This window comes from Chelonia mydas, chromosome 14 (assembly GCF_015237465.2).
Source record: "Chelonia mydas isolate rCheMyd1 chromosome 14, rCheMyd1.pri.v2, whole genome shotgun sequence".
NCBI classification, from domain to species: Eukaryota; Metazoa; Chordata; order Testudines; family Cheloniidae; genus Chelonia; species Chelonia mydas.
In genome coordinates, this window is record NC_051254.2 from 27,673,019 (window position 1) to 27,794,158 (window position 121,140).

Sequence of the window (121,140 nt, forward strand, 5' to 3'; positions counted from 1 at the left end):
AACAAAGAGACTCAGGACCCAGTCCCTCCCTGGGCCTGGCCCAAATTGCAAAATAATGGGCAGTTATTGCAAATCTGAGCTGGGGATGTTATGAAGACAGCTCCATGCTATTGAGGCATTTAAAAAAAATAGGAGACAGCGAATCAGTCAACACATGTGGAGGAATAAAAGTGAATGTGTCTTTAAATACCATTTACGTCTAATCTGGGTCCACACACACTAATATGCCTTAATCGAAGTCCTGTGATTGAGTCACAAGAGGGCAGAGTTAAGGTGATGCAAGCTAGGCAGAAATGCTGTCCCACCACAAGGGTTTTCAGCTCTAACATAACAAACAACAATAAACATGATCTGGTTACTTGTCACTACTCAGCACTGCACAATGGCCACTCCCTTCTAGTGCCTTGCAAAATAAATGTATGAAATATAAATAATATGGTTACCTATCATTACCCCACACTGAGGCCAGGAAGAGAACCCCAGTGTCCTGATCTCTAATATGCTAAGCTGTCTAGTAGGCCCTTGTGTAACCCACTGCCAATGTGTCTGTCAAATCCCTCTCCAGTGGTTGGGCCTCACACATAATAGCAATTCTTCCTGGAGTTCCAGTGGTGGAGATGAGTGTGGGGAACCAGAGAGGTAATAATAGAAACCCTGTTGCTGTGGGAGTGGGGATTTGGTATATATTTTAGTTTTCTTTTCAAATAGTTTATTTAATTCACACAATCATTAAAACCATTATGGGCTGTTGGTTGTGGTGTGATGAGCCATAAAACCCAAGTGCCCCACATTGGAAATATCTGTCACATTTTGTTTGCTTGTGTCACACACTGGCAGGTTTGGTGGTTGAGAGATGAAGTGACCAAACCAGCTCTCTCCAGAGCACAGCTCAACAACTCCTGACATATACCTCATATAAAGCTCATGGCACAGAATGCAGGCTGGATAGCAACATATTACAGTAAGGCTCAGGCTATCATCAGATTGGCACACACACAAACACACCCTCATTGCTTTTGGGGTGACACAACCAATTGGGGCTGAGGGGGAATCTCATGACTGCCTTCAAAATTACAACTGGGAAATTAAAAGGAAATAAGGAAAAGATATGCTTAATTTCTCTTATGTAAATGTCAGGCTTAAAAGGAGCTGAGAGGGAATTTTCACAACCAGTCTAACTTTCAGCATCATTTTATAAATCTCATATCCCTCTTGTGTTCTCTTTTCTTCACCCTTTCCTTTCACTTTATCCAGTTTTACACATTGTTTTTTATAGCACATGTTTTCCATCTATTTCTCTGTGTCTCCTTAGCTCTACTCTATTCACATTCACAGATCATTCCACTTCAGGTTCCTGTTCTCTCCCCTGAGTTTTTCCTTTCCCCTCTCTGGGTCCGCTGAGCGTTTTCCCTTCTCAGGATTGTTTTGCTTTCACTCTTCATTTCAGTTGCCGCCACTTTCCTCAGGCTTCTCTCTTTACTCTTGTTTCACTTTATATTTTTCACTTTCATTTCTTCTCTCCTTTCTGGTTAAACCTGCCCTGTACTTCCCTCTCCCCTCCAAAGAGCCAGCTCACATTCATCCAGATGATATCTCACCACCCCCACTCCTTCCCACAGCAGCATCCCTTCCCTGGTGGCCTGGAGATCACACTCCCCAGTCCCTGGGTCTCCCTCTCCGAGGTTCTCCCTGCTGATGCAGAGTCTCCAGCTACTCCCCAAACCCCAATTAATTCATGTTGTGTCCCTGCCACCCCACATCTACCTGTCCCCCAGTCTAGCTATTAATTAAGGCACCAGTTCCCACATCACTTCTCACCCTGAAACTCCATCAGTTTTGACCATGCAGTCCCCATATCTACCCCTGCCCCTCCCGGTATATCTACTCCTTCTGCAGCTCCAAGAGTTTTTCACACACCCCCTTCCCATCTCTTGTGCTCCTGGCAGTGAGGGGGGAGATGAGGTACTAGGGTTTGGGAGGACAGGAGTCCTCCACAGTCAGAGAGATGAGTGAGGGGTTAGTCAGATGACAGTCCTCCAAAGTCATAGACACTAGGATGACTATGACTAGAGAAGCCTATTTTTTCATTTCCATTGGCCTCGTTCTCCCATGTTTCCATGACACTCTGTGACCCAGGATCCCCAGAATCCTCCTGGACCATAGAGAACAGTGAGAAACAGATTGGACAATCCCTGAGGTGATGAGATTGGCTTCTCACTGATCCCTGTGGTTTGACAGTCCAGACCTGAGAGCCCATGGAGCATCCAGGATCCTTAAGACTGCATTGCAGAAAGTCTTGAGGAAGAGAGAAGTCCTCCAGGGTCATGGTGACTAGGGTGTGTGAGGGTAGAGAGAATGATTTCAGGGTCCCCATTGGCTATTCTCCCTGTATTTCTGAAATATTCTGAGCTGGGATCCCCACACCCAGAGCCAGGGATGGATTCTCTCCCCAGTGAGGGAGGCTGGTGGGAAAGTGAAGATCAGGGCCTCCTTATCAACATCAAAAAATGTCACCTGCCCCTGTTCATAGTCCAGAAAAACCTGGATCCTCTTGGGGACCCAGCTCAGGGGCAGTGGGGTCTCCACAGAGGTGAGAGCTTTGAACTGATCCCCCAACTGCCCCACAGCCCAGATCCCCCCCTCAGGGTTACGTCTGATCCCTCCCTTTCTCCTCACAGATTCTCTGGCAACCCCCACAGCCCAGTGTCCCTCATTCCCCACCTCCACCTCCCAGGAATGTCTCCCCGAGGTGAATCCCTCACAGCCCAGCACACAGAGCTCAGTGTCAAATCTCTTAGGATTGTCTGGTAGATCTTGCCGTGTGTCTCCCCATCTCACACTTTTCTGATCATCAGACAGGACTAGGACGGGATGAGCCGTGTCTGGATCCAGAGTCACATTCACTGATGAAAGAGAGAGAATCAGATTGTTAGGGGCAGAGCTCAGCCCTGGTCCATTTCTCACACTTCCTAGGCAGCCCTGTTCTGGCTGGGATCCTGGATCCCAGAGAGCTGCCTCTGTGCTGAGCACATGAGCTTCAGCAGAAATGTTACTGCAGTTCTTCAGCCAGGGTAGTGGGAACCACTTCTGTACTTTCTAATTTGGTTATAGAGGCTGCAGCTCCCCGTTCCATAGCTGGGGCTGCTTCATTCCCAGCAGCAGAGACACAGCAAAGAAGGAACCAGAAGCTTTTTATTAGGAAGGTGAATAGGCGGCAGATACCAACTCTGAACCCCAAAGGGAAGCTTCCTCTCCTCAGTGCATCCTCCACTCCCAGGCCAGGCAGCAGACGTGAAGATGCAGCACTGGGGAAGAGCCAGTGGTTCAAGGCCAGGAAGTAGGAGGTGCCATTGGGTGGGGCAGCCCCTTCCCAGCTCAGACAGGGCTGCGGGTGACAGCACTAGAGAGACACCATCTCCCCAACCCACAAAGCAGCTGAGCCCAGCCCTGCCCAAAGGAAAGGTAGGATGCTGGAGAAGAGCTGGGGGGAGAGTCTCCCCCCAGGTGAAAAGGGAAGGATGTGACAGCCAGGAGAAGAGAGATCTCTCCACTGACTGCCTTGAATTAGAAAGGCTTGTCGATGTCAATACAAATGACCAGGTCACAATTAAGGTGGTTCGGGAGCGGGAGAATGTGTCTGGTTAGTGGTATGGGGGAGAGTTGTGTCCATGGCAATTTTCTGTTAGTTGAAGGAAAATCTCCCCCAGAGCTCCCCCTTGGTGTGTGATCCCAGATATTCCCCTTCCCTGCTCTAGCTCAGGTGGCAAAGAGTCTGGAGAGGAATGGGGTCACAGAGACGAGAGCACATGGTCTCTGATTTACACCACCAGACCGTGGAGCTGCTTCTCTGCCCTGAGTGCCTGAGACCAGGCAGAGATGCCCTGGCAGTTCATCTCCCTGGCTACTGTGAGCTGCTGTGGGGGGCTGCAGGAACTGCCTTTCTCCCCCCTTCCTTGCTGCATCTCCCTGCTGGGGCTGCTCCTCTGAAAGTTAGAGAGGAAGGTCAGAACCTGAAGAGGACGGAGGTAACAGATATAAACCCAGGGGTAGCTGTATACTGAGCCCACCCTTCTCTCCCTGGCCTGGGAGAAGAGAAGGGGATGGGGCACTGGGGAAGAAGCACTCAAGATCGAAGAGTGGTAACTAGAGGGTGGCATTAGGAGAAGTAGTCCCTTCTCCAGCCCCAAAAGAAAGGAGGAAGTGGTAGCATGAGAGGGGGACCCTCTCTCTCTAACAGAGAAAGAAGCAAGCAATTGAAATCAGAGATCTCAGCACAGCACAGCTGAGGAGAACTGCGGGATGCAGGTGAAGAGCAATGGGATAGAGCCCCTTACACAGGGGAAAGGAGAGGAATGTCACAACCCTCTGAATTGAATATTTCAAAGGCATCTGGATGTGTCTGGAAACATCAGGGTAAGTGTATGTTGGTCAGTGAGAATGTTTCTGGTCATCAGTGGGTGCATGGACAGACGCACCATTGAAATTGGTATCAGGATTGTTTGTGTGACTTTAGCTTGGGATCTCCTTAGTATTTCATGTTTGCATGTTATTTTTAGAACCATGTGTCATGGTGAGTGTTGGTTTAGTTGGTAACTGTAGCTACATTTTCATGAAAATATTTTCATGTGTTTTTTCTCTTAATGGAATGATATCTCCCCCTGAAATCTCACCTGGTCTGAAGGATCCTAGCAATTTCCCTCTTTCTGTCTCCAGTTTGCAGCACAGAGTGTCTGGAGAGGGAAAGTATATAGGAGATGAGATTTCAGGCTTTCATATCGATAACGGCAGCCCCACTTTTAACTGACATAACCATGTTTTAATTATATTAGAAAAACAGTTGGAGAGAGACCAGCAGTAAATGGGGCTGCTAAACAGCTCTGGAGCACATGCCCTGCAGTTCTGTACTTGAGAGAGAGAAACTGAGGTACTCCAAATTTTGCTATATTTTTACCTTAATGATTTTACCAAAGCTCATAGAGTGAATCAGGGTAAGACACCCTTGTTGATGGGCCCCTGCTATATCTGCTCAGTTCAGCTATTTTCCCTTTTTATTAAATAGGTTATGAACCAATTGACCAGAGACCATCTCCTCCCACAATTGAAGAGCCACATACTGATTTCCCCTCCTAGATCCCTTCTGGATACCTTTGAACTTTCTCAGAATCTCCGTTACAGCAATAATTTTCTGGGAGAAATCACTGAGTCTCTTTTCCAGCTCAGGAGAAATCTCCACTGGCTGCTGGAACTTCCCCTTCTTACACCTGGAGAAACAGAATTTCACATTATTACATTTTATTCACTAACTCATTTTAATTCATTGCTACTGGGGAAGCTAATGTTTTATGGGGCCTGGAGTTAGAATTGCCCCACTTCTCCAAGCCTCAGAGCAGGTGCAGCATAGGCCATGTCTGTGCAACCTTCCCCCAAAGGCCCCATTTATGTTCTTCACTCTGGCCTGGACAGAGCAGATCTGCAGATAAAAAGGGATTTGAGTCTCCATGACCAATTCACTCCTTTGTCTCCATGTGCTAATCCTGGTATGTTCTCATGTTTCTTGTGTGCATAGCGTTATGGGATCTTTCTTTCAGGAACTAGCCTAAGACCTCAGAGACTCCCTCCGACCCCTCGATACCAGCTCATTTCACACAGGTCTCTAACAGTCCCCAGGGGGAAAAGATGCTTGGTCACTGCTGACAAGGGAATGATTGTAACTAGTGCCCTAGAGGTGAAAGGCCCATTTTGCATTCCCAGAACTGTGAGGCAACCAGTCCCACAGTGATGTCACATCTTCAGGAAATACTTTAGGTCAGTCTTTCCCACTGAATAGATAATTCCAGAGTCCTTTATAAAAGGGCGAGAACCTCAGGGTTATGTTCACCACAGAGATTTGTTTCTAAAATGTGACCCTGTCTCACACATTTTGCTGTAGAGCCCAGGGGAAATGTGGAGGCAACATGCTCCCCAAGCCCTTTCATAGGATAATGAAACATGAGGGAGAGAGAAAGAGCCATGTACCTGCTCAAGGTGCTTCTGAAATCCTAGATGGGAGAGAGACAGAAAAACAACCTTAGTCCCACATGCCATGATTGCCACACACTAGGGATCCCAGGGAAGGGATTTTTCAGCTGAGGAAAAGAGGCACTGCCCTGGCTCCAGAGTCACGGATCTGCTGACTTAATGTCATCGCTAATATAAATGAGTCTAAAGAAAAGGAGTACTTGTGGCACCTTAGAGACTAACCAATCTATTTGAGCATAAGCTTTCGTGAGCTACAGCTCACTTGATGAAGTGAGCTGTAGCTCACGAAAGCTTATGCTCAAATAAATTGGTTAGTCTCTAAGGTGCCACAAGTACTCCTTTTCTTTTTGCGAATACATACTAACACGGCTGCTACTCTGAAACCTGTCATAAATGAGTCTGTAATTCTTCAAAGAGAAACAATAATTCACATTTCAGGAATGTACACACTGAATTACACTGTGATCTCTGACTGCTGGACTCCAGTGCCCATGATTCAGGAGCTGTCCTGATCCTGTGAGGGGATCTGGGATTTTTCTAACTCAGTCTCACCTGCAGGAATTCACTTGCTGGCTCTTGACACTTCCCCTCCAGCTCACTGATCTGGTTACTGAGACAGGAAATCTTCTCAGAGAGTTTAGTGACATTGTCATTCTGTATCTCCACAATCTCCTTCTCCAGGTTTTCTAGCGCGGCCAGCAGGACTTGCTCTTGTTTCTGCAGGAACTGCTGCAGTTGCTGAAATTCAGATACAATCTTCTGCCTCTCGGTTTGTGTCTGTATCTGGTTGCAGTGTTTTTAAGGAAAGGAAAGGTAAGGGTTAGAGAGAGAGTCTATGGTCCTTTCTTGGAGTTCTGAGTGTGCAGGAGAAAGAATTTCTTTGCAAACTCTAAGATGTCTAACACTTACCTATACTCTGTGGATACTAAGGGAAGGATTTTCTAACACCATCCCATTTGGCCCTAATATCTCTTTATGGGATGTTTCCAAGTCTGACATGGTTAGCACACTGTGTTATCAGAGGCCTGTGCCTATCCTGATCCAGAGCAGCAGCAGGCAGGACTCAGCACTACATTGACAGAGATGCCAAGAGAGAAAAAGAAATAAACAACCCAAGAAATGCCTGCAGACATGGGCAGTGAGCACTGTACAGGATACAGTCCGCCCACCTTGGGAGTTTTGTGAAAGCCACAGGGGCTAGAAATTAACTCATTAATTGGAATGAGTTAGATTGTTTTAGATTCTGCAGAATATGATGTGGAAGAGGGTTTCTCAGGGCCTTTGTGTGTGTATGTGTGTGTACAGACACACAACTCTAACACAACCACCCATGGTCATGGAGAAACAGAAAGAAGTCCACATTCCCCAAGGCCACAGAGGAAACTGCCTACAAGCAGACCTCCCACTGCAAGTCCCTGCAGGTTAGTCACAATGGGAACTGTCATAAATATAAAAGGGAAGGGTAAACACCTTTAAATCCCTCCTGGCCAGACAAAAAACCCTTTCACCTGTAAAGGGTTAAGAAGCTAGGATAACCTTGCTGGCACCTGACCAAAATGACCAATGAGGAGAGAAGATACTTTCAAAGCTGGGGGGGAGGGGAGAAAAAAAGGTTCTCTCTGTCTGTGTGGTGTTTTTTGCCAGGACCAGAGCAGGAATGCAGGTCAGAACTCCTGTAAAGGGTTAATAAGTAATCTAGTTACATATGCATTAGATTCTGTTTTGTTTAAATGGCTGATAAAATAAGTTGTGCTGAATGGAATGTATATTCCTGTTTTTGTGTCTTTTTGTAACTTAAGGTTTTGCCTAGAGGGATTCTCTATGTTTTGAATCTGATTACCCTGTAAGGTATTTACCATCCTGATTTTACAGAGGTGATTCTTTTACTTTTTCTTCAATTAAAATTCTTCTTTTAAGAACCTGATTGCTTTTTCCTTGTTTTTTCCTTGTTCTTAAGATCCAAGGGTTTGGGTCTGTGTTCACCTCTGCAAATTGGTGAGGATTTTTATCAAGCCTTCCCCAGGAAAGGGGGTGTAGGGTTTGGGAGGATTTTTTGGGGGGGAAAGACGTTTCCAAGCGGGCTCTTTCCCTGTTATATATTTGTTAGACGCTTGGTGGTGGCAGCAATAAAATCCAGGGACAAAAGGTAAAATAGTTTGTACCTTGGGGAAGTTTTAACCTAAGCTGGTAAGAATAAGCTTAGGGGGGTTTTCATGCAGGTCCCCACATCTGTACCCTAGAGTTCAGAGTGGGGAAGGAACCTTGACAGGAACCTACCAGATACTTCTGACTTTTCCCCTCTCCAGTCACTTTAAATCCCAGCAGCTTTTCTCTCTCTTCCCTCAGAGTCTCCAAATGGGCCTGGATCTTTTCCTGAAGAGACAAAACAATTTGGGTGGTCTGAGCTTGAGAGTGTTTGTCGAGGAGGGTGTTTGTCTACCCGAAACCCAAGACAGTTGTCCCGACTAGGGTTATGACATCAGAGACACAAGGAAATGAAATCTCATTAATGGAGACGGGAGAGTTGTACATTCAGACTTTGAAATTATTTGTCCTGTTTTTTCATTGAGTTAAACCAACAGAAAAATGGATTCACATGGTGGTATATAAATAAGAATAAGATTTTGCTGAAAAAGTGATACAAATCCCAGACAAATATAGGGGTTAGAAACATGTGCTGGAATTCTCAAAGGATCCCAACTCCCATTGAATTTCAACCCTGAACCCCTGGGGATTCTACAGGTTTGACAGAACTGGACTAAATGTAAGGGGACTGTTGGCCCCTTACTAAAACTCAGTGTTGGTTTTTTGGTTGTCTGGCTTCCAGCACCAAAAGAAAGGGGAAGGGTCGATGGGAAATCAGGACCCTGAGACTGACAGTCCCCAGGGGAAATGGGGAGAGGCCAATGCTCCAGGTCAGCCTGACTGACAGGGCGGGCAGGCTAACCAGGGAGTCAGGAGGCCAGGGGGGTTCCCGTCCTCCAAGCGAGCTGGAATTGCCTGGGTCAGACAGAGGGGCTGGGCTAAGTAAAGAGCAGGGGCCCGAGCTGAGCTGGGGGCAGAGTCATGCCAGCCAGAGAAGCAGCCCAGGGAGCAGGTCAGTGCTGAGAGCAGAGGCACAGAAGCAGCCCAGAGTGCAGACCTGTGCTGGGAGAACTGAAGCAACCAGAGCCAGAGGGGCCAGAAAAAGCAGCCCATGGGGCTGGAGCAGTGGTGAGCGGGAGCCGGTTTGCAAGAACCGGTTGTTAAATTTAGAAGCCCTTTTAGAACCGGTTGTTCCGCAAGGGACAACCGGTTCTAAAAGGGCTTCTAAATTTAACTGGCCAAAATATGGTGCCTTAGGCGCCGACTCCATGGGTGCTCCAGGGCTGGAGCACCCAAGGGGAAAATTTGGTGGGTGCAGAGCACCCACCAGCAGCTCCCCGTCCCACCCCCGGCCCCAGCTCACCTCCGCTCCACCTCCGCCTCCTCCCCTGAACGTGCCGCCCTGCTCTCCTTCTCCGCCCCCACACCCCACCCCCGGCTTCCCACGAATCAGCTGTTCGCGAGGGAAGCCGGGGCAGGCTGAGAAGCAGGCAGTGGCTTCCTGCTCAGGCCCAGGGAGGCGGAGGTGAGCTGGGGCTGGGGGGCGCAAGGAAGGCCACCCGCGCTGCAGCAGGTAACCGGGGGGGTGTGCAGGGGAACCGCTTCCCGCCCCAGCTCACCTCTGTCACCCTCAGCCTGAATGTGAAGCTGCCGCCTGCTTCTCAGCCCTCCCAGGCTTCCCGCAGAACAGCTGATTCCCGGGAAGGCGGGGGGAGGGGGCGGAGAAGCAGAGCAGGGCAGTGGAGGAGGCGGAGGCGGAGCGGAGGTGAGCTGGGGCCGGGCGCGGGGCGGGGAGCTGCCGGTGGGTGCTCTGCACCCAGCAAATTTTCCCCGTGGGTGCTCCAGCCCCAGAGCACCCGTGGAGTTGGTGCCTAAGGCGCCACTTTTGATGTGATCAGCGGGAGGCATGGCCACTCCCCCTGCTCACCCCCTAGCTATGCTCCCCCGCCCCTAGGAGCCAGAGGGACCTGCCGGATGCTTCCTGGGAGCTGTCCCAGGTAAGCACCCCTGGGACTCCCCACCTCGTCCCCCGGCAGGTGCCTCTGGCTCTTAGGGGTGGGGTGGGCACCCACTGTGGTGGCCCACGAGATCCTCCAGCCCGGTTCTGGGGGCATTCAGGGAACAGGGGAGGGGGTTGGATGGGGCAGGAGTCCCGGAGGGTGGGGGTGGGCAACGACCCCCTTGTGGGGTGAGGAGGGAACCCATTGTTAAGATTTTGGCAGCTCATCACTGGGCTGGAGGCAGAGTAGCATCAGTGCTGAGACAGAGTGGAGCTGGAGCTGGAGCTGGGGCTGGAGCCGGGTGCGGTGAGCAGACAGATGGATAAAATGAGGGGAACCCTGGGCCACAGGCCCAGCACAGGGAGACCCCACCATCCAAGGGGCCTTGCAGGCCAGACTTTGAGGGGGAGAGGGGCTGATGCTGGGAAGAAGGGTTCTGCCACCTAGAGCCTGAGGGCATGTGGCCACTGCCAGAGCAAGTGTCCGACCCGCAGCATCCCCGCAGCACAGCCAGAGCCTGGGCAGGAGGCCTGGGATGTGTGAGGAACAGACTGTGAACTGCTCTGACATTCCAGAGATTGCTGGTTGTGATGTCCCTGTGCAACAGAAAGGGGTGATGTCTTTTCCTTTAACAAAAAGAAAAGGAGTACTTGTGGCACCTTAGAGACTAACCAATTTATTTGAGCATGAGCTTTCGTGAGCTACAGCTCACTTCATCGGATGCATACTGTGGAAACTGCAGAAGACATTATATACACAGAGACCATGAAACAATACCTCCTCCCACCCCACTCTCCTGCTGGTAATAGCTTATCTAAAGTGATCATCAAGTTGGGCCATTTCCAGCACAAATCCAGGTTTTCTCACCCTCCGCCCCCCCCCACACAAACTCACTCTCCTGCTGGTAATAGCCCATCCAAAGTGACCACTCTCTTTACAATGTGTATGATAATCAAGATGGGCCATTTCCAGCACAAATCCAGGTTTTCTCACACCCCCTACCCCCCTCTAAAAACCACACACACAAACTCACTCTCCTGCTCGTAATAGCTTATCCAAAGTGACCACCCTCCCTACAATGTGCATGATAATCAAGGTGGGCCATTTCCAGCACAAATCCAGGTTTTCTCACCCCCACCCCCCCCCACACACACAAACTCACTCTCCTGCTAGCAATAGCAACACCTACAAGATCTCTATCAAGCATTCTTACAACTACAATACCCACCTGCGGAAGTGAAGAAACAGATTGATAGAGCCAGAAGAGTTCCCAGAAGTCACCTACTACAGGACAGGCCTAACAAAGAAAATAACAGAACGCCACTAGCCGTCACCTTCAGCCCCCAACTAAAACCCCTCCAACGCATTATTAAGGATCTACAACCTATCCTGAAGGATGACCCAACACTCTCACAAATCTTGGGAGACAGGCCAGTCCTTGCCTACAGACAGCCCCCCAACCTGAAGCGAATACTCACCAACAACCACATACCACACAACAGAACCACTAACCCAGGAACCTATCCTTGCAGCAAAGCCCGTTGCCAACTGTGCCCACATATCTATTCAGGGGACACCATCACAGGGCCTAACAACATCAGCCACCCTATCAGAGGCTCGTTCACCTGCACATCCACCAATGTGATATATGCCATCATGTGCCAGCAATGCCCCTCTGCCATGTACATTGGTCAAACTGGACAGTCTCTACGTAAAAGAATAAATGGACACAAATCAGATGTCAAGAATTATAACGTTCATAAACCAGTCGGAGAACACTTCAATCTCTCTGGTCACGCAATCACAGACATGAAGGTCGCTATCTTACAGCAAAAAAACTTCAAATCCAGACTCCAGCGAGAAACTGCTGAATTGGAATTCATTTGCAAATTGGATACTATTAATTTAGGCTTAAATAGAGACTGGGAGTGGCTAAGTCATTATGCAAGGTAGCCTATTTCCCCTTGTTTTTTCCTACCCCCCCCCCCAGACGTTCTGGTTAAACTTGGATTTATGCTGGAAATGGCCCACCTTGATTATCATGCACATTGTAAGGAGAGTGGTCAGTTTGGATGAGCTATTGCCAGCAGGAGAGTGAGTTTGTGTGTGTGTGTGAGGGGGGGGGGGGTGAGAAAACCTGGATTTGTGCTGGAAATGGCCCACCTTGATTATCATGCACATTGTAGGGAGGGTGGTCACTTTGGATAAGCTATTACAAGCAGGAGAGTGAGTTTGTGTGTGTGGTTTTTAGAGGGGTGTAGGGGGTGTGAGAAAACCTGGATTTGTGCTGGAAATGGCCCATCTTGATTATCATACACATTGTAAAGAGAGTGGTCACTTTGGATGAGCTATTACCAGCAGGAGAGTGAGTTTGTGTGTGGGGGGGCGGAGGGTGAGAAAACCTGGATTTGTGCTGGAAATGGCCCATCTTGATTATCATACACATTGTAAAGAGAGTGGTCACTTTGGATGAGCTATTACCAGCAGGAGAGTGAGTTTGTGTGGGGGGGGGCGGAGGGTGAGAAAACCTGGATTTGTGCTGGAAATGGCCCAACTTGATGATCACTTTAGATAAGCTATTACCAGCAGGAGAATGGGGTGGGAGGAGGTATTGTTTCATGGTCTCTGTGTATATAATGTCTTCTGCAGTTTCTACAGTATGCATCCGATGAAGTGAGCTGTAGCTCACGAAAGCTCATGCTCAAATAAATTGGTTAGTCTCTAAGGTGCCACAAGTACTCCTTTTCTTTTTGCGAATACAGACTAACACGGCTGTTACTCTGAAACTTTTCCTTTAACCTTTCCCATTTTTCCTTATTTTTTGTAATTGATGTTTAATAAATTGTATTTGCTTTGAACTGTATGTAATGATCAGTGGGTCAGGGAAGTGTCCAGAGCACAGAGAGCACCCCGGAGTGGGGACACCCTAGCTTCTGCCCTAAGTGACCATGACAAGGTTGTGGGTTGAACCCCCCAGGAATCCTGGGCCCAGCCTTGTTGGGGTTACAAGGACTCTGCCACACAGGACAGTGGAAGGGGAGCCCTTGAGGTCAGTCAGGCCTCTGGGTAAAGGAATGGGGAGTGAGGACTCAGATCCTTTCGCTAGCCCACTTCACTGGGGTAGTATATAAGCCAAGAAAGTTCCCCACAATAGCGGGCCTATTCCCCTGCTTACGTAAGCAAAAGGGCAAACCCTCTTTGACAGGCTGGTTTGTGTTAAGAATTGTTGGGGTTCGACCAAATGCTGCCCTGAACATTTACATTTGCAATTCTCTCTGGCTAGCTACCCAAGAGTCCCTAGAAAGGCTCAAAGAAGCAGTGGATTCTGGGAGATTTCAAAAGGCTACACTATGTGACTCCTGGAACCACTCTGGCTGGTCCTTGCCCACACACACAATAAAACAGTTCAGACTGGCACAGGACAGCATGGCCCAGGAGATAGTTTTGCTACAATCCAGTCTAATCCCAATGGTATTTGGCATGGACCTGCGCTCTCTAGAGCCCTTTTGTGGGTGGACTCAAGGTGCTCAAGGTCCACACAGTGTTTAGCGCAGTGACCTCTTCTAGTGCAGACCATCATCGGAGTTAAACCCTCATGGAGCAGCACGGGAGTTCAGAATCCCAGTGGGAAACCTCATCTCCCTGCTAGGCCTGGGACCTTTATCAAAGAGTTTTTCACTCCCAATGGCCACAGTTCATCAGTGGCAAGTGCTGGTGGGCCATAAAAATGGTCTAGTGCAGTGGCTCTCAACCCTTCCAGCCTACTCTACCCCTTTCAGGTGTATGATTTGTCTTGCGCACCCCCAAGTTTCACCTCACTACTTGCTTACAAAATCAGACATAAAAATACAAAAGTGTCACTGCACACTATTACTGAAAGTTTGTTTACTTTCTAATTTTTATCATATAATTATAAAATAAATCAATTGGAATATAAATGTTGTACTTATATTTCAGTGTATAGTATATAGAGCAGCATAAACAAGTCATTGTCTGTATGAAATTTTAATTTGTACTGACTTTGCTAGTGCTTTTTATGTAGCCTGTTGTAAAACTAGGCAAATATCCAGATGAGTTGATGTGCCCCTTGAATGATCTCTGCATACCGACAGGGCTACACGTACCCCTGGTTGAGAGCTACTGGTCTAGTGATTAGGGCTCTGAGTCTTGGGAGAGGTGGGTTCTATTTCCACATCTGACACTGACCTGCTGAGTGACCTTGGGCAAGTCACTGCCCCTGTCAGTGCCTCTGTTTCCCCTCCCACCCTTTTTCTGTCTTGTCTAGTTAGATTGTAAACTGCTCAGAGCAGGGATTGTCCCTCCCTGGGTTTTGTGCAGGGCCCAGTACAATGGAAGTCAGATCTTGTTTGGAGTCTTTAGGGGCTACTTTTATGTAAATAACAGTAATAAACACTGTGATACAAATCAGAAACAATAACAACAGTTTGTAACCCCCCCTTTTCCATTCTGAAGGCAACAATCTCTCAGAGATTGGCCTGCAGCTCATGTGATTTAAACCTCACTGATCATTCAACAGCTTCAGTTGAGTTGGAACTAGATTTGAAATAGCTTCAGCTCCCCAGAGAAATGTTTCCCACAACTGTAATCTTTAATATCTTCATTTTTGCCTCTTTTGCCATATTGCCCTGTACATTTCTTTCAATGCCATTTTTCATACAATTAAGGTGTGACAGAGTTGAATGATGTGGTTACATCAGTAGCTGTAGTAGGGAAAAATCAAGTATAACCAGCAAGTTGTGGTGAAATAACTTATAATTAAAATTCTATTTTGAATTAAATAGACTGGACAGAGGTGCCCTACCTTGTTCTCTGGGCAGGCCTCTATGGGTACCATGATGTGAGCCCGGGATCTGTCACATATCACACCCATGGGGGTTTAATCCTTTTCACAGAACAGCTGAGAGACTCTAGATGCTCCCCACGTCCCTTCTCCCTTCCTGCTCCCTTTGCTGCCTGTAAACTCAGCCGTTTGGCTATTCGTAGGACATTAGCCAGCTGCCTGTTCACCTGAGGTTTCTCTGCTGACAGTTTCTCTGCACTGAGGACAACACAGACTGCATCTGATGCCTCCCAGCACTGTGTGGGAGCTCACGGGTAACATTACAGCTCCTGAGGCTTTTCAGAAAAGTGCCCCAGTAGGACTTTGTTCCCACAATCAGTCCCTGTGCTGGTGTTGAGGGGTGCAGGGCTTCCCACAGCAGCCCGGTCTCCCTGGGCGGCTCTTACCATGGCCTGGCTCCAGCTTCTGGCCTGGCCAGGTAGTGGGGCCTTGGGGGGAAGAGGAGGCACAGGGGGCTCCGGGAAAAGGACCATCGGGAAGAGGCTGGCACCGCTAGCAGGGGCTGTGCTTCATGACAGGGGAGCTGCTCACCTTATCACCCTGCCACCAAAGGCTACTACGCCCATGTTAAAAAGGGGATGGGCGTGGCCATTCTTGGCGGGGGGGGAACACAATCTAAAGGGGAGGACACGTGACCACCCCTGATTCTCCTCTGCTCAGCCTGGATCCATCACACTCTCCCGCCCACACACATGTTAACTGCAGGGGGAGTGTCCTTCCTTCTCCTGCTGTGCCACCCCCCTGGCACTTTCAGCCACCCTCCCTGGTAGCTGGGCCAGGCGGGGAGCGGGAGGGAGTGGCTTCTCACATGGCTGAGGGTGTCCTCTCCGGGTCTCTGACCCCGTGAAGCGCAGCAGTTGCCTGAGATAGCGAGGCTAGCTGTGGGGGGGGGGGGGGGGGGAATGGAGGGGTGTTAGCCCCTGGGCCTGGGCAGGGCAGGCTGCTGTGAGAAGCCGCTGGTCCCACCCCTTCCGCTCCCTGCCCAGGCCTAGCTGCCAGGTACAGGGGATGAGCATGCCAGGGGCGGGGGCAGTGGGAGGACAGAGCCCCTCTTCCCCCCCCCACACCCCCCCCCCGAGCAGGCCATTCTGGGGCGGGGGACACTTGACCTGGCATGCCCACCAAAAAACATTGCCTCTGGCCCTCTCACTTTTGACAATGAGAGGTCCATGGGCCTCTTGGCCCCCCCGGTTCCAGCACCCCTGCCTGTGATGCTGAGCCTGCAGGGGCAGGGACTGTGTGTCTAAGGAGTGATATTAAATTTAAATGCTAAAAAGGTGGTTAATCTGCAATCAGTGTTTTAAATGCCCGATTCTCATTTACACTAATGCTGCTCTTGGCAGAAATCCCAAATTTCAAAGTCGGGGGGGGGGGGGGTGTATTGCTACTGTCTGCCTCTGCCAAAGGAGTGTTTTTATTTATTTATTTGGGGGAAATGCAATCTGAGCACAGCCAAAAATTCAGAAGGTGCCAAACTGTGTTTGAAAAGTAAATAAATTACTCATTCAAATGCTTGCTATGGAGGTGTGTGGAGGGGAGTTGTTAGGGAGACGAGGAGTGAGGGATGGGGATAAATGGGAATAGGTAGTGGGGCGGGGTAACTCATTGTTGCCTGTTCAATGTAAAATGTCTACAGCCCCGGCACAGAGCGAGCAAAGGAGTCGCGCTTCTCCCAGCTGGCTTCCTACCTCCCCTTGGTGTGTGTTTATCTGGATAGATTGTTAGCTCTTTCCTGGAAGCAGAGTGGGAGTTAGAGCAGCCTCTGAAGCCAGCGATCCAGCCAGGCCCCTGGAGGAGCAGGTTCCACTGAAGGTGGAAAGGTGTCCTACAGCCATCTCTGCCCTCCTTCTCTGATCCTGTGCTGTGCTCAGCTCTGCAGGGATGGAGAGTAAATGACTCTGGTCTATTTAAAGCACCATGTGAACAGAACCCATGTTTCAGACAGGGAGAGCAAATGGGACATGCTGCTCCCTCCCAGTTTGCCTTCCACCTTCTCTTTGTCTCTACTCAGTTTAATAGATTACAAGCTCTTTGGGGTCAGGGACTGCCAAGCTGCCAGCAAAGATTTGTGTATCATGTCTATTTTCTTGCTAAGCCCACTGATCTCTTTCCTTCTTGCCACACACAGGTTGGGGAGAGGTGGACCCCAGAACAGTAGTTCTAGAAGTGAACACGCCATTGAGATCCATGGGACAGTTCCCTCTTCTCAGAGCTTTTGTCTCAGGCTCTCTACAGACTCGGGCGCATGTCACTGTATCAGTTATGCTTGGGCCACATTTTCAAAGTTTTCTTTTCAATCATATGGGCTAGAAAGTTACTATTTGGTTGCTGATTTTTTTGTAATGAAACCTGAGGGTCACTTTTAATCAGGTGACTCCAGAGATGGGTCTCTAGATAAGAGGTCTGAAGTCCACTCCTGCACTTTTGTTCCATACAACAGTGAGGGCTGCTGTGCTCACCATGAATGTGAATGCCCTGCTGGCAGTGCCTGGCCTGTAAGGTGTGTGGTGGGAGCAGCCAGAGTCTTTCAGAATTGCCGGGGGGTGCTTGACCCCCGCTCAGCCCCAGGCCGTGCCCGCAACCCGCCTCTTCCTGCCCCTGCTCTCCCCTTCCCTGCCTCTTCTTGGTCCCTCCCCCGAGCACACCCACCCTTGCTCCTCGCCCTCTCCCCAGCGCTTACTGCATGCCACTGAATAGCTGATCACGGTGGGCAGGAGGTGCTGTGGGGAGGGGGAGGAGCTGATTGACGGGGTCCACCAGCGGGTGGGATGTGCTGGGGAAGCAAGAGCTGATCTGGGGGGGCTGCTGGTGCGTGCTGAGCACCCACTATTATTTTCCTGTGAGCGTTGCAGCCCCGGAGCACCCACAGAGTCAGTGCCTGTGGGAGAAGCCCACTCCCTCCATTCCTGGCCTGGCAACAGCACAGACACATCCAGCTTCAGTCCTGTGTGTGAAGAAAGTGCCTCACACAGAGCTCTAGTGACCACATCTCCCTAATGAGCGGTGCGGGGTTGACAGGTTGGGGCAGCATCGGTGGCACCTGTCAAGAGGGAAGGGGTCACGCAGTGGAGAGATTTAGGTAGAGCAAGAGACAGAGAAAATCTGGGAAAGTGGGAGAGTCTGTGGATGTGAGAGGCTTAGTCAGAAAAGGGAAGGATTGAATTAACCAGGATCCAGACTGTTTCCTACCTTGTATTTCTGGGCAGCCTCCTCCATGAGAATCATTGTGTGAGTGCCATGCTCTGGGGATCTCTCACAAACCACACACAAGGTTTCCCCATCCTCTTCACAGAACAGATCCAGGGTTTTATTTTGTGTCTCACACAATTTCTCTGTTCCTGGTTTTAAATCCATTTGTTTAATTTTGTCGACTATATTTGCTAGCTGCCAGTTGGGCCGGAGAGTCCCTTTCCGGATGAGGGCTCTGCAGTTGGGGCAGCACACAGGGCCATAGTCCCCCTCTGCCCATGTCTCGCAGTACTGAGTGATGCAGACTCGGCAGAAGTTGTGTCCACACTGTATGGACACTGGGTCTGTCAGATACTTCAGGCAGATGGGACATTTGATTTCATCTTGAATTTCCTCTACAGGTGTCACTGAGGCCATGGCTGCTCAGCTCTCTTGGCTTCTGTTCTGTCTGCCTCCTGCTCTGCATCAGAAATGGTTTTGCTGGTAATGGGAGGTCCCTGTTACACCTTGTATCAGCCTCCCACAGGAGCAGAGTGATGTGAAGGAAAAGGAGAGGCTGGGAGGAGGAGTCGGAGGAACATATAAAAAGAAGGAAGAAGGAATTATGTCACACAAGGAATGGGGGTAGTGGGATGGGAAGAAGCAGAAAGGGAATGAACGGAAAAGTGAGGAAGGAAAACAAACAAACAAGAATACAAAATCTTAAACTAAGGCTTTGTCTACACAGTAAGCACCCGGGGTAGGGAGGGACTGTACCTGTCTGATTAGCCCAAGCCACCACCTTTACTGGCACAATGCACTGCTATTGTTAGTGTGCTAGCTTGAGGAGAACCAGCATGTGTATGTCTACCCGAGCTGGGAATCACCGCGCCCCCCCCCCCCCCCCACCTGTGCTGTGTAGACATATCCTCAATCAAACCCGGACATTCTTCATTCATAATAAGGGTGTCAACAGACACTTGCACTGAAATAAGAATAGGTGGGAACTAAACCCAGTTGAGTTATTTTAGTGAATTTTTTTGTCTTGGTGAACCACCCCCCTGGGACCAGCAGGGCTACAGGAGCTCCCGGGGTTAAGGTCACAGGCAGCTTGTGTTCTCGTGATAAGGCAAAAAAACCTCAGCAACTCATTAATCAGGAGCAACCCTTGAACTGAAGGGTGATTTTATGGTGAATTGTCTAAGCTTTATTACTTTACAATCTCAAGTTTACAATCCAGGCCATTCAAAACTCCAGAGAAGACCTAGAAAGAAGATTTGAGTTTTGAACTTTGTAAAATTCCATCTACAGAAGGGAAATTAACAATCCTTCACCTCTCCCCACTTTCAGCTGCCTCTGTGTCTTCCTATCTTTTTTTCTCCGTGGACCAATACTGAGCTCATGATCACTCTGTGGACTGGATTTGCTGGGGGCGAACATGAATCAGGGATCCTGAGTTTGGTTTGCCTGGCCGCAGGGAGAGGAGTGTTAGCTCAGGGAGAAGGGGAGTGTTAAGTACAGAAAGCTGGATATGCTGAAGTCTATAACTTGCAACAGTCTATTCTCCTGCACGGGTTCTTTGCCTGTGGTCCCCTGCAAATGTTTCATTTGCTGCCATAGGTCTAGATTCTGGCTTGAATTATACTGTTGCTACTTTGACCTGAGCTGTTAGCCAGTATTTGGGGCCTTGCTACGTTGTTTCAATTGGGAGGAGAAATTACAAATCAGGTTTTCCTTTGGTGCAATCTTTTTTATTTACAAAGAATGTCCACAAAGTCCTGTTTCCTGAACACAATAGAAACAAACAGCAGCAGACAGTTTCCTTACTCAGAAATCCAAGTCTGCATTTCCAGGGTACCCTGTGCCTGAAGCAAGCTCTGTCTCTCAGTTTCCTCCTAAGATGACCACACTCACTAGTGCTCTCTTGGGTTTCTGCTTCTCACACACACAGAGCTGCCAGCCCACCTCTATGTTTTCAGTTAGTTCCAGGCAAAGCCCTCTTAAGTCTGGTCTACTCTGAAAACTTAGACCAACCCAGTTATATCACTCACTGCTGCAACACGTTCCATGCCCTGAGTGCCATGGCTAGATCGACCTCTCCCCAGTTAGGTGAGTTAACTAAAGTGGTGGAAAAACTCCTCCTAATGATTCCAGAAGCATCTGCACTAGAGCATAAAGGCTGTAGTATAGATATACCCTTATTCTTCCTGAGGACTGGTCTACACCTAAAATGTAGGTTGACCTAGCTAAATTGCTCAGGGCTGTGAAAAATTTCACATCCTGTGTGACATATTTAGGTCACTCTAGCCCTCCAAGAAGACACAGCTAGGTCAATGGCAGAATTCTGCTGCCAGCCTAGCTACCACCTCTTGGAGAGGTGGATTAACTACTTCAATGGAGAAACCACTTCTATTGGCGTAGGAAGCGTCTATGCTACAACGGCACAGTGCTGCTGTAGCTGTTGTAGTGTAGACATGCCCTTAGACTGTGATCCACAAAACACAGTGTGCTAGTTGGGAAGCCACCTAAACTAGCCAATGGGAGATGCCAATGAGAGGGGTATGTGCTAAGCCCCCCTGCTCCCTCGGAGTGAGGCAGCTACTTTGCTGCTCACAAAATAGATGGAGGAAGAGGTGGGGGTGGTGCTTGTGCTGTCTCCTCACTTATTTTATTATAATGGACCTCCAGGACTTCAAGAGCTAAGGTTGAGACCAGCCTTCTGTTTAAAACTTGACTTTTTAAAGTGTGCTAAACTCTGCATGGTTCCGGAGATTTTCTTGACACTTGAAGTGGCTGGTGGAGGAGTAGGGTAGGTTAGTGGTCTGAATTGGACATCATTTGATGAAGGGTTCCCTAGATACAGCCCCCCGAAAAAAACAGCTTTTTCTGAAAGTGGATGACTTTTACCAGCATTTTCATGCTCACTGATAGGAAGAAGGCCAGGACTGAGCATTGTGCACCAGCATCTCACTCGCCTGATGGTTACCTCCAGAGAGTGCATGCGACCCACTTCCCCTGTCTGGGAGCAGACACCACAGCACTATTGTGATCGCAGTTTGCTTCTCCTGACAAGACCAGCTCTCAGAGTTCTATGGCTGCTGCTCCAAAGGAACTACACTGAGCATGTGCAGAGAAAGCCCTAGAGCAGTGGTTCTCAAATTTTTTGTATTGGCGATCCCTTTCATGCAGCAAGCCTCTGAGTGCGACCCCCTTATACATTAAAAAGGGGGTTTAATTTAATTTAACAGGGGCTCAGGCTGTCAGCCCCATGCCTAGCGGGGCTGACAGCTCATGACCCCCAGGTAATAACCTCGTGACCCCCTGAGGGGACATGACCCCCCAGCTTGAGAACCTCTGCCCTAGAAGGTTGAATGCTAGCTGCATTTCAAGGGTATGGGTGCCTCTGAGGGACTGTGATGGCCATTGTATCTCAGCATCAGCTAGATGCTGTGAGATGAAATCCAACCCACGGCAGAAATCAGAAATTAAAAAGCAGAGGGATCCTGCTAGGATCTGCCTCTGGGAGAGATTTGTTTATTTGATTTTATTTTCTGGGAGGAAATATAATCTGAGCACAGCAGAAGATTCAGAACATGCTCAAAGTATTTTTCAAAAGAAAGGAAATTACACAATGAAATGATTGCTTGGAGGGGAAGTGGAATTAGGGAGCAGGGGAGTAAAGTGGAAGGGTTTGGGGCTGCAGAAAGGGGAAACGGATTATGGAAAGGAAGATAAACGAGGATGAAGGGACAAGGAGAGGAGAGCGGTTGGGAGCTTAGGTCAGAGGGAGGAGGTGGGAATTAAGGTAGCGAGAGGGATAGGAAGGGTGACCTGGGAGAGGGACTCAGACACCTTTGGGGTAGGGTTCTCCCAGATCCAATCATGCACAAAGAAGGAGAGACTATGAGTCTGATGAGCCACACCCAACTTCCTCTACCACCCAGTGCCATGTAACCACTCACATTGTCTTCACCCCTGATTCCACCCATCCCTACCACTGACTTCCCACACCCCTGCAGCCTCTGATTTGGTGAAACACCTCCAACACATCCAGGAGGAACTGAGATCACCATTGGATGCCATCAAAGAGAATTATGGGCACTTTGCCAACTGTCATCATCAAGTTGACCTTCCTATTACTGTTGGGGGAAAGGTATGGCTCTCCACACAACACTTGGACACTTCCCATCCCTTCTGCAAACGCAGCTACTGGTACCTTGACTCCTTTCTGGTCATTCAACAAATGAACCCTGTGACTTTCTGTCTCCAGCTGCCCCCACATGATGTTACTGGACCTTATGTTTCATATCTCCCTTCAGAAGAAACACACTCACAACTCCATCACAAGATGAATGCACCTACTCCTCCTCTGATCATGATACAAGGAGAGGATGAGTACTTCCTAAACAAATCCTCAATTCCAAGCTTCTATACCTCATTTACTGAGAGGAGTGCATCCTGGAAGAACACTCATGGGAACTGACTAGTAACACCTGTGCTCCTGAGCTACTCCATGATGCTATCCATCCCATCTTGACAAGCCTGATCTGAAAATTCCTGGGAGTTTCTCTCAAGTGGAGTTCATGTAATGCAAACCCTCAGCCAGAGCCTGAGATGACTCTTCCTTCAAACATGTTGCAGAAGCCAGTCCATGAGTAAGAACCACATCAAATGACCCGCAGAGACTGCTATATAGTCCCACAGGAAGAGCAGTAAACCAGCTGAGGCTGCTGGCTGATCAGGCGGCTCTGGGGGGTTTTCTAACCCCACATGAAGACACTCTAGAAACTCAAGAAGAGTCTATTAGAGAAGGAAAATAGATACAAAATAGGGGAGAAAAGAAAGAGCAGAAGAAGATGATGATGACATCAGCAGAAAAGCAAAGCTGATGAGGGAAGTAAACCAAAAGGTTTGTCAAGGTTTCTTCCCCACCCTGAACTCTAGGGTACAGATGTGGGGACCTGCATGAAAACCCCCTAAGCTTACTTTTACCAGCTTAGGTTAAAACTTCCCCAAGGTACAAACTATTTTACCTTTTGCCCTTGGACTTTCGCTGCCACCACCAAGCGTCTAACAAATATATAACAGAGAAAGAGCCCTCTTGGAAACGTCTTTCCCCCCCAAAAATCCTCCCAAACCCTACACCCCCTTTCGTGGGGAAGGTTTGATAAAAATCCTCACCAATTTGCATAGATGACCACAGACCCAAACCCTTGGATCTTAAGAACAATGAAAAAGTATTCAGTTTCTTAAAAGAAGAATTTTAATAGAAGAAAAAGTAAAAAGAATCACCTCTGTAAAATCAGGATGGTAAATACCTTACAGGGTAATTAGATTCAAAACATAGAGAATCCCTCTAAGCAAAACCTTAAGTTACAAAAAGACACAAATACAGGAATATCCATTCCATTCAGCACAGCTTATTTTCTCAGCCATTTAAAGGAATCATAATCTAACGCATATCTAGCTAGATTACTTACTAAGTTCTAAGACTCCATTCCTATTCTGTCCCCAGGAAAAGCATCACACAGACAGAGAGAGCCTTTGTTTCTCCCCCCCTCCAGCTTTGAAAGTATCTTGTCTCCTCCTTGGTCATTTTGGTCAGGTGCCAGCGAGGTTATCCTAGCTTCTTAACCCTTTACAGGTGAAAGGGTTTTTCCTCTGGCCAGGAGGGATTTTAAAGGTGTTTACCCTTCCCTTTATATTTATGACACCTAGGCATTTAAAAATCACATCAGGCCCCCCAAACTCATGAGATTTAATAGTAATAAATGGTAGATTGTTTTATTTGCCTTTTGTTTTCTGAGACCTTTAGGCTGCACTGAGGCAACATTTTCAAGTTTTTCTCTGCAACCAAGAGAGCTAGAAATTCCTTCGTTTAGAACAGGGATCGGCAACCTTTGGCATGTGGCCCATCAGGGAAATCCGCTGGCGGGCTGGGACAGTTTGTTTACCTGCAGCCAATGGGGGCTGGGGGAAGCAGCTTGGGCTGAGGGATGTGCTGGCCGCCGCTTCCTGCAGCCCCCATTAGCCTGGAACGGCGAACCGCGGTCAGTGGGAGCTGCGATCGTCTGAACCTGCGGATGCTGTAGGTAAACAAACCGTCCCAGCCCGCCAGCGGATTTCCCTGGTGGGCTGCGTGCCAAAGGTTGCCAATCCCTGGTTTAGAAAATGAAAGCCAAGAGTCTCATCTCATCACATGCTTCAACAAACATAACAAATATTGCAAGATTCATGATAAAATCATGAAAACTGGTGACGCTGCAACCCATTTACACTGAGCCAGAGCAGCCTTAGTGTAAATGAGAATCAGACCTTTAAAACACTGATTCCAGTTGGAAGGATTAGATTTTATTTGTAAATGTTGGTACGTGTTGATTTTGCTGTACGCACACAAACCAATGAAAAATACTTCAAATGATAATAAATGAAAATTACAGATACGCAAAGTAAGAACAGAGCTGCATGAGAACTTATTAGACTTTGATTTAAGGATATTTGCTTTGTATATTTTGACTTGTAAGGTTGACAATCTGTGTTTTAATGGTTATAAAACTTGCAATTTTTGAATCTCTATTTCCACTGTCATTAAATAATTATAGTCTGACTTCCTATTATCTGATCCCCCGCATAATATCCTACAAATGTGAAAATTTTAATTGATAAAAATTGGAAAGAAATGCTTAAAACCTATATTTTTGTGCAACTCTGAAAATTTAACTTAATAAATATTGAAAAAATTGGTAAAAATAAACATCAATATTATTAATCAAAATTATATATATATATATGAATTCTGCCCAGTCGCTCCTTAGACACACAGACCCTCCTCCTGCAAGCTCATTATGACAGGTGGAGGCTCATGCCTAAGTGAAGCCCCAGTGACCCTCCACACCAGCACAAGGAGCTGATTGCAGGAGCAGAGCCTTATTGGTACATTTGTCACAAAAACCTCCAGGGCTGTAATGTTATCAGGGGGCTCGTCCCAGGTTAGCAAACAGCCTGAATCAGTTCCAGAAAAGGAAACACCCTGTTGCTTCTGCAGGTGGGGCATATTTCTGAGCTCAGGAAAGTGAAACTAACCCTGTTACGCTGTCCAGAGGGTACCATGGCCACAAAGAACCCTGTGGAAAGTCTCCAGGTTGAAGCTACTTGTCCTATTTGTCTGGAGTATTTCACAAAACCTGTCACTCTGGAGTATGGGCACAATTTCTGCAGAGCCTGCACCACCCAGTGCTGGGAGGGATCCGATACAGACATCTCCTGCCCTCAGTACAGAGAAACTGTGCAACAGAGAAACCTCAGGCCAAACAGGCAGCTGGCAAATGTCATAGAAATAGCCAAAAGGCTGAGTTTCCAGGCAGCCACGGGAGCAGGAGGGAAGAGGGTGTGTGGGGAACACTGGAGGCTCTGAAACTGTTCTGTGAAGAGGATCAAACTTCCATCTGTGTGGTTTGCCATCTGTCCCGGGCTCACAGAGCTCACACGGTGGTTCCCATAGAGGAGGCTGCCCAGGAGTACAAGGTAGGAAATTGCTGCAAAGTTTAATGGGTAATAATATGGATTTTAATTACAGGTTAATTTCACTGAAAGTTACCTCTCACAGGTATAAATGTACCATTCCGCTCTGTAAAACCTTCATTGTATGGGAGATGTATAACAAAATAAATGATCTGGCAGAGTGACAACACAGGCAAAAAAATGAAGTCTTTAAAGATAGCTGATATGGGAAACTTTTATCTGAGATGTTGAATCCTTTTCAAAACCAGTTTCAACTGCTAAAATAAGGGAACTTTTTACAGAATGGAAGATGCTAAATGATCAGTGACATTTATTTAAATCACTTGAACTGCAGAACAATGTATGTGAGAATGTTGCCTTCAGACTGGAGAAGGGGAAGTTACAAGCTGTTGTTTTTATTACTGATTTGTTTAATAGACTTTATTATTATTACATTAATTTGCATCACAGTAGCCCTTACAGACACCTAATGAGATCTGGGCCCTGCACAAAACAGAAGGAGGGACAATCCCAGCTTTGAGCAGTTTACAGTCTAACAGACAAGACAAACACAGGCCGGAAAGGGAAACTGAGGCACAGCGAGTTGCCCAGGGTCACCTGGCAGCTCAGTGGCAGAGATGGGACTAGAACACAAGTCTACCTTGATCCAACCCAGTGCCCTAATCACTAGGCTACGCTGCCATCTCAGCATTGGCCCCCAGTGAAGAGGTGAGAGGGAAAGATGCCTTGATAAAGATCCCAGGCCCAGGAGGGAGATGAAGTTTCTCATTGGTATTCTGAACTCCTGTTTTGCTCTGTGAGGGGTGAAACTCAGATGCCCGCCTTCAGTAGAGATCATTGTATTAAACACTGTGTGAATTCCTGCAGGTGAGATAGTGTTAAAAACATCCCAGATACCAACACAGGGACAGGACAGCTCCTAAATCCTGGACACTGGGTTTTATCAGTCAGAGATCTCTGTGTAACTCAGTGTGTGCATTGCTGAAATGTGACTGACTATTTTTCTTTGCATAGTTACAGAGTCATTGATCTTAGAGATAGAAAAGCCCCATTAGCTTAATGAAACCATGGCCCTGTGGCCAGGGCAGGGCCACTTTTCCCAATATTTGCAAAATTCCTTCCCTAGGATCCCAACTGTGTGTCAGGTGGGACTGAGATTTTTTTTTCTGTCTCTTTTCTCTAGGACATCAGAAGCACCCTGAGCAGGTATGTGGCTCTCTCTCAGTCCCCCACACACTTTGCATTGCTGGGAAAAAGCTTGGAGATTATGTGAGAGTCACATCTCCCCAAGGTTCTAAGACTGACCTCAATCATATTCTGGAAATGTCACATCCCTGGGGGACTGGCTGCCTCAGGATTGTGGGGATGAAATATGGGCCTTTCACTGCTGTGGCACTGGTTACCATTCAGTCCAGATCAGCAATGATCAAGAGTCTTTCCCACCTGAGGACTGTTCGGAGCCCTGTGTGGAATGAGCTGGGGAGGGGGGAATTGGTATATCAGTCTAGTTCCTAGTGGACAGATTTCTATAACACTTAACATGGGAATCTCCTGTCCTTCAGAGCATGGAGGCTAGAAAGTGAATTTGCCATAAGAGACTCAATTCCCCTTTTATCCCCAGAGCTGATCTCTCCAGGACAGAGTTGAAGAATATCGATGGGACCTTCAGAGTGAAGGTTTAACTGACATGGCCTGTACTGCACCTGCTCTGAGGCTGGGAGAAGCAGAGGAATTCTAATTCCAGGCCCATTAGAGCAGCGACTTTCACTAACAACAAATTGTACTGTGTCACTAAATGAAATATAAGAATGTGAAGTTTTCTCTCCAGGTGTGGGAAGGGGAAGTTCCATCAGCCAGTGGAGATTTCTTCTGAACTAGGAAAGAGACTCAGCAATTTCCCCCAGAAAACTATTGCTCTAATGGAAACGCTGAGGAAGTTCAAAGGTGTTGAGAAGGGATCTAGGATGGGAAATTGGGATGAGCCTCTGAGACTGTGGGCGGGAATGGGGCTCTGGCCAATTGGTTCATAATTAGATGACATCTCTACTGAATGAAAGGTGGAAAGCAGAAAAATTGAGCAGGTGTAACAGGGGCCCAGGTGTCAGGACGTCTCACATTAATTCATGACTTACCAAAAGTCACAACATTGAGGCCCAAATTTAGCAAAACGGCCTAATTTTGGGTCCCTGATTTTCTCTCCCAGCTATAGAACTTGCAAAGCCCCTGGGGGTCACAGAAACAGGGGTGTTACTATGGCTGGATCTCAGGACTTCCCTAGCCTGTGCCAAGGTCTGCACAGGCCTCTGCAGCCCCTGACTAGGGGCATCACAAACTGCCCCCCTCTATCCCTGTGACTGTTCAGGGATAATCTGGCCCATTGAGCCGACCCTTTCCAGCTTGAATTTCCACACTTACAAAATGATTTTAGTATTATTTGTATTTCAGTGTGAGGAGGACAAGGGCCTCTTCATGCTGAGATCTGTAAAGACGCTGAGTAAATAGACCCAAGGGGATTACAATTAAAAGTCCTGACCCTGCAAATTCTTAACATCCCATTAATGTCAAAGGGGCCAAAGTGTGTAAAGTTACATTCACACTAAAGTCTTTGCAGGATCTGGGTATATGGTCTGACAAAATGCAATAGGTGAATGGGACAAACCAGCTGGCTCTGCAGAGTGGGAGCAGATGATGAGGGGAAAGTAAATATTTCTTACAGATTGTATCTCCTAGAGGTTGTGAGACCTAATGGCTGTTGATTCCATTGCTGGGAGATGCCTGAATGAAAGAGGAAAAGGTTTCAGATTAGTTTATGTTTATTTTAAAGACTTGAGTGTGTCTCTGTCCCTCTCTGTCAGTTTCTCTGTCAATTAAAACCAAGTTAGGTCAGTTAAGAGTGGGGATGCTGTTACAAATATGAAAGCAGGAAATCTCATTTCTATCCTTTCCCTCTCCAGACACTCTGCCGTCTGCACTGGAAACAAAACGAGGGGAATCCCTAGGAGCACACAGATAGGGTGAGATTGCAGGGGAGGTGATCTTTATATTAGGAGAAAACTCCCATGAAAACATTTTCACAAAATTGTAGATAAAGTTAAAAACAAAATGGACACCAGGAAATCCTGAGGCAATCCCAAGCTGAAGTCACACAAACAATTCCGACACCAGCCTTGGTGCTGTGTTCATGCCAACACTGATGCACAGAAACATTCTCACTGAACAGCAACCGAATACCATGAACTCTGATCCTGGGATTTTCATAGACATTCACAGGACTTTTAATATTAAATTGAGAGGAAGGGGTAGAGCTCTTTCACCGAGGGCTGACACATCCCTCTCCTTTACCCTGGCAGAGGGGTCTCCCCCATTGCTCTTCTCCAACATCCTACCTTCCAGATGGGCAGGGCTGGGCTCTCCCTTTGGAGCCTCTCTTGCATTGACTGGGGATGTGCTCTCTTTCTGATGCTGGCCCTACTCCCTTTTCTCTGGGCTGGGGATGGGGCTACCCAACCCAATGCTACCTCCTTCTCTCTGCTCTTATTTGGCTCTTCCCCAGTGCTGCATCTTCCTCTATTTCCCCTGGCCTGGGAGTGGAGGATGAATTTAGGGGAGGGAGCTTCCTTTTGGGGTTCAAATCTGATACCTGCCTCCTCTGGACCCTCCTAATTAAAAGCTTCTGATACCTTCCTTGCTGTGACTCTTCCACTGTTAATGGAGTAGCCCCAGCAGGGGGGTCAAAGAGCTGAAGCCTGTGCAAACAAATGAGAAACGTATGACGTGACTCCCATTACATGAATGAGAAACTGCAGTAACATCTCTCCTCAGTCTCAGGTGCCCAGGATGGAGGCAGCTCCCTGGGATCCAGGACTGTCCCAGCCAGAACAGGGTGCTGGGGAGTGTGAGAAATGGTCCCAGCCTCCCGCAGGGCTGAGCTCTGCCTCTAACATTATGATTCTGTCTCTAGCAAATGTGACTCTGGACAGCTCCAGACACAGCTCATCCCCAACTTGTCCTGTCTGAGGACTGGAAAACAGTGAGACGGGGAGACAAACTGTGGCGAGTGCCCAACAACCCTAAGAGATTTGATACTGAGCTCTGTGTGCTGGGCTGTGAGAGATTCATCTCAGGGAGACATTGCTGGGAGGTAGAGGTGAGGGATAGGCTACTCTGGGCTGTGGGGGTGGCCAGAGAGTCTGTGAGGAGGAAGGGATGGATCAGCCATAACCCTGAGAGGGGGATCTGGGCTGTGCAGTGGTTGGAGGGTCAGTTCCAGGCTCTCCCTTCCCTGTGACCCCCCTGCCCCTGAGTTGGGTCCCCAGCAGGATCCGGGTTTGTCTGGACTGTGAACAGGGGCAGGTGACATTTTTCAATGCTAGTAATGAGGCCTCAATCTTCACTTTCCCGATAGCCTCTGTCACTGGGGAGAGAATTCACCCCTGGCTCTGGGTGATGGGGCCAGGATCTTGGCTCAGCCTGTGTCCCTGAGACACATGGGGTGGGGGGAATATCCCACTCCAAACCCTGAAATCATCGTCTCTAGCCTCAGGTGTCCTAATCTCCATGACTTTGGAGGACTCCTGTCTTTCTACAACTTTCGACCCTGCAGGCTCTATGACCCTGCAGGCTCTGTGGAGTCAGTGGACGGTCAAACCATAGAGATTAGGGATTGATGGAGGCAAAGCAGCCAATCTCTTTGCCCCAAGGATTTTGCTGCCTGTTTTTATCTCTGTTGTCTACGGTCCTGGTGACTCTCACTATCCAGGCTCAGAGAGTGTCACTGATAAATGCAAGTGATAAGAATGAAAAAATTGGCTTCTGTGGCTACTGCCATCCCAGTATCTGTGACCCTGGAGGACTCCCATCTACCCAGCCCCTGGCTCCTCATCTCAAACAGGGAACAGCGTCCTTGCTCGCCACACCCAAAACACAGTCCTCAGCCAGCACCCCAAAAGCTCTCTCTTTAGGCTTTTTCCAGCTTGGAATGAAAGGTGACTATTAAACTGAACCGTTTAAAGGATGTTAACCAAATCTATAACACTGCCATGCAGGACACCACCTGGGGTTAGTTCTGTTACTGCTGTTGAAAGGATCCAGGTGAATTATGGGTAAAAAAAAACCTTGGGCCCATCCATCATCTTCAGCCAATGGGTGTTATGCAGATGGTATGGTGCCCCTTTCTCCCATCACAGGCTAAACTGTATTCCCAGTGTTGTCAACTCTCATGATTTGGTCATGAGTCTCATGATAATGATTGTTTTCCTTAAAGGCCCAGCTTCTGGAGTCAAGTGGATATGTGATGATTTCAGCCTTCATTCTTAAAGAAAAAGTCAGTTTCTAGTACTGGTGGCTGTGGAGAAAGCTTCAAAATATGACCCCAGTGCACCCTAAGGACTCGAAAAGCAGAAGGCAAATAAAAAGAACCCCAAAGCTATTCTTTTTACATAAACTCATAATTTTAAAGCCAATCTCATGATTTTTGGTGAGCCTGACTCATGATTTTTGAACATTTGGGGCTGGCAATACTGTATTTCAGAACCAGGACTTTCTTCTTCTTCCTCCTCCTCCTTGTGCGGCAAATCCTCCCCCTCTCATCCCCCAAAGAAAAATCCACAAAAGCTTTTCCTCATTCCCCATCAGCAAATCCAGCTACCTCAGTGAGATAGGGAAGTCCTATCCCCCTTTTGGCAGCCATGCCCAAGGCCCACATAGGGTGACTGGGGCCGTGCAGAGAATATAACCCCGGTCTCCAGTCGGCCCCTAGCCACAGGACAAACCTTCCTCTGACGTTACAGCTCTTGTGCAGTTCTAGCTCTTGTGCCTCAGTTTATGTAGCTCTGTTGGGGGAGAGGTTGTATTAAATGCACTGTAAACTTTATGGGACAGCCCCCAGCAGCACTATGGGACTCTGGCATTTCCACCTGCAGAGGCTCTGCCCAGAACTACTTTACCAGAGATTATTATTTTGTTAAATGCTATAGAACAATTTATGGGGGGGAACCATACTGTAACCCTTCTGCCAGGTGGAGACAGCAGCAACCAGGGCTGGGGTCAATATCGAGGGGTTCCTTTCCATTGACAAAACACAGAACCAGCTTGAGCCCCCACCCAGTAACCTAGGAAAATTACACAGCACCCCTAGGTGCCTCTGAGAGGCAATACTTCCCCACTCCCAAGCACAGACTCTGAGTGTAGAAAAGAAACTTTTAATAAAAGGAGGGAAGTAATTCAGCATTAATTTGGGAACACCCCACAAACAGGGTTCATAAACATAAACCATGAGAAAAAGACCCACCCCCAAGTAAGTTGGGCAATGTCCTTTTCCCTCAGGTTCTTAAGTCCAGCAACCCAAAAGTCCCTTTAACATGCCCGTCTCTTCACCCAATTCACAGTTACTGTACTTGGTCAGTACAGACCCACAGTTCAGAGGTGCATCTGTAGAGTTCGCCTCCCATGCTGGGTGGAGGTAAGGAGGCACCTTACTCACTCTGCTGCTTGGGCACTCACTGTGCCTCTCTGCCCCCCGCCACCCTGTTGGCTGCCCATTCTGCTCACTGCCTCACCAACCACTCATTTTCCAGCTGACTGTGAGTCACCTTCTCTTACCACCTGCCTCTCTGCTGTAATCTCTGCACATCAGTCATTCAGTGATTTTCAGCTCTTTGCAGTCTGGGCAGAAGCACTGCTCCATCTTAAGTGATTTCAGCTCTTAGTAACTGAGCATTTAAAAAAAAACAAAAGAGACTCCTAATAAAGCTTATTTAGCTCTTTCTTTGAACAGTGGAGAGGAACAGCTTAAACCAATCTAGGGAGGATTCACAACCTCCTGGCTAGGAGACCTGTCTCCACCCCTCTTACTTTCACAGGGCTCTGGCATTTGAGCCCCTGGCTTAATGAGGACCTTTCAGCTGAGGATCCCCTTATTTGGGACAGGTTAAGCACAGTCCTGCTCCCCTTTAGTCACAATAATGCCAACATTGGTATTAGCATTTCACTACCCCTGCATTCAGTACTAAGGTGATTTGTAACCCAACACCAGCCAAAGTTGATCACTGTAAGCAGCACATCACACTATCTTTTGAATTACATTGAACCGTTGCCAACAAGTCTCACTAAGCAAAAGAAATTCAATTTAATAAACATTTGTATGTCAGGTAAAAGGTGATTACAGTGTACACTCTGTTGTTTTCTTAATACATAATATTCTATTAGCTTTCACTACTCCTGGTCACCGCCCTCTTTTGTTTGGTTTGATGGTTTGTTTTTGTTTTAATTTTACTTTGCCTTTGTGCTGTTATGTTTCTTGTCCCCAGTAAAAATGAGTTTATACAATTTTGGTATTATCTGATTAATTCAGATGTATCCCCCAACTCCCCCAGATAGCCCCTCCCCCCACAGTGTACTCTTTTGGGGAACCTGAAATATGGTAACCCTACCACTGGAATATTCTCCCCCCACCGCCATATCAGGGACACAGTGTGAGCTGGGATACTGCCTCCACCCACAGCCAGGGGCGGATTCTCTCCCCAGAGAAAGAGGCCGGTGGGAAAGTGAAGATCAAGGCCTCATTACCAGCATTGAAAAATGTCACCTGCCCCCATTCACAGTCCAGAATAATCCGGATCTTCCTGGGGACCTGGGTCAGGGGAAGGGTGGTTGCAGGGTAGGTGAGAGCCTGGTACTGATCTCCCCACTGCTGCACAGCCCAGATCCCCTGCTCAGGGCTAATCCTGATCCACCCCTTCCTGCTCACAGATTCTCTGGCCACCCCAACAGCCCAAAATCCCCCATCCCCCACCTCCACCTCCCAGTAATGTCTCCCCGAGGTGAATCCCTCACAGCCCAGCACCCAGCGCTCAGTGTCAAATCTCTCAGGGTTGTCGGACACTCGCCACACGTCTCTCCGTCTCACGCATTTCCCATCCTCAGATAGGACAAGTTGGGGATGAGCCGTGTCTGGATCCAGAGTCACATTCACTAGGGAGAGAGAGAGAATCAGAGCATTAGGGGCAGAGCTCAGCTTGGTGGAGGGTTTGATTGTGTCAGTGACGGACTCTGCCCCAGCTGGAGAGTGACTCAGAGAATCTCCTTCCTCCAGGAGTTACCCAGCTCTGAATGGGGAGCAGCTCTGAGATCTCAGCACAGTGCTGGGGAAAATCACTCCCTGGCACAGACAGGTCAGTGACAGAGTGAAAGGAGCAGCTGGGCCCAGCCTGAGACTCAAGATCTTTCCTCTCCTGCCCCCACCTCTCCCCAGCGAGGGTACTAGAGACTCTGGGAGCCCCGCAGATTGTACAACTCAGTGAACATTGACAGAGCTCCCCTCCCACTTCCCACTTAAATCGTGTCCCAGCTGCCCCTGTGCTAGACTTTGGTATGGGGCCTCCTCCCTGCATCCTGCCTGCTCTGAAATGTCACAGCTTGGACAGCAACAGGCCAAATGGTACCAGGATTGAACCTTCCCATTATTTCACTGCTCAGCATCAGTCACAGCACAAAAGTACATTAGCGTGGGGGATGGAGGGGTAAGGACAACTGAAGAGGGGTTATGGTGAAATGAGGCAGAAGCTACAAGTGTGGGGGGAGGTGTAGACTAGGTGGCTGGTGAACAGAGAAAGAGGGTCATGCTAGTGATAGGAATGCTAAAGTGAAGTCCTTTTTAACGGAGACAGAAGAATGCTGGGATCATGGTGGTTGGAGAGAGGAGAAAAGAGACAAGATCCCAGCTCTAATCACAGGAGCTCCCCGGATCTGTATAATGGAGCTAGGGGAGCCCCTGTCTGTGATCAAGACTCTGTTTCTCTGCTTGAGACTGGAGCAAGGATCGCCCACAGGCATAGTCCCTGCTCACCCAGTCATTATGAGGTCACTTCAGAGCAACTGGCTTTCTGGGGAGAAGATGACGGAAGTAATGGAGAGTAATGCATTGGAGATAGACCATCAGCACAGAGTGATAAAACAAACTCCCCCTGGACTGGTGGCTGTGGAGGGTGCATGTCCCACGGGCTCTGTACAAGGAGCGAAAGCTACTATCACAAATCTCTGTAGGGTTCAGTGCACATGCAGGCAGTGGAGGAGCAGGAAAGCTAGATGCAATATGTTATGAATAATTATGGTGTGGTAGGACATAGGCACAAGCCTTGCTTCACCTCATGATGTGCTGTGAAATGCAGGATGCTGGGGAGTGAACTATCATGTACATTCCCACATTCGAAGAAAAAGGGGCACATTATCTCATGGGAACTGATATTTAGACATTGATAAAATATTATCTTTAATTACCTTCTTCTATAGGTACCACAGACCTTCTCCACCCTAAAACCAACAGATAATTAGAGATGAGAGTGGATCTGTAGAAATATTGCATGATTCCGTATTGTACAAACTAATACATTGAGAGAGAAATAATGTAAAGCATCAGAACCTCCACTGGACTGTGTGAGTGTTTCTCTGCAAGGGTGTATCTTCACTGCAGAGTTAGTCCAGGATCTTACCTGGGTGTTGCCCCAACTTGTTTACTGCACAAGCACAAAAACTCTAACTTAAGTTTGGTGGTGCTTTAAACCCAGGCTAGCTAGCAAGACTTTGGGCATAGGCTATAGAAATTCAATTTATAGACACCAATACCAGTTTATAGACACCAATACAGTGTTTAAACCCCACATTGAATGTGGTCTGTTATAATTCTACTCCACTTCCAGAGTACCTGAACAGAGATGCTATCTGGGAGATCATCCTCCCAGCATGCTGCGAGCTGGTCAGGTACTGAAACAAGGATCCTGGTGGACCTCTGGTGTGAGGTCAGTAACACCCACGATTTGGGGAGCGGTGGAGTCAAAATCTGCTGTTCGAGGAGGATATCTCCAAGAAGCTGGCAGAGGAGGGAATTCACCAGAGGGAATTACAATGCAGGGAGAAAATCAAATCCCTCAAGACCATATAAAAAAAAGGATCATATAATATTAAGGTTGGAAGGGACCTCAGGAGGTCATCTAGTCCAACCCCCTGCTCAAAGCAGGACCAATCCCCAATTTTTGCCCCAGATCCCTAAATGGCCCCCTCAAGGATTGAATTCACAACCCTGGGTTTAGCATGCCAATGCTCAAACCACTGAGCTATTCCTCCCCCCCAAAGAGGGATCATATTCCCTAGTCTTGATAACTCCCTGGGGAAACGCACCCTTTCTATGAGGAGCTGGACCAGGCGCTTGGCACTGCCCCCAAGCAGGGAGCCCCCTTTCTTGCTTGATGGGCTTTTGGCTATGGATGGTGATGGTGCTTGACCAGACAAAGAGGAGCCAGAGGAGCCAGAGCAAATGCTACATGCTTTGTGGCACAGCCAGGATAACCTGAAGCCTGAGTCACAGGACCTCTTCAGGGAGCAGATGGGAGAATGGACAAGGAAGGACAAAGAAGAGGAACTGGTATTGCAGCGGCTGGGTAAGATGCAAGCTGCCATATTTATATTTGTTATGGGGGATATTACAACTGATGATGACCAATTTCATTACTGCCAAAGGGCTGTTATGTGCTAGTGGTCTGCTTTGTTAACAAAGTTTCAACTGAGGGCAGAAGAAACCTCCCTGCTCTTGCCCCTTCCTCCCTGGCCACATGGATTCCAAGTGTGTGTGTGTGTGTGTGTGTGTGTGCACGTGTGGGGAAAATAAATGCAAACTAGTGCTGTATTGTGGCACATTCTGCTGCATGCATGCAAAGCAGTACAAGCAAGCAATGCCAGTAAACGTAGTAAATGTATATACATTAAATGTATATAATGCTACATTTAATCCTGACTCAGTGCAAGGAGGTAGAGTAGATTACCTCTTGAAGTGTCTTTCAGCACTACACTTCTTGATCTAACACTGACACTAGCATTACAAAAAAATTTCTGGAGGCAGCTTAAATATTTAGTCCTATGCAAAGCCCTTGGCAGTATTAAGTCCAGAGAACCTGCAATGTCTCTCACTATTACAGGTCTGGAGTCCAGCTGCCACAGGTATAAGGCAAATGGGGTTGCACAGCTCATCTGTGGTGGTTCTATTCTGCTGCATCCAAGTTCATCAGCCTGTTTGATTATTCTAAGGGGTCAGATTTCTAGGTAGAGCAAACTTCCCACATGCCCCCCAACTCTTGTGGCTCACTGTTCCCACCCAGTGATTAATCTGCCCATCAGTCACGAGGCGATGAAACACCTCCTTGGCATAGATGGATGGTTTTCTACCAGAGGTCTGGAATAGGTTCTCTCTCTTCCAATCCAAAATTTCCAGCAAGTTGAAATCATCCAGTGTTAGCACAGCCTGAAATAATGTTAAGACCATCACTGCTAAAAGATCCTGGAGCTGAAGGTCGGGATAAGCTCTTCACACAGCTCCAGAAATGCAGCCTTCCTCATGCAGAAGTTCTGGACCCACTGCTGGTCATCCCAGGTCTGCATGATAATGTAGGTCCCATTGTTCTGTGCTTGTTCTCCTGCTCTTGAACTGCTGGTCAGCAAAGGAGGAATCCACAGCTATTAAAACCTGCATTAGCTATCTCCACAGCTCCAGGTCTGCATGCAGCCTGCGTGATCTCCTCAGGAAGTCATGCCACCACATTTCCAGAGTGACAAACTGCTGCTGAAATGTCCTCCATCTTGTCTCATGCCCTACATCAGCCGTCTGGTTGTGAAATGAGAGTTGCATTATTAATGCCAACAGCTGGGGGAGCTGCTGATGCCTTGGCACCGGCTTGAACAGAGCTTCAGGCAGGTGTGTAGAGGGTGCCAGGCCAGAAGTGGTTACTACAGTGAGTTGATGAGCTAAGATCACTTCTGTACAGGAACCCAGGAAGGACAGACAAGTTCTACCACAATACACTGAGAAAGCACCATGCTGCTGTATGAATTCTAAGAACCATTGGATATCCTTCTGGAGGTCCTAGTGCCTCACACAGGTGAGTACAGCACCATTGTGGTCACAGCAACATGGGAATGACTTGGGTTGGGTATTGCAGTGGGGACACTCACACTTGGGCCACAGTAACCCAATTGCTCAGACCTAGGTGCTGATCACCAGGGCTAACTCTGCAGTGAAGACATGCATCTAGTGACTACACATTTAAAATACTTTTATATTATAAAAAGTTCCATTACCTATGCATCTATTAACACATCACAATGTTTTCCCACTGACACACTGCAGTTATGTTGCAAAATATCTGGTAATAAAGGCCTAATCCTTCAACCACTGAGGTCAATAGAAGATCTCCCATTTAGATCAGGGGGAGCAAAGCTAAATGCAAAGGTCCTGATCTTACAAAGATAGATGCATGTACTTAACATTGTGAACCTAGTGGGGTCCCTCGGGGGTCTGTCCTGGGTCTGGTACTAGTCAGTATTTTCATTAATGAGTTGGATAATGGAGTGGAGAGCATAATATTAGGAGTAGATATTAGAAAAACTTTCTAACTGTAAGGGTAATAAAGGTCTGGAATAGGCTTCCAACAGAGGTTGTAGAATCTCCCTCACTGGACGTTTTTAAAAACAGGCTGGACAAACACCTGTGAGGGATGGACTAGGTTTACTTGGTCCTGACTCAGTGAATGAGGCTGAACTTGATGGCTTCTCAGAGTCCCTTCTAATTCTACATTTTTATGCTTCTATGTATATGAGTAGTTCCACTGAGTTCAATAGGTTCTACTCAGACGCAAAAAATAAAAAATGAAAGCTAGAAAAATAATAAATAATAATAATAATAATAAATTTACTTTGAAAAAAATGGCTTCTATCAGAAAAAATGGTTTGTGGTTCTTTTGTTTGTTTTGGGGCAAAAAAAATGTTAGTAGTATACACATTTTTCTTTTTCTTTTCTTTTTTGTATGAAATATTTTGAGGTTTTATTTTTAAAAATAATCAAATACATTACTTAAAACATCTTTTTCATGTCTTTCATTTTAATAAACAAACTGTTGATCAGAATTAAAAAAAATCACATTATCCCCAGTCAAATAAATATGTCCTTTTCAAGTATTTTAAATGATCAGCTTTGTGACATTTTAAAATACTTTGCAAAGTGTGACAGGGCAAGGCCAGACGGTTATAGAAAAGTAATGGGAGATAGATATATTAGCTCCAGGCTAAACAAATCCCTGGTACCAGGTTAAGTGAAATGGAAGCTGCTCCAGGTCAATTAAGGAAAGCAGCAGAATACGGACCCTGGACTTCAGAAAAGCAGACTTTGACTCCTTCAGGGAACTGATGGGCAGGATCCCCTGGGAGAATAACATGAGGGGGAAAGGAGTCCAGGAGAGCTGGCTGTATTTTAAAGAATCCTTATTGAGGTTACAGGGACAAACCATCCCGATGTGTAGAAAGAATAGTAAATATGGCAGGCGACCAGCTTGGCTTAACAGTGAAATCCTTGCTGATCTTAAACACAAAAAAGAAGCTTACAAGAAGTGGAAGATTGGACAGATGACCAGGGAGGAGTATAAAAATATTGCTCGGGCATGCAGGAGTGAAAACAGGAAGGCCAAATCACACTTGGAGTTGCAGCTAGCAAGAGAAGTTAAGAGTAACAAGAAGGGTTTCTTCAGGTATGTTAGCAACAAGAAGAAAGTCAAGGAATGTGTGGGCCCCTTACTGAATGAAGGAGGCAACCTAGTGACCGAGGATGTGGAAAAAGCTAATGTACTCAATGCTTTTTTTGCCTCTTTCTTCATGAACAAGGTCAGCTCCCAGACTGCTGCACTGGGCAGCACAGCATGGGGAGGAGGTGACCAGCCCTCTGTGGAGAAAGAAGTGCTCCAGAAATTTCTTAGGTTAGCAGAAACAAATCTACTGAGAGAGACTCATGTCTTACGGCAAAGGTGAAAAGGTTTCATTTCCACCTTCTTTTATATAATACATGTCTTTATTACATTAGGCTGTCAACATTAAGGTAAAGTCTGGGTGATTATTTCTATTCAAATCATTGTTTTATTTATATGACATTTATATCTAATGTGTCATTTCTCAGTATTGTCTGCTCTAAAGTTAAGACTGAGAACCCATTTATATTTAAATCTCTTTCTTTTAACTGTTTTTATTGCATTTTCCAAATTGTGTTTTGGCGTGAAAATGATCAGTCTTAGCCTTACCCCACATGAAAAAAAAATAAAGAAAGAAACAATGTGCACACACAAACAAACAAACAAACCAAACCCCCTCACTCTAATCCAGATATAGTTGTGCACAAAGTTGTAGTTGTGGAAGAAGAGGAAAGGAGACTTACCAAATGCTTCGAAAAGTTTCCCTTTAAAAAATACAGAAATAAATATTAGTGATTATTCAGAGCTTCCTTCTGCATTGGTACACAGTTAAAGGACTGGTTTCAGAGTAACAGCCATGTTAGTCTGTATTCGCAAAAAGAAAAGGAGTTCTTGTGGCACCTTAGAGACTAACCAATTTATTTGAGCATAAGCTTTCGTGAGCTACAGCTCACTTCATCGCATCCGATGAAGTGAGCTGTAGCTCACGAAAGCCTATGCTCAAATAAATTGGTTAGTCTCTAAGGTGCCACAAGTACTCCTTTTCTTTTTGCGAATACAGACTAACACGGCTGTTACTCTGAAACCGATGTTTTTATACACACAGACCATGAAAAAATGGGTGTTTATCACTACAAAAGGTTTTCTCTCCCCCCACCCCACTCTCCTGCTGGTAATAGCTTATCTAAAGTGATCACTCTCCTTACAATGTGTATGATAATCAAGGTGGGCCATTTGCAGCACAAATCCAGGGTTTAACAAGAACGTCTGAGGAATAGTGGGAGTGGGGGGGGGGGGGGGGGGGGGTTGAGGAATAAACAAGGGGAAATGGGTTACTTTTTATAATGAATCAACCACTCCCAGTCTCTATTCAAGTCTCTATTTCTGAAACAGACTCCAACGAGAGACTGCTGAATTGGAATTAATTTGCAAATTGGATACAATTAACTTAGGCTTGAATAGAGACTGGGAGTGGTTGAGTCATTATAAAAAGTAACCTATTTCCCCTTGTTTATTCCTCCCCCCCCCCACTGTTCCTCAGACGTTCTTGTTAAACCCTGGATTTGTGCTGGAAATGGCCCACCTTGATTATCATACACATTGTAAGGAGAGTGATCACTTTAGATAAGCTATTACCAGCGGGAGAGTGGGGTGGGGGGAGAGAAAACCTTTTGTAGTGATAAACATCCATTTTTTCATGGTCTGTGTGTATAAAAAATCCTCACTGTATTTTCCACTTTATGCATCCGATGAAGTGAGCTGTAGCTCATGAAAGCTTATGCTCAAATAAATTGGTTAGTCTCTAAGGTGCCACAAGTACTCCTTTTCTTTTTAGTTAAAGGACTGAAATTCATTGAATTGTGGAGGGCTGTGCCTGAGTTATATGTAAGTTGGGCAGACACATTTGATAATCAATATTTTTTTTGGCTCCGATGACCAAAAACAAGCTTGTTTTAAAGATTGAAAATAGCTCTGAATTTCTTTCCTGTCTGAAAAAAACAAGCATTTATTTACTGACTTTCTACTCATCCACATAGTGTCAAAGCGCACTGTACCTTAGGTACAGCTTTCTTCTTCTTTTACAAGTTACAGGTCTTTTTAATTAAGATGTGAGTATTAAAATAAAGGCTGAGAGAGTATTTCTGGTCAACACTGACACTCAGAGAGGCCACTGCAATACAAAGTTTGTTTTTTGTTCATTAAAACCCTTCATGTTACATTTTGATTTGAAAGTCCTCAGGTTTAGTCTTTCTTTAATTTCTTTTAAAAAGTTAAACTAAAAATAAAAGAACTCCACAAAAATTAAAGAAACAAAACACCCTGACTAGGATCCACAACACTTTATAAAAGTTTTCTCATCAGAGGGAAGAGAATGTGACTTACCAATTTCTGCATTGTTTCCAAAGAAAGAAAGAAAGAAAGAAAGAAAGAATTGTTAGGAGCTTCCTTTTATTTCTCTTTATCTTCAGTATGACATTAAGGCTGAAAGATTATTTGTATTCAACCTTGTCTTCAGGAGGTCAGACTAAAGGATCCAGTGGTTCCTTTGGCTCCTAAATTCTGTGACTCAAAATTATCAATTTTTTAACTTAGCTTTTGGTGTAAAATTCATCCAATTTTGTCTTTTCCTACATTAAAAAAGTTACAATTAAAAACAACCCTCTCCCTTGAAAAAAAAGAGGAATGATAATAAGCAAACAAACAAGTTTAATATTGTAATAAAATTTTAGAAGTTAAATTTAAAAGCAAACAACTCCACAACAATTAAAAAAAAATCCCACATGAGGATCCAATTTGGTACAAAAATGTCTTGTCACGGGAAGGATAAGGGCACTTACCAATCTCTATATCTCGTTTGCCTAAAAAATAAACAGATATATATTTTCTTAGAAATTTCCCTTTGTTATGTTTTGTTTCTCTTTATCATCAATATGACAGTGAAGGCTGAGAGATTATTTCTGGTGAACGTCTGCTTCAGGACATCAGACTAGAGATTCTGGTAGTTCCTTATGGTCTTAAACCTTGTGATTCCATTACTCTACTGGTTATCAGTTTTTCAAATTAGCCGTTGGTGTGAAATTCATCCAGGTTAGTCTTTCCCCACATTTTATAAACTCACATTACAAAACAAACCCCCATACATCCCAAAAATAATGATAATAATAACAAAAAAGCAAGAGAACAAGAAAATATTTCCTATTGCAACTATTTTATCTTGTTTGTCTAAAAATTAAACAGAAATAAATTTATATTTTTGAGGTGTTTCCCCTGTCTTATATTTTATTTCTCCTTATCATCAATACAACAGTGAAGGCTAAGAGACATAAAGCTCATCTTCAGAATGTCAGACTAGAGGACCCAGTGGTCCCTACTGGTGTCAAACTCTGTGACTCTATTATTCTATTGCTTATATATTTTTCAAATTACCTTTTCGTGTAAAATCTAACCAATTTAGTCTTTCCCCACATTTTATAAAGTTACATTAACCCATCCCCCAATTAATAATAATTAATAATTAATAATAAAAAGCAAGCGCACAAACAAAAACAAAATTCATATTTAAATATTTTTTTAAAATTTAAATTTAAAAGCGAACAACTCCACAAAAATTAAACAAGCGCCCACAAGAAGATCCAATTTGGTACAATTCATTTCGTGTCAGAGGAAGGAATATGACACTTACCAATTTCTATATCTCGTTTGCCTAAAAATTAAACAGAATTACACATATTGTTTGTTAGCTGTTTCCCATTACTTATGTTTTATTTCTCCTTATCATCAATATGACCGTTAAGGCTGAGAGATTATCTCTATTCAGTCCCTTTTTAGACCATCAGAATAAAGGATCCAGTGGTCCCTTCTGGTCTTAAACTCTGTGACTCTATTACTCTATTTCTTATCATTTTTTCAAATTAGCTTTTGGTGTGAAAGTTATCCAGTTCAGTCTTTCTCCACATTTTATAAAGTTACATTAAAAACATTCCCACCCCCAAAAATAAATAAAAAGGAAGCAAGCAAGCAAAAACATAGTTAATATTGCCAAAAAAAAGTTAAGTTTAGAAGCAAACAACTTCTCAACAATTAAACAAACTCCAACATGAGGAACCAATTTTGTACAAAAAAAATTCTTGTCAGAGGAAGGATAATGACACTTACTAATTTCTGTATCTTGTTTGCCTAAAAATTAAACAGAAATACACATATTGATTGTTAGGAATTTCCCTTTTCTTAAGTTTTATTTCTCTTAATCATCAATATAAAAGTTAAGGCTGAGAGATTATTTCTATCTGACCTCCTTTTCAGGAGGTCAAGCGAGAAGATCCAGTGGTACCTTCTGGTCTTAAACGCTGTGACTCTATTACCCTATCGCTGATCAATTTTTCAAATTAGTTTTTGTATGAAATTTATCCAGTTTAGTCTTTCCCCACATTTTGTAAAGTCACATTAAAAACACCTCCCTAAATAATAATAAATAATTATAATAATAATAAAGCAAATCAAAAAAACCCAAGTTTAATATTGCAACAACATTTTAAAAGTTCAATTTAAAAACAAACAACTTCACAACAATTAAACAAACTCCACAGAAGGATTCAATTTTTTACAAAAATTTTCTTGTCAGAGGAAGGATAATGACACTTACTTATTTCTTTATTTTGTTTGTCTAAAAATTAAACAAAAATAAATATTTTTGTTAGGAATTTCCCTTTTCATATATTTTATTTCTCTTTTTCATCAATACAACAGCGAAGACTGATAGAATTCAACCTCCACTTCAGGACGTCAGACTCAAGGATCCAGTGGTCCCTTCTGGTATTAAGTTCTATGAACTATGACTCTATTGCTTACCAATTTTTCAAATTAGATTTTGGTGTGAAATCTATCCAATTTAGTTTTCCCCACATTTTATAAAGTTCAACAACCCCCCCGCCCCCCCAAAAAAGAATAATAATACAAATCAAGCAAACAAACAAAAACAGGTTTAATATTGTAACAAAATTTTAAAAGTTAAATTTAAAGGTGAACAACGCCACAATAATAAAACAAACTCCCATATGAGGGTACAATTTAGTACAAAAAAATTCTTGTCAGAGGAAGGATAATGACACCTACCAATTTCTATGTCTCGTTTGCCTAAAAATTAAACAGAAATGCACATATTGTTTGTTAGCTGTTTCCCGTTTCTTATGTTTAATTCCCTTTATCATGAATATGACAGTTAAGGCTGAGAGATAATTATTTCTATTCCATCTCCTCTTAAGGAGGTCAAACTAGAGGATCTGGTCATCCTCTCTTGTCTTAAACTCTGTGACTCTATGACTGTATTGCTTATCAATTTTTCAAATTAGCTTCTGGTCTGAAATTCCCTTTTCTTAAGTTTTATTTCTCTTTATCATCCACATGAAAGTTAAGGCTGAGAGATTATTTCTATTCAACCTCCTTCTCAGGAGGTCTGGCTAGAGGGTCCAGTGATCCTTTCTGGTCTTAAACTCCATGACTCTATTTCTGTATTTCTTACTGATTTTTTTTTAAATTAGCTTTTTGGTGCAAAGTTTATCCAATTTAGTCTTTCCCCACATTTTATAAAGTTACATTAAAAAACAACCCCCCACATAATAATAATTAATAATTAATTAATACTAAAGCATGCAAACAAACAAAAACAGTTTTCAGATTGCAGCTATTTTAAAAGTTAAATTTTAAAGCGAGCACCTCCACCACAATTAAACATACTCCCACGAGGATCCAATTTTGTACAAAAACTTTCTTGTCAGAGTAAGATAATGACACTTACCAATTTCTTTATCTCGTTTGTCTAAAAATTAAAGAGAAATAAATATATATTTTTGTTAGGAGTTTCCCTTTTCTTATGTTTCATTTCTCTTTATTATCAATACGAAAGTTAACGCTGAGAGAATTCAATCTCCTCTTCAAGACATCAGACTAGAGGATATGGTGCTCCCTTCTAGTTTTAAACTCTGTGACTCTATTACTCTATTTCTTATCTATTTTTCAAATTAGCTTTTGGTGTGAAATGTACCCAGTTTAGTCTTTCACCACATTGTTTAAAGTTTTATTTAAAAACATGCCCCCCTCACAAAAGAAGGATAATAATAATAATTTTAAAAAACCTAGCAATCAAACATACAAAAACAGTTTTAATACTGCAACAAAATTGTAAAAGTTAAATTTAAAAACAAACAACTCCATAACAATTAAACCACCTCCCACATGAGGAACCAATCTCGGTATAAAAAATGTCTTGTCAGAGGAAGGATAATGACACTTACCAATTTCTATATCTCGTTTGCCTAAAAATTAAAGAGAAATAAATATATATATTGTTAGGAGTTCCCCTTTTCTTATATTTTATTTCTCTTTATCATCAATACAACAGTGAAAGCTGAGAGATTATTTCTATTCAATGTCCTCTTAATGAGATCACACTAGAGGATCTGGTGGACAATTCTGGTCTTAAACTCTGTAACTCTATGACTCTATCGCTTATGATTTTTTCAATTTAGCTTTTGTTGTGAAATTCATCCAGTTTAGTCTTTCACCACATTTTATAAAATTACATTAACACCCTCACCCCGAAAGAATAATAATAATAAAAGGCAATCAAACAAAAACAGTTTTAATAATGACCAAAAAAAATTGAATTTAAAAGCAACCCACATAGCAAATGAACAAACTCCCTGTGATGAGTTATATCAGTTTAAATCCGTGTCCTTTGGACTTCATGGGGCTTCTGCCACTTTCCAGCCACTGATGGACAGAGTGATGTGGCTGCATAGGTCCTACTCAGCCACCTACATTGACAATATCCTCATCTATGGTGAGAGCTGGGTGGAGCATATGAAGCAGGCTGCTGTGGTATTACGGGCTCTCAAAGTGTCAGTTAGCCACCCAAGAAGTCATTTACCTAGGGTATCCATGGGGGGGTGAGGACAGCTATGACCATTGGTGGAAAAAGTCCAAGATCTAGTGGACTGCCCTGTCCCTTTCACAAAGAAGCAAATCTAGTGATTTTGGGGATTAGCAGGATACTATCAATGGTTCATCCCAAACTTTGCTACCATGGCTGCAACTTTGACAGACCTGGTAAAGGACACTGCACCCAAAAGTGTCTGTTGGACCAAAAGGTGTGACAAAGCATTTAGGGCACTACAAGACACGTTGACCCAGGTGCCAGTACTATACCACTCAGACTTTTCAAAGCTCTTTATTCTCCAAACAGATGTGTCAGATGTGAGACATGGAGCAGTGCTGTCTGAAGATATTTGGAGGAGAACACCCTCTCCTCTAGCTCAATAGGAAGTTGTTCCTACATGAAGTAGCCTAATCGGTCATCGAGAAGGAGGCCCTGGGGGTGAAATGAGCTATTGATGCCCTACGCTATTATTTGTGGGGGCAGCCCTTCCACCTAGTAACTGACCATAGAATCCTAGGATTGGAAGGGATCTTGAGAGGTCATCTAGACCAGCCTCCTGCACTCATGGCAGGACTAAGTATTATCTGGACCATCCTTGACAGGTGTTTGTCTAACCTGCTCTTAAAAATCTCCAAAACTCCCTTGGAGATTCCACAACCTCCCTCAGCAATTTATTGCAGTGCTTAACCACCCTGACAGTTAGGAAGCTTTTCCTAATGTCCAACCTAAACCGACCTTGCTGCAATTTAAGCCCATTGCTTCTTGTCCTATATTCAGAAGTTAATGAAAACAATTTTTCTCCCTCCTCCTTGTAACAACCTTTTATGGACTTGAAAATTGTTATGTCCCCTCTCAGTCTTCTCTTCTCCAGACAAAACAAACTCAGTTTTTTCAATCTTCCCTCATAGGTCATGTTTTCTAGACCTTTAATAATTTTTGTTGCTCTTCTCTGGACTTTCTCCGATTTGTCCACATCTTTCCTGAAATGTGGCACCCAGGACTAGGCAGAGTACTCCAGTTGAGGCCATATCAGCACAGAGTAGAGCGGAAGAATTACTTCTCATGTCTTGCTTATGTAAGGTGTAACACTCCTGCTAATACATCCCAGAGTGATGCTTGCTTTTTTTTGCAATAGTGTTACACTGTTGACTCATATTTAGCTTGTGGTACACTATGACCCCCAGATCCCTTTCCGCAGTACTCCTTCCTAGGCAATCATTTCCTATGCACCACTCCACTGGCTGAACTCAATGACAGACCATAATCCAGGCATTATGCACTGGTGTCTCTCAATGAAGCCATATAGCCTTCAGGTCGTACATCATTCAGGCACAGAAAATAAAGATATGGACTTGTTTTCATGGGATCATGGGGACATAAACCAGTCCCAGGACACCACAGCCCAGGGTCTGAGAGAGAGAGTGTCTGATGGGATAGACAAACCCCACATTGGGCCTAAAGGGTTGAAAGGACAGTACTGGGCCCAGGTAGCACCACCCCTCCAACCCTGCAGAGCGTGCTCCAATTGGAGAAAGGGCTGAAAAGGGAGCAACCCAGCTCAGAAGGGAGAGGCTGGGGAGGAGGACCGACATACTCTGAAGGCTCCTGACAAGGGTGCCGGAGCAGCCTCCCCGAGGGACTGACTGTATGCTTAGCCTGGTTGGGGCTGATGGTTTGATTGCCTTTTCTTTTCCTTTTCATCCTATCTTGGACTGGAAGCTGGGCGAGAACAGCAGAGAGTAGGAAATGATCCAGGAGGGTTACTTGGAGGACACCTCTGGGGGCCAGACACTGTTGACTGTCCTAGGGCGATTGGTTAGAGCCTGGGGAAGTGGGCGGGCCCAGGCTCCCCTATCACTGCCCACCTGGTCCTCTGATTAAAAGAGGGTCTGGGCTGCAAGACCTTCCCACTGGGAAGCGGCACTAAATGTGCTAACCAGTAGGCCACCTAACCCACCAACGACTGGATTACACTCCCACATGAAGATCCAATTCTGCAGAAAAATTTATTTTCAGAGGAAGGATAATAACACTTACTAATTTCTAGAACTTGTTTCCCTAAAAAAAAAAAAAAAATAGAAATACATGTAAAAGTTTATAAGCTTTCCTTCTCTTTATCATCGATACAAAGTTAAGGCTGCATGATTATTTCTATTCAACTTCCTTTTTTCTATTGCTTCCCCCCACCCTCCAAATAACATTTTGGTGTGAAGTTTAACTAATTTAGATTTACCGCAAATTTTATAAAACTAGATTAACACACCCTGTCATAGGGAACACCTCTATCCCAACCAGGAAAAGACAAAAACTCCTCTGGGCTCCAGTGGTATTAAATAGGCATCCCTGCAGGGCCTGCTCCATTTGGAGGAAATGAGCTTAAAAGGGAGAGTTTGTCACAGTAAGGAAGTGGCGACCAGGAATAAGTCTGCTGGAACTCAGAGATTGCTGATTCTTGCAACAGAGCCACTGTGGGAAGATAACTTGTGAACCTCTGCCACTCACAAGGGCCCTTCAGACCAGAAAGACTGCAGCAGGGAGTAGTTGAAGATAAACTCTGTTCTGGGGTCTAGTTGTTCTTAAACTTCTGTCATGGATTCACTTGATTGGTGTTACACCCCCAGTTTTGCAACAGTCTCTAGACTCTTCAGTCTGCCAGACTCCCTAGGCATCTCTCCCTTCCTCCTGGGTAAGCCACACGGCTTCACCGCCTCCTTAGACTGGACCTTTGGGCCTTCAGCATTCCTGCATCACACTGTGAGCGCTGTTCAGCAAGTCCAACTGAGAGACTCCTGGTAGAGACTTGCACACTCTTCAGGGATAAATGCACCTCACCAAGCATTTGCAGTGGCACTCAAAGAGTGTTATCAAAACAGTCGGGCGTATTAGTCAACTGGATACAGCATGGGAAGTCCTTAGGTTATCATAGAGAATTGAAGGTTTAAAGCATAGACCATTCTGGTCAGCCCAGAGCCCAGATTCTGTAGTGAACCCCATTGTTCAAGCTCTGTCAGTCTCTCAATCTGACCTCCTTGGTCAGACTACAGGTGAGAGCTCCAATTCCTTCCAGCAGCCAACTCTTATCCCCCACCTCACATCTCTCCAGTCCTTTGTTCTTGAGCTGGGGAAAGTTGCTCAGCTTCCCCGCTGAGAGGTGGGGAAATTCATCTCCCTCTGGGTTGTTGGTTGCTAGGCGTCAATGTCCTAGTGACTGGATTTGCCATTGTTTTCTCAGATGCTCCTGTGATGCGGTGTACCAACCCTGCACTGGGCCAACAAAGATGGACCAATCACTGTGGGCCCAGGAGGCACATGCTCCAGGTGGAAAAGCCAAATAAAAGGAAGCAGCCCAGCTCAGACAGGGCTGGTGAGAAGGAGGAGGAAGGACATGTACTGCAGGCTCCTCCAGAGGTGCCAGTGATGCTCCAGGCAGCAGAGTCCAGAGACCTGGACTACACTGCAGACAACTCACCGACTGCAGAGACTGATGGGGATGCCAGGTCACCACCAGCCAAGGAGATGCCTGGGATGCAATTTGTGGTAGGAAGTGACCCAGGGGATGTAGTAGAAGCTGATGCCTAAACCCTTAATGGGGAAGTACCCAGCTTCATAGAGTGGAGTGGGACGGGCTGGGTTCCCCTACCACACATCCTGGGATACTAGGCATGGCTGCTGTTTGCTCTCGGGATCAGCCCGGAGACTCAGGGACCATCGACTGTTTGTTTGTCCTTCCCCGCCCAGGGGCTACAGACTAACTGTTGTTCTGCCCAGGGGTCTGATTCCCCAATTGCTACTGCTTGCCCCAGCCAGGAGGCTTAGGGGCTACAGACTGATTGTTGTTCTACCCCACCCAGAGGGCCAGGACCCCATTTGCGGCTGTCGGTCCCAACTCGGAGGCTCCGGGGCTTGATTTGTTTAAGCGGCCCCGCTAGGGGACAGGAGCCCACCTTGCTACAATTATCTGCTTAACAGGGAATCCCAACTCCTGGGTGACAGGGTATACCAACCCTGCACTGGGCCAATGGGGGCGTCCCGGCACAACACATAAGGCCCCCGTCACAGCTCCATCGATATGAGCACTAAGGTGCAGACAGCTAGGCAGCACCCATACTTACATCTCTTAGCTTGCCCTGAGAGCAAATAGTCCTTTCCCCACTACTGGGTAACAATGCCACATATAGGGGAAACTGAGGCACACATAGGTGTCATAAAAATACTGAAGAAAATTCCCACTTCATCATACCTTCATTAACAAGCCAGACCTCTATGTATTCTTCTGAAAGATTCTGCGACTGAGGGCTGGTCTGCACTGAAAACTTACACCCCTGAGACGTATAGCTATGCTGACCTAACCCCATAACTGGAAGGATTTTTGAGGGAAAGGGTCTCTTGAAACATCCAAATGGGCCCTAAAATGGTCCAGCCTATTACACATACAGCAACCCCCACATGCCTGACAAACACACAGAAATAAAAATAAATCAGAGAAACCTACAAGCCCATATACAATTGTGTGACTGTGGGCAAAACTTGTATTTGTGGAAAAAAGGGAAATTGAAACTTACCAACTTCTTCAGTAAGTTTCCCTTAAAAATACAAAAATAAATATAAATTTATTATTATCTCCTTGCTTCATGAAACAATGTTAAAAGACTACATCGCATAGGTTCACAATTCATTAGAAGCATGGAGGGACATGTCTGATTTATTTGGAAATTGGGCAGATATTCTTTATGGATGAAATGAACCTGGGGCATGGACAGCTATGTCTGAGTTATGTGATCATTAGTATGATTTTTTTCTGAACTGGGGAAGAAATATGTTTATTTACTGATTTACCACAGGGGCATTTCTATAGGGCCTACCACTATAATGTCAAGGTGCACAGCACTTTATTAGCAAAAAAGGGTTTTGAAGTATAAATATGAGAGGCTAGGCCTTGCAGAACCTTGTCTCAACTGGGACCAGAGACAGACAGTGGTAGTCCTCTGAGAACTGGCAGGAAGGGAAGATGGAGGACTGAGCAGAACACAGATGTAATTGCTGTGATCCGATTCCCTGGTTCAGTTCTATTGCCTGAGACTCTCCTCCCTTTTATTCTTTCCCCACACACATACACCTTTGCCCCCACCCTCTATCAATACATTTACATGCATTCTTCTTCTTTATATAGGACAAGGTAAGCAGATCACACGTTCTTTTAATATTAAATCTCTAAATTGCCCTTATTTACTTATTAGTGTAAAACCTTTATTTACAGTATATTTTTCCCTCTGATATTTACCTTTCATTTTGAACAGATAAACAGTGAGGCCAATAAAACCAAACAAAACCACCAGGATCACACTCAGAGCCACTATCCAGGGATTCACCCTCGGGAAAAAGGAATCTGAAAAACAAAACACCCAGAACTTGTCTTAAATGGAAGCGTTAACTACAGTCAGATGTTTTTATCTCAAACAAATTCATAAATAGTGCCCAGCATGATTTGTGCAAGACAAGAATGAAAGAATGGCCATGTCTACACTATACAAAAAACTGGTTTTAAAAATGGCTTCAATCAACGCAGCTTTAACACCGATTTATCCTTGACAAAACAGGCCTGAATTGATTCATTGCTATTCAGAGGGCCATAGACTCTGCTCATAAAACCTCATTGACTTCAGCAGAGTTACACCAGCAAAGATTTTGGTCCTTAGTATTCAGCAACATTCAGAAATTGCCAGATTAATTCGAATATTTTTGAAAAATCCACTATTACCCCCAAATTTATGGAGTATCATAATCACAATTCCCCCAAATATTTGTGCAGCAAACTAATTAATTTTCTTTGCTGTTCTTGGGTTCACAGTGATTCAGTCATCTAACGAGTCTGGAATTCTTAAATGTAACTATGGTCTTCTCTGCACATGGTCTGTGCTCTGATTTAATGAAACTGGGGCAACTCTTTCATGTGATTATTCTTAAATTGGTTCGGTAGTTGAACTCTAAAGATGATTGCACCAATGTATCTAGTGTTTTCACTACGGGGAAATCGACACTGCTGCAATCGATGCAGCAGGGATTGATTTAGCGGGCCTAGGGAAGACCCACTAAATTGACAGCAGAGCACTCTCCGGTCAACCCCAGTACCCCAGCTCTGGGAGAAGATTAAGGGAAATTGACCGGAGAGCAGCAAAGACACCAGGCTAAATCTGCTTAACCTATGTTGATTCCAGCTACATTATTCAAGTAGCTGGAGTAGCGTAATTTAGGTCAATTTACCCCCACAGTGAAGACAAGCCCTAAATTGATGCATAAAACCTTAAATCCTAAATTAGCTTAACAGTGCCCTAGCTCCATTTAGATTAAATCAGTAAGGAATTGACTTAAACTAAATCAATATAGGGCACTCTGAAACTTACATACGAGTGTTTAGATAAACAGTTTGCATCAACTAATTAAATGGCTAATCAGTACAACTTTTGTGTGCAGACAAGGTCAAAGTGAGTCCCTTTGTGAATCTGCATGAAAATGACTTAAGAAGCTCAAGTCTAAAGGACTGTCAAAAGAAATAACAATAGGAAATAGGTGTAATTTCACACAATAAATAATAAACAATCATAGAATCATAGACTCATAGGACTGGAAGTGACCTTGAGAGGTCATCTAGTCCAGTCTCCTGCATTCATGGCAGGACTCAGTATGTGACCTTGAGATGTCATCTAAGTCCAGTCTCCTGCACTCATGGCAGGACTAAGTATTATCTAGACCATCCCTGACAGGTGTTTGGCTAACCCGCTCTTAAAAATCTCCAATCTCCCTCGGAGAGTGCACAACCTCTCAGGACAATTTATTCCAGTGCTTAACCACCCTGATAGGAAGTTTTTCCTAACGTTCAACCTAAACCTCCCTTGCTGCAATTTAATCCCATTCCTACTTGTCCTATCCTCGGAGGTAAGAAAAACAATTTTTCTCCCTCCTCCTGGTAACAACCTTTTACGTACTTGAAAACTATTATCATGTCCCCCCTCTGTCTTCTCTTTTCCACACTAAACAAACCCAGTTTTTTCAATCTTCCCTCATAGGTCTTGTTTTCTTGACCTTTAATAATTTTTGTTGCTCTTCTCTGGACTTCCTCCAATTTGTCCACATCTTTCCTGAAATGTGGCACCCAGAACTGAACACAATACTCCAGCTGAGGCCAAATCAGTGCAGAGTATAGCAAAAGAATTACTTCTCCTGTCTTGCTTATGTAAGCTGTAACATTCCTGCTAATGCATCCCATAGTGAAGTTTGCTTTTTTTGTAACAGCGTTACACTGTTGACTCATATTTAGCTTGTGGTCCACTATGACCCCCAGATCCCTTTCTGCAGTACTCCTTCCTAGGCAGTCATTTCCCATTTTGTATGTGTGCAACTGATTGTTCCTTCCTAAGTGGAGTACTCTGCATTTTCCCTTATTGAATTTCATCCTATTTCCTTCAGACCATTTCTCCAGTTTGTCCAGATCATTTTGAATTTTAATCCTATCCTCCAAAGCTCTTGCAAGCCCTCCCAGCTTGTTATCATCTGCAAACTTTATAAAGTGTACTCTCTATGCCATTATCTAAATCATTGATGAAGATATTGAATAGAACCGGACCCAGAACCGATCCCTGCAGGAACCCACTCGTTATGCCCTTCCAGCATGACTGTGAACCACTGATAACCACTCTCTGGGAACGATTTTCCAACCAGTTATGCACCCACCTTATTGTAGCTCCATCTAGGTTGCATTTCCCTGATTTATTTATGAGACGATCATGTGAGACAGTATCAGAAATTTTACTTAAGTCAAGATATACTACGTCTACCGCTTCCCCCCATCACAAGGCTTGTTCCCTGTCAAAGAAAGCTATCAGGTTGGTTTGACACAATTTGTTTTTAACAAATCCATGCTGACTGTCACTTATCACCTTATTATCTTCTAGGTGTTTGCAAATTGATTGCTTAATTATTTGCTCCATTATCTTTCCTTGTACAGAAGTTAAGCTGACTTGTCTGTAATTCCCCGGGTTGTCCTTATTTCCCTTTTTATAGATGGGGACTATATTTGCCCTTTTCCAGTCTTCTGGAATCTCTCCATTCTTCCATGACTTTTCAAAGATAATTGCAAATGGCTCAGATATCTCTTCAGTCAGCTCCTTGAGTATTCTAGGATGCATTTCACCAGGCTTTGGTGACTTGAAGACATCTAATTTGTCTAAGTAATTTTTAACTTATTCTTTCCCTATTTTAGCCTCTTCTGATCCTACCTCATTATTTACTATGCTAAACGTCCAATCACCACCAACCTTCACCAACCATCCAACAATGAGTAGGTGAAGTGAAATGATCACAAACAAGCCACAGTACAAAATTTACCACATTCAAAAAAATCATTCAGGTGAATTAAAGGCTGCAGAAACATACTGTATAAGTGGATTGAGTGACTATTTCTTCTCAAAAACACTGGAGGTTTTTTGTTTGTGTGTTTGTTTGTTAGAATATCAGGAAAGCCATCTTAAAGATTGAATTTATGTGCAGCCTAAGCCTTTGATAATCTGAATATTCACAATTAAGGTAATCAAATTGCCTGAACCGTGACCCTGTAAAGATACCAGCCTCCCATCTTTTTTGTTTGTATGTAGATTATGAAATATCCACCACAGATGCTTCAGTTCTTTGTTTCCTATGTTGTATTTTGTTTCTGGTGGTGGTGAGCTCAGTGTGAGGTTTGGATGGTTACTCACCTGCTATATAAACTGCTGATTCCTTGTCTTGATTGAGAATGGTGTTCCTGATGCAACAGGATAAGTTTTGGTTTGAATGTTCTTTTACAATGATAGCAGTTTGTGTTTCAAACAGACCGTTATCCCCTTGGGATGTTGTTTCAGAGAGTGGCGGTAAATGCCGCCCACTGAGATCTCTCCATAGCACCTTGGGCTCAGGGTACCAACCAGCCGATTGACAAACCACCCGGATCCCTCCATCCTGGTGACCCTCAACAGAGATGAGAGGAGCAGAGCCTAGACCTAAGGGGAAAATACATAAATATGTTATTTCCATAAGTTAATTTATAAAGCATAAGGGATGATGGATAGATTGTGGATCCCTTACTCACACTAGAAAGCACTTATTCATGTAGGTTATCAGTAGAAGGTATAACCAATACTGAAATCTCTGAAATCCCAATAGTCATGGACACAGGAAAACATGTGAACAAATATTTAAAATAATGTCATTGAGCCAGTGGGAAATATTGTCATCTCTACACAGGAGTAACTGAGTGCTGAGCACCTTTGGAGATATGACCAATTCATTTAGATACTTAAATGGGATCTGAACTCTTTGAAAATCTGGTCATTAGTGCATTGGATGAATATATTCATTTAAAAAAATCTGACTGGCTTCTTGGGTGCAGTGTCAAAGCAGCAGGGGACAAATGCTCTGCTTTATCTAAGAGCCGTAAATACATAACTTTCTTACCACCAGCACCACTATAATATGGTCTCAGCTAATAAGAAGGCTTCATTTGATTTTGACTACACACCAAAGTAACAACCAACAGTGAATCCCTAAGAAGGCTACAAAAGTCTGGCAGTCCCACCTTAGCTGCACATCTTAGAAATGACTTCGGAGCAACTGGAAGGCCATATTTGTACAGAAGTCCTTTCCCTCCTAACTAAGGACCTCTTTGGGAGTCAATCAAGAATGTCTTTGGGCAACAAAGTGCCTTGGACATCCTTAAAATATTTGTAATAACATATTGGGAAATTTTTCAGCATATTTTCCCAAGTATAAAAGTGTCTGTTCACTGAAATATAGATGCACTGTGTTATTCTAAAATAATTCTCAAGAAGGGAGTCAGTGTTATTGTAATAGGGAAGAATAAAGCCTGCAGCCCACACAAAGCTAATACAGACACAAACCACTGACCTGCTACCTGCAGTTCCAATACAGTTTCTTCATAAAATGTATCATCTTGAACAAAACAGCGGTATTGTCCTTCATCAGAGCGTCTGATATTGAGAATCCTCAAGGGAACATTTCCATCTAAGAGTCCAGCTTTCAAAAGCTCCGTCCTTCCCTGAAATTCTAGTATCTGCATTTCATACTGATCCTTTCGATCACGATACAGGTGCACCACGGAAGAAAACTCGGATCGGAACCATCTCACCTCCAAGTTTACAGCACTCATCCGGGGGGACAGGTGACAGGGTAACACAATTTGCTGACCCAGGATGGCAGTGACAGGATCACTAGATCCAATCAGTGTGAACTGGGCTGGAAAACGAACCAGGAAAAAAAGAAAATAAGGTGAGAGGAAAGTGGGAATTTGATATGAAGGGCACAACCAACAGGTGCTATTTAATACAAACATTCCAAATATTTCACCTAGAGGCAGACACCCGGCATGGAAAATTTCAGCCTGAATACTTAAGAGAGAGCAGCGCTTATGTGCAGAGGGACTGGGGCTCTGTTATAAGAACACACAGCCTCAGTGTATGGCACAGGCACACAGCTCTGAGATGGGGCATGGAACTGATAACAGGCAAGCTTGGCACATGGCACAGGCATGTAGCACTGGACAGAGAGGGGAGCTGATAATAGGTAGATTCAGTGCACGGCACTGGGATGCAGTGCTGACATGGGGTAGGAGCTGAAGACAGGTGTGTTCCATCCATGGCAGAGTCACACATCAGAGAAACAGAGGCAGAGAAGTGGGAATGGACATAGTGTACAGTTGAGACAAGCTTACTATGCAACAGCCTGCTTTTCTAAGTGCTCGCAAATTGACATGCTTTCTGATATTGCCCTGAAATTTTCTGGGCCTCAACAGGAATAAGGGTAGGGTTAGTGGGCCATATTTGGTGTTCTTTCACCCAGGTGTTCCTGAGACATAGGTCTATTTCTATAGCCTATTGTTGGATTTTTATGGTTCAATACGTCGCATGATCAAGAAAGCAAATAACCAAACTTAGCCAAATGTATTGCCTAAAGACAAAACAGCCTCAAAAATACACCTCAAAGGTGTGCATGCTACAAGATAGGAATTGATTTTTGGAAGGAGGATATGTACATCTCCTTTTCGTAGTGTACTGTTTTGTCTTTAGGCAAACTTCTGTTAGTTGCCTGAAGAGGCTTTCTTCAGGCAACTAACACAAGTTACGAGATCACAGGCCCTGGTTCTCATGGGGGACTTCAATCACCCTGATATCTGCTGGGAGAGCAATACAGCAGGGCACAGACAATCCAGGAAGTTTTTGGAAAGTGTAGGGGACAATTTCCTGGTGCAAGTGCTGGAGGAACCAACTAGGGATAGAGCTCTTCTTGACCTGCTGCTCACCAACAGGGAAGAATTAGTAGGGGAAGCAAAAGTGGATGGGAACCTGGGAAGCAGTGACCATGAGATGGTCGAGTTCAGGATCCTGAAACAAGGACGACAGGAGGGCAGCAGAATACGGACCCTGGACTTCAGAAAAGCAGACTTTGACTCCCTCAGGGAACTGATGGGCAGGATCCCCTGGGAGAATAACATGAGGGGGAAAGGAGTTCAGGAGAGCTGACTGTATTTTAAAGAATCCTTATTGAGGTTACAGGGACAAACCATCCCGATGTGTAGAAAGAATAGTAAATATGGCAGGCACCCAGCTTGGCTTAACAGTGAAATCCTTGCTGATCTTAAACACAAAAAAGAAGCTTACAAGAAGTGGAAGATTGGACAAATGACCAGGGAGGCGTATAAAAATATTCCTCAGGCATGCAGGAGTGAAATCAGGAAGGCCAAATCACACTTGGAGTTGCAGCTAGCAAGAGATGTTAAGAGTAACAAAAAGTTCTTCAGGTGTGTTAGCAACAAGAAGAAGGCCAAGGAAAGTGTGGGCCCCTTACTGAATGGGGGAAGAAACCTAGTGATAGAGGATGTGGAAAAAGCTAATGTACTCAATGCTTTTTTTGCCTCTGTCTTCACGAACAAGGTCAGTTCCCAGACTACTGCACTGGGTGGCACAGTATGGGAAGGAGGTGGCCAGCCCTCTATGGAGAAAGAAGTGGTTCGGGACTATTTAGAAAAGCTGGACGAGCACAAGTCCATGGGGCCGGATGCACTGCATCCAAGGGTGCTAAAGGAGTTGGCAGATATGATTGCAGAGCCATTGGCCATTATCTTTGAAAACTCATGGCGATCGGGGGAAGTCCCGGATGACTGGAAAAAGGCGAATGTAGTGCCCATCTTTAAAAAAGGGAAGAAGGAGGATCCGGGGAACTACAGGCCAGTCAGCCTCACCTCAATCCCTGGAAAAATCATGGAACAGGTCCTCAAGGAATCAATTTTGAAGCACTTAGAGGAGAGGAAAATGATCAGGAACAGTCAGCATGGATTCACCAAGGGCAAGTCATGCCTGACTAATCTAATTGCCTTCTGTGATGAGATGAGGGTCTGTGGATGAGCGGAAAGTAGTGGACATGTTATTCCTTGACTTTAGCAAAGCTTTTGATATGGTCTCCCACAGCATTCTTGACAGCAAGTTAAAGAAGTACGGTCTGGATGAATGGACTATAAAGTGGATAGAAAGCTGGCTAGATCGTCAGGCTCAACGGGTAGTGATCAATGGCTCCATGTCTAGCTGGCAGCCAGTATCAAGCGTAGTGCCCCAAGCATCAGTCTTGGGGCCGGTTTTGTTCAGTATCTTCATTAAAGATCTGGAGGATGGCGTGGATTGCACCCTCAGCAAGTTTGCAGATGACACTAAAGTGGGAGGAGTGGTAGATACGCTGGAGGGTAGGGATAGGATACAGAGGGCCCTAGACAAATTAGAGGATTGGGCCAAAAGACATCTGATGAGGTTCAACAAGGACAAGTGCAGAGTCCTGCACTTCGGACAGAAGAATCCCATGCACTGCTACAAACTAGGGACCGAGTGGCTAGGCAGCAGTTCTGCAGAAAAGGACCTAGGGGTTACAGTGGATGAGAAGCTGGATATGAGTCAACAGTGTGCCCTTGTTGCCAAGAAGGCTAACAGCATTTTGGGCTGTATAAGTAGGAGCATTGCCAGCAGAACGAAGGACATGATCATTCCCCTCTATTCGGCATTGGTGAGGCCTCATCTGGAATACTGTGTTCAGTTTTGGGCCCCACACTACAAGAAGGATGTGGAAATATTGGAAAGAATCCAGTGTAGGGCAACAAAAATGGTTAGGGGGCAGGAGCACATGACTTATGAGGAGAGACTGAGGGAACTGGGATTATTTAGTGTGCAGAAGAGAAGACTGAGGGGGGATTTGATAGCTGCTTTCAACTACCTGAAAGGGGGTTCCAAAGAGGATGGATCTAGACTCTTCTCAGTGGTACCAGATGACAGAACATGGAGTAATGGTCTCAAGTTGCAGTGGGGGAGGTTTAAGTTGGATATTAGGAAAAACTTTTTCACTAGGAGGGTGGTGAAGCACTGGAATGGGTTACCTAAGGAAGTGGTGGAATCTCCTTCCTTAGAGGTTTTTAAGGTCAGGCTTGACAAGGCCCTGGCTGGGATGATTTATTTGGGGATTGGTCCTGCTTTGAGCAGGGGGTTGGACTAGATGACCTTCTGAGATCCCTTCCAACCCTGCTGTTCCATGATTCTATGATATATATATGTAAAGGTGTTGGGAAGTTAAGTTAACTGAATGTAATATGCTCTTCCCACAATTCTGTTCACCAGTATCAAGTATCCCACAAAACTTTTCAAAGCTGTAGTTAGCGTTCACAATAGAAAAAGGGAAGCCTATCAAAGCCTATGAAAGCCAAGATACATGAATGGTGTATCCTAGCACTGGCTGGGATGTACCTCTACAGCCACCTGGTTTGGAATGTGGTGTCCAAAACAGAGACAAGGAAGGTACAGAAAGACAAGTTAAGGAACTGGAGGGCTGGATCTTAGGTAATGTATAAAGCGCTTTTTCACTTGTAACTGTGTTCCTGAGACATAGGCCTATTGCTATAGCCTATTGTTGGATTTTTACTACCATGTACATAATATCTAATAATATGGTGTATACTACACCTGACATATATGTATTAGCTAACAGGCCCAATACAAAAGTGATATGACATCAATATATTCTGGTTCTTCTTATGTTTTTGTGCACATGTGAGTCTCAAACTATGGCTCTGATCTTTTTTGCATCTGAAACCCACTAAGTTAATTTTTTTATTATTATTGTTATTATTAAACTCTTCAATAAGTGTCCATCCAATGCTTTGGGCATCCTTGCCACTGTTTTAAAAATACTTGCATGAAGAAACAGACCTGTACACTGTCCCAGGAGCAAATAAAATAACCCAGCAGCAACACAATCAGAGCAAACAATGAATACTGAAGGTGCTGATCTTGCTGTGTGGTTAAGTTTACACACTGTGAGAAGTTAGCTTTGAGTTAAGCATGTTGTTAAGACACTTCAGGGGCCTAAATAAATCCTCTAAGGAACAGCAGCCACAGGGCCCATTCCTACCTTATTCCATCTTGTGAACATAAAAAGTAAGGAAGAAAACAATAAAACCAGGCAGAGGGGAGCTGGCTCGGGAGCTGTGGCAGAATGAGAGAACCTTCATCTTCACTGTAACTTGATCTAGACAACAGGAAGAAGGAGGAAAAAAAACTTATCATACTGAGCATAACACTGATTTACATTAAATCATTAAAGTCAAACATAAAGAGGACACAGTAAATAAAAAAGGAATAAATACATTGTTAAATGAACTCTTTCATATTATGGTGTTAGAACAGCTATTCAATTAAAGTTGAGAATGTGTTTCCTTTATGAGTATGATTTTGTTCCATCTCTACAAAATCCACATTAAAAAAAAGTCAGATCAGTATAAAAGTTGGCAATGATTGCATCAATGGACAAAAAAGTTTTAAGGAATGAGAAAGAGTGTGTGTGTGTGAGAGAGAGAGATTCTTGATTCATTTTTACACATTTCTTTTCTTTCAACATATCACAGGCAAAATGATTCATTCCCACAACCAGAGCTATTAAATAACAGGGATGACAGAGAAAGATGCTCCCCTATAAAGTTGGATTTGCATGAGTTTGTAACTTACTTTACAAAACAGAAATATACAATAAGTTAATTCATAGCAAATCTCCCTTTGGCTGCATTGAGAGCAGGATCAGGTCCAGTTCTCGTGAATAAAATATAAGAGCAAAGAAATAAATTCTTAAATCAAATAACCACAGTAGTCTGGTGTTAAATTACAATCAAAGGAGAGCCAAAAATAGATCATATATCATTTTGAATATATAGTTCAAAAGCAAAGTTTATATTCAGAGTAAGACACATTTATCCTGGGATTATTTGATTATTTTGCAGTTAATAATTCACCCAAAGTCAGGAATAAATACTAGGAGATAGCAAAGAGCAATGGAGATGGTATTCAAGTGACAGAAGCTCACCTACCTGATGAATCCTTTGGAACAGTTTTGAAATCTTCCTGGTATTCCAAGATTTTCTAAAATCCTCATCCATTTTCCTCTAGTTAGTTTACATTGTCAATGACTATTTCAGTTATGAGGCTGCAAAATTAGTTCTTAATAAGAAATTACAGAGACAAAGAGCTGAATTTCAGTCTTTCCTTCCATATTTTTGCAGAAATGGTGATTATTCTTTGTGTGACACTGAAGTGAAATGTGTCTCTCTCGACTCCTTCACCAAGATAGAAAGCAAAAGTAGAAAGGTAACTGGAATGCTAGTGATTTCAGTCCCTACCACACCTTCATTACGGTTTGGAGATAAGGATCCTCTCCTAAAGACTCAGATTTCCAAGTACCCCAATCTGGCTGAAGGCAATGACAATGACAATTTCAAAGAGGCTCTGCTTCCTGCTCCTGGAGAACTGCTCAATACTGTCATAATAATCCTTATTATATTTTCCATCTCATCCTCCAAATAGAAACTCACCTTTTAATTACTTAAGTAATAAGCAACCTTTGTACTGCTAATTGGAATTTCTGGTGAAGCCAGTGTGTCTTTATTGCTGTAAGGTCTGAAGGTGAAAGCCCAGCCCATCTCTGTTCTCAGATAGGAGTCTAACCGGGATCAAAAAGCGTTAGTTGATTCTAAGTTCTGATTAGTCAGCAGACATAGTGCTCTCCTGATCTAAATCACCACCACTGGTTACTGAATCCCTGAATCACAATCCTTCATGTTCTTGTTCTTTTACAAGTGGGAAGTGCATTAATGGGGTCAGACTGATACAATCACAGTGCAATATTTTTAGAGGTACATGAACCGGTTTGCCATCACTTGAACACAACTTGAAGCAGCATGGAAGCCATGACTGTATGAATATAGTCATTAGACAGACAAGGTAGGTGAGGTAATCTCTTTTATTGGACCAACTTCTGTTGGTGAGAGAGACAAGTTTTCAAGCCACACAGAGCAATTTGTCAGGGCCTGGAAAGGTACTCCCAGTGTAACAGCAAAATACAAGGGGGAACAGATTGTTTAGCATAAATAGCCCATATTCTAAAGGACCATTCAAAGTAGAGTGGCCCATTAAACACCGCTGCCATCATAGGACATAAAGAGGGGGTTGGGTTAGTGGGTTACATATCATTGTTATGAACCATAAGTCCAATGTGTCTGTTCAGTCATGATTTTTAGTGTCTAGCCAACTGGATTTACAAAATGCCCCCTGCTGGTACAGAGTTTCCTGCTTCTCCTCAAAGCCCCAAACTCTAATTAACTAATTCTGTGTTCCTGGCATTCCCACATCTGCCTGTCCCCAGCCTGGCTGTTAATTCTAACTCCTGCCCAGCCCCTACATCTGCCCCTCAGCGCCATGTCAGTCTGAGCTCGGTGTGTCTGCACCAGGCCCCCAGCATTTCCCGTCCCAGCGCTGAGCTGAGCCAGCCTGCCTGGTGCTGCTGGGCAAGAGCCCAGCCAGCCTAGCTGCACAGAGACCTGACCCAGCCCCATCAGGACTGTGGCAGCAGCCTGGTAGGGGGCATTATCAATGTACAAGCGAGACTGTGACTCTCTGTACCTCGGGGAAACACCCTACTCCCCCATGTTCATCCTTATAATATGACGGTGTGGTATCCAATGCAAAGTTAGTCATGTTGGGTGTCTTCGGAAGGCTCATGATGCACTGAGCATGGTTGTTATAGTGATGTTATGTTATAGATTGTAATTTCATGTGTAACCCTTCTGCCCGTCAGAGTTGGCAGCAACAAGGGCCGGGTTCGGTATCTAGGGGTTCCAGTCCAATAATACAATGCAAAACCGGCTCGAGCCCCCACCCAGTGACCTGGGACAAATATATACCACCCCCACTGGGCGCCTCCAAGAGGCAATACTTCCCCTCTCGCAAGCACATAGTCTGAGTGTAACAAAAAGCCTTTATCAACAGAGAAAAACAATGTGATATTATGTTGGGGAAACACCACCAACAGGATTCATAACACAACCCATGAGCAAAAACCCACCCCAAGCAAACTGGGGCGTGTTCTTTCCCTTTGGTTCTTGAGTCCAGCAACCCCAAATCACCCAAAGTCCCAAAAGTCCAACGACCCAGAAGTCTCTGTCCCTGGTCAGGGCAGCCCCAGAGTTCAAAAGTTTATCTCCCAACCTGGGTGTAGATGGGGGGGGGCGGGGTTAAGGGGCACCTTACATGGTCCAAAGCTGATTGCCCCACCTCTCCATGGGGCTCCGCTCTGCCAGCTGCCCCCATGAGCTGCTCCAGGCAGCCAATAAACTGCTCCGCTCCACCAGCCACTCTGCTCTGCTCACCGTCCCGCAAACTTGCAATGCTCTGCCAGCCATCCCACAAACTGCTCTGCAATATATCTTCAGGCTCCCCCACTACTTAACACAACACTCAGTGATTTCAGCCCTTAGTAAGTTTAGCTCTTTTGTGATTTCAGCGTGTAGTAGGGGAGCCTCAGTGCTGGTGCACCATTAGCCCAAAGTGAATTCAGCTCAGCAGCCTGTAACTAGATTCCTAATAGAATCAAAATTAGCTCTGATATTCTACAGTGGAGAGAGGAAGAAGTACAATTACCATGTAAGCCCCTCACCAGGAGGCCCATGCCACCAAGTATTAATACCTGACCCCAGCCTCTCTCCATTCACTGGGTTTTGGAACCCATGACCCTTGCCTAGCGAGTGCTGCTTTGTTGGTGGTGAGTCCCTCCATCATAACAAAAGGCTGAGTACAGTTCCACTGTCCTTGATTCACATAATCAGGATAATAACAGTTTATTCCTGCCCCAATAACAGAGAAACTGGGGCTCCTACAGCAGCCAAAGTGACCATCTAGGCTGGGTGGGTGTGCCTATGCAAATGAGATCAGCCCCTGAAGTTCTTTTCCACAACCCACCATGACTCGCCACCAGATGTCAGGGTAGAGCTCATCCTGACTCTGCTTACACATGTATATAGTTATGAGGCTGAAAATGTATCCTCATGGCTTAAAACAAGCCCAGGCAAAAATCTCCAAGAGCAGAGGGGCAGTTCATACCTCATCAGGGCATGTATGGGACAAACCCAGCCCAGCCTCACAGGAACAAAAAACACTGGCGTAGGCAGCAACAAAGGATCTGTTGGACTCTTGAGTGAATAACCCCTCCCCACTTCCTTTGGTCAGTTTGGGGCTACGATGAGGTAATTCTCACCTGACCCTGAATGGGGGGGACAAAGCCAAGAGGGAAGAAAGAACATGATAAAAAGGAGAGACATTTGCCAGGCTCTTCCTCTCTCTTCCACCTCCATCTACAGACACCACCACCAAGCGACTAATGCACTAATCGAAGGGGAGAGCCTGGCTGAAGGGCAACCAGCCAGCCTGTGGTGAGAAGCATCTAAGTTTGTAAGGGCACTGAAAACATTAAGATCAGCTTAGAATGCATTTTCCTTTTATTTCATTTGACCAAATCTGACTTATGGTTTGATTAGACACACAGACCCTGCCCCTGCAAGGTCAGCATCCCACCTGGGCACTGATGTCCAAGGAAAGCCACAGTGACCTACTACAGGGGTTGATTGCAGGATTACAGCATTATTGGAACATTTTTTCACAAAAACCTCCAAAGCTGGAATATTGCCAGAGGGCTCCTTCCAAGTTCCAGCTCAGTAAACAGCAGGAAGGGAAACACCCAGTTACTGCTGCAGGCTGGACAAAGTTCTGAACTCAGGAAAGTGAAACTACCCCTGTTACACTGCCTAGAGGGAGCCATCAGCCATGGAAAAACCCATGGAAAAACCTGCAGGATGAAGCTATTTGTCCCTTCTGGCTGGAATACGTTAAAGGCCCAGTAATTATAGACTGTAGGCACAATTTCTGCTGAGCCTGCATCACCCAGTGCTGGGAGGGATTGGATACAGACGTCTCCTGCCCTCAGTGCAGAAAACCTACCCAGCAGAGAAACCCCAGGCTGAACAGGCATCTGGCAAATGTCTTAGAAATAGCCAAATGACTGGGTTTACAGGTAGCAAAGGGAGCAGGAGGGGATAGATTGTGTGGAGAACGCCAGAAGCCTCTCAAACCGTTCTGTGAAGAGGATCAAACAAACCTCCATCTGCTTGGTTTACGACGGAGCTCGGGCTGAGTCCCATAAAGGAGACTTCCCAGGAGTACAAGGTAGGGAATTGCTGTCAACTCTAATGAGTAATAGCTCTGGATTTTAATGACAGGTTAATTTAATTGCAAGTTGCCTGTCACAGGTATAATTGCATCATTCGGCTCTGTACAGTCTTAATTGTTTGCAAGTTTCTATAAGAAGTAAGTTACAGGGCAGTGTGGCAAGAAGGGCAAAAAATGAAGACTGTAAAGATGTCTGCTGTGGAAAACATTTCTCTGAGAAGCTGAATCCTTTCACAGGCTTGTTCCCATGAGTGAAATAAGGGAACTTTCTATACCACAGAAGCTGTTAAATGAGGAGTGAGATTTAAATCACAAGAGGTTTAGGCCAAGTCATGGGACAATGTTTCCTTTGCACTGGAGAAGGGGAAGTTACAAGCTGAGACCATCGCGCTAGGGTCTCAGACACTGGAGAGTTACCCCACCAGAGTGCGTGGCATCCACTAGCCCTTTGGGGGAAAACACCAGTTAGGCACCCCAGCCTTAGAAGTGCTTGACAGTGCAGCAGAGGGGTTACACTGCAAATGTGCAGCAAGAGGGTTTCCAGGAGTGGCAGCTAGTTCTGATCTGCAGGAGCAATAATGCAGCCATGGAACCTAAGCACAACCAAGGCCCTGTGATTTCAAATCCAGCCTTAGACAGAAATCTGAAATACAGGTCAGAAGCAATCTGCCTTCCTCAAAGGGTTTTTGCTTTATTTTATTTGATGGAAATGTAGTCTGAGTAAAGCAGAGGGCACTGAAGTTATTTTTGAAAAGAAAAGGAATTACACATGTAAATGCTCACTGTGGAGGAGGGTGGTTAGTCATAGAAGATTTGATGGGAATAGAGGATGGGGTGCAGCAAGGGGAGAGGCAGTTATGAAGGGAAGGAGGGGTTCATGCAATGGTGAGGATTTGGGGGCTGGGAGGGAAGGGAGATATGGGGCTGAGAATAGGAACGGCAGCACCTGTCAGCCCAACATTCCCCTCCCCTGTGTGTACCCCATCCATGCCACCTAATGTGAACCAAGATATGGCAACGTGCCCTTCTGGGGGCATCTGAGCCCCTTCTTACCCTGGTGTGTATAGCAGGATCTGGGGAAGCCCTTCCCCAGTGGGTGTAAAGCTGAGAACAGACATTTTAGTAGTATGCACCAGGACACACTGCTGACATTGGCGAATTGAGAGCAGTCATACTCTGATACATAACCCAGGTTCTCCAGCACTGGGAACACTCATTACTAGGAATGGAAACATTCTCACATCCCTGTTAGGGACCAGAGATTTTGGATCCTGGTTCAGAGGACTCTTAGGAGCTAGGAAGCTCCAACCTACTACCCAGTGACCTGCTATCAGGGGCTAGGGCAGAAGCTGAACCCTGACAGAGGACTCCAGGCCTGGAACCTGATTGGTAGAATGCTGCGGGTCCTGATTGGTCCACAGCTTCTATATAAACGCATCACAGGAACAGGAATTTGTCCATACAACTAGGATTCACCCTGCTCCTTCCTCCCTGTCACCCTCCAGTTCCCCGCACCCTCCTGGCTTGAGTTGACTCCTGGTGTCCAACTTGTGATTCTGATCTCCAATTTGTCTCCTGCCACTGAATCCCTGGTATCCTGACCTGGCTTGACTCTGGTTACTGATTTGTGGTTCTGCTGTCAAGTTTATCTCCTGCTTCTGATCTCCTCGTAGCCTGACCTGGCCGACTCTTGACTCCCATCCCATGGTTGTGGACCCTGGCTCTGACCACTAGGTCTGGCTGTCCATGACGCAGCCGTGAGCTATTGTTTCAGGCTGTATTGTCTCCGTGGGACGTTATTATTCAACTACGATGTTCACAATGAGATGAACTGGCCCTTTCACACCTCTCTGACCCTGCAGATGGGTGTAGAGCTGTGTGCTGCAGTTACATCCCCCTTTCCTTGCATACTCTAGGTGAGGGGAAACCCAAACTGGTCAAGCAGTGCACAGAATACAGCCTCTTTTCAGGTGGCTCTTAAAAAAACCCTTTGTGTCTGCTCAGTGTTGCCATCCATAGGAGACAGTGGCATTCCAAGGCCAGGTTCAGTGAGTCCCCAACTCTGCTTACAGGCCAGGGTTATACCAAACCCTGCAATTCCTTGGTCCACGCCGGATGGTTTCTGATACTTGTGGGGAATGCCTTTCTCATTGTCTGCAGATTCACTCTCCGTGTCATAATGTGGGAAGGATCTGCAGCAAGGAGGGCAGGGGTCTGGGAGGGGGAGGGCAAAGGTGGGAGAGACACTAATCTTTCTTCTCAAAGGGAATGTGCACAGCATGTTAAAAGAAAGCCCTCTGGGGCAGGGGCGGCGAGTTGTATGGGCACGTGGTGCCCAGGCTCCAGGAATATTCAGGGCCCAGGGACCCAGCTCCACCAATGTTCGGAGCCGGGTCTCTCCCCCGGCGCCCACCTGCTGCCCCCCTGCGCCTCCCCCTCGCCCCGGAGTGACCCTGCCTCCAGCAGGCGTTTTCTCTGCCGCTGCACGCTGCGCTCCCTCGCCGCCACCATCGGCCGCTGCTGCCTCCAACACAAGAGCGGCGCCGGCAGCAGGCTGAGGTGGCTGCTGCACCTGAGGAGGGGGAGCAGGTGCATACGTGATTGGCATCCCTCCCCTCCCCCGGCACCCACTGGGAGGCAATGCCGAGGGGGGTTCCGGGAGACGGAGTCTGGACCTCACCTGAGCAGCTGCTGGGGCTATGGTGAGGGGCAGCAGGCTGTGGCAGGGGAGGAGGCCACATGTGATGGCAGCCCCCTGACCCCCCAGCACCCACCACAGGGGAGGCGAGGGGGCTTCCTGGACCTGAGAGGGTCCCAGCCCCTAGGAGCACATGCAGTGATGGTGCCGGGTGAGTGTACTGCTGCGGGGGGAGGGGGCCTCCTCCCCTGGAGCTCGCTGCTGCTGGTGGGGAGAGGGCTGGGGGGACTGTGGAGTCCTCCTCTCTGGCCCCAGCCCCAGGGCAGCCTGCCTGCACCCCAAACTCCTCATCCCTGGCCCTGCCCCACCTCAGAGCCTGCACCCACAGCCAGAGCCATCACCCCCCACATTCCAACCCTCTGCCCCACCCTGAGTCCCCTACTGCATCATGAACCCCTCATTCCTGAACCTACCTCACAGCCCTCACCCCCCACCCTCAGCCCCTTCCTGCACCGTGAACCCCTCATTCCCGGCCCTACCCTGCAGCCCTCACCCCCAACCCTCTGCCCTAGCCCTGAGCCCCCTCCCACACCTCAAACCCCACATCCCCAGCCCCACCCGAGAGCCCGCACGCCCAGCCAGAGCCCTCATCCCACCACACCCCCCCACATTGTGCAATATAGGAAACTGTTAAATGCTTACTGTTTCCAGTCCATTTTTACATTATCTTTAAAAATATGTATCGGCTTACAAGGCAGGTGTGTGTGCGGGGGGGACTTGGACCTGTTTTGGGCACCACCAAAAATTATACAAACCTGCTGCCCCTGCTCTGGGGAACAAATAGACCCTGTGTGTGTTTTCTCTGCCAGCCTCTGAGAAAAAGCTGAACAAACCAACCCCACCCCTCCCTTTCACAGCATGCTCAGGCTCACCTTCCCCCTGAGATCTGAGTTCAGGGGTAGTGCTAACGGGGAGTTGTTGGTAATCTGAGGTGGGCTGCCATCAGGGACATAAAGCCTGGACAAAACAGAGCATTGGGGGCTGGCTGGGAGAGGGGCTGGACTGAAAGGGACAGGTATGATTGGCGGGGCTGAGCTTCAGGGGGGAGAAGGGTGTAGGAACAGGATTGGTCCACTCGGGCTATGTGCTGTCTACAATTGCCTCACTAGCCACTAACTCCCACCAACAAATTTTCTTTCTGTTCAAAAACACTTGATAATTAAACGGCAAAAAACTCAGTTAACTTAGGACTGGTCATATTACCCTAGCTCAAGGATGTGAAACTCACCTCCCCTGACAGACATAGCTAAACAAACATAACCCCAGGTGGAGACAGCACTAGGGCAACAGAAGAATTTCCCCATTGACCTAGCTACCACCATTTGGGGAGGAGGATTACCTGCTCTGAAGAGGAAAACCCTCTGTTGATGTAGGTAGTGTCTACACTGAATAACTACAGTGGTGCAGCTGTGTTACTGTGGCATTTTAAGTGTAGACCTAGCTTCACACGCTGCCTTTTCACTGTAAAGGAAAGGACCTACCTGTACCTACCCTACACTCAGGGTCTGTCTACACTGGCAAGTTTCTGCGCAACAAGTTATACCACTTTTATTAAAGCACTGGAATTAAACCGCTGTTGCGCGTCTAAATCGTGCTCCTTGTGATGATGGAGTGCATCCACATTCGCAGCTCTTGCTATGGCAAAGAGAGCAGTGCATTGTGGTAGCTATCCCACTGTGCAGCTGGCCGCAGGTTGCTTTGGGAAGGGTTTGCAATGCCTCATGGTGCAGGCACAGCATCACATGATGCAGGTTTTCCAATCACATTGTTCCATGGGCATCCTACTACATTACCAGCTGCTTTTCAACAGGGGGGGAGTGGGGGGGTAGTGTGTGACAGGGAGTGTGTGTGTGTATATGTATGTATGGAGGGCAGGGAGAGACAGTGTGTTTTGGGGGACAGAGAGTGTGTCGGCATGCTGTCTTGTAAATTCAGAGAGCGGCAGGAAGCAAAAGGGATTATGGGACACTTCCGGAGGCCAATTGATTGCTTTCTGAGCTGTAATGCCAATACAGCACTGGAGCCTCTGCGGTGTAAGCCTTACGAGGTGGGTTTTGTGCATTGCTGCAACTGAGGAGTTTCTGCACACGAAGTGGCTTGGCAGTGTGGACACCTTGGGAGTTACACTGCAGAAAGCTGCTTTACTGCGCAGAAACTTGCCAGTGTAGACAAGGCCTTAGGGCTTGTCTACACTTACAGTGCTGCAGCTGCACCTACACCTACACCAAAGGGAGAGCTTCTTCCATCAGCGTAGGTACTCCACCTCCCCCAGAGGGGGCGGCCATGTTAACTGGAGAAGCCCTCCCATTGACCTAACACTGCCTACACTGCGGGCTAGGTAGGTATAACTGTGCTGGTCAGGGGTATGGGAAATCCACACCCCTGAGTGATGTAGTTATACTGACATAAGTCTGTATTGTAGATCAGGGCTCAAACACAGGTATGTCTACACTAGGGATCCTATACTACCATAGCTACGTTGCTGTAGCTATGCCAGCTTAACCCTGTAGTGTAGACATAGGGCTAGTCTACAGTTGAAATGCTACAGCAGCTGTTTTTTCACACCCTTGCCCAACGTAGCTATGTCAATCTAACTTTTAAGTCTAGACCAGCCTTAGCCTGCTCCCCTGACAGAGTTCCATGCTTTTGAAATTTAACAACTGCTTCACACTTGTACACAGGATTTTATCTAAATCTGTACTTTCCCCTGCCCACCATTAAACCCTTATATTCCTCCTGACAATTCTTATGGTAAGACACCCCCCATCTGGGTGCCCTGCTACTAAGGCACGCTACACAATTTTGCAATAAAATGATGTAGACTGGATCATCTGCATGCTCCGCTTTCCTTTACTCGCACCACTTTTATTAAAGCACTGGAATTAAACTGCTGTTGCATGTCTACACTGTGCTCCTCTACTCGCACACAAGTTGTGGGAAAAACTTGATCTCCTCATATCGCAAGCATTGAAACACACTTCCAAGGGAAGTGGTGGGTTCTCCATCCTTTGATCAAAACTGTCTCTTCAGATTAAGACTGGATGCCTTTTGGAAAGGTATGCTTTAGCCAAACACAAGCTACTGGGCTCAGTGCAAGAGTAACTGAAATGTAATGACCTCTGATATACGGCAGGCTAGAATAGATAATCTAATGGACCTTCCTCACCTTAAACTCTAATAATCAATGAAAATCTATCAGCCTATGGATCTTTACTGTGAAATGGCTTTTGTTGCTCCAGGACGTCAAAATGAGTCTACTTAACAGTGTATTTATCCCTTTTCAAAATCTAATATGTCCTGTTTATAATCATCTGCTTCTTAACAGCCAACATGCTGTTTGCCACAGTCAGTGTTATACTCACCACTTTTTTTTCTCCCTCCCCTGCTCCAGTTTTGCAACTGAAGTTACAATGAAGGTGAAGATTTCCTCATTCTGCTGCTGCTCCGCAACCATCTCCTCTGTGCCTGGCTTTATCATTTTCTTATTTGATTTCCACATTCACCAGCTGGTCTCAGGTAGAAATCCCCTACGACACCCGATGCATTTATAGAATTTGTTTGTTTGGGTTGATTTATGAAATTTACCTAATTCCAGTCTTTGATACAAAACTGAACAAAAACTACCATAAACAAAGATCCTCCAAACCGCGTCCGGACTTACTATACATAACTCTCCACTCTCCATCACTGATGTACACTCTCATCATCCCTCTCCTTTCTTCAAGGCCTTGGGGAGCTAATAGGCCTGGCAACATGCTGAACCAAGGGATGGGAACTGAATGCTGCACTCCAGCACCTTGCCTGGAAAATGCCCTGCCACCATCTCCCTCCCACTGGGGCTGTTAGTTCACACACCTCTGCTGACCTTCACTGCCACGGTGTCCTGTGCGGAGAGAGGTGGTCTGCAAGTTAGCCAGAACCGAACCAATTATTTCTTTATATATCAAAATCATCCCCTTGTATTGCACCAGAAATATACTGGAAGCCAGAGCATATCACAGAGCTCAGGTGGAAGGTTTTCCCAGTGAGGAGCAGGGTTAGGCAATAGGATGCCACATTCTGCACTCGCTAAACTTTCCAAGATACAGAACAATTTTGTGGTGGGAAAAGCAGCTTTGGGCCCAAGAAGATCCCAAGCTGTGAACCTGCCTAACAGCAATGAATGTACTCCTTTAGAGACTGAGCCAAAGGTCACTGAAGTCAGTGGGAGGGTTTTCATTGCCACCTAGTGGAATCCACAGCCCCGAGTCAGGCACCCAGGGCTAGATTCACACAGGAACTTAGGCATGGTGGTGCTGAGCATCACAACACCTAACTTATAGGTGCCTAGCCAAGTGCTGGGCTTCACAAAGCCTGAGTTAGATCCTCAGGCTCCCTGTTCAATGAATGGAGAGAGAGGGGAGCCTCAGAATGGGATCCACAAAGTGTGTGCTACGTGCTCAGGCTCCCTATTCAATGAAGGAAGACAGGGGCACCTCAGAATGGGATTCACAAGGGCCAGCTGGCTGAGTGGGGAGCCACCTAAACTAGCCAATAGGAGATGGCGACCTGAGGGATGTTTTCCTTCCCCTCCCCACCCAGGTGGATTTGCATGAGCTCACCTACGGGGCCTGATCCGGTAGGTGAGCTCGGAGCATGCTGACCAGGTTGGGCCTCACAGGGGAGCTAGGAAGAGAAGCACGTTTCTTCCTGAGGTTCCTGGGTGGCTCTGAGGTTTAGTCACCCAGCTGCCTAGAATGGAGCAGTGGCATACGGGCAGAATCAAAGGCTTCTAGGAAACTTTTACTGCAAAACTTAGGTGCCAGGTGAGTTTAGGGACCTACAGAGTTAGGTGGCAGCTGAGTTGCGGTTTTGTGAATATCAGTGGTGCCTGATCCTGGGATTTAGGCACCTAAAGTGGCAGTTAGTTGGACGCCTAAGTCCCTTTGTGAATCTAGCCCCCGGCTCCCTATGAAATGCATAGGAAGGGTTAGGTGCCCGAGCCTGGGATCTACAAAAGTTAGCAGACTGAGGGGAAAGCTGAGTGTGAGAAGATGCTGAGGAGATGTTAGCTTGTGATAGATCATCACACTTACAACACAGATACTGTCCTACAAGGCTGTACCAACAGATGCCACAAATCCTTTCTCCATTACGTAAGCTTTGTGCTGGCATAACTCTATGAAGCTGCTATAACAGGGCCATGGGGCTAAATCCACACAGGGACTTGGGTGTTGCAATGCTCAGAGTGGCAATGCCTAGCCTTTAGGCACCCTGCCACCTAGTGCAATCAATAAAGCCAGAGTTTGGCACCTAGACTCCCTATGCAATGAATGGGGAGAGAGAGGCTCCTGAGAATGGTATCCAAAAGAGCCAACTTCCCCATCTGGCCTAGGGGAAATGCTGAAGAGAGGGGTTGGTCCTAAACCCTGCACCTCCAAGGTACTTAGTCATCTAACTCCTGGCTGGAGGAAAGCACCTATCTCCACATGGGATTCACAGCTGTGAACCCTTTCTTGGAGTTAGATGTCTGAGCAACAACAGCAACAAAATACTGAAGGAGTAGAAGCTGCTCCCCTTATTACATTTTAGCCCAGTGGTTAGGATGTAGGGACATAAGAACAGCTATACTGAGTCAGACCAATGGTCCATCTAGCCCAGTATCCTGTCTTCCGACTGTGGCCAATGCCAGGTGCATCAGAGGGAATGAACAGAACAGGGCAGTTATCAAGTGATCCATCCCCAGTCATCCACTCCCAGCATCTGGCAGTCAGAGATTTAGGGACAAAGAGAGCATGGGGCTACATCCCTGAGCATCTTGCCTAATAGCCGTTGATGGACCTATCCTCCATGGACATATCTAGTTCTTTTTTTAACCTAGTTATACTTTTGGCCTTCACAACATCCCCTGCCAACAAGTTCCACAGGTTTCCTGTGCATTGTGTGGAGAAGTACTTCCTTTTGTTTGTTTTAAACCTGCTGCCTATTCATTTAATTGGGTGACCCCTGGTTCTTGTGTTATGTGAAGGGCCCCTCCCCATAAAAGTTGGTAAAATTGAAACACACACGCAAAATGAAGGACCCAGACACCCCCTGATGTTTTATGTGCTTTATTGACAGCCCCTCTGAGGATCCTGCAGGGGTTTAGGTGGGTGACAGGTGCGCGGGCACTTGCCGGAGGCAGCAGGGTGCACATCCGGCAGCAGAAACATCTGCACCAGGGGATTTTTCCAGTGATAATGGAGGTACTGTGGAAATTTGGTCCCTTCCAGAGTTAGGTGACCGGGTGAGTGGGGGTTGTGTGAATAGTGGCACCTAAACGTCAGCTTCAGGCATCAAAAGTGGGAGTTACGGCCCAGGTCTTTCAAAGTATTTGGTTTGCTAGCTCCTATTGTGGAGGTTAGAAGTTTATATTCCTTTGAGGACCTGGGCCTAGATGCCTAAGTCCCTGTGTAAATTTGGCCCCTAACTCCCATTGAGTTCAATAGGAGGTAGGCTCCCAGCCACCACTAGGTGTCTCTTTGCAGCTTTAGGCGCCTAAATGCTTTTGAGAATCTGGCACTAAGGGGTCTAAGTGTCGTTAACTCTCAGTGGAGTTTAGGCTTTTTTTTTTCCCCCAGATGTTACCCATTGTCTCACAAATGGTGATAATTAGCAACAACACACCAAAAACTGACAATTGGAAATGCTTGCCAGAAAAATAACATGCACGCTACCCCTGGTCTGGGCTGCTTGTGCAGATAATTCAGGAACACATTTCACCACTTCTAACAATGTATGTGGGTGTCTGGTTATGCAAATGTGTTTTTCCTAATAACCTCACATATAAACTCAGGAAACCCTGTCCATTCACATGACCCTGCAATGGCTCCATGGAATATAAAATGTATAAACTAGAACCTGCTTTGTGTGTCTTTTATATCAGTTTCTCCCTCTCCCTCTAAGTTTATTTTCTTTGTTTTCTGGTGCATTTCACAGCCCAGTTTAGAGTCATTGGACCTGACCAGCCTGTCACTGCCATTGTGGGAGAGGACATTGTGTTACCCTGCCACCTGTCCCCCAGGATGAGCGCTGAGAACATGGAGGTGATATGGTTCCAGTCCCAGCTCTCCCAGTTTGTTCATCGCTATAGTGATGGGAAGGATCAGACTGAAGATCAGACACCAGAGTATCAGGGAAGGACAGTGTTTCTGAGAGACAGCATCGCCAATGGAAGTGTTTCGCTGAGGATACACAATATCAGACCCTCTGATGAGGGACAATATAGGTGTTTTGTTCAGTCCTTGACATTTTATAATGAAGCCACATTGGAACTGAAAGTAGCAGGTCAGTAGCTTGTGTTTGTATTTTCTTTTGAGATGTTTCAGAGTAACAGCCGTGTTAGTCTGTATTCGCAAAAAGAAAAGGAGTACTTGTGGCACCTTAGAGACTAACCAATTTATTTGAGCATGAGCTTTCGTGAGCTACAGCTCACTTCATCGGATCTGATGAAGTGAGCTGTAGCTCATGAAAGCTCATGCTCAAATAAATTGGTTAGTCTCTAAGGTGCCACAAGTACTCCTTTTCTTTTGAGATGGCAGTTAGTGTGTCTCATTTGCATGTGACTTCCTAGAAATGTACCTTTCTTTCTTTCTTTCTTTCTTTCTTTCTTTCTTTCTTTCTTTCTTTCTTTCTTTCTTTCTTTCTTTCTTTCGTCACATATCCACTAAAAGGAGCATCTATCTCTTGCTCTAGGAACTCCGTGAAAATTTCATACACACAAAACCACTCAGCGATATACCAATAACCACCAACAGTAACCCAGCAGCAAAACACACCATCCGAGAAGGAGACCCTGGCGCACATCTACACAGGTGCATCAGGTTGCAGCCTCTTATTTTTCCCGCACCTCCTAATCCTGGCACACCCCATCCATAACCCCGCAAAGTCATGGGCCCTCCTCATCAACCTCCTCCTGGCGTAGGCCAAGACGGCCATCTGTCATATCAGGAGGAGGAAGCTGGACGTGTTTGTGTGTACACGCATGTGTGCTCTTTGTCTGTGGGGGTTATTTCAGTTCCCTTGTGAAGTCAAGCCCCCGAGCAGAGTTCCTCTGGGCAGCGTCCACTGATTCCTTGGACACCTTTGGGGAGTAGTGGTGCAGTCTGGGGTTCTCTGCTTGGTGTCCCCTTCCAGTTCCTTGATTTTCAACCTTTGACCTCACCCCTGTTCCTCTTTTCTCTTTTGTTGTCCCCCAAGATCAGTTGGAGCCTGGACTTAGTGGCTCCTCCCCTTAGTTGAGGGGCATGGCCTTCATTTTGGGTGGGCCTAAACCCACCTGTCCAGTACTTCAATAGTTCACACCTTCTAACTTCTGCAACAAATTAAGCAAGGTGTTGTAAAGATGACAGTCTCCTTTACTATGCAACCCTGAGTCATTCCCAGAGTGTGTCCATCATGCGTACTGAACATGCTCTCTATAGAAAAAATAGAATGTAATCATGTAATTAAAGACTGTATCATTATGCCTACACACACAGGGGCTGACTTAGTGTTGCACAGGTGACCTTAAATCTGATATTTCCTAACTTTTGAATGTTTGACTTTGCAACCTTAATTTTGTGTGTGTGTGTGTGTGTGTGTGTGTGTGTGTGTGTGTGTGTGTGTGTAAACTGAAAGAACAGCAAACCAGAAAAAAAGCAAGCTGAAAAAAACAGAAATTCAATCATGTGGAATTGACACACAACAGTGGTCATCAGCCAGGTTGGAATCTTTAGATCCACCACATGAGCCTCTGCCACTTGAGCTGATGGAGTAACAGAGAGCAATAGTAACGTCTCATCCTCTTTGTGGACCAGCACTAGGCAGGGATGAGATATTTTGCCAATGGATTTCACAGGTATTCTCTGACAGGAGAGGAATAGTGAAATTCAGAATTTTAGGTTCCAAGCCAGGCTCAGGAAGGTTGTGCACTCTAGTAAGCAATGACCCTGCTACCCCATCCCCTCCAGCCTGTCCCAGTCCTGTCTCTTCCTTAAACTGGCTCATCATCCTAGCTCCATTCTTCTGACTTAGCCAGTTCCAATCTCCACTCCTCAGGCTTCTCATCCCAGTCCCAGTCTCCACGCCCAGTCTGGCCTAGTGTCCCGTACTGGAATCTTCATCTGCTCCCAGTCTCTACCCCCACATCCAGTTCTTCTCCACAGTCTCAGTCTCATTGCCCAGCCATTCCTAGTCCCCTCATGCCCAAGCTTCTCTTTCAATCTCTCTCTCTCTCTCTCCCTTAGCTTCCAGCCCCAGTCTCTCTCTCTGGGACTCCTCATCCAGTGTTAGTGTATCCCCTTCACCAGTTCCAGTCTGTTTGCCCAGCCAGTCCCAGTTATCCCCCCACAATATGGGTTCTTATTATATCCACCTCCCTCTGCCCCCTGTTTACCTCCCTAGCTCACTTTCCTTGCCCAGCCTGTCCAATCTCCCACCCCCCACCCACCTCTCAGCCTGCACATCTCAACTTCTACTCTGTATTTCCCTTCCTCCTCCTCCACCAGTCTACAGTCCCAGTCTCCACCCAGTCCCCCAGGCTCCTTGTCCCAATCAAATCCCTCCACCCTCCAGGTCCATCTCCGGTACCCTCTGCATTCAAGTCAAGCAGTTTCCTCCGCCACACTGCTTGGGGCCAGTGGGGGAAAGGAGGACTGAGAGAACAGGGGTGACAATTTTCCTGCTTTCAGTTCTGGTACCCAGCCCTGGCCTGACCCACAGCAGCACTCGCAGGGCATTTGCCTGAAAAGTCCAGCTCAGTCCCCTGCCATCCCAGGCAGAAGCATGCTCAGTGCATATGGAATCAATGCAAAATGTTGTTGTGGCATTGTAACAAGTCTCTCCTGAGCATGTGCAAATGGAGATTATTCAAAGGTATATAGCTTGGCCTAATTTGGGTGATTTTTCACTGTGATGGCAAAAGGCACATACCTCTGCCAAATTTCACAGCCCTGCTCCAAAGCATGGGGATACTAGGGATTCTCAAAAAAAAGTCGCCAGAATATATTTTTAACATGGAAAAACAATGTAATAAGCTGGAAGTTCACTTTTTGTAGCAAAGGAAAAGAGTTACAACGCTGCATGAAACTAACACTATGGGATACCACTAGTATCTTGGAGACCAAGAACAAAAAGGGATTCTGTAAGACTGTATATTGAACTGGAAAGGGGGGATCCATCTCCTGGACTGAAGGTGCAGGTGCAACTCTTGTCTGTTACTCCTTGTGTTTCTATTTGACCAGCCACCATCATTTCAGTCTTCCCTTTATTTAGCCAGTCAGTTCACTGTTCAAGTCCCAACCATTGTCAGGAAGTGAGAACACAGCCAGCCAGCCACATCATCATTCAGATGAATGTTAAAAGCATGTGGTGACAGAGCAATCAGGGATGTCTTACAATCACCTTTGGTGCCTTTACATATACTGTAAAACAGGAGGAGTGAAATGGATCCTACAGTTATTAGAACCTACAGTCTAGTAAATACATACAAAGATACAAGTTGAGCTAACATCACTATGACTATTGCTATCTTGGCCAACTCCAGGGACCTCTGGAGCGAAGAGCTGTAATAGACTCATATCCTTTCCGGATTGGTCACAAAAAGGGATGCATAATATGCAGTGACCAGTGGGTGACACGAGTGTGAAGACCTAGCACAAGTGTACATCCCTTGCTATACACACACCCTCAAAACAACCTCTGAAGGGAAAAAACATGGAGAAAACAGGCCTTGAAATATTGTCCAAAGGTCTGCATGTACATTTTGGTCCAGTCAAGCTCATTGTGTAAGTAAATTCCTGAACTGGGGTTTCTCGATTAAGAACACTCTCTCCCAAGCCCCTAAAAATGGACATATCTAAGGAGAGAAAGCTCAAGAGATTTCAGCTGTAAAACACAAAAGAAAAGGATGGCCTTGAAAGTGCACAGATCCCAAGCTATGCAGGATCTAGAATCAGCTTAAAGATCAGGCAACAGAGGACAACAGCTCAATGGAAGATGCATTAGAGAAAATACATTCTTCTCTTAATATTAGCTCTGTCTACACGTTTCAGGATAGCTATACTGGTATAGCTACACCAGCAAACCCTCCTAGTGTAGACACCGTTTGTACTGATATAACTCATACTACTTGCCCAAACAAAATCAGCTACATCAGCAACAGGATATTTTTGCTGGTATAACTGAATCTACACTAGGGCTTTTGCCAGCATAGTTATGTTGGTAAAAAATCAACTCCCTGACTGACATAATTATGCCAACAAAAGTTTTAAGTCTAGACCAGGCCGAAGTCTCGTCCTAATTCATTCTTCAAGAAAATTCCAGTTTCAGTTATGAAATAATGCAATAGGATTTTGCAGGTAGATCTTACTTGACACTATTGTTCCCCTTTGACTACTGGTATTAGATTTCCAGGACCTTACCAGTCAATTTCCTGTGTGGAGCAGATATTGGGAACCTGAGAGCCCAGTATTTTCTTAGTGTAATGTATCTATTTAGAATGAGTAAAAGAGTCCTGTTTGCTGAATCAGGAGTGGTAACAGCATGCAGGAAACCCACTGCCACAGAAGACTTGGCCAGGCACCTCTGCTGTATACTGAAGAAGCACCACTCTTGCCCCTGCCTTTCTCCAGGAGCACACACAGGAGTCAGAGCTGGAACTAACTGCTTAACACCCAGCAGTTCCCAGTCCCTGCATCTTTTCCCCAGTCCAATTACACAGCAACATGCAATGAGTTTACTTACTCCTGGTCTTTTAGGAGCATCTGGGTGCAGTGAATTAACCCACTTGACAACTCTCTGCAAAAGGTCATAATATGAGTGACTCCTAATGGTGACCTATTACACTATAATGAGGGTAGTCTGTCCCCCACACAACTAGGTTTTATTGTTTTTTAAATGTTCACGTAATTTACTGTGTCCATGAGCACGGGGCATTCAGATTCAGAATCCATTTATCTCCTCTATCGATGGCTTAAAACATTATCTTTTATGCTGAATATTCATATAAATTAGCATATCAAATTAACAGCTGTATCCCATTCTCCTTCAGCTTTAGGCTCTGATCCGCAGCTCTCTGTTGAGGGTTATCAGAATGGAGGGATTCGGGTGGTTTGTCAATCCATTGGTTGGTACCCAGAGCCCCAGGTGCTATGGAGAGATCCCAGTGGACAGCATCTACCATCACTCTCTGAAACATCCCGAGTGGATGACGACCTGTTTGAAGCACAAACTACAGTCATTATCAGAGAAAACTCAAACCAAAAATTGTCCTGTTGTGTCTGGAACAGCCACTTCAATCAAGAAAAGGAATCAACAATTTATGTATCAGGTCAGTAACAATCAAAGCCACAAACTAATTATCAACACACATATACAACTGGGTAACAATGAAAAGAGGAAGAATAGATGTATGGTGAAGAAAGTGGACTAGGACAAGCAAGAGCTGCATTCAGGTCCAAGTTCTGCTAGGAACTCCCTCTATGACCTTAGTCAAGACATTTAATCTCTCTGCGCATTAGTCCCCATCTGTAAAATAGGGATAATTCTCATTCATTGCTCCCACCCTATCTGTTTTATTCATGTGGATGGTGAGCTATTTGTATCTGTTTCTTAGAATCATAGAATCATAGAACTGGAAGGGACCTCGAGAGGTCATCAAGTCCAGTCCCCTGCACTCGAGGCAGGACCAAGTATTATCTAGACTATCCCTGACAGGTGTTTGTCCAACCCGCTCTTAAAAATCCCCAATGATGGAGATTCCAGCACCTCCCTAGGCAATTTATTCCAGTGCTTAACCACCCTTAACAGTTAGGAAGTTTTTCCTAATGTCCAACCTAAACCGCCCTTACTGCAGTTTAAGCCCGTTGTTTCTTGTTCTATCCTCAGAGGTTAAGAAGAACAATTTTTCTCCCTCCTCCTTGTAACAACATTTTATGTACTTGAAAACTGTTATCATGTCCCCTCTCAGTCTTCTCTTCTCCAGACTAAACAAACCCAATTTTTTCAATCTTCCCTCATAGGTCATGTTTTCTAGACCTTTAATCATTTTTGTTGCTCTTCTCTGGACTTTCTCCAATTTGTCCACATCTTTCCTGAAATGTGGCGCCCAGAACTGGACACAATACTCCAGTTGAGGCCTAATCAGTGCAGAGTAGAGCGGAAGGATTACTTCTCATGCTTACAATACTCCTACTAATACATCCCAGAATGATGTTTGCTTTTTTTGCAACTACGTTACACTGTTGACTCATATTTAGCTTGTGATCTACTATGATCCCCAGATCCCTTTCCGCAGTACTACTTCCTAGGCAGTCATTTCCCATTTTGTATGTGTGCAGCTGATTGTTCCTTCCTACGTGGAATACTTTGCATTTGTTCTTATTGAATTTCATCCTATTTCCTTTAGACCATTTCTCCAGTTTGTCCAGATCACTTTGAATTTTAATCCTATCCTCCAAAGCACTTATAACCCCTCCCAGCTTGGTATCATCTACAAACTTTATAAATGTACTCTCTATACCATTATCTAAATCATTGATGAAGATATTGAACAGAACCAGACCCATAACCGATCACTGCAGGACCCTACTCATTATGCCCTTCCAGCATGACTGTAAACCACTGATAACCACTTTCTGGGAATGATTTTCCAACCAGTTATATACCCACCTTATAGTAGCTCCATCTAGGTTGTATTCTGCTTCTGTGTGTGCACAGTGCCTAGCACAATGGCGTCTCAAAGCATTTATTCAATATACATAACAAGTTCAAATGTCTCTGTAACAAATACAACTACATTAATAAACCAAAAACATTGAAAATTCACATGTTTCCTAGAGCTATGCAAGTGGTACTGAAGGGATAGAAGCTACACAGTGGCAAAAGGAGGCAGAGTGGCTTGGTAGTATACATTTTCCAATCTAACTTTTTGAAAGTTGGAAAAATATTTAGAACTAAGGGCTTCTCTCCACGGTGCAGCAATGCACACGATGTGGGTGTGATTTCTAAAGTGCATTAATGTGTTGGGCATTAATTGGTCCATACAGACCCTGCTGGTGCACACTGATAATTATCTAGTGCACTTTGAATGTAATATATTTTCAAACTTGCATAGCATGTTAGTGTATTTTAGAAAAGACATCCCTGTAGTCCACACTACTGCTCCCTGGAAACAAGCCCTTGAAGTGGAAAACGCAAAAAGTGAAGGGAACAAAAAAGTCTGTTAATTAATCATTTTATTATATTCAGTGTCAAAGAAGGAGGAAAAGAAGTGAAGAATGAAAATGTGAATATTTTGTGAAAAAAATATGTTATGAACATTTGGAAAATGTGAAAAAAATGTTGTTTTGAACGCTGAGAAATTGAAACAATTTTGAAAATTTCCATGAACCTGTTTGTTTGTTTGTTTGTGTCTTTGTTTTTCCAGTATCATTGTTGTTAGGGCTACTGCCAAAACAGTCAAGTTTTTTGTAGGCATCACAGCAAAGGTATTAATGCTATTGCTAATCACCGAGGTATGAATGTGAAATACTGTTGGGTAGAAAGGGATAATTTCAAACTGTTGGAGACCAAGTAATTTTATTTTTAAAATTACTAACAGTCTTTAGTTTAGATAAACAAGCAATGGTAGGCCAGCTCTTACTAAGTGTTTCTCTTGCTGGAAATTCAGGCCTGTGACTCCCACTGTTTTATGTGCAGTGGTTCTTTTACATACATTATGGGATACCATGATCAAAACCAAGCAAAAATAATCACAGTCTTTACAATGAAACCACTTATCAAACATTCCAAACAAATCACCAATCACAACTACCAAGCTTACATCCAGGTTTCAAAACACAGCATAAAAGAAATTGACATAGAAAAGTAAAGAAAGATTTGTTTAAGCACTCTTAAGGGCAATAAACATGGTTTTATGGATAGAATCATAGAAGATTAGGGTTGGACGAGACCTCAGGAGGTCATCTAGTCCAACCCCCTGCTCAAAGCAAGACCAACATCAACTAAATCATCCCAGCCAGGGCTTTGTCAAGCCGGGCCTTAAAAACCTCTAAGGATGGAGATTCCACCACTTCCCTAGGCAACCCATTCCAGTGCTTCACCACCCTCCTAGTGAAATAGTGTTTCCTAATATCCAACCTAGACCTCCCCCACTGCAACTTGAGACCATTACTCCTTGTTCTGTCATCTGCCACCACTAAGAACAGGCGAGCTTCATCCTCATTGGATCCCCCTCCCCCCACTTCAGGTGGTTGAAGGCTGCTATCAAATCCCCCCTCATTCTTCTCTTCTGCAGACTAAACAAGCCCAGTTCCCTCAGCCTCTCCTCATAAGTCATATGCCCCAGCCCCCTGATCATTTTCGTTGCCCTCTGCTGGACTCTCTCCAATTTGTCCACATCCTTTCTGTAGTGGAGGGCCCAAAACTGGATGCAATACTCCAGATGTGGCCTCACCAGTGCCGAATAGAGGGGAATAATCATTTCCCTCGATCTTCTGGCAATGCTCCTACTAATGCAGCCCAATATACAGTTAGCCTTCTTGGCAACAAGGGCACGCTGCTGACTCATCCAGCTTCTCATCCACTGTAATCCACAGGTCCTTTTCTGCAGAACTGCTGCTTAGCCAGTCAGTCCCCAGCCTGTAGCGGTGCATGGGATTCTTCCGTCCTAAATGCAGATTATCACAGATAGGGAGGGGCTAGCTTCCTGAAATTTGCTTGTCTCCACCATGACAGAAAGCAGAAGTCTCCTGGAATTCCTTTGGTTAGCTCGAACATTTTGTAACATTAAATAAATAAAAATGTACTCGTGAGATACTTTGTTCCAAGCACTAGATGTATACACTTCCTTTCAAATGTGCAGCTGAATTGTGCTTTATCCAAACAATGAGAATAATACTGCCCATGAAAATATTTTTCATACTGATTTTTTTAATGTTCTTCTGATCTTCTGTGGGTGCAGACAGAAACCCTGCTTTGGATGTATTTCCTTGTAACACAATCATTTGACTTTGGAACTAGATTGCCAAGTAATGCAAGTTCTGGGATTTTGTTTTTTTCAGATGTTTTCTTCCCAAAGGTCTCCCTGTGGATTGTGGCTCTGTGTGTGATCCTGGTGGTTTTATTTGTTTGCATTGGCCTCGTTGTTTATCTCTTCAAAATGAAAGGTAAAGCATAAAACAACAAAACACAGTGTAATTAAAAACAAGACAATTGAATATCATTACATGAGAGTAGAGGGAAATTGAGCCTAGAGGTGAGGGCCCAGGGCTGGGGCTCGTCAGACCTGGATTCAGTGCTTTGCTTCACCAGTGGCTCCCTTGTGACCTGGGGCAAGTAACTTATGCCCAAATGCAGTTAAGTGTTGCAATACCCGGCTTTGTAGGTGCCTAGCCACCCAGTGGAATCCACAAGCCCTGGCTTAGGCACCTGGGGAGAGATAGGTGCCTAAAAATGTGATCCACTAGGCAGGGAGTCACCAAAGGTAGCCATACAAGATGCTGAGGAGAGGGTTGTGCCCTCAGCCCTGCCCTTCTCAGGGAGTTAGGTGCTGAAGTCTGGGTTGGAGGGAGGCACCTCTCACCGTTTGGTATCTTGAGCCCAGAACCTGCTTCTGGAGTCAGGTGCCTGGACGTTTCTTGCAAGAATGGCAGCCACATAAAATGGTGCCGGCGGTTTCTTTGACAGCCTTCAGCCTGGTGGCTAGGGCACTCAGCTAGGGTGACCAGACATCCCATTTTTAAAGGGACAGTTCCGTATTTAAGCCCTCCTGCAGGTGTCCTGACTTTTTCTTAGAAACGGGCAAATTGTCCCATATTTTCTGTCTCCCTCCCCATCAGTACTGGCGGGTCCTGCTGCTGGCGGATCCCTGCTCACCAGCCGCCCGCCCGCCTGAGTGGGGGGGTCCAGTGGCCGACAATGGGGATAGGTGTGCAAGGCTGGTGGCAGGGCAAAGCTGCAGTGCACAGGGCCGGCCGCTCCCCCTGCTGGCCTGTCAGCTCAGCCCCCGCTGCGTGCCGGCTCTCGGACAGCAGCGCCCTGCCCCCAGTCCTGTTTCCGGCCAGCACTGACTGCGCTGCGAGCTGTGGTGGCTGGTGAGTGTGAGCAGGCACCAGGAGGCGGCCGGTTATATGTTGCCTCTGCTGCCCACCCATCAGCCCTTTACATGCTCCCCCTGCTTTGCCCCTTCACCCCCCCCACCCCAGACCCACTGTTCCTTCATATCCCCCCCCCCCCCCAGCAGAGCATTATCCTGCTCCCAGCACTGTGCGGAGAACCAGCCCCTGGTTGGAGCGCTCAGCTCACCAACAGCCTGGCCAGCAGGCTCCTCCCTTCCCCCACTGCCTCTGGCTTGGCCAGCGCCCTGGGAAAGCCCAAGACCCTCGAGCCCGGGGCGCTGGCCAGGAGGAGCCAAGCTCTGTATGTGCGAAAGCCCCACACAGCACTGGCATGGGGAAGCCTCTCTGCCCCTCAGCTAAGCTCTGGAGTGGTGAGGGGGGGGAAGCGATTTTCAGCCTGTTCATGCCCCAACTCTGCAGGCTCCACAGCAGCCCCCCAGGCAAGGGTTTAGCGCCCTCTTCACCCCCCCACCCTGGGTCCTGCCCCTGCCTCCAGAGAGTGTGGGGCTGCTCCATCCCCTAGGCACCCTCCCCTGCTGAGCCACCTCTCTGGTCAGGGTCACTGAAGCCCCTGCAGTCAAGTTCCCTGGACCCTGGTGCACAATGCATCCTTAGGGTTAATCCCTTCCTGCCCACACTGTAGTCGGGGCACAGGAGGTGGCTGGACTATGTGGGTGGGCAGCATCAGCCTGGAGGTGTTAACTTCCTTTTGACACTGTGCGGGCAAGAATGGACAAGCTGCTTCCAGCCATAGGGGAGTCAGGCGGCGGGGGGGGTGGGGGGGTGGGAAGAGATAAGCTCTGCACAGACATGGGCCAGGTTATCTCTTCTCCCACCCTTCCCCTGCGGCTGGAAGCAGCTCCCGTCCCTTCCCTCCCGCACAGTGCCAAAAGGCTGCTGCTGGCCACATTCTGGTGTGAATCCTGGCAGAAATCTGGGAATGGGTGAGGGGGCATGTGATCCTGCATGTCCCCTTCACATGTTGCCTCGGGAAGACATGGCGCCAGGAATCAGGAGAGGCAGCTTTGTCCCGGGGGCCCAGCCAGGAATGGATGGTGGAGAGCACTGAGCAGGGAGGGGAGGGTCAGTCGGTCACCCCCCTGTGTGAGAGGTGTACAGGAGTGTGTGTGTTTCACCTCTCCCTGTATGTCTGTGGGGAGGCAGGGGTGTGTATGTCACCTCTCCCCATGTGAACCCTAAAGCCTTAAAGATAAGAAGGTAAATAAAAAGAATCCAACTATGCAGTAATTCTTTTTACAGGGGCTCAGTCAACTTGATGTTAATTTGAAGATTTGTACTGCATAGTTCTGCTTGATTGCCTTTGAACTCACTTGAATACAAATAATTTTACGAGGTGTCCTGTATTCAGCATAGGGAAATATGGTCATCCAAGGTGAGAGACCCTGGCTCAATTTCCCCCTTAGACCGATAGAAAGAAGGGATTTGACCTGGGAGTTTCCTACCTAAGCGCTTGTCACACTAACTAGTCCAATGCTTATTTAATTATTTATACACAGTAGAACAGCTTCAATTGGAGAGAGACTCACCTCAGAATAGCCCAAAGGCTGAGCTGCTCAGCTGAGAGGGGGGGGACCTGACTACACATTTTTTTCTTCCACGGCAGGCAGAGGAGGGAATTGAACAGAGGTTTTATGCAGCCTGGGTAACTGCCCTTGCCACTAGGCTAACAGTTAGGAGGGACCCCAGTTCCCATGTCCTGCTGCGCTGTGTGGAGTTAGACATGCTTTCAGGGGGCCAGCAGGATTAGGCTGTGACGGGTATCCCACGAGATGCCACTTGGAACTGGGGTACCACTGAGTCTGCTTGACCCACCAGCCTGGGTTCCCTTTACACTGCACTGCCATGCAGCCTGTCAAACCCTTCCCCAGGCTTCAGACTGCACTCTACCAGTACACATACAGGTAGGGACACACCCAGCTGCAGCTATACACACAAATGCTGGGATCGGCTCTGCATGGGAAGGCTTAGCAAAGGAATTGCCCAGCACTCAAGTGCACACCCCCCTCTAGAGAGTAAACCCAAAATTGTACTGTCTTGAACTGCACAGAGAACTATACAGCGTAAGCTCATGAAATTCGCCCCCTCCCTCAATGTGGAGAGCGATATACACAGCTTTCTGCCCCAAGTTATGATTTCCACACACACTGGTTTTGGACAAAACAAAACAAGTTTATTAACTACAAAAGATAGATTTTAAGTTATTATAAGGGATAGCAAACAGATCAAAGCAGATTACCTAGCAAATGAAACAAACATGAAATCTAAGCTTAAAATACTAAAGAAACTGGTTACAAGTAGCAAATTCTCACCCTAAATGTTGTTTTAGGCAGATTGCAGAGATACTTGAAGGTCAGCTGCACTTGCCTGCAGCTTAAAACTTCAGATATTCCATTCACAGGCTAGACAACCTTCTAGCTTGGGCTCAGTCCTTCTCCCCTAGTCCAGTCTTTGTTTCTTAGATGTTTACAGCAGTCATCTTGAGCGGGAATTCAGTGAAGATCGAACCATGATTATGTCACTCCCCTGCCTTAAATAGGTTTTACATATGGCGGGAATCCTGTGTCTTCCAGTGTGATTCCCACCCTCAGTCAGTGGAAAAATATTAGTATTATCATGGAGTCCAGTATCAGGTGACTTGATCACATGACCCTGTAGCCATAACTCAGAGGCTGTTGCAGAATCCCCAGGAAGGCTCCCTGGTGAGAGATTAGCATCTTCTAAGACCTATTGTTCTTCCTAGTGGCCCTTTCCAGCCAGCAGTCTAGACTGATTGCATTCTGTCTAGTGGGCATTCCCCAGGTGTAAACACATTTGTAATAGATGCATAGACAATATTCCTAACTTCAGATAAAAAATAATACATGCATACAAATATGATAATCATATTCAGTAAAACATAACTTTTCCAATGATATCTCACATGCCTTATCTTGCACAAAATACATCATAATTATGCCATACTCATATCATAATAATATTACTATGAAGAATATGGGGTGTAATGTCACACAGGTAAAATAGGCAGGGAATGCTAACTTCACTTGGTTGGAGGATTCTGCTGGGGCTTAGGCATGAGACAGACATCCAAGTGCCTTCTGAGGTGGCAGTGTGCCTGCCAAGAGGAAGAAATGTAGGGTATGTCCACACTACAACGTAAACCAAGGATTAGTGGGACTCAAACCAGCATACCCTGGGTTAGAGAACCCAGGCTTGAGTATCTATACTGACTGTCAACCCTAGGTTAAGAATTTTCTAACCTGGGCTTTAATCCAGGGCTTTGGTGTCCACACTACAGCACACAGCATCAAAAAGCTCCTTTGAGTACAGCTCCAGAATCTGCTGCAATTGTTCCTATGGCAAAGTCTCCTCTGGGACTGATGTCAGGAGCAGAGTCACGTCACTGACTTCATTTGGCTACTGCTGTTGCTCCCATCAGTCCCCATGTTGGATTCTGAGGCCAGCAGTGCAACATCCCAGCTGACCAGGTCATTATGCACCACGGCTGGCTCATTACTTGGCGCACTACCCATCACCCCATCAAACTCATCATAAAATAGGCACTGTATCACAGAGTTGGCTGAGGTGCAGTTCTGGTCCCTGTCTTCAGCTGCTTAATCTGCTCCCTACAGTAGTCATTGGTCCAATCTATTTCCAGTGCTTCCTGCTTCTTTGCTATTTGCTGGTATGGTCATTCCTGGTACTCTTACTAAAACCCACGGTTCTGCTGGCCTCACGCCAGAGATTAACTGAAATCTGGCTGTGCTCCCATGACCACGAAGTAGCATGCATTGCAAAGGACTGTGTCTGGTCGGTCTGCACTGCAAACACAGCAGGGTCTCCAAAGGTGTGTTTGCATCCTGGCAGTCAGAAAACAAGGGAAAGGTTAAATGCCGACATGCTCATATGTTCATCACATTTCTAGAGGGGGGCCCCAGGAAAGAAGTTAAAAAGAAATGTGGGGGGAACAGGAATGTCTCCTCACTAATTACAGGTGAAGGCTTGCCCAGGAGAAATTTGCTGGATCTGCATCTGTAATCCCAGGCACCTCACCTGTGGCTCAGGTTTTAAGAGGAACTGTGTAACTGACTTCCCTGAGGGGAGCAGCCATACTGCTGACCTCTGGGGATCAGAGAGAGGGGTGACTGAGGGTACCCCAATCCAGGTCCCACTATTGCAAAATATTTTTCCTGTTGTATTTGTGAAAACTAACTCTGTCCCTTTAAGGCGGGGTGGGGGGGTGTTCTTCCAAGCATTCCGGTGTCAGTGAATATGCTAATGAACAATCTGACAAAGGGGAGGAGACAACCACTTTCCGGGCAGGTAAACCCCTCCCAACAGCTAAGCATCAAACACTGAGTAACGGGGGTGAGCAACTCAAAAGAATCCCAGGAGGGGGGGTGGATTCTTTGCATGGGTTTAACCCTGGAGAGGAAACACAACTCCACAGGGGGTGGGCCAGTAACATACAAGGTCCACATACACCCTTTCCTTGCCAAAACCCCAAAGACATACCTATACTAAGAACCTTTACTGAAGGGGTGAGAAATACAATAAATGCTGAACAAACTAGATTGTCAAAACAGAAGGCGTGGTATGATAATCATACTTGGAAGCGCCTCCCTGTCATGAATTTTCTAGTAATTTTATGTCTCTTACTACATGATCTGTGATTTAAGACAAAGAATTTGATACTGGTGGTACCCCTGTGCTCCCTAGAGAGGAATCTATCCCCTGTTCAGCTGTGGGCTCATCAACTGGCAAATCATGGGATAGAGAGGACGAAGGAAGTCGGCCCATGGGATCTTGAGGTACTCTTGGAAGACTCCCAGGACCTGAGTCCACACTTGCAAAACAATAGGGTTAAACTCTGGGTCCCAGCTTGACTCAGTCTTGAGCCCTCCACCCCCACAAGGTCCCAGGACCTCGGTCTGAGCTGAGTCTGAGAGATTTGTGTGTAGATGGAAATGGGGTTTGGCCTCACATCTGAGCCCAGGCTTACATTGCAGTGAGGCACTTTGGGGACTTGAATGGTGAATTTAGGCACCAAAGCATTTTAGGTGCCTCCAGGGTTAGGCTTCAGTTTAGCAGGGGTTTAGAGGATCTCAGTGGTGCCTGAAGTTTGGCTTTAGGCATTTACATTGGGAGTTCAGTACTAAGTCCTTTTGTGGATCTGGGCCTTAGTCACCCTGTGCCTCAGTTCCCCATCTGTAAAATGGAGATGTTAGTACCTCACCAGGGGTGTTGTAAGGTGCACAGATGCCATGGTGATGGAGGCCATGTAAATGCCATGGGTACCATTCACTCCATAGTTAAGAGGCAGTCCAGATTCCATTTTAAGTCCCTGAAACCCCATGACACTCATTGTAGGAGGGGAGATGAAATCCAGGGGAGCTCCAGGTTGTGAGACTGTTGTGCAGAAGAGTTCCATCTCCTCCCCAAACACACGCCGGTGTTCTGGAATTCTAACCGCTGTAGCTGTGCCTTAGTTCTGGAAGGTACTGGTTCCACTGGATTGGCATACAGGTGGACGTTTGCCCCCACCCTTCCCCCCATACTATCCCATGCAGCCTTTCGAACTAGCCTATGGGAGGTTACCACGGAGACCCTTTCTGCTGTGTGTCTAGGGCAGTGGTTTTCAAAGTTTTTTTCTGGTGACCTAGTTGAAGAAAATTGTTGATGCCTGCGACCCAACAGAGCTGGGGATGAGGGGTTTTGGGTGTGGGAGGGGCTCAGGGCTGGGGCAGAAGGTTGGGGTGTGGGTGTGAAGGCTGCGGGGTGGGGCCGGGAATGAGGGGTTCAGGGTGTGGGAGGGGCCTCTGGGCTGGGGCAGGGGGTTGGGGTGTGATAGGGGGTCAGGGCTCTGAGCTGGGGGTACAGGCTCAGGGGTGGGGCTGGGGATGAGGGGTTTGGGGTGCAGGAAGGGGTTCTGGGTTTGGGGGGGCTCAGGGCTGGGGCAGGGGATTGGGGCGCAGACTTGGGGTGTGGACTTACCTCCAGCGGCTCCCAGTCAGCAGCTCAGCTGGGGTACAGAGGCAGCTGGAAGTGGCCAGCAGCAGGTCTAGCTCCTAGGCAGAAGCGCACAAGAGACTTCTCGTGACTCTCACCTGCAAGCACCGCCCCCCCTCCCCGCCCCAGTTCCCATTGGCCGGCAACCGGCCAATGGGAGTGCAGATCAGGAGCTCGGGGTAGTGGCAGTGCACGGAGCCCCGTGGCCCCCCTGCCTAGAAGCCAGACCTGCTGCTGGCCGCTTCTGGGGCACAGTGCATTGTCAAAACAGGTAGGGACTAGCCTGCCTTAGCTAGGCAGCACCGCCAATGAGACTTTTAATGTCCCGATTGGTGGAGCTGACCAGAGCGACCCAGTGCCTGACATACTGCAACCCAGTACTGGGTCATGACCCGAAGTTTAAAAAATGCTGCTCTAAGGTACTGATGTCCCTCTGTGGCCACTCTGCCAGTAAACTCCAGTGCTAACCCTAGGTAGAACTTTAATAGTGTGGAGCGCTACAGATAAATTCACAGTCCTTTAACTGGAGAGGGGGAATTTAGAATAAAATAATTAATAATGATGCATATTTATTTCTGTTTCTTTTTCAGAGAAACTTGCAGCAGAACTTAGTAAGTCTCATACTCTCTCCCCCTACAATAGTATATTTTGCACAAATTTGTATCCTCATAAGTGTGTTTATTTGATAGTTTGGAGTTTTGTTGTTTAGTTTAATTATTTTTCTGATGTGGGTTAATATTAAGCATGAGAAATTTCACACCAAGAATAATTTTTAAAACTCTTACATTCTTTGAATAGAAATGCCTAGTTAGCCTCAGCTTTAGTACCAACAATGTAATGTAATAAAGGTCTGAGGTGCAACATGTGACATGAAGGATATAATGTTATTCCCTGTGACTACAAATGGACTGGGATCTAGCCTTAAGTAAAAGTTTTGCAATATAATTTTACTGCATCAACAGGGAAACTGGTTATAATTTATTAACATGTATACATACGGTTAATGAGAATTTGTATAATGAAGCCAGTTTAAATATGTACCCTCTGAGAGAGAATGACTGATAATATATTGGAGCTGATTGGGTTCAGAAAAAAACCTGAAAATTCCACAGGAATATGTCAATTGTGCCCATATTTAAAGATTTGTCTAATGGAAAATCAAACTGAAATGTTTTGTTTTGGGTTGGGTCAACATTAACCTATGTCCACCTGAGCCATCATGATACCCACTGGAAGTTGTAGTTGGGCTAGACTGCATCACCTGTGATGCACTTTGGTCTCTGTTAAGGGTTTCCCTTTGCCCTTCCCCTGGTTTTTGTCACACAGATGAAAGCAGAAGACCAGAAGTCTGAAGTGCAGGCAATGCAACGTTTATTGGGGTTAATCAGGCAAGCATATCCATAGCTCTGAAGCTTGCAGAGCCTTTTTTCCCAGTGTCCCAGTTTCCCCTTCCTTAGCAGGCATAATTATACCTGTAGTGCTCACCCTTGGTCCCACCCCTTACCATTTATGGTCATGTACCTTTTTGAAGGGTCTTGGGTCTGGGGGCTTCAGTACCACCTCTTTTGTATCCCATGGGAGGGGTAAGGAGCGATGTTGTGTTTTGGTCATGGACAGGCATTTCTTTGGTTTTTAGTGTTTCTTACACCTTCCCCCCTACCCCCCATCACCCTCGCCCCTCCTGACTGGTTGCTTGACCTCATCTTGGGAGAGGAGTTGAGGCAGGACTGTCCTTCAAGTGTATGCTTGTATATTACATTCCACCATACCCAGCAACACTTTAGCTCTATCTCTTATCTCTTTTCCTCCCGTCTGCTTGTGGGCAGATGCAGCACACAGTGTCTTTGTTCTTTGTTCACACATATTAGTAAGGATATACAAATATCAAAAGTTAAATGGGCAAACAAGACCCAAAATTCTATCTCAGGCAAATATACAGGCCTGAATCCTACATTATCATCACTAACACTCCTAACAGTCTCTCCTTTGGTGAAGCCTGTAGGCATGAGTCACCTTAGCAACATCTCCCATGAACCAGCATAGTATGTCATGCAGACCCAGATTAATGTCAAAGCAAACCAAAACTACATGTTTCATTTTAGGGTCAAACATTTCATTTTGATTCAGGAATTTCAAAATATTTGTTCTGCAAGAAGTTTTGATATCTCAACGTTTCGCCCTGATTCAGGACAAAAACAAATGTAAATATATCAGAACTTCCCTCATGATGTAAATTCCATTTTTAGATCAGCTCTGCTGTTTATATTGTGGTAAATGTTTACTAGGATTAAGAACTAAATTTTCCTCCAATCGATCGTTTTGTACAATATTGAATCCTATTTATATAGTATTTGTTCAGTCAGTTTCTCATCTCTTATTATGTGGCTTCTTTTAGGATGGAGAAGAGTCCTCGCTCACTCAGGTAATTCAAGATCACATATTACCATTGTCCAAATCCCATCATCCAGGAGGAAATGTGCCTCCTTTTCCTTGAACATGTGAAGGGAGCAGGGTTTGATGGATCAGGGAGGATCTCACTCTCAATCTGTATTTCACAGAACACTGAGGTGTTTAATTATAGCCCAGTATGTCTAAATGTCATAACAACTATTCCTCCATTCTGCCCTCTGCTTGCATGTGCACCACCCACTACAATGCCATCTTGGAGTACTCTATGGAGCCAGTGGCAGGCGCATCTCTCTAGCCCATACTACAGAGCCAAGGCTATGTTTGCTTCTGCCAACCAAACAACTGCATGTTGTTGCTGTTTTTTTCTAACTCTTTTTCAGCCCTTGGTGCATGGGAGAGAGCTCATTTGGAACGGAGCCATGGTCTGTGAGAGAGAAGTAGATTGAATTCTGAGTCTAGTACCTAAATCTTCATAGAGTAGTAAAAGAGAAAATAGGGCATGGGGGGGATAAAATATAAATAGTGACAAGAACTCTGGTTCTAGATGTTAAAGAGGGACCCAGAGCCCAGTGAAGAACGACAGCTGGGTGAATGGAGAGGAGTAACTGCTACTTTTCATAATCCATTGCTTCCCAAACTGGAGGCCATTATTGCAGAGGATAAGGAGACAAGACATGGGGGAAGGGAGAAAACTTTTATAACACTTTTTCTGCACCCATTTGGCTGCAGTTTCACCAGTGGGGCCAAGAGCCACAAAGGGACTTAGGCATTGTCTTAGCCTCACAATGCCCAACTTTCAGGAACACTGCAATCCACAAAGCCTGAGTTAGGTGCCGAGGCTTCCTACACAATGAATGGGGAGAGATGGGCACCAGTCCCAGCTGCATGGAGGTGCCTATCTCTGCTTGTGATCCACAGCCTGAAGTTCCTCTCCTGCAGTCAGGTGGCTAGTTGCCTAAACCACTTCTTGTGAGACGGAGTTAGGTGTCTGCGTAGCCCCACACCAAATGGCCAGAGGTAGGAGGTTTTAGCCCCATGGTTAGGGGTATGGGAGACCCCTGGTCAAGTCCACCCTCTGCCTGATGAGGAGAAGGGATCTGAACAGGTGTTTCCCATCTCTCAGGTGAGTGCCCTAACCACTGAACTACAGAGTGTGTTTCACTCCTCCCCTGGCCCAGTTAATATTTAATTATTCAGTTGTTAAATTATAGTTGTATGCGTTCAATAAGAGTGAGTCCCACCCTATCAGAATGTCCCATATTTCAATGGTTGGGGCACTCACCTGGGAGGTGGGAGATTCCTATTCAAATCCTTTTTCCTCATCAGGTAGAAGTGGGACTTAAACCAGAGCTCTCCCACATCCCATGTGAGTACCTAATCACTGGGCCAAAGGCTGTAAGGAAACACCTTCCCTTTCCTTACCCACGGGCTGCTTTGTGTGAAGTTAGGCAGCCTCTCAGCACACTTACCTGATTGTGCCCCACAGATGAGACAGACATTTCTCTGCCTATCTTCCCCTGTTGCATGGAGTGCAATGGGGCTTATGTGGGAGATAAGTATCTGGACACCTAGAGATAGGCAGCAGTGTGCATACCCAGAGGTAGGAATATAGGTGCGGAATAAGTTTAGGCAGCTACAGGGTTAGGCAGCAGACAAGCAGGAGTTTTGTGGATTGTGGTGGCACTAAAAATGGGACTTCAGCATCTACATTCAGGTTAAGTGCCTAGGTGTCTTCCTAAAAGCTACTAGCCATCCTTGTCTCCTCCTTCGGTGGCTCCTAATGCAGTCAGTCAAGGTTGCCATTCCTGTATACAGGACCCAGGCTCAACATAGGTCCCTGAAGTGCAAGCTTTTTCTCTCTGTCCCTGCAGCACTCAGCTCATTCATCATAACTTTCTTCTTCTTCTTCTTCTTCTTCTTCTTCTTGACTGAGGTGTTTAATGCTTTTTTGCTTCAGTCTTCACTAAAAAGTTTAATTGTGACCAGATACTTAACACAATTAATAGGAAGGAACACAAGCCAAAATAGAGAAAGAACACATTAAAGAGCATTTAGATAACATATGTATTCAAGTCTGCATGGTCTGATGAAATTCATCTTAGGGTACTTAAGGAACTAGCTGAAGCAATCTCAGAACCACTAGTGATTATCTTTGAGAACTCATGGAGAATGGGTGATGACTCAGAGGACTGGAGAAGGATGAATATAGCATCTGTCTTTAAAAAGGGGAACAAAGAGGACCCAGGGAATCGTAGACCACTCAACCTAACTTTGATACCTGGAAAGATGTTATACCAATAAAATAAAAACCAGCAGGATCTTATTAAAGGGAAAAAGGCAAAATACCACATTTATTGTGAATATAGAAAGAATCATAGTAAGCAGTTAGTTACAGCTATAACATTCCATTCAATCTCATATTTATTCACACACTCACACATACACACACACACACACACACAGGTTCTGCAAGGTTGTTATCATAGTTACCAGCCTTAGAGTTGCTCATGCCAAGCCACTGGCCAGGTGTCCTGGACATGAGGAGGGAGCAGGGCCTTGTCAGATGCACATCTGATGCTCCTGGAAGTTGGTTTGCAGAATCAGACCCCAAAGTTCTCACTTTCTAGAGTCCATTTTTATAGGAATTTCTTCCTAAGCCAGTCTATGGCAATTGCTTCATCATGCTGTTGCTGAATCAATCAGCAGATGGCACATTCCTGACGACTCCGTGCTGCCAGATGTTATCTTGTTCTTTGGTTCTCCCATTCTTGAGGCTGTTGGGTGGATTCCAGTCTGCCCTCTGGGGGTCCTCTGGTTAGTTCCACTTGACGCCTTCTTCAGCCGATGGACACTGCTTAGGACACTTCTTAGGCTGGCACCTCCCTGATCATTCAGTTATTATCCACACCAAGCATCCGTCCACATCCATCCATCCACATACATCCTCTATCTCTATTTTAATCACAAACATTGTTAACAAAGTGAGATGAATACAACAAAAGGGCAGGGAATCTCTGGGTGCTGTTTCCGTTGTTACAGAGTATTGCTTTGAGTCTCTCTCTGTGTGAGTGGTTGTTGTTACAAAGAATTGCTTTGAGAACAGACTCTGTCTTAGAATGTACTAACACAATTAGCAGCTTGCAAGTTTCACACATAGAGGGAGAGAAACAGTACCAAAAACCAAGAGACCTCTTAATTAGTAATACCCTGGAATTTAAACTATGGGGAATCAAACTCATTTGTGATTTTAATACAGAACTTCTTTAATATGATCCAACAAAGATACTGGAATGAATTATTAAACAATCAGTTTGTAAGAACCTAGAGGATAAGAGGGTGATAAGTAATAGTCAACATGAATTTGTTAAGAACAAATCATGCCAAACCAACTAACTTCTTTTGTTGACAGAATTACTGGGCGAGTGGGAAGGGGGGAAGCAGTAGATGTAATATATCTTGATTTTAGTAAGGCTTTTGACACAGTCCCACATGACATTCTCATAAGCAAACTAGGGAAATGATCTAAGTGAAATTACTACAAGGTGAGTGAAAAACTGGTTAAAAGACCATACTCTCCCCAGAACTGTGCTGAGGTCTCAGAGCCGGGTAAATCCTGGAAGAAGGAGATTCACTGATTCACTCTCCAGCTGGGGAAGATTCTGTCACTGACATGATCAAACCCTTCCCAGGGATGAGCTCTGCCTCTAACAATCTGAATTTTTTGTCTCTCTCCTCAGAGAATGTGATTGTGGATCCAGACACGGCTCATCCCCAACTCATCCTGTCTGAGGATTGGAAACGTGTGAGATGGGGAGACACACGACAGGATCTGCCCAACAATCCTGAGAGATTTGACTCTAGGGCCTGTGTGCTGGGCCACGAGGGATTCACCTCCGGAAGCCATTACTGGGAGGTGGAGGTGGGGGATGGGAGAGGCTGGGCTGTGGGGGTCGCCAGAGAGTCTGTAAAGAGGAAGGGATGGATCAAGCGTAATCCTGAGGAGGGGATCTGGGCTGTGGACTATGAATGGAGTGGTCATTATCGGGCTCTGACTTCTCCTAGGACCTGCTTGCCTTTGAGTGAGGTCCTCAGGAAGCTTGGGATTTATCTGGACTATGAACGGGGGCAGGTGACAGTTTTTGATGCTGATAAGGAGGCCCCGATCTTCACTTTCCCAACAGCCTCTTTCAACCGGGAGAGAGTCTTTCCTTTACTTTGGCTGTGGGGTACTGAATCTGAGCTCAGACTGTGCTCCTGACTTGGGATGATGGGGTGGGGATCAGCCATTAGACCCATTAAATGAGGCCACAGACATCCCAGTCTCTCTGACTCTGGAGACCCAATTGTCTCTGCACTGTCAAAATCAGGTGTAATTAATAGGCTGCTCAGTGCTGTTGCACCCCAAGCTCCTGAAGTTACTCAGTATGTCAGCAGGTGCATCCAGACTCAATGCAAGCACTGAAGGGCTATTTTCTCTAGCACTTAGTGTGTCCTTCTAGGCTCTCAGGGAGATTTTACTTGGGCTGGAAGAAAGGAAAGGTTGCCAGTGCCTTAGGTACAGAGGCATCCAGTAGATGGTTAAGGCTGTTCAGGCTTAGTGTGTTCACCACTCCAGTCCTCTGTTAGCAGCAATTTGGTATTATGCATGTTTCATGACCAGGATCAGTCTGTGGTGTGCTCCGTTTCGGGGGCCCTCTGTGTTATCCTCCTGCTATTGCATGTTCTACCCAGCTCCAATTGGAACATGAATCTTGACTATATGAGTGTGACACTCTGTACCTCAGGGGAACACCCTACACCTCCATGTTCATCCTTATAATATGATTGTGTGGTATCTAATGCAAAGTTTGTCATGTCAGGTGTCTTCGGAAGGCTCATGATGCACTCAGCATTGTTGTTACAGTAATGTTATAGTAATTGTTGTTATAGTAATGTGGGGGTTCTCACAGCAGAGCAGGGTAAGGCTGGCTTCCAGAGTCAAGGATTAGAGTGATCTAGCAGATCACCGGTCCAGATAACACAAGGGGAACGTAACAGTGAGTTTAGGGTTATGCCTTTTGGATTAATAAATTCAGGGGCTACCTCTCAATGGCTTGTCAATGAGGTGCTGTAGATCCTATATAGACACAAACATTTGCCAGAGCCTATATAGATGGCTTGGTTATTTTCAGTATCTCCTGGCAAGGCCACGTAAACCATGTTGTGGGAATTGTACTACAGAGGCTGAGAGAAGCCATCCTCACTGTTAAGGTCTCCAAATGCAAGTCCGACAGTTCCAACCAGGGCATCAGGTGATGGTGTTGGTACCCACGTCAGAAAGCAAGCTTTTGGCCCAATGGCAGGGGCCTATGGTTGAACCCATGGGGGAAGTAACCTACAAGGTGCGGCAACCAGGACCCTGGAAACAAGAACAAATTTATCACATTAACCTCTTAAAGCCTTGGCACCAACGAGAGGCGTGTGTAGTGGCCCAAGAGACCCCGATCCAGGGAAATAATATGCAGGGGCAGATCAGGATATCGACTGATCATGAAGGTCACTGCCCCGGGTGTAGTCACGAAAGAAGAGCTTGGCACGCAACTTCCCTAGATCCCACCATCGCTGCGCCGAGGGAAAGGCACGCCGCTGCTCTCGCCAGGCCAGCCAGAACTCCCGGAAAGATGTCACGAAACCCTCATCCTCCACCAGGCTGTTGTTAAAATGCCAATAGGCCGGCCCCGGCCTCTCTGCATGGAGGGAGGCTGTTATAGTGGCTAGATGATGGTCGGAAAATGGGGCCGAATGTTGGAGGAGTGGGCTCGTGAAAGATGGAAACGTAATAAATAAATACGGTCCAACCGGGAGTGGTGTGACCGATAGGCCTCCACCCGGACAAAGATGAACGTGGAAGTGTCATCCGGGTGGTGGTCACACCAGACGTCCACTAGGGAGTGATGTTTGACTATTTCTCGGAGAATGTTCGCGGTGGCCGGGCTCAGCTCGGCCCCTGAGCGGTCCTGCTCCTCGAGGGTGGTGTTAAAGTCTCCTCCCAGGACTAGGCACTCGTGAGAATCTAGGGTGCTGAGGAAGGCGGACACCCGCTGATAGAATTGCGGCCGCTTCGGGCTCGTTGTCAGGGTATAGATGTTAAAGAGGTTGATCACGAGCCCCTCCATATGGACCCGGAGATGCAGCAGGTGGCCTGGCACAGCCTCAGTGACCCCTAGCACCTCGGGCCATAGGTCGGGGGAGAACAGGGTCTCCACTCCAGCTTGTCAAACCGTGAAATGGCTAAAGTAGACCCCGTCCCCCCACTCCAGCCCCCAGCTGTCCTCGGTGGTCAGATCCATATGTGTCTCTTGCAGGAAAACCACAGAGTACCCCCTCTCCTGAAGGAAAGAGAGCACCTGGGACCTGCGGAGAGCCATTCTACAGCCCCTGGTGTTCAAAGTTGCGATAATGAGAGGCGCCATGCAGAGGGCTGCGGGGGTGGGGGTTCCTTGTTGGCGGGGGTGTTCGCCGCCCCCAGCGGGTCGCACAACAATCCGTGACCCATCCTGTAAGTGAGTAATTTATCACGGAAGCTGCAGACCCTCCCGTAGGTCGCAGCACCTTGCCTTCCTGTCCCTCTACCCTCCCTTATGAGGGCCCTTGTGGCTTGGAGGATTTGGTCAAAGTCCCCACATCGCTGGAGAGCTAGCTGTACCTTGTTGCGGGAGCCACGGGCATCTTCTAAAAACTCCCGCAATGCTTTTCGCAGCTCATGGGGGGGTGGGGTTGCGATTTCTCGGTTATTCCCTGGTGGGGCTCTTGGTGCAGCCTCGTCATCCGCTGAGGCGGGCAAACAGGGTGCGGACCACCGACGGGGCGTCTGACAGGCCAAAGTTATTAGGTCCGTCTCAAGCCTTGGGGTAGAAGGGGATGGCGGAGGGAAAATTGCAGCTCCTAATGGGTCACGGCAGGAAAATGCAAAGGCTGCTCCTTAGGGGGGATCCGCAAAAAAAGGGAAAGAAATAACCCCAGGGTTATAGCATTGCAGGAGGAGGTGGATTGGGCAAGGACAGGGGTGGGGGCAGAGGCGAGGCTCTGGGCTTCGGGAGGCAAGCAGCTGAGAGGTGGCACCTCCCGAACAGATTCGAGGGTTAAGGGGGTGGGGAGGGGGCTCCCAGTGATGCCAGGCGCAGGCTCTGTGGTGGATTTGGCAGCCATGGCATCAGGTGGTGGACTACCTTCTGTAGGGTCCCCGCCCGGGAAGGTGGTTAGGGGGAGGGAGCATGGGGAAAGGGGGACTGGAGTGAGGTTGCCCAGATCGAGGCCAGCCGGCAGAAAGTCATCCTCTCTCTGGGTGACCGGGGTCAGACCTAGGGCCTCGATCTCCTCATACATGGAGGAGAGGTCGCCTTCCGCCACTCTGGGGGTCTCCCCTCTGGCGCCCGCTTCGACAGTCGCCTCGGGGTTCACGGGGATTTCGGGTGATGTCCAGGCAGAAGGGACTTCCCCAGGGGTCTCGGAGGGGAGGGTCTCCCGTGGAGGAGAGACCCTACCTTCCAGTGTTATTGTGTCTTTCCCACCCAACACCAGCGGATGGATCTCACTCGTGGGCAGAGCGGAAGGCTCAGTGTCCGTGCCCTCCTTCCTGGTCTTCCGAGGGGCCTCCACATCAGATGGGTAAAGCGGAGCTCGAGCCTTCCGTTTGCCTCGCTTCCCCTGGACTAGGGTCCAGCCCTCAATAGCATCGTCTGGGGACTGGTTAGCAGGGGTCGTGTCGGGGGAAAGAGGCGATGGTTCAGGGGCTCAGGGGGTAACGGTGAGGCAGCATGAGGGAGGGAGGGTTCCCCTTGGGGCGGGCCCTCTCCTATGCCCAGTAGTATCTTTGCTGCACGCTCCTCCATAGGCTCTGCCGGATTGTTAGCAGCGAGGGCGGGGCTCTCTTGCTCGTCTGGGCGTTGTAGGGGAGGTGTCCCTTGGGCCCGGGCGGGAGCAGCGGTGGATCAAGCAGGAGGAGAGGTGGTTTCAGGTGCCGGGCAGCTAGGGGCGTCGGCAACGACGGAGCTGATGTCCTGCCGGGTCTTGGGGGTCTCGGGTGCCCCTCCCCGCCGGGCCAAGGGGCAGTCTTTTCGGAGATGCCCCGCTGATCGGCAGAGGTAGCACCGGGCCTCTCCCATGGAGTAGTAGACCCGATAGTGGACTCCCTGGTAGGGGACTAGGAAGGACCCCTCGAGCGCCTCTCCGTCACGCGTCGCCAGCGGCGGTAGAAGCTGTACTTGCTGGCGGAACGAGAGGATGTGACGGAGGGTGGGGTCCTTGCAGCCCAACGGGAGAGGGCTGATGACAGAGACGGGTTTCCCCAGGGTGGAAAGAGCGGATAACAGGGCGGCATGGGGTAAAAAAGGAGGGACGGAGGTCAGGACTAGGCGGACGCCCAGGTCCTCTAATGGCTCCAGGGGGACGAACACCCCCCCACCACTAGGCCCTTCTCCACCACCTCCTGGGCAGCAGCCTCCAATGCTAAGAAAAAGACAACCTTCCCGTACATTTTGGAGGCTGCCACAATAGCCATGGGTCCTACCACCTTTGCCAACGCCTGCACGTATGTCTCCACGTGCGGCGAGGTGGGCACCAGGAGGCAATGGATGCCGTGCTTCCTGGTCATGGTGGGAAAGGGGCCCCGGCCGCTATTGATGGTAGCGGAGGCGGTGGGTGGGCGAGATGACGAGGCGGCAGGCGGGGGGGCTGCTGCCACCCGGGCATATGCCCTGGGGGCCGGGGGAGGGATGCTCGCAGAGCTGGTGGAGGGAACAGCAGGGAGGGACGCCATGGTCAATGATGAGGCCACAGCGATGGGGGCAGCCCCTGCCATGGAGGGCCTGGTGGTTGTAGCCGGGCCCTTTCCCTCCTTCACACCCTGGCCTTTCCGGCCAACTGGGGGGGCTCTCCTAGAATCTGGGGGGGCGGCGGGCTTGGCAGCGGTGGTAATCGTCCCGGTGCCTCCTGCTGCCGATGCCCTAGTGGCAGGTGTTTTGGCAGCAGTAGTGGGGGGAGAGGCTTGGGGGTTGGGCGGGGGGAGTAGGTGTGGGAGGGGCAGCTGAGGTTGTTTGAGGGGCCTCACCCCTCTCATTCCCCGCCATCGTGAGCAGGGAGAGACAGGGAGACACCAGAAGGAGGAGGGGGGAGGGGGAAGTAGATTAACCACTTCTCCCTGTTGGGCTGCAGGCAGGGAGGGGGGTCAATTGGGTCGGACTGGACAGGGGGAGAAAACAGGAGTTGGGGTCAGGTAGTAGGGGCAGACAGTGGGGTGGACAGTCCGGGGGGGGGGGGACGGGACGTGAATCCACGCACGTTTGTCCAAAGAGTCTCATTTGGTCGGCTGTTGTTTCCGGTCCAGACAGTGGAATCAGGGCGACCAGCTGAATCCAGAGGCAGATGGCAAGTTGCCAGCAGGGACGGAGGGCGGAGGGGCTGTGAAGGTTTTAGTAGTGTTGGGGGGGGCGCCGATGGATCGGAGGGCAGCTCCGTGCCACACCCCCTATGCCCCTACAAACGCAGTCAAGACACAGTCAAACCTTCCCCCACACGAGAATACGGTTCAAAAGTTACTCAGTCTTACCGCCCCCTCCACAATGGTTCGTAGCTTCCCTGGGTGGTTTTTCTGTCGGCTATCTTCTCTTCTGGCTTTGTAGCTTTAGACAGTGAGGCTTTCAGCAGTCCAGGAATGTTGCCGAGATAAGAAGATTCTTCTCGGCTCGGTACGGTCCACAAACAAACAACAAATGGCTGGGTCTGGGGGCTTCCACTCCCCTCCTCCAGGGAGCGGGTCGGCAGTCCCCCCACCCTCCAGGGGTTTCAGCTGGAGCAGTAGCAGCGTCTGAGGGCAGGCATCGGGGGGCTGGCAGCAAGCTGGCAGCCAACCAGTACTCGAACGGCAGCAGAAAAACAGCAAAAAAAAAAAACAAAACGAAGAAAAAGCATCTGGCCCGGTCGGGGCGGGGGCGGGGGGGGAAGCTGAGGCAGGGGCAAAAAGTAAGAAAAGCCCAGGCCAGGGGGCTTTAGGAGAGAATTTTTTTTTTGAAGCAGAAAAGAATTTTATTTGTGTATCACTTACAAAGAATCACCAAAGAGGATAAAGCAAAACTATGCAACAAAACAAGAGCAAACAGAAGGTATAACACAGCAGCCTTCAGGAGGGAGAAGAGTTCAGGCTAGCCTGGGCCCAGAGCGGGGGGGCTTCCTCGACACTCATGGTCTTCCACCCCCTCGAGTTACCTAGTGCCACACCCAGTGTCACCAATTATTCCTCTCCTGAGAGTGCCCGACAAGATGGGCACGGCTGCGGGGTGGGCAATTTGGGGTAGGGGGGGTTACACCCATGTGTTATAGGACCCCTCCTAGGTGACAATGATGATGGTATCCACAGCGGCAACGGCTGGGGTTGGGGTCTCTCGCTCTTCCCCTCAATCAAAGGGTCAGGTGGAGGGAACCGGACGGGGTCACCGAGCAGAGAACCGCGGACAGCGCCCACCGCTCCTCGAAGGTGTTAAGGGAGTCGGTGGACGCCGCCCAGAGGAACTCTGCCCGGATACGTGAATGTACTGAGGATCGGAAAACAGCCCTACAATCGCAGGATGCTTCATTAGCCAACCTCCCCTCTCTGGTTTTATAAATGGCTGTTTTAGCTAGGGCCAGGAGGAGGTTAACCAGGAGATCTCGCGATTTTGTGGGGCCACGGATGGGGAGTGTGTAAATAAAAAGGTGAGGGGAGAAGTGTAGCCAAAAGCGTAATAAAATATTCGTGAGGAGCCAGAAAAGGGGCTGCAATCTGGTACACTCTAAATATACGTGCGCCAAGGTTTCCCTCACGTTGCAAAAAGGGCAAGTATCCGGGATGGGGGTGAACCATGTCAAAAACACACCCGTGCTCACAGCTCCGTGAAGGAGCCGCCAACTAATGTCCCCGACGGGCCTCGGGACCAAGGTGGAATACAGGCTGGCCCACCGAGGTTGCTCACCCTCCAAAGGTGGCAGGAGGTCCCGCCACTTTGTATCGGAGCGGGACACCAGGGTGTGGGCGTGAAGGGTGTGAAGCGTGAGTGTGTATAAATATTTCCGTGGCGCGATTTGGAAGCTGACTGGCTGCAGTTCATGCAGCCAGCTTGCAGTGAAAGGGTGAGGGGTTTGTTGGGATCTACGGGGTAGGGGCCCAATTGAAAGGTCTGGCGGGCCTGGGGTAGAGGGTGGGCGGGGTGCGCCCTCGCGCAGGGCTCGATTAAGATAAGCCCGAGCAGCGGGCGTCAAGGCGGCTTTCACCTCCTGAAGTACACGCCGGGGGGTACGAGGTCTGGAGAGCCCCATGCGCCGGGCGAGCGTCAGGGGATCCAGCCAGTCTCCCCGGTCATAGTCCAGGAGGTCTCCGACTCTCGTGACTTCCGCCAGGACCAAACTCTGGCGCACCGAGCGGGACTCCGCCACCTGCACACGGAGCTGGGGGTTGTGTAGCAGGGGCTCCACGAGGAGATCTGCTCCCACGGTGGCCGCCACAGACCTGGTCGTTGAAAACAGTTTCCAGGTCCGGAGGAGGTCCTGGTAGAAGACCGGCAGCCCAGAGAGGTCTCGCGGAAAACCTCTCGGACAGAGATAAAAGAGCTGCCGATCGTATCGGAGCCCTTGGGAGCGGCGCAGGAAGGCGTGTGCCAATATGTGCCACGTCGAACTACCTGCACTATAAAGGAGCCTCTGCAGGGCCTGGAGGCGGAAGACACGGACCTGAGTGTGCAGACACTTCAGGCCCTGCCCTCCTTCCTTCAGGGGTAGATGAAGAACCCCAACAGGGGCCCAGTGCATTCCTGACCAAAAGAACTCTAGAATCGTTGTTCGGAGGTTGGTCAGGAAACCCAGGGCTGGAACCAGGGTGTTGAGCCGGTACCAGAGCGTGAACAGGACTAGTTGGTTAAGCACCAGTGCTCTCCCTCGGAGGGAGAGACATCGGAGTAGCCTCGTCCATTTCCGGAGCCACTCTATCACCCCGCCCTCTAAATTTTGCCAGTTCTCCGGCGGGGAAGGGTGGGTGGCAGAAAGGTAAACGCCTATGTAGAGCAGTGGACCCGCGCTCCACCAGATGGTCTGAAGCGCGGGTGGGAGGGAGCTCACCTGCCGCCAGTCCCCCACCGCCAAGCCAGAGCTCTTGACCCAGTTGACTCGGGCGGAGGAGGCTGCCGAATAGATGGCCTGGCATGCCTCCACTCGCGCCAGGTCGCCCGGGTCCTGGACCACGAGAAGTACGTCATCGGCATATGCCAACAGGACCAGCCGCAGCTCCGGCTCCCGCAGCACCAACCCCGTCAACCTCCTGCGGAGGAGACAGAGGAAAGGCTCGATCGCAAGAGCGTACAGCTGGCCCGAGAGGGGGCACCCTTGCCGCACTCCTCGCCCGAAGCTGACCGGTTCGGTCAGGGTCCAGTTGAGCCTAACCAAACACTCTGCGGAGGCATACAGCACCCGGAGAAAACTCACAAACTGAGGTCCGAATCCAAACGCCTGCAGAGTGCTCGGGAGGTACCCATGGTCTACTCTATCGAACGCCTTCTCCTGATCAAGAGACAGGAGGGCGAACGACAGACCGTCTCTCCGCCCGAGTTCCAAAAGGTCTCGGACTAGAAATAGGTTGTCAAAAATGCTGCGACCTGGGACAGTATAGGTCTGGTCTGGGTGGATCACGTCCGCCATCACGGACCCTAGCCGCAGAGAAATTGCTTTCGCTACGATTTTGTAATCCGTGCTAAGGAGTGAGACGGGACGCCAGTTTCGTAAATCGCGGAGGTCCCCCTTCTTCGGCAGCAAGGCGAGCACCGCTCGCCTGCACGACAGAGGGAGGATCCCGCCCTGCAAGGACTCAGCCCAGACAGTGACTAGGTCTGGGCCGAGGATGTCCCAGAACGCATGGTTAAACTCCACAGTCAGCCCGTCCATGCCCGGAGATTTATTGGTGGGCATGCGGCGGAGGGCTTCCGAGAACTCGGCCAGGGTGAGAGGCAGCTCTAGCCGCTCTCGGTCGCCCACGCTGACCGTGGGGAGGTCCTCCCAGAGCACCCCGCAAGCGCCAGGATCGGTCGGATCTGGGGAGAAAAGGCTTGTGTAGAAGTCGCGGGCCCTCCCACACATCTCCTCCGGATCCGTGAGGGGGGTGCCGTCTTCCGCTAGAAGGCAGGTGACGTGCTTCTTGGCCCCCCTCGTTTTCTCCAGGGCATAGAAGAAGCGGGAGCCGCGGTCCATCTCCCGAAGGAGGCGGATGCGGGACCGGACGAAGGCACCTCGGGCCCGGTGGTCCTCGAGGGCCCGAAGCTCCTCCCGCTTCTCCCGGCACGCTCCGCAGAGGGATGGGTCCTCGGGGTTGGTGGCCAGGCGCCTCTCCAGCTCCAAGACCTCCCGTTCCAACTGCTCTATCGCCGCATTTCTCCGTCGGCTGGTGCCCCGAGTGTAGTCACGGCAGAAGAGCTTGGCGCGGACCTTCCCTAGATCCCACCATCGCCGCACCGAGAGAAAGGCACGCCACTGCTCTCGCCAGGCGAGCCAAAACTCCCGGAAGGACGTCACGAAGCTCTCGTCCTCCAACAGGCTATTATTAAAGTGCCAATAGGCCGGCCCCGGTCTCTCTGCACGGAGGGAGACCGTTATAGTAACTAAATGGTGGTCGGAAAAAGGGGCCGGCCGAATGGTGGAGGAGTGGGCTTGTGAAAGATGGAAACGGGATAAATAAATACGGTCCAACCGGGAGTGGTGTGACCGATGGGCCTCCACCCGGACAAACGTGAATGTGGAGGTGTCATCTGGGTGATGGTCACGCCAGACGTCCACTAGGGAGTGATATTCAACTATTCCCCGGAGAATATTCGCGGCAGCCGGGCTCGGCTCGGCGCCTGAGCGGTCCTGTTCCTCGAGGGTGGTGTTAAAGTCCCCTCCCAGGACCAGGCACTCGTGCGAATCTAGGGTGCCGAGAAAGTCGGACACCCGCTGGTAAAATTGTGGCCGCTTTGGGCTCATTTGTGGGGCATAGATATTAACAAGGTTGACCACGAGCCCCTCCATACGGACTCGAAGGTGCAGCAGGTGGCCCGGCACGACCTCAGTGACCCCTAGCACCTCGGGCCGTAGGTTGGGGGAGAACAGGGTCGCCACTCCAGCTTGCCAAGTCGTGAAGTGGCTAAAGTAGACCCCGTCCCCCCACTCCAGCCGCCACCTGTCCTCAAAGGTCGGGTCCGTATGCGTCTCCTGCAGGAAAACTACAGAGTACCCCCCTTCCCGAAGGTAAGAGAGCACCTGGGACCTGCGGAGAGCCATCCTACAGCCCCTGGTATTCAAGGTTGCAATAATAAAGGGCATCATGCAGAGGGCTGGTGGGGTGGAGGTTTCTCAGTGGCGGGGGTGTTTGTGGCCCCTGGCGGGTTGCACAGCAACCCGTGACCCATCCCGTAGATGAGTAGATCTCTTCGGAAGCCGCGGGCCCGCTCGTAGGCCGCAGCACCGCGGCTGCCTTGCCCTCTGCCCTCCTTTATAAGGGCCCTTGTGGCCTGAAAAATTTGATCAAAGTCCCCCCAGAGCTGAAGAGCTAGCTGTACCCTATTGCGGGCACCACGGGTGTGTTCTAAGAACTTCTGTAGTGCATGCCGCAGCTCATGCGGGGGTGGGGTTACGGTTCCCGGGGTATTCCCCAGTGGGGCTCTTAATACAGCCTCGTGCTCCGCTAAGGCGGGTAGGCAGGGTGCGGACCACCGACGGGGCGTCTGACAGGCTGGGGTTATTAAATCCATTTCATGCCTTGGGGTGGAAGGGGATGGCGGGGGAAAAATTGCAACTCCTAATGGGTCGCGACTGGGAAGTGCAAAGACTGCTCCCTGGGGGGAATCTGCAAAAGGCGGGGAAAAAACGACCCCAGGGGCGGCAATAGCATTGCAGGAGGGGGGAAACTGGGCGGGGGCAGGGGAGGGGGCAGGGGCAGAGGTAAGGCTCTGAGATTCAGGAGGCAAGCAGCTAAAAGAAGGTGCCTCCTGAGCAGAGTCAAGGGTTAAGGGGTAAGGGAAGGGGCTCCCAGTAATGCTAGGCGCTGGCTCCGTGGTGGTCTTGGCGGCCATGGCATCAGGTGGTGGACCACCTTCTGCAGGGTGCTCGCCCGGGAAGGCAATCAGGGGAAGGGAGCATGGGGAAAGGGGGGCTGGGGTGAGGTTGCCCAGCTCGAGGCCAGCCGGGAGTAGGTCATCCTCTCCCTGGGTGACCGGGGTCAAATCTAGGGCCTCAATCTCCGCATACACGGAGGAGAGGCCAACGCCTGCCACCCCGGGGGCCTCTCCTCTAGGGCCCGCCTCAGCGGTCGCCTCGGGGTTCGCGGGGGGTTCAGATGGTATCCGGGCAGAAGGGGCATCCTCAGGGGCCTCGGAGGGGAGGGTCTCCCGTGGAGAGGGGGTTCTGCCCTCCAAAGCCAGTCTGTCTTCCCCTCCCGACACCAGCGGATGGATCTCACTCGTGGTCGCAGCGGAGGGCTCGATATCAGTGCCTCCCTTCCTGGTCTTCCGGGGGGCTTCCGCGTCAGATGAATGCAGCGGAGCTCGAGCCTTCCGCTTGCCTCGTTTCCCCTGGACTAGGTTCCAGCCCTCCATAGCGTCGTCTGGGGGCTGGTTAGCAGGGGTCGTGTCGGGGGGCGGAGGCAATGGTTCAGGGGTTCGGGGGGGTAGCGGTGAGGCAGCATGAGGGGGGGGGGGTTCTCCTTGGGGTGGGCCCTCTCCTATGCCCGATAATATCTTTGTCGCACCCTCCTCCATAGGCTCTGCCGAAGTGGAAATAGCAAGGGTGGGACTCCCTTGCTCGGCCGGGCATTGTAAGGAAGGAGTCTCCTGGGCCCGGACGGGAGCAGCGATGGAGTGAGTAGGAGGAGGGTTGGTTTCAGGTGCCGGGCAGCCAGGGGCGTCGGCAACAACGGGGCCGATGTCCTGCCGGGTCTCGGGGGTCTCGGGTGCCCCTCCCCCCCGGGCCAAAGGGCAGTCTCTGCGGACATGCCCCGCTGAGCGGCAGAGGTAGCACCGGGCCTCTCCGGTGGAGTAGAAGACCCGATAGCGGGCTCCCTGGTAGGGGACTAGGAAGGACCCTTCAAGCGCCTCTCCGTCACGCACCCCCGCCGGCTGTAGAAGCTGCACTTGCCGGCGGAACGAAAGGATGTGACGGAGGGTGGGGTCCTTGCAGCCCAACGGGAGAGGGCTGATGACAGAGGTAAGTTTCCCCAGGGCGGAGAGAGCGGGTAACAGGGCAGCATTGGGTAAAAAGGGAGGAACGGAGGTGAGGACGAGGCGAACGCCCAGGTCTTCTAGCGGCTCTAGGGGGACGAACACCCCCCCCACCGCCAGGCCCCTCTCCACCGCCTCCTGGGCGGCAGCCTCCGTAGCTAAGAAAAAAACGACCTTCCCATACATCTTGGAGGCCGCCACAATAGCCGTGGGTCCTACCACCTTCGCCAACGCCTGCACGTATGTCTCTACGTGGGGTGAGGTGGGCACCAGGAGGCAACGGACACCGTGCTTCCTGGTCAAGGCGGGGAAAGGGCCCCGGCTGCTGGTGATGGTAGCGGAGGCAGTGGGTGGGCGAGATGACGAGGCGGCAGGCAAGGGGGGACCTGCCACCGCCCGGGCATACGTCCTGGGGCCCGGGGGAGGGGCACTCGCAGAGCTGGGGGAGGGAACTGCGGGGAGGGGCGCCGCGGTCGATGACGAGGCCACGGCTGTGGGGGCAGCCCCTGCCATGGAGGGCCCAGATGTTTTAGCGGGGCCCTTTCCTTTCTGCCCACCCTGGCCTTTGCGGCCAGCTGGCAGGGGGTTCTTAGAATCTGAAGGGGCAGTGGGCGCACCAGCAGCAGTAATCACTCTGGTGCCTCCTGCTGCCGGTGCCCCAGCGGGGGCGGTGGCAAGTATTTTAACAATCGTGGGGGGGGGGGGGGGGGTGTTGGGGGTTGGGCGGGGGGGGGGGGGGTGAAACAACTAAATTTGCTAAAGGGGCCTTGCCCCTCCCATTCCCCGCCATTGTGAGCAGGGAGAGACGGGGAGACACCGGAAGGAGAAAGGGGGGAGGGGGAAGCGAATTAACCGCTCCTCCCTACTAGGCTGCAGGCGGGGGGAAGGGGGGGGAAATACCAAATGGGGTGGACAAGGGGGGGGGGAATCCAGTAATAGGGGCAGGCTGTAAGATAAGCAGTCCGGGGGGGGGGGTGTAAACCCACGCACGTTTGTCCAAAGAGTCTAAAGTGATCATCAAGAATTATTGAGTATCTCGTGGCCCCTACAGGGCTTCACTCCCTACTCAAGTCCTCACTGAAACCAGTATATACACTACAAAAATGGCTTATTGTTGCCAATTAATGTCAACAATGGGTGGTGCTGTACAGTGAGTGCTGAGAATGACTTAACTTCTTCCACACTGTTTCTCAAACTATCGTTAACACCATGGCTAACTCCTGTGGTTAGCACTGAATACCCTTTTTATAATAAAACAAGCTCTGAGGCACTGACAGGACCAAAGTCATTATAAATCCATACAAAATGAGCCTAGAACTGCATAGAGGAAAGTGACATATTGTCTCAACTGCTTATTTGACAGCAGCTACTTCACATTAGTAACATGAAAAAGGGAAGGGAACATCATCAGCTAGGTATGGTGTAAAGAAAAGCTATGGTCTTTTGGGAGCCAGCATGTGAGCAAAACTGATGAAAACTTTACCAAGTATTGCTGCTTTGGACTGACTGGGGACATGTGTATCTTGTCCATCATGTGTATCTTCTTCATCAATTTATTACTAAAATTGTTTTCTTACTTGAGTAACATACTGTGAGATTTATTCAAATGCCTACTTTCCCATCACAATGAGAAGTGCACATTCATAAAAATCGCATTTAAATACAGAACACTTTTTGCACATGTGGCATAGGGATGGCTACACAGAATACAAAAATACATGTCATATAAATTGATGACGCTCAAATTTTATATATTTTGTATTCTGTGTAGCAATCCCTATACCTTGCATTCCAATGTATAATTCACTCCCATTTATTTAAAACCCTGTTAGCCGATTATCCTCACATTAACTTCCTTGTCCCCCAGCATGAACTAGTGCCCTCTGCAGGATGTATCTCATGCTTTGGGACAAGGAAGGGATTCAGGTAATGCAGAGGTTCGGATAATATAGCAGAGACATTGTGCCTGTGGGGATCAGGTATCACTGGCCTGGCGGCAGCCCATGGAGCCCTCTGCAGCCCCACTGTCACTGGAGTGAGTGAGTGGGGCTGTGAGACCTGTCCCAAAAGGCACAAGATGCAGGGAAGCCTGTGGTCATGGTGGGGCAGAGCAGATCATCTCTTCTTTTATGAGCACTCTTCTTATTTTCTGTAATTCCTACCCTCTCCCCACCAAAACTTTGTGACTGTAAAAACAAGCTATGAGCACACACTGTGGAGTCTGTTGTCCTTCATCACTAACAACCCTGGAAGTAAACAGCTACATGAGATGCTTTAGAATGCCTTGTGTAAAAGTTGCTGGTGAATTCTCCTTGCCTGCACAATGATGGATGGATGCCTGGGAGATTCTGCCCTTTGAGGATGTCTCTGTGCCTTCTACTTTGCTTTCTCCTCCTCCTCCTCCTCTGCTTCCTCCTTGTCCTCTTCCCCCTTCATCTATGTTTAGCCCCTCAGGTAAAGGTATTCCATATCACAATGTTATATTGTGCTAGAATATCCTGTTGACCTTCATGGAGCTATATTGTAATGCCCTCCCAGATGGATGGAGACATCTCCACCACATCTTTACGATTCCAAATGCTCCCTCTATCACTAACCAAGTATGTTTGCATGCACAAGTGTATCATTTCTTTGCCTAACTTGTCGGATTTACTACAGGGGTGCGGAGTCAGGGATAAAAAGGGGATCCTTGGTCACCTGTAAATGGCACGTATACTTTGGGATTATCACATCTGTCCACATGGTATGAGGTGGCAGCGTCCAGTGGTGGCCTGCATGGAGAATGCTGTGGACCAGGGTGTGTGTCCAATGTACATGGTGTGTGTGTGTGTGTGTGTGTGTGTGTGTGTGTGGTGGGGGTGGTAAGGAGGATTGCCCATGTCTTGCCTAATAGCCATCCATGGGGAAAGACTCCTTGGAGGAAGTGACTCCTGATGCCAGATGGGGATATGACAGGAGTCAGGGTACCTGGCCACCACATTAAAAACTCCATTCAGGCATTGCACACAACCATAATGTTCATTGCAGAATGTCGGTGTCTGTTGATATACACACAAGCATCATAGCATGGCTTTGTTCACGTACATGCCATCAGCCACTCCCAAATCTGAGGGGAAGCATGTATTTTGGTAGGACTCAGTCATACTTTACCTCTGGGTGGTCAGGTCTGTAGGAACTGAATGTGTCCGGTTGCATGATTCATGAGAGCCCTTGAAAAGTGATCCAGTGCCCTTGAGGAGGGTGTCTGACCGATGCCCCTTTTCTGGGCAATGATCTTCTGGAAGAACGCGGTATCCAGTATGGCCAGGGTGATGTTCACCTACCTGATTCCTGTGGGTGACAGTGGCTAGATCCCCCTTCAGCACAGCACACTAGTGCTACATGCTGTCTGGGTTGAGCCCACTGTGAGACCCCATAAAACTGCGGCAGGGTTGGATATTATGGGGGGGTCAGCTTGCAGATGGTGAGGCTCAGGCTGGGTCTTTCCACCCTCTGGCTCTCTTCCTCCTGCTGCTGCTACTACCAAAGGACCAGCCACACACCCAGGTCAATATATAACTTAGATTTTACCCAAAAATCACACTGGTGCCAATCCTTTAGTATCTAAAATCTAAAGGTTTATTCGTAAAATGAAAGAAGGAAAGGTGAGAGTTATAATTGGTTAAAGGAATCAATTACATACACTAATATCAAAGTTCTTGGTTCAGGCTTGTAGCAGTGATGGAATAAATTGCTGGTTTCAGTCAGGTGTCTGGAGTACATTCACAGCTTGGATGGGTCATTCAGTCCATTGTTCAGATCTTCAGTTTGTAGCAAAGTTCCTCCAGAGGTAAGAAGCAGGATTGAAGACAAAATGGAAGTGTTTTCAGGGCTTTTATAGCTTCTGCCATGTGGAGGGCATCCCATTGTTCTTACTGTGGAAAATTACAGCAACACGATGGAATTTGGAGTCACATGAGCAAGTCCCATGTCCATGCATTTCCCCTAGTCACAGCAGGAAATTCCATTTAGTGTAAGTGGGCGTCTCCCATGGTCCATTATGTCCATTATAAGTTAAATGTTCTTGATGAGCCCCTTAATTCGAAAAGTCCCTCCAAGATGTACTGGGCATTATCCCAGGAGCAAACGTTTGAAATCCAAGTATAGAGCCAATGCTTATAACTTCACATACAAAAATGATACATGCATACAGATAGCATAATCATAACCAGCCGATCATAACCTTTTCATAGATACCTTGCTCGACAATCTTTGTACAATATTTGCTGCAAATATATAACAGTGGTTGCAACAATGATCTATATGGTCATATTTTAATCAGATGATGTCACACAAGCAAAGGATTCAGAAAAGAGCCAGAGGAGGAGAAGGAGATGGTGCCACCAAGTCCCTTGTCACCTTTAGCTCAGTGGTGATAGCATCCATCTGGGCTGTGTCATTCCTAGATAGTGGCAATTCATAGCTAGTCCTGATGACAATGGATAGTCATTGGGCCAAGGACTGGCAATGAGAATGGCTGTACAGCCAAGCAGTTAGGGCACTCACTTAGGCAGCGGGAGACTCAAATCCAGTTCTGTTTTGTGAAATGACCTTCTCTACCAAGCAGAGTTCTCTGGACTTTGCAGCACGTTACCGTGCAGGGGCTGATATAGCAGCAGCACAAAAACTTGTGCTCTAGATTGTTTCTGCCAGTTTTCTTCCTTAGAAAAAGCTTTGTTAACACAGAGCTGAGGCTAAATGGCAGGGCCCCGAACCTCTCAGAATGTCAAATGGACCTATATTTAAACTGCTGAAAACCAGCAAATGAAGAGTGAAGGCAGAATACAATGAAACCTCTGAAAACCAAGAAATATAGAAATAGGGTAATGTCAACCACATCCCACCCACCCAACCTTAACTCTGACCCCTCTATCTGGCAACAGGCTTTAGGGGGAAACATACAGACATCACCTATCTCCAACACAATCTGCTATTGGTGTGTTGTGCTGCTGTGCCCTCTACAATGCAATAGCATCATTCCTCTTCATACACTCTTACTGCCCTCATTGTGCGTGATGTAACTGTATTGATCCTGGGATTAGCTGCAGCAAGTGTCCAGAGCTCACCCTGCCATGTGAGATGAGGGGCGTTTGCAACTAGAGAAATCAGGGATGCCTTTTTTCCGGGCTGCACTATGCAAAACATTTAGGCGGATGGTCACAATGGTTCCTTTTGGCTTCACAATCTAACAGTGCATGAAAGAATTTTTAAAATATCTGTAGAGATTTAGGGCCCTAGGAGTTTTAAAAATATCTGTAGAGATTTAGGGCCCTAGGATGGCTGCTGCTGCCACTTCCAGAAGCTGACATTGCACTAATTATATCTAGAAGATATGGGAATATGAAACAGCTTTGCCTCTTTCTAACACTCTCTTGTATATTCCCAGTGCCCACCAGAACCCCACGTCAGCACAGGTATTCACACTCCTGCTTGGACCTCCTGCTCTATTTTCTGGGCAGTTTAGCAGACTAGCATCACACCACACAGTGCACCAAAAGGCTTAGGGCTTGTCTATGGAGGAAAGGTTTATATATATATATATATATGTAACCCTTCTGCCAGGCCAAGTTGATAGCAGCAAGGGCCGGGTTCAGTACACAGGGGTTCCCTCTCATCAAAGCAAATGCAAAACTGGCTCAAGCCCCCACCCAGTGACCTGGGAAAATGTTACACACCCCCTGGGCGCCTCAAAGAGGCAATACTTCCCCTCTCACAAGCACAGAGTCTCGGTGTAGCAGAGAATCTTTAATAACATGAGGTAAACAACATCAGCATTAAATTGGGGAAACACCACAACTAGTGTTCATTAACCAAACCATGAGCAAAGACCCACCCCAGCAAATTGGGCCACATCCTTTCCCTCGGGTTCTTGAGTCCCAGAACCCAAACGTCTCTTGAGTCCAGCAATCCACAAATCACCCAAAGTTCAAAAAGTCCAGCCCCAGAGTTCAAAAGTTCATCTGCAGAGTGTTGCTCCCCAGTCTGGCTAAAATGTGCCTGGGGGGAAAGAGGTAAGGGGCACCTTACGTGTCCTGAAGCTGACTGCCCCACAGGGCTCCGCTCTGCACAGCTCGCCTCGCCATCTCACAAACACTCCACCAGCCTATCCACGAACAGCACCACTGCACTCTAGTTCTTCCGGCTCCCTACTACTTGACACAGTGCTCAGTGATTTCAGCTCATAGTAGTGGGAGCCTTAGTGCACCATAAGGCCAAAGTGAATTCAGCACAGTACCTGTAGCAAGACTCTTAATAGACCCAAAATTAGCTCTGACATTCCACAGTGGAGAGAGACAGAGGTGCAATTGGTGTTTCAGGCCCTCACAAAGGGACCCACACCACCAGGTACAAATACCTGTCTCAAGCCTCTCTCCCTTCACAGAGTTTTGGAACCCATGTCCCTTGCCTAGCGAGTGCTACTTAGTTGATGGTGAGTCCCTCCATCATAACAAAAGGCCAAGTACAGTTCCAAGCACAGTTCCCATAATCAGGGTAATAACAATTTATTCTTCCCGCCACAATAACAGAGATACTGGGGATCCCACAACAGCCAAAGTGACCATTTGGGCAGTTATTGCCTCATTCTAGGCGGGGTGGGTGTGCCTATGCAAATGAGATCAGCCCCTGAAGTTCTTTTCCACAACTTGCCACACCTCACCACCAGATGTCAGGGTGGAGCTCATCCTGACTCTGCTTACATCCTCCCCCCAGCCGAGAATTTGGCGTCCCAACAAATCATACTCCCTTTATACCAACTCATTGGTTTCCTCCAAAGGGCCTCAGAAAGCCCACTTTAGCTTCCACAATCCTGTGTGCTAAATGTATTGGCTCCTCACTAGTCACCCCAGGTGCATCATAAGTTAACCGTTTTACTGGTCTTATCACCCTGTCTCGTCTATTGAGAATCTCTGTTGCCGAGGTAGAGGGAACATCCTCTTGATTGATGGATGGAGAGGCTTCCTTTGAGGGTCCCTTGGCTACTGGCGTAGGACCCTGCACTCTTAGTTCTAACGCAGGAGGGTCCAAGGTGCCCCCGACATCCTCTACCTGTGTGTCTCCACTGTCCAATAGCCTGTGTGTGTCATCACACGGGGGTCTCATCAGCGGCACAGGGGTGTCAGAAATGGGCCTAAATAATTCCGCCATGGGGTTTAGGGCGGAAGAGGGGGAACTCTCATTTGGTTCAGCTGATCGAGACTGAAATCTTGTCTCCATCCCAGGATACACCAGGGTTGTGTCTTCCTCCTCAGACTCACTCTCAGATGTGCAGAATAGGGGTAAGTTAGCTGCAGGGGGCCCACTGTCTGTGTTGGATGGCGGCTTTGGTCTAGCACTTCTGTTCTGCCCGGCTGCCCTGTCGTGGCCCATCTCATAAGGGGTGCTTACCAATTCCCCCACAGGGAGCAAAAGGTTTCTATGCACCGTCTTTATTTGCCCCGGACTGTCTTCAGGTTTGATCTTGTAGACCGGCAGATCTCCCAGCTTTTCCATCACCAGGTAAGGTATTGCCTTCCATCTGTCAGCTATCTTGTGTTTGCCAGCAATACCCCAATTTCGCAGCAGGACTCTGTCCCCCGGCTGGAGCTCCTGCGAACGCACTCTAGCATCATATCGATGTTTGTTGCGGTCTGCGTTCTTCCGAGCCGCAGCGGTAGCTAAGCGATAAGCATCCCGCAGCTTTTCTCTTAGTCGGGATACATATTGCTGATGAGTTTCATAGCTATCTCCATCCTCTGATACACCAAAGCACAAGTCTATGGGTAATCTTGGTTCTCGCCCAAACATCAAGAGATATGGGGTGACTCCCGTAGCATCGTTCTTTGTGGCATTGTAGGCATGCACCAGAAATGCGACATGCTGGCTCCAGGTTGCCTTCTGCTCTGGTCGCAAAGTTCCCCACATATCTAATAGGTTGAACCTCTCTGGCTGAGGATCACCTTGGGGGTGATAAGGCGTTGTCCTAGACTTTTTAATTCCTGCTATCTTCAGCACCTCCTTCAGAAGGTGACTCTCAAAATCCCGCTCCTGATCAGAGTGTATCCGAGCCGGGAATCCATAGACTGAGAAATATTTGTCCCACAATACTCGAGCGACGGTGGTGGCCCTCTGATCACGTGTGGGATATGCCTGTACATACCATGTAAAATGATCAGTCACTACTAGAATGTTCCCAACATTCCTCTTGTCTACCTCTTCAGACAAGAAATCAATGCATACCAATTCCAAAGGTTTGTTGCTGGTGATGTTCTTGAGATATGCAGCCCTCGTGGGCAGAGTTTTCCTTTGAACACATCGAGCGCAAGTCTCACATTTCCTGCGAACATCTTCAGCCATTCGGGGCAAATAGAACCTACTACGAATAAGTTCCAGGGTCCTCTCCATCCCTAAATGCCCAAAGTCATCATGCAGGGCCCTCATGGCCAGGGCTCTGTACTTTTTTGGCAGTACTAGTTGTGCTCGTTGCTTTTGTAAAGAGTCGGTGGTCATTCAGTGTAGCACTCCCTGAATCAGTTTTAGTTTGGTCCATTCTCTCAATAGTAGTTTACCCTCCGGGTTAGGTGGGACAACAGCAGCTGGGCTTCGCCCCTCCCTTTTGGCAAGTAGTGTATCACGAATGTCAGTATCTTGCCGCTGGGCTTCTTGCCAGTCAGCCGCATTGAGCATGGGCAAAGGAGATTGGTCCAATGCAATATAGTTCACTGAAGCAGAAGGCACGCATTCGGGGGCAGGCCCAAAGCTTCTGCAACACATCCCTGAAGGCTCTCACGGGCCTCTGGCTCTCGGCGACTCACACTGCAAATAGCTCTCACTCCATCTGTGGGTATCACAGCAACTTCTGGAGCCTGTGGACGCCTGGACAATGCATCTGCATCTACATTGCTTCTCCCTGATCGGTACTGAATTCTGAACTCATAGCTAGCCAAGGCGGCCACCCATCTCTGCCCTGTAGCATCCAGCTTAGCACTTGTTAACACATAAGTCAGTGGATTGTTGTCTGTCCACACCTGGAACTGAGCACCATACAAGTAGTCTCGAAATTTCTCAGTGATGGCCCATTTCAAGGCCAAGAATTCCAGCTTGTGGGTGGGATAGCGAGTTTCACTATCAGACAATCCTCGGGTGGCAAAGGCTACAGGTTTATGTTTGCCTTCCACTTCCTGGTACAGGACTGCTCCCAGACCCTCCAAACTGGCATCAGTATGCAGGATAAATGGTTTGCTTGGGTCAGCAAAAATTAGGACTGGAGCATGAGTTAGGCAAGTAATGATTTCTTGAAAAGCCGTTTCACATCTCTCATCTCACCGTGGCCCAAATGGTTCAAAGGGGCCATAGTGTCTCTGCACAGGAGGCTTTGGGGACCTCCCCTTATTCTTGGTCTTAGATTTGTTCTTGCTGGACTGATGTCCCCTGGTAAGATCATTCAGAGGCTTTACAATTGTAGCATAGTTTTTCACAAATCTGCGGTAGTAGCTACTAAATCCGAGAAAGGTCTTGAGTTCTCTGTAGTTACTTGGACGTGGCCATGTAGTGAGTGCTTCTATTTTATCAGGATCAGTACTCACACCCTCTTGGGACACGATGTGACCCACATACTTCACTGAGGTTCTGCAGAACTGGCATTTGTCAATTGAAAGCTTCAGACCATAATCCTCCAATCTATCAAGCACCTTAAGAAGTCTTTCTTCATGCTCCTCTAATGTTCTTCCAAACACAATCAGGTCATCCAAACAAACTAACACTTGCAGTAAATTCATGTCTCCCACAACTTTCTCCATGAGACGTTGAAAGGTGGCAGGTGCTCCAGAAATCCCTTGGGGCATGCGTTCGAACTGATAAAACCCTAATGGGCAGATGAAGGCTGTCTTCTCCTTATCTTCTTCTCCCAGAGGGATCTGGTAGTATCCACTTCGAAGATCCAACACAGAGAACCACTGGCTTCCCAGCAAACAATCTAAGGCATCTTGCACTCGAGGCATAGTGTACTGGTCAACCACAGTACGGCTGTTTAGGGTGCGGTAGTCCATACACATCTGGATTTTCCCATTCTTTTTATGGACTACCACAATGGGTGAGGCGTATGGGCTGCGGGACTCTGTAATGATGCCATTCGCAGCCAGCTCCTGAAGATGATGTCGCACATCTTCCATCTCAGAGAGAGCAATCTTCCAAGATCTCTCCCTGAAAGGTCGAGAGTCATGTAGTCTGATATTGTGTTCTACTCCTTTTGCACATCCCACATCCCACTCATGCAGTGAGAACACCTTGGATCTTTCACAAAGTTTCTTCCTCAGGCGATCTTTCCACTCCTCGGACACTGGTGAATCTCCAAAGTCAAACTTTGCTGGGTCTATCGTCGGAACTTGAGTTTCGCACTGGGGTGTTACAATTGACTCGGGCTCAAAGAGGTCTGCTATCTTTTGTCCTTGCTTCACAAAAATATCACGACTCGTTTCATTAGCAATCAGTATAGTCACCTCTTCCTGGGCTTCAGCAGGTAGGGTTATGACTCCACTAAGAACCAGCACTCCTTCAGGGAGCCCTCCCTCGGTCGGCTGCTCTACCACTGCTAATGTTCTCTTACTGCCTTTCAGGCAGGTACTCATGACAATCACCTCCTTTTCTGTCATTGCAGGCACCACTAAGGGGACCGGGCCTGTGTACCTCAATGCTCCCACCGGCAAATCAGGCATCACTCTTTTTGCGTCCTCAATTTTTCTGTAGGCTGCGGGTTTACTTCTATTTCTATTAAAAGTCTCCTTGTAAGAAAACTGAATGCTTTTTCATTGTTCTCAGATCCAAGGGTTTGGCTCTGTGGTCACCTATGCAAATTGGTGATGATTTTTACCAAACCTTTCCCAGGAAGTGGGGTGCAAGGGTTGGGAGGATTTTGGGGG

General features: G+C 47.4%; 2 protein-coding genes and 1 pseudogene across 4 annotated transcripts; 1 reads left to right on the top strand and 2 right to left on the bottom strand.

The window, feature by feature from the left end:
- Positions 1-790: 790 nt before the first annotated feature.
- On the bottom strand, positions 791-18,597 carry LOC102946525 (tripartite motif-containing protein 10-like). Its single transcript, XM_037914399.2, has 7 exons — positions 18,154-18,597; positions 8,296-8,391; positions 6,571-6,801; positions 6,016-6,038; positions 5,146-5,261; positions 4,671-4,730; positions 791-2,903 (listed from the first exon to the last, which is right to left on the bottom strand). The coding sequence occupies exons 1-7, from the start codon at positions 18,568-18,570 to the stop codon at positions 2,362-2,364; spliced, it is 1,485 nt and encodes a 494-aa protein (XP_037770327.1). The 5' UTR covers positions 18,571-18,597; the 3' UTR covers positions 791-2,361.
- A 14,515-nt stretch (positions 18,598-33,112) lies between these two features.
- Positions 33,113-61,780, bottom strand: LOC119563570 (annotated as a pseudogene).
- A 3,264-nt stretch (positions 61,781-65,044) lies between these two features.
- On the top strand, positions 65,045-99,221 carry LOC102936391 (butyrophilin subfamily 3 member A3). Of its 3 annotated transcripts, XM_043528814.1 has the most exons (8): positions 65,051-65,708; positions 71,801-71,925; positions 75,367-75,714; positions 80,459-80,737; positions 84,471-84,575; positions 92,144-92,164; positions 93,949-93,975; positions 97,700-99,221. In XM_043528814.1, exons 2-8 carry the CDS (start codon positions 71,820-71,822, stop codon positions 98,218-98,220), a joined length of 1,407 nt encoding a protein of 468 aa, XP_043384749.1. In that variant the 5' UTR covers positions 65,051-65,708; positions 71,801-71,819; the 3' UTR covers positions 98,221-99,221. The 3 variants fall into 3 exon arrangements, with proteins under 3 accessions (XP_043384750.1, XP_037771139.1, XP_043384749.1); XM_043528815.1 differs by lacking the exon at positions 80,459-80,737 and having other exon boundaries at positions 65,045-65,708; XM_037915211.2 differs by lacking the exon at positions 93,949-93,975 and having other exon boundaries at positions 65,049-65,708.
- The last annotated feature ends 21,919 nt before the right edge of the window (positions 99,222-121,140 follow it).

Bases quoted from the DNA above. Each gene is read 5' to 3' on its own strand.
- LOC102946525 (XM_037914399.2), bottom strand. From the start codon at position 18,570: ATGGCCTCAGTGACACCTGTAGAGGAAATTCAAGATGAAATCAAATGT. The intron at 5,262-6,015 runs GTACATGGCTCT...CTGTTTCTCCAG, and splicing joins TTCAGAAGCACCTTGAGCAG to GTGTAAGAAGGGGAAGTTCC. The intron at 2,904-4,670 runs GTGAGATTTCAG...CTCTTTCATCAG, and splicing joins GCTAGGATCCTTCAGACCAG to TGAATGTGACTCTGGATCCA.
- LOC102936391 (XM_043528814.1), top strand. From the start codon at position 71,820: ATGAAGGTGAAGATTTCCTCATTCTGCTGCTGCTCCGCAACCATCTCC. The intron at 75,715-80,458 runs GTCAGTAGCTTG...ATTCTCCTTCAG, and splicing joins ATTGGAACTGAAAGTAGCAG to CTTTAGGCTCTGATCCGCAG. The intron at 93,976-97,699 runs GTAATTCAAGAT...CTCTCTCCTCAG, and splicing joins AAGAGTCCTCGCTCACTCAG to AGAATGTGATTGTGGATCCA.